The following is a 111,060-nucleotide window of genomic DNA, read 5'->3' as shown; positions in this document are numbered from 1 at the left end:
GACAACACTGACAAAATGACACTTTGACACAATGAAAAGTAGTCTGTGTGCAGCTTATATAACAGTGTAAATTTATTCTTCCCTTAAAATAATTCAATATACAGCCATTAATGTCTAAACCTCCGGCAACAAAAGTGAGTACACCCCTTAGTGAAAGTTCCTGAAGTGTCAATATTTTGTGTGGCCACCATTATTTCCCAGAACTGCCTTAACTCTCCTGGGCATGGAGTTTACCAGAGCTTCACAGGTTGCCACTGGAATGCTTTTCCACTCCTCCATGACGACATCACGCGGCGGATATTCGAGACTGGCGGATATTCGAGACTTTGCGCTCCTCCACCTTCCGCTTGAGGATGCCCCAAAGATGTTCTATTGGGTTTAGGTCTGGAGACATGCTTGGCCAGTCCATCACCTTTACCCTCAGCCTCTTCAATAAAGCAGTGGTCGTCTTAGAGGTGTGTTTGGGGTCATTATCATGCTGGAACACTGCCCTGCGACCCAGTTTCCGGAGGGAGGGGATCATGCTCTGCTTCAGTATTTTACAGTACATATTGGAGTTCATGTGTCCCTCAATGAAATGTAACTCCCCAACACCTGCTGCACTCATGCAGCCCCAGACCATGGCATTCCCACCACCATGCTTGACTGTAGGCATGACACACTTATCTTTGTACTCCTCACCTGATTGCCGCCACACATGCTTGAGACCATCTGAACCAAACAAATTAATCTTGGTCTCATCAGACCATAGGACATGGTTCCAGTAATCCATGTCCTTTGTTGACATGTCTTCAGCAAACTGTTTGCGGGCTTTCTTGTGTAGAGACTTCAGAAGAGGCTTCCTTCTGGGGTGACAGCCATGCAGACCAATTTGATGTAGTGTGCGGCGTATGGTCTGAGCACTGACAGGCTGAACCCCCACCTTTTCAATCTCTGCAGCAATGCTGACAGCAGTCCTGCACCTATCTTTCAAAGACAGCAGTTGGATGTGACGCTGAGCACGTGCACTCAGCTTCTTTGGACAACCAACGCGAGGTCTGTTCTGAGTGGACCCTGCTCTTTTAAAACGCTGGATGATCTTGGCCACTGTGCTGCAGCTCAGTTTCAGGGTGTTGGCAATCTTCTTGTAGCCTTGGCCATCTTTATGTAGCGCAACAATTCGTCTTTTAAGATCCTCAGAGAGTTCTTTGCCATGAGGTGCCATGTTGGAACTTTCAGTGACCAGTATGAGAGAGTGTGAGAGCTGTACTACTAAATTGAACACACCTGCTCCCTATGCACACCTGAGACCTAGTAACACTAACAAATCACATGACATTTTGGAGGGAAAATGACAAGCAGTGCTCAATTTGGACATTTAGGGGTGTAGTCTCTTAGGGGTGTACTCACTTTTGTTGCCGGTGGTTTAGACATTAATGGCTGTATATTGAGTTATTTTGAGGGAAGAATAAATTTACACTGTTATATAAGCTGCACACAGACTACTTTTCATTGTGTCAAAGTGTCATTTTGTCAGTGTTGTCCCATGAAAAGATATACTTAAATATCTGCAGAAATGTGAGGGGTGTACTCACTTTTGTGATACACTGTATGTATATACTGTATGTATATATATATATATATATATATATTCATAAACATATACAGTATAAAAGTTTGGTATGCCCCTGTGTTCGCTTGGGTTTTCCTAATTTTTGACAAAAATATTCATTACAGAGTAGCTTTCTCAGCTAGACTTTTATAATTAGTTATTAGTGCATCTTATGATCTTATCACTTAGAAAATCCTCAGCAATTAACATGAAAAACTCCATCCATACCATGGAATTGCATCATTATGTGTCCCCACACCAGGGGACTGACTTTTATGTTATTATGACTATGTTTTTGTGTTATATTGTTCGTTGGTTAAGTAAGTTAATGAATGCTCTTCTTTTATCTCCTCATAAAACGTTACACCACGCTTATTCCCTAATATTTAAACAGCTTTAGTTTTAGATTTGGTTATACATAGTTGAATGATCTGTGGTTTATTACTCAAGCAAGTACAGAGAAAAAATATGTAAAACAGGACACTAAATATGACTGTTTTCTGTTTTTTATGTCCGTTTGGAAATACCTAAACATCGTGCTTTAAAAGGTAAGTGACTAATTTCTGTTGACTTCTTTTTTATGTTATTAATACCCCTTAATCTTTAAACTATAAGTGTTTTTTCATTACTCTACAAACTACAGCAATACACTGCATGTAACATTTTATATTAATATAAAGTTAACTTTTAAATAACTTTCAACAGCACTTTCAAAATATTACAATTACTTTCTTAATTTCGAAATTTAATAAATGTGTGCGAGCGGGTGTGTGTGTGTGTGTGTGTGTGTGTGTGTGTGTGTGTGTGTGTGTGTGTGTTAATTGTAAATGCTCATTTTCCCACTCTGGAGCTGTTTCTCTCTGTGGTGCTGAAATGTGAACCTAACGCCCGACCTGCATCAGAAGCTTTCTGTTTGTCATGATTTTCTGTTACTCAAAATATTCAGATTTACAGTATACAATAACGTCTCTTGTAAAAACGTTTCACAATTTGTAGTTTCGCTATTAATACTCTAAGCGTCGCTGTTAGACAACAAGTGTACAAATGGTTTAAAAACTTGGAAAAAAAAAAACTCTCTGCATTCTAATACTGACGCGTTTCATCGGCGAGGCTTTTCCTGCTCCAAATAGAGCGAACTTGGTCTCTAGCTACTTCTTTACAATGACGTTTTTTAAAGATTCTACAAATATTACCAGTATGGTCTCTGTGTGTCTGTGTTTCGCGTCTTGCCATTGTCGGGTAAATACAATGCAGATAAAATGGCAGACTGTAGTTTTCATTTTTTGTCTTTACGGATTGGACCCCGTCTTTTCTCAAGCTCGAAATTCCATCCCAGAGGAGACCCCAGAGGGTTCTTTTGTAGGAAACATCGCCAAAGATTTGGGAATCGACATAAGCAGACTTATTTCCGGAAAAGCTCGGGTTTTGACAAAGGGCGGACACCAGTATGTGAAGCTGAGCAAAGACAAAGGTGACCTGGTAGTGAAGGAGCGGATAGACCGAGAGGAGCTATGCAAGCAAACAACGCCCTGCAGCTTCAGCTTTGATTTGATCATGGAAAACCCAATAGAACTACATCGGGTCACAGTTGAGGTAGTAGATATTAATGATAATGCGCCAAAATTTCCTAAACATATTGTTAATTTAACAATTAGCGAAAGCTCGGCATCTGGGACTCGCTTCCCATTAGACAGCGCAGTAGACTTGGACGTGGGTATGAATGGAATTCAGAGCTATTCTCTAAGCCCTGACAATAATTTTAAGCTGGAAATAAATAATCAGGCTAGTGACAACAAACACCCTGAAATGGTTTTGCAGCATGAACTGGACCGCGAGATGAGCGAGGAACTAGATTTAATTCTCATTGCATATGACGGTGGCTTACCTAAAAAATCTGGCACGGTGAGAATTCATATTTTTGTGTTAGATATTAATGATAATGCTCCGGTGTGCAAACAATCGCTTTATAAAACAGAGGTCAGTGAAAATTCTCCACTCGGTACAATATTAAATACTGTGGTCGCCACTGATGCTGATCAAGGAGTAAATGGTCAAGTCTCTTATTCCTTTGCTCAAGCGACTGAAGAAGCCAGAAATGTTTTCGAGATAAAATCAGAAACAGGAGATATAAGGCTCGTGGGCGCCTTGGATTATGAGACTGAAAAACACTATGAATTAAATATCAATGCCATGGATAAAGGGGGGCTTGCAGATACGTGTAAAATTGTTATAGACGTTATAGATGTAAACGATAATGCCCCTTTGATACAGATCATGTCATTGTCAAATATAATTGCTGAGAATTCTCCGATGGGAACAACTGTAGCTGTTATTAATATAGAGGACGCAGATTCCGGTAAAAATGGCCTCGTACAGTGTAAAATAAATGAAAAGCTACCTTTTAAAATAGAATCGTCACTTGGTGAGTATTTTGCTTTAATTACTAACGATATTCTTGATCGGGAGAACGTTGCTGAATACAACATAACATTTATGGTATCCGACAAAGGAAGCCCTTCGTTACAAACTAATAAAACATTAAATATTAAGATTTCTGATGTGAATGATAACCCACCCGTATTTAGTTCTAATAATTATATAACATCTATTATCGAAAACAATTCCCCTGCTGTTGCTTTGCTGACAGTAAAAGCAAGTGATCCTGACTGGGGTCCAAACGCTCAGCTGTCTTATTTTTTGGAAGATAATAATAAGCTGGGTAATGCAGTAAGTTCGTTAGTGTCTATTAATTTAGAAAGTGGGGTTGTGCATGCAGTCAGGATATTTGACTATGAGCAAATGAAAACATTTTCCTTTAATGTAACAGCCCGAGACGGAGGATCTCCACCTTTGAGTTCAGAAGTTACAGTGACCATTATTATTCAAGATCAGAATGACAATGCTCCTCAGATTCTCTTTCCAGTACAAACTGGTGGCTCTCCGATGGCTGAGATGGTTCCTCGTTCAGCAGATATTGGTTATCTTGTGACTAAAGTGGTAGCTGTGGATGTAGACTCTGGCCAAAATGCTTGGCTATCTTATAAACTTCAGAAAGCATCAGACAGGGCGCTGTTTGAAGTGGGAGCACAAAATGGAGAAATACGGACTGTGCGCCAGGTCACTGATAAAGATGCTGTGAAACAAAAACTGACTGTAATTGTGGAGGATAACGGACAGCCATCTCGCTCAGCTGTAGTAAACGTCAACGTAGCTGTAGCGGACAGTTTCCCTGAAATGCTCTCTGAATTCACGGATTTCACACACATCAAAGAATATAACGATGACCTGACGTTTTATTTAGTTTTAGCAGTGGCTGCTGTTTCTTTTCTTTTTATCACAACTGTAGTGGTTATAACATCAGTAAAGATCTACAGGTGGAGACAATCTCGCACCTTCTATCGGTCCAATCCCCCCGTTATTCCGTACTATCCGGGTTACGGAGATACTGAAGTTACTAGAACTCTTCCTCACATATATAATTATGATGTTTGCATGACAACTGACTCAAGAAAAGGTGACTGCAAGTACTCAACACTAGGTGCACAAAGTGTTTTATTGGTGGATCAAGATCTTCAGCGAGAAATGAAGACCAGTGAATTTCTACAGGACCCAGATTCATTACAGTCGGTAGGAATATGTTTTAATTTATATTACCTAAGTACGTAAAATGTAACACATAAGGTACTGCAGTAAACATAATAATAATAATAATAATAATAATAATAATAATAATAATAATAAATAATATAATAAGTTAACTGGCACTTTTATAGCTTAGTACTAATCATTGAACCACTGAATAACTGAAAAACTGAACCGAACTAAATTTTCTTTTCACAAACTTTATTTTGATTCCTTATTGGCGCTGTTCTTCTTGTGGTGCTGAACTAAGTTCCTGACTCCCTTGCTTTAGAAATGGTGACATTTTAGCTCTGTTTCAGTGCATTGTTGACACACTTCTGTTAGAACCTTCATATCGATAACTCTCTCTCTCCCTCTCATTCACGCACTCATTCACTTACTAACTGTATCAGTATTTGCCTTTAATACACCGGTGTAGTTTTACTATTTTTACGCTAAGCGTCGCTATTAGACAAATGTACACAAGGGGTAAAAAACTCCTCCTGCCCTTAATACTGACGTATTTTTTGATAAAGTAGCATCGATGTTTTTCTGCTCTATGCTCTGAATAGAACAATATTCGAGTGTTACGATTCTTGTTCCTTTTTGGTTAGGTACATAATTCATCTTCTTTGTTTCTTTTACTAATTTACTATCTAATGAAAGTTTTATATCGGAATAGTTTATCTACGTTTGTGTTTTAGGTTTTACCATTATCATATGACCAGTATGCAGCTAAAATGGCAGATTGTTTTTATTATTTGCACCTACGGAATGGGCATTGTCTTTTGTCAGGCTCGATATTCCATCCAAGAGGAGACCACAGAAGGATCGTTATTAGGAAACATCGCCAAAGATTTAGGAATAGAAATAAATAGACTAATTGTAGGAAAAGCTCGGGTTGTAACAAAGGGAGATCGGCAGTATGTCGAGCTGAACAGAGACAAAGGGGCTTTGGTGGTGAAAGAGCGGATAGACCGAGAGGATCTATGCCAGCATACAACGCCCTGCAGCTTCAGCTTTGATCTGATCATGGAAAATCCCATAGAACTTCACCGTATTATAGTTGAGGTATTGGACATAAACGACAATGCACCCGTATTCGGTAAAGAAGTTGTTAATTTGGAAATAAGTGAAAACACGGCTTCGGGAACACGCTTTCCCTTGGACAGCGCTATAGATATGGACATAGGAATAAATGGGATCCAAAATTACGCTCTATCGCCTACGGATCATTTTAAAATAGAAACAAAAAGCCAGGATGATGAAAGCAAATACATTGAAATGATTTTGGATCAAGAACTGGATCGAGAGGAGCGTGATGAGCTAAAATTAGTTCTGATTGCATTTGACGGTGGATCACCTAAAAAATCTGGTACAATGAAAATTCATATTTCTGTACTAGATGCTAATGATAACGCCCCTGTATGTCAGAGGTCTGAATATAAGGTTCAAACATTGGAAAATGCAGCTGTTGGAACAATTATTACCAAAGTAAGCGCTAATGATGCCGATGAAAAAAATAATGGACAAATATTGTACACAATCGCTCAAGCCAGTAAGCTAGCAAGAGAACTGTTCAAAATAAATACGCATACAGGTGAAATTACAACGTTAAACACTTTAGATTATGAGACAGTAAAAAACTTTCATTTAAGTGTGAAAGCAAGAGATAAAGGGGGACTTGCGGATACGTGTAAAGTTGTTATAGAGGTTAATGATGTAAACGATAATTCACCTTCCATACAGCTTATGTCGTTTTCAAATATTATTGCTGAGAATTCTCCACTGGGAACCACAGTGGCTGTTATCGATGTGGATGACGCAGATTCCGGTCAAAATGGACTTGTGCAGTGCAAAATAAATGAAAAACTACCATTTAAACTAAAATCTTCACCTGGTGATTACTATGCTTTAATTACAGATGATTTCCTTGATCGGGAAAACGACGCCGAATACAACGTAACAATTATGGTATCAGATCAAGGAAGTCCCTCAAGACATAGTACGAAAACATTAAATGTTAAAATTTCTGATGTAAATGATAACCCACCCGTATTTAGCGTTGATGAATATAAAGCATTTATTTCCGAAAATAACTCGCCAGGTATAGCTGTGTTTACAGTAAAAGCAAGCGACGCTGATTTGGGTCCAAACGCCCGGCTGTCTTATCTGTTAAAGGATAATAATCAGTATGGAATCGCAGTAAGTTCTATTGTATCAATTAATTTAGAAAGTGGTATTATACATGCAACCCGGACTTTTGATTTTGAGCAAATCAAATCATTTTCCTTTAATGTGACAGCCCAAGACGGAGGATCTCCTCCTTTAAGTTCTGAAGTAACAGTGACGATAATCATACAAGATCAGAATGACAATGCTCCTCAAGTTCTCTACCCAGTGCAAACTAGTGGCTCACCAGTTGCTGAGATTGTTCCTCGATCAGCAGATGTTGGTTATCTTGTTACTAAAGTGGTGGCTGTTGATGTTGACTCTGGACAAAATGCCTGGCTATCTTACAAACTCCAAAAACCCACAGACAGGGCGCTGTTTGAAGTGGGACCACAAAATGGAGAAATACGAACTGTGCGCCAGGTCACTGATAAAGATGCTGTAAACCAGAAGCTCACTGTGGTTGTGGAAGATAACGGACAGCCATCTCGCTCAGCTGTAGTTAACATCAACGTAGCTGTAGCAGACAGTTTCTCTGAAGTAATCGCGGAATTTTCAGATATTACGCACGGTAAAGGCAATAATGGTGACCTAACGTTTTATTTAGTTTTATTACTGGCTGCTGTTTCTTTCCTTTTTATCACAACTGTAGTAGTTATAATATCAGTAAAGATCTACAGGTGGAGACAATCGCGCGTCTTTCATCGGTCCAATCTACCCGTAATCCCATACTATCCACCTGGTTACGCAGATACTGGAACTCTGTCGCGCATGTATAATTATGATGTATGTATGACAGCTCCTTCGGGAAAGAGTGACTGCAAGTACTCAACACTTAGTGGACAAAGTGTTTTAGTGGTGGAGCCGTGTTTTACAGACACTTTTCAAAGAACAGTAAATGAAAAAGAAATGTTGGAAGATGATGAATCTCCAGAACTGGTAAGCACGTAATTTTATCATTTTATCATGGAAATAATGTGTGTCTGAAGGCCCATATGATTCCTTGTAAAAAAAAAAAAAAAATGTAAAAGGCAACCCCAACTGAACAAATTTGCTTTTCCCTAGGAAAATGAATGATAGAAAAATTAAGTGCAAGATATGAACTATGCAAGTATTTTGTACATCCGCGCACTTTGTACGTATGCTTTGTAACTTTAGGTAACCGTTTAATGTACAGGGTGTTTTCATGTAATGTATGTTTATAAATTACACCAGAGCACGAGTTCGAATGTTAGTTCTGACGTTTGGTTTACAAATGACATAATGCCTTAAAATCCAACATTGTCACTGCTGGAGGGTAAAGATGCAGTGAATAACAATGCCACGTCTGATAAATCCGATACACCTTAAAATGACTAATATTCATGGCTAATGTTTTTTTTTCTTGCCTATTTCTAGGTTTTTACATTGTCAACAAGAGTCGAAATATACTGTGTATCTTACTCAAATGGGTGCAGATACACAGGTGACAAAAATCAACATGTTGCATTCTGTTATAGAAAACGTTATAAAGGCGTGCTGGATGCAAGTGAGGGCAAGGCACAGATAAGGACAATCTAAAACGTGGCCAATATAATAGGCAGAAAGGTCGGTCGGTCTTTATCCATAAAACGAAAGCTATGGATGTACAAGAAAACGCTCAGTCTATACTTTAAAGAAATGCTAATACCTCGCACAGATCTGCAAAAACAAAATTAAATACACAGCAAACAAGGCAGGGATAATCAAAATAATCAGCGGAAACAGTATATCAATGTGCCTTTCAAAAAATGAATGGGAACGAATAGAGTAAAAAGGGGGATTTCCAAAAGCTGTATCAATATAATCAAAACATAAACGTATTTTAATTAAAAATAGCATATTAGCCTTAATGACTTTGCCAAAAAGTGTTTACTGTATACCATTACTGTTTTAGGCGTGTGTTTCTGTGGAAAAATAACAAAAGCTCATACCTTTTTGGTCGTATTTTGATCAAACGCGCTATTTTGTCTAAAATGTTTAAAGAAACACTTATTTGGTGAATTATGTCTTTAGGAACGTAGCTTAGCTTCAGAGGAAAGCCTTAGACAATTAAAGCCTCACTTTTAAAAGAACTGGGACAAAAAAGGTGCATCTACTAGCAGTTTGCTTATTTATGAGAAATGAAGCTTAAAAGTAAGAGTTTTCAGGTCCATGTGTATCTTTACATTGCGCTGATGGTAAGTGTAATACTTAGTTTTCACTCAGAGAGTCGCTGTTTAACAACGAGTGTCTTTGGCTGAAGCTAAAACTCTCCTCAAACCCTCCCACATCATCCCTAACCAGAGAGAAAAGGGCAGGGTTTCATTAACGCTGGCAGTATTAAATGCAACTGCAAAAGTAGTTTTGTTCAATAGTAAAGAACATATTTGTTTAGATTTTTTGACACTGAAGAACCTGAGAAAATGCTGCGTTTGGTGATCTTTAATTTAAGCAAGGGCACATTCGGTACGGTGTTCTCTTATACGGCGCTGCTTGTCGTCATCTTTTGTTCTCACTATGTGTGCGGACAGATCAGTTATTCTATCCCAGAAGAAATGGCAAAAGGGTCGATAATTGGAAATATTGTACAGGATTTGGGCTTGGATTTGAAAAGACTGAAATTAGGAAATGCAAGAATGTATACAGGGGCAAGCAAAGAATATGTGGAACTAAACAGAGAAAACGGATTGCTTCTAATCAAAGACAAAATAGATCGCGAGTCCCTCTGCGCTAGGACAACACCTTGTGCTTTACATCTTCAGATGATTTTGCAAAACCCGATGGAATTGTATTCTGTTACCCTGGAAGTGACGGACATTAATGACAATGAGCCAGTTTTCCAGAAGAATGAAATTAGGATTGAAGTGAGTGAATCGGCGATTACCGGTGCCAGATTCGTGCTTGGCAAAGCGGTCGATTCGGATGTTGGAATAAACGGCCTCCAAACCTATTCACTCATACCCACGGACAACTTCATTTTAGACAAGGAATCAGTTGGGGAGAAAAATGTAGAAATGATTTTGCAAAAGCAACTTGATCGAGAAAGGCAGGACAACATTGATTTAGTGTTGACGGCGTTGGATGGTGGTGAGCCACAGTTATCCAGCTCAATGCATATATATGTATCAGTCCTAGATGTAAACGATAATCCTCCAGTGTTTGCGCAAAAAGTTTATAAAGCTACAATAATCGAAAATGCAACAAAGGGTACTAAATTAACAACAGTAACTGCTTCTGACGCAGATACAGGCTTTAACAGTAACGTGTCTTATTACATTTCTGATACAATGGACAGTGGTGTGGCTGATATATTTTTTATAAATAAGCATAATGGTGACGTGCTACTTAATAATAAAATAGACTATGAAACCTTAAACCATTACCAGCTTGATATTCAGGCAAGAGACCAAGGAGGACTCTCTGACACGTGTAAGGTTGTTATTGATGTGTTAGACATTAATGATAATACCCCAAGGATAGACATTATCTCTATGTCGAGCTCAATATCTGAGATATCTAATTTAAATACCGTGGTGGCAATGTTGAAAATAAATGACCCCGACTCAGGTGCAAATGGACAAGTTGACTGCAATATAATTGACAACATTCCATTTGAAATTATATCTCAGTCAAACAATTTCTTTAGCATTCGCACAAATCAGGAATTAGATAGAGAGAAAGACTTTGAGTACAACATTACTGTAACTTGTTTTGATGAGGGAGTTCCCTCACTCTCTAGTAGCGCTTCACTCCGTTTACACATATCAGATGTGAATGATAATGCTCCTGTATTTGAGAGAAACAATTACGAGTCCTATGTGGTCGAGAACAACACACCAGGTCTCTCTATACTCAAATTGAAAGCCAGTGACACCGACTCCAACCAAAATGCCCGCGTTTCGTATATTTTAGAGGATAGCACTGTTAATGGAGTTCCTGTGTCCTCATATGTGTCAGTCAGTGCTGATAGTGGAGTCATTAATGCTGTGCGCTCTTTCGACTACGAGCAGTTAAAAGACTTTAATTTCTGCGTAAAAGCGCAGGACGGAGGCTCCCCTTCACTCACTAGTAACGTGACAGTGAGATTTATAATCCAAGATCAGAACGACAACGCTCCTCAGGTTCTCTACCCAGTACAGACGAGTGGCTCACCGGTGGCTGAGATTGTTCCTCCTTCAGCAGATGTTGGTTATCTTGTGGCTAAAGTTGTTGCTGTCGATGTTGACTCCGGACAAAATGCCTGGCTCTCTTACAAACTCCAAAAGGCATCAGACAGGGCACTTTTTGAAGTGGGTCAACAAAATGGAGAGATACGAACTGTGCGCCAGGTCACTGATAAAGATGCTGTGAAACAGAAGCTCACTGTAGTTGTGGAGGATAACGGACAGCCATCTCGCTCAGCTGTTGTTAACATCAATGTAGTTGTAGCGGATAGGTTCCCTGTCGCTCTCTCAGAATTCAAGGATTTTACGCAGGGCAAACAATATAATAATGACCTGACGTTTTATTTAGTTTTAGCACTGGCTGCTGTCTCTTTTCTTTTTATCACGACTGTAGTCGTTATAATATCAGTAAAGATCTACAGATGGAGACAATCGCGGATTTTCTATCAGTCCAATCTTCCCGTTATTCCCTATTATCCACCGGGCTACACAGATACTGGAGTTACTGGAACTCTTCCTCACATATATAATTATGATGTTTGTATGACAACTGACTCTAAAAAAAGTTACTGTAAATACTCTACACTTAATGGACAAAGTGTTTTAGTGGAGGACCCAAGTTTTACAGAAACACATCGTACAGTGAAAGAAAATCTCTTGCATGACCACGAGTTTCCGGAAATGGTGAGAGCTTTTTATCATCATCATATATCTTTTTAGTATTGTAAAAATATTTTAACACAATCTAACAAGTGTCGCAACATTCTATTTTTCTATTAATCTATTTGATTATTAATATGTATAGTATAATATACATTTTATTTAGGCATCAGTACCATACAGATTAATTTTTATTTTATATTTTAATTTCATTTATTTTTTTACAACAACAACAAAACAACACCAATAATAATAATAATAATAATAATAATAATAATTATAATAATAATAATAATAATAACGACAATAACAAAAACAACAATGCATGGTTGCAAAAGCTCCTTCTGGATTCAAGCTTTATCGTATTTACTGTTGTAAGATTTGGTGACTTTCAGCACTTCATTCTGGACAGCACCCGCATGTCTTGCTTTATAGTTTACATTTACATTTACATTTTCGGCATTTAGCAGACGCTCTTATCCAGAGCGACTTACAGAAGTGCTTCTATAGTGAACATTTCATTTCTCAAGTTTAGGTAAACAACAGTCAAAGAACACAAATCTGCATTTTTTTTTTTTTTTTTTTTTTTAAATGGAAAAGAATGGAACAAAATGTTAGTAAATAAGTACAGTCAGCCTAAGTGTTTAGTAAAAAGGTGGGTTTTTAATTGTTTTTTAAAGACAGCAAGAGACTCAGATGTTCGGACAGACAGAGGAAGTTCATTCCACCACTTCGGCGCTAGAACAGAGAACAGCCTTGATGCTTGTCTTCCTTTAGTCCTGGATGGGGGCTCAAGTCGAGCAAGACTAGAGGCTCGGAGGTTGCGTGGTACAGAGCGTGGTTTGATTAGGCCACGAAGGTAGCTTGGGGCTGGTCCATTTTTGGCTTTGTAGGCGAGCGTCAGTGTTTTAAACTGAATGCGTGCAGCTACAGGAAGCCAGTGAAGAGAACGTAGCAGTGGGGTGATGTGGCAGTGTTTGGGTTGGTTAAAAACCAGACGTGCAGCTGCATTTTGAATGAGCTGTAAGGGTTTAATCGTGGACATGGGAGCTCCAGCAAGAAGGGAGTTGCAGTAGTCCAACCGCGAGATTACAAGTGATTGCACCAGAATCTGGGTAGTTTCCCTGGAGAGAAATGGACGAATCTTCCTGATGTTGTACAGGAGGAACCGACACGCTCTGGTCATGTTGGCTATATGAGGAGAGAATGTCAGCTGGTTATCAAGGACAACACCAAGACTTCTTACCTTATCAGATGGTCTGATCTGGGAGTCATCCAGAGAAATTACTAGGTCCTGGGTTGGAGACGGATCTCCAGGAATGAGCAACATCTCTGTCTTGCTAGGATTAAGTTTTAGATGATGAGCTGACATCCATTGTGAGATATCTTGCAGACATGCTGAGATGCGAGCTGAGACTTGCGTGTCTGAAGGAGGAAATGACAGAACGAGCTGAGTATCATCTGCATAGGAGTGGTAGGAGAAGCCATGGGAGGCTATGACCTTGCCCAGAGAGCAGGTGTAGATAGAGAAAAGAAGTGGGCCAGGTACAGAGCCCTGAGGAACACCGGTTGAGAGAGTGCATGGGGGAGATATGGATCCCCTCCATGACACTTGGTAGGAGCGCCCATGCTGAACCTGTTACTCCAAGGTTGGAGAGATGTTTTATAGTTGCACAAAGTGTGTCGCAGCCACAATAAGGTAACACATTTATTTGCTTACTCACAGCTAAGATCAATTAAAATCAACCAATCCGCCCTCAACGTATTCCCAGAATTTGTAAATGAATATTACCTGTAAGAAAAAACTACTAATACTACTACTACTAATAATAATAATAACTAGAGAGTGCATTTCCGGAGAAAATGCGAGTGTGATTGCCGTGTGCCGGTCGGCGTGCGTGCGCGCTTATCCGAACGCCGTATCTAAGCTGGGAGCAGCGTCGACGGGCCGGACGACTCAGAGTCGGAACAGCGTCGACGTTCGGACGTCTCAGAAACGGGCGTGGCAGACGGGCGGGGCTGCATATGACCATGCTGTATCCAAGTCGGGGTGTAATCAGTGGGCTAAACAAATTAGAGTTGGAACGGCGTTGATATCTCGAAATATTAAAAAAGTAGGCGTGGCAGGCGGGTGGGGCTGCGTATGACCATGCTGTATCCAAGTTGGGGTGTCATTAACTGGCCAGATGATTTACAGTTGGAACGGTGTTGATATCTCGAAATATTAAAAAATGGGCGTCATCAGTGGGCTAAACAAATTAGAGTTGGAACGGCGCTGATATCTCGAAATATAAAAAAAGTGGGCGTGGCAGGCGGGCGGGGCTGCGTATGACCATGCTGTATCCAGGTTGGGGTGTCATTAACTGCCCGGATGATTTACAGTTGGAACGGCGTTGATATCTCGAAATTTCCAAAAAATGAATGGAAGTGAATGGGGCTGAAAATCGGGCGTGGCAGGTGGGCGTGGGTTCGAGTCCCCATGCTGTATCTGAGTCGGGGTTACATCAGTGGGCTTTACGATTTAGAGTTGGAAGGGCGTTGATATCTCAAACTTTCAAAAAATGAATGGAAGTGAATGGGGCTCTTATAGGTTAAATAAAGGTTATAGAAATAACCATGAAATAACCATTAAAATAAAATGAATGGAAGTCAATGGTATTGCGCAATCTATGATCGGCTGTGTCTCATTTACAGCTTTCAGGCATAGTGCACTCACACTTCGGTCCCTCTTTTAGCATGTAGCCATTGCCATTGCTTTCAATGCATCCGTTAGCCTTGAAGCTAACGGATAGAAATATCTTCTTTTCTGTTGCAACGCGAACGATTTGACGCTCACTGCTAAGTGTTACTGGCTTATAATTTCATTCTGTGCAGCGTTTTCACCTTAAAAATCACTAATACTTTAGTTACAGACCAAAATAAGTCAGATTTTTTGGCGGCGGCCATTTTCTGTTCTCAGAACAGCCCGAAGATGCCGCCTACGTCATCACGTTGGCGTTCTATGGAAAGCCAAAGGTGTCAAGATTTTTGTCCAAAAATTCGGGCGAAAACGGGCATAAATGCCACACGGATGGGCGTATCCGGATGATTTTTTGGATTTGGGCGCTAATTAATGACCCGGTCGATCAAAGTTTGGAACGGCGTTGATAGCTCGAAATTTTTTTCAAAATGAATGGGAGTCAATGGGGAAAAACGGGCACCTTAAAACGGGCACTGTGCCCACAGTGTTTGTTCGATCCAAAAGCTGTATACAAGCGCTCTATTCCCGTATGGGCCGGACGATTTGGCACTGGAACGGGGTCGATATCTCGAAAACTGCGGGAGAAGAAGCACGGACAAAAAACTGGCAGAATAATAATAATATATTGAAAACGAAAATAACAACTAGAGAGTGCATTTCCGGAGAAAATGCGAGTGTGATTGCCGTGTGCCGGTCGGCGGGCGTGCGCAGGTCGCGGGCGCGCATGCGTTTAGAAGTGGTGCGGTGCGTGGGGTGTGAATACTTTCTCCCAGACAGGCCACTGTATCTGTGCACAAGCTGTGGTGTGAGCACAAGTTCACTCTGGGTGTGTTTGAAAAGCCAAACCTGTAAAAAAATGCATTTCTGCACGTTTCTACTGCTTACAAATCAGTACTCATTCATTTACATGTGATTATCACTGCAGGGGCCATGGTATTGCGCAATCTATGATCGGCTGTGTCTCATTTACAGCTTTCAGGCATAGTGCACTCAGACTTCGGTCCCTCTTTTAGCATTTAGCAATTCCCATTGATTTCAATGCATCCGTTAGCCTTGAAGCTAACGGATATAAATATCTTTTTTTCTGTTGCAACGCGAACGATATGACGCTAACTGCTAAGTGTAACTGCACTATAATTTCATTCTGTGCAGCGTTTTCATCTTAAAAATCACTAATACTTTAGTTACAGACCAAAATAAGTCAGATTTTTTGGCGGCCGCCATTTTCTATTCTCAGAACGGCCTGAAGATGCCGCCTACGTCATCACGTTGACGTTCTGTGGAAAGATTTTTGTCCAAAAATTCGGGCAAAAACGGGCATAAATGCCACACGGATGGGCGTATCCGGATGATTTTTTGGATTTGGGCGCTAATTAATGACCCGGTCGATCAAGGGTTGGAACGGCGTTGATAGCTCGAAATTCATTTCAAAATGAATGGGAGTCAATGGGGAAAAACGGGCACCTTAAAACGGGCACTGTGCCCACAGTGTTGGTTCGATCCAAAAGCTGTATACAAGCGCTCTATTCCCGTATGGGCCGGACGATTTGGCGCTGGAACGGGGTCGATATCTCGAAAACTGCGGGAGAAGAAGCACGGACAAAAAACGGGCAGAATAATAATAATATATTGAAAACGAAAATAACAATAACAATAGTGTGCTTGCATTCTGCAATCACACTAATAACAATAGTGTGCTTGCATTCTGCAATCACACTAATAATGATAATGATGATGATGATGATGATGAGTAGTATTAGTATTATTACTAGTAGTAGTAGTAGTAGTATTGTGAGGTTATGTTTTTTTGTTTTCTGCAATGCTTAGTTTTGACTCACAGCGTCGCTGTTTAACAACGAAGGTTTGGACTTTTTCAACGTTCCTGAAAACCTCCCCCCTGCATTTCTTGATATCAGACAACAGAGAGAAAGGCTTTCATCCATTGTTGCGTGGTCACGTCACGTCAAGAAAAATACGATATTTGTTTTGTCAAGGCCAGGACGAAAACACATATTTAGGTGGTAATCTTTTTGTAGGACATGGTTAGCTTTATTCAACATAATAATTTGGTGACATTCAAGACAATATTATATTTGGATTCAGGCTTAACCAGGAAACGCCCGTTGCAGTGATGTACCTCCGGTTGTTGTTTATTACAGTCTTTTTTTTCGTTCTGTGCTTGGGCAGGTCAGCTACTCTATTCCAGAGGAAATTCCCAAGGGTTCAGTTGTTGGAAATATAACTCAGGATTTGGGATTGGATTTAAAAAGACTTAAATCTGGAAAGGCACGGGTGTTTTCAGGAGATAGTACGGAATACATTGACCTGAACAAAGAGAAAGGTACGCTTCTTATTAAAGAAAAAATAGATCGGGAGTCTCTGTGCGCTAAAACAACACCTTGCGCTTTACATCTTCAAATGATACTTGAGAGCCCAATGGAACTGTTTACAATTACGGCCGAAATTACGGATATAAATGATAATTCTCCATTTTTCGAGTCGGATAACATTAGCCTTAAGGTAAGCGAGGCGGCTATGACCGGAGCTAGGTTCACGTTGGAGAAAGCAATGGATGCGGATGTGGGTACTAATGCCCTGCAGAGCTACTCGCTTAAACCGACAGACCATTTTGTTTTGGAAATGCAAATTGGATTTTTGGATGGAGATGGTAATAAACATCTAGAAATGGTTTTAAAAAGACCTCTCGATAGAGAAAAACAAGAACAGTTTACTTTGTTATTAACAGCGATAGATGGAGGTGAACCCATGCTGACTGGTACTGTCCAGATACACGTTACTGTGCTGGATGCTAATGATAACGCTCCGATTTTTACGCAAAAAATATATAAATCATCTGTAACAGAAAACTCTCCAAAGGGAACCAAATTGACGACTGTAAGCGCCTTTGATCCAGATGAAGGACCAAACGGGCAAGTGACTTATCGTATTTCAAATACAGACAGAAGTATAAAAGATTTGTTTATAATAAATCAACATAGTGGAGATGTTGCATTAAATAGTCATCTAGACTATGAAAAAGCAAATCATTATCAGTTAGACATTCAAGCAAATGATCAAGGAGGTCTTTTGGACTCTTGTAAAATAATAATTGATGTGCAAGACCTAAACGATAATAAACCTACTATCACTATTCTCTCTTCGAGTAGTTCAATATTGGAAGAGTCCCCTTCTGGAACAGTTATATCAATGTTAAAAGTAACTGATCTGGATTCAGGAACAAATTGTGTGGTCCAATGTACTGTCAATGAAAACATTCCTTTTACTATATCATCTCCGTCCAAAAATTTATTTAGCATACTCACAGAAAATAAATTGGATAGGGAGAGAGAGTCCGAGTACAATATTACCGTAACTTGTTCTGATGAGGGTGTTCCCGCACTCTCCAGTAGCGCTTCACTCCGTTTACACATATCAGATGTGAATGATAATGTTCCTGCATTCCAGAAACATAACTACGAAGTCAATGTGGTCGAGAACAACATACCAGGTCTCTCGATTTTCACGGTAAAAGCCAGTGACGCCGACTCAAACCAAAATGCGCGTGTTTCTTATATATTAGAAGATAGCACTGTGAATGGGGTTCCCATATCATCATATGTGTCAATCAATGCTGATAGTGGAGTCATTAACACCGTGCGCTCTTTCGACTACGAGCAGTTAAAAGACTTCCATTTCCGCGTAAAAGCGCAGGACAGAGGCTCCCCTCCACTCAGTAGTAACGTGACAGTAAAAATTATAATTAAAGATCAGAATGACAACGCGCCTCAAATTCTCTATCCAGTACAGACTAGTGGCTCAGCAGTTGCTGAGATTGTTCCTCGTTCAGCAGATGTTGGTTATCTTGTGACTAAAGTTGTTGCTGTTGATGTGGACTCTGGACAGAATGCCTGGCTCTCCTACAAACTCCAAAAGGCATCAGACAGGGCGCTGTTTGAAGTGGGGCCACAAAATGGAGAGATCCGAACTGTGCGCCAAGTCACTGATAAAGATGCTGTGAACCAGAAGCTCACTGTAGTTGTGGAGGATAACGGACAGCTATCTCGCTCAGCTGTAGTTACTATTAATGTAGCTGTAACTGACAGTTTCCCTGAAGCTCTTACAGAATTCAAGGACTTTACGCAGGGTAAAGAATACAATGATGGCCTGACGTTTTATTTAGTTTTAGCCCTGGCTGCTGTGTCTTTTCTGTTTATTACAACTGTTCTAGTAATAATATCCGTAAAGATCTACAGATGGAGACAATCGCGCATCATCTATCAGTCCAATCTCCCTGTTATTCCGTACTATCCATCTGGTTATGCAGATACTGGAACTACTGGAACTCTTCCGCACGTGTATAATTATGATGTTTGCATGACGACCGAAGCGAGAAAAAGTGACAAAAAATATTCTACACTCGGTGGACAAAGTATTTTATTGGTGGACCCGAGTTTCACAGAAACGTTACACCGAACAATGAAAGATAATCATTTATTGGAAGATTCTGACTCTCCGGAAATGGTAAGAGCTTGTTGTAAAACATTTTAGCTTTAGTAGATTCGACAGGTTTTGACGGGTACATATAATGTTTTTGAGGTGACACATTTTCCTTTTTTATGCATGTCCTAATAATTGTTAGTTATTGTTTATGCGTAAATAAAACCATTTCCCTCAATTTCCCTAAATATCTACTTATCGATGTAACTACCTAATATCTCTTTCTATAAATTCTCCTCTGGTATTTATGAAGCGTTATGTTTTATTTGTATTTTTTTTATTTGATGAAGTTTAATACTTTATATTATTACTAAAAACAAGGCACCTAATTGAGCACTGTGACAACTCAGTTGATTAACATTTGTTTTAGGATACTTATTACTTTCACTAAAAAGCCAGCAAAAATGATTTTCAACTGTCCTACCAACTTTTTACTCGATTTTGCGTAGCATGTTTTCTTTTAGACAGAACTGAGAATAAAAGATATGATTTTCCAGCAATTCATTTAGCAACTAGATTAATTAGCAAGCAATGTATTTCTTACTGTCAGATGTATTAAAACGTACGATTCCCCTGCTTATGCTGTATAGTAAAATGTATTCTTGTAGTTCTTGTAATTAGTTTTTAAATTTACAGGATTATATGAGAAGCCTTATTCAATATTTTGACTTTTGGCTAAAATTATATAATAGTTTTGAACTTTCTCACGGGCTTTTAACTTCCCCTAGAGAAACACATTGTGTGTGAGAGAGAGAGAGAGAGTGTGTGTGTGTGTGTGTGTGTGTGTGTGTGTGTGTGTGTGTGTGTGTGTGTGTGTGTGTGTGTGTGTGTGTGGTAGTTTGTATGCAAGAAAACAATAATCGTTTAATACGTTGTTTTAATAAATATAATATTTAAAATGTTTTTTTCAGATGCATTTAAAAATAACAGACAATAAGGAAAAATACATTAGATTTATTAAATACATTTAACTTTCCTTCCGCAGTACGTATGCGAAAGTGATTAGCTTTAATTGTTTTTTTGTTTTTTTTTGGTTAATGTAGTTTTCAAGAGCTCATTAACCCTGTTGAAGAAAACATACTTTAAAAGGGAAACCATAATCATGTTTGCCAGTGTACTACTGTATAAGATAATGATGGCATCATTGATTTGAAAATAATGGGCACGTACAGTAAATGCAAGACTAAAACGCTACATTCATACATAATTACATTAATGTGTAATTCTCGGTACTGACTTAAAGGGCCGCTGTTTGACAACAAACCTTCAAGTTTAAGCTCGGTAACCACCCACATCTACGCAGGGAGGAAAGACAACGAAAAGCTTCCTTCTCCGACGTTATTAACAAAACACGTTATCAGGGATCATTTTTTATCGTTTTAAAAGATTCCTGTGCGTTTTACGGTGGATGGTTACGTATATTGCGGATATTACAATTGGAAGACGTTGTCACTTCGCTGGAGCCTGAAAGCCGCTGAAAAATGGCAGATGCAGTGATATTACAGTCGTTATTGTTTTTAATCTTTTTTTCTTTTCGCTCCGTGCTCGGACAAGTCAGTTATTCCATTCCGGAGGAGATGCCAGAAGGTTCAATAGTTGGAAACATTGCTCAGGATTTGGGGTTGGATGTAAAAAGACTACAATCGGGGAGAGCACGAATTTATACGGTGGACAGTACGGAATACATTGAGTTGAACAAAGAGAGAGGCGTGCTTCTAATTAAAGAAAAAATAGACCGTGAATTTCTTTGCGCAAAAAAGACTCCATGTTCTTTACACCTTCAAATGATTCTTGAGAACCCGATGGAATTGTATAAAATTAACGTTGAAATTACTGATATGAACGATAACACTCCTGTCTTCCAGGCGGAGTACATGCGAATTGAAATAAGCGAGGCAGCAGCGACAGGAGCTAGATTCATATTACAAAAAGCATTAGACGCTGACGTCGGTACTAATGGCCTTCAGAGCTACTCACTTAAACCAACAGATCATTTTGTTTTAGAACTAAGAAACAATCTAGCCGGTGTTAAAAATGTACAAATGGTTTTACAAAAACCACTTAATAGAGAGAGTCAAGAACAGATTACTTTGTTATTAACAGCACTGGATGGAGGTGAACCAGTTAGGTCTGGTACTGTCCAAATACACGTTACAGTGTTGGATGCTAATGATAACGCTCCTGTTTTTTCTCAAAGTATATATAAGGCCACAGTAAATGAAAACGCCCCAAAAGGTACCATATTAACAACTGTAAGCGCATCTGATGCAGATAAAGCAATTAACGGAGAAGTGACCTATTATATGTCAAGTACAGAGGATGCTGTTAAAGATAACTTTGCCATAAATAACTATAATGGTGAAATTACACTAACTGGACAGTTAGACTATGAACACACAAGCCTTTTTGAACTTGATATTCAAGCCAGGGACTTGGGAGGTCTATCTGATTCATGTAAAGTTATTATTAATGTGCTGGACATAAACGATAACAAACCAGTTATCTCGATTCTCTCAATGTCTAGTTCAATATCAGAAGAGTCTCCTTCAGGAACCGTTGTAACAATGATGAACGTGAATGATCTAGATTCTGGGGCCAATGGTCAAATTAAGTGTAGCATTAATGAAAGGATACCATTTACCATTACATCACCTTCTAACAATATTTTTAGCCTTTTTACAGATCAGGAATTAGATAGGGAGATGATTACTGAGTACAACATCACTGTAACTTGTTCTGATGAGGGAGTTCCCTCACTGTCCAGCAGCGCTTCTCTGCGTTTACACATATCAGATGTAAATGATAACGCACCTGTGTTTGAAAGAAAGAATTACGAGGCCTACGTAATTGAGAACAACACACCTGGACTTTCTATAATTACAGTGAAGTCCAGTGACGCCGACTCAAATCAAAATGCGCGCGTTTCTTATATTTTAGAAGATAGCACTGTAAATGGAGTTCCAATATCATCATTTGTGACAGTCAGTGCTGATAGTGGAGTCATTAATGCTGTGCGCTCTTTCGACTACGAGCAGTTAAAAGACTTCCATTTCCGCGTAATAGCGCAGGACGGAGGCTCCCCTCCACTCAGTAGTAACGTGACAGTAAAAGTTATAATCCAAGATCAGAATGACAACGCTCCTCAGGTTCTCTACCCAGTACAGACTGGTGGCTCACCAGTGGCTGAGATTGTTCCTCGTTCAGCAGATGTTGGTTATCTTGTGACTAAAGTGGTAGCTGTCGATGTGGACTCTGGACAGAATGCCTGGCTTTCCTACAAACTCCAGAAAGCATCAGACAGGGCGCTGTTTGAAGTGGGGCCACAAAATGGAGAAATACGAACTGTGCGTCAGGTTACAGATAAAGATGCTGTGAAACAAAAGCTTACTATAGTTGTGGAGGATAACGGACAGCCATCTCGCTCAGCTGTAGTCAACATCAATGTAGCTGTAGCAGATAGTTTTCCTGAAACGGATTTTACGCACGGCAAAGAATATAATGATGACCTGACGTTTTATTTAGTTTTAGCACTGGCTGCTGTTTCCTTTCTGTTTATTTTAACGGTAGTAGTTATAATATCAGTAAAGATCTACAGGTGGAGACAATCGCGCACCTTCTATCAGTCTAGTCTTCCTGTTATTCCGTACTATCCACCTGGTTACTCAGAAACTGGAACTCTGCCTCATATGTATAATTATAATGTTTGTATGACGACTGACTCGAGAAAAAGTGACTGTAAATACCCTACATTTGGCAAACAAGGTTTTTTAATTGTGGACCCAAATTTTACGGAAACTATGGAGCATACAATAAACGAAAATCTAACGGACGACTCTCCGGATATGGTAAGAGCGTTTATTAGTAATAACTATTACTCGGTAATTATCTAACAAAGATGAATATGTGTTTTACTTTCTGTATTTCGAAATCTTGGTCTGTTGATCATTACCATTTTGAAGTGTAAAGCTCTAGCTAATGTAATTAATATTTTATGTTATATTCTAACCTATGAATTCTACTAAATTCAGCTTATTTCCAACAGCATTAGTTTGTTGAGTAGGTTAGGACACTATTAATAACAATAATAATAATAATAATAATAATAATAATAATAATAATAACAATAACAACAACAATAATAATAATAATAATAATAATAATGCAATGTGAGTTGCTGAAACTGATTTGTTAAAAACAAAAACGAGTTGTTGTCTGTCTACCTGTCTTTTTGTCGGTTTGTTTGTGTTTTGGAATTATAGTCAAACCATTAAAAAAACATTAAAAAACTACAAATAAAAAATGAAGACTTCTACCAGGAAAAGGGAACTTTAAAGTTAAAATTATGTACATATGACTTTATGTCAAGTAATTTTAGAAAAAGCTTGTTTGACAACATAGTCATGCTACACCCTTTATTTTATTTTTTTAATGAATTTATTTATTTATTTTTGTTAAAAAAATGTTGGTGCAGTCTAAATACTGCAAATGTTTTTGTAAGCAAATGACCATAAGAGATTACACAAGAAGACAGTAAAACAGTTTTAATCCTTTATTCAGTTTGAACGTAACACTAATCAAACTGATTCTAAAATTAGGATTTTTTTTTTTAGCTTATGTGTGGCATACATAAAATACTGCAATTTTCATTCCAAAGGCTTCCACTAAATGTATGTGCAATTCCTAGTTTTGACTCAAAGGGCCGCTGTTTATTAAGAAACATTCAGGTTTGTGCGTTAACACCAGAAACAATTGCGGTCCCACCCACAGAGAGAAAATAAAGGCGTTCTGTCAGATAAGATTCACTTACTTGGTGTCGGTCGATCGTTTTTATTTTTTAAAACGGACTGTGGATTTTATTGAGGGTATTTACTGATTTCAAGGATTCTACGACTACATGTTATTTCTGGGATTATTCGGTGTCGTGGAGAAAATGGCAGACGCAGGGATGTTACAGAGGGTATTGCTTTTTATCCTACTTACTTGTCACCCCGTGCTCAGCCAGATCAGTTATTCAATTTCAGAGGAAATGCCACAAGGTTCAGTCGTTGGAAATATTGTTCAGGATTTGGGTTTGGATTTAAAAAGACTAAAATCTGGAAAGGCCAGGGTATTTTCGGGAGATAGCACGGAATACATCGAGCTAAACAAAGAGAGAGGCGTGCTTCTCACTATGGAGAAAATTGACCGTGAGACGTTGTGCGCTGAAATAACACCTTGCGCAATACATCTCCAAATGATACTGGAGAACCCGATGGAACTATATACAATTACTGTTGAAATCGCAGATATAAATGATAACGCTCCATTATTTCAAGAGAAGGAAATTAAGATTGAAATAAGCGAGTCAGCCTTAACTGGAGCCAAATTCATGTTGGAAAGAGCAATAGATGCCGACGTTGGAACAAATGGCCTTCAGAGCTACTCGCTTAAACCAACAAATCATTTTTATTTAGAGTTGCAAAATCATGCGGATAGTAGTAGAAATGTAGAAATGATTTTACAAAAACCGTTGGACAGAGAAAATCAAGCACAGTTTACTTTGTTGCTAACAGCCATAGACGGGGGAGAACCGCTGCTTTCTGGCACTGTGCAGATACAAGTTACAGTACTGGATGCTAATGATAATGCTCCAGTGTTTGCTCAAAAAGAATATAAAACCTCTGTGCTCGAAAACGCACCTAAAGGCTCGATTTTAACGACTGTTAGCGCATCTGACGCTGACGAAGGAACAAATGGGCAGGTGGTTTATTACATTTCAAACAAAGATAAAAGTATAAAAGACTCCTTTGTTATTAATCATAGTAACGGCGAAATAACATTAAACCAACAGTTTGATTATGAGAAAACTAGACATTTTCAACTTGATATTCAAGCCAGAGACCAAGGAGGCCTTTGGGACTCATGCAAAGTTGTAATTGATGTGCTGGACATGAACGACAATAAACCAGTTATCACTATTCTCTCCATGTCTTCTATATTTTCAGAAGATTCTCCTTCTGGTACAGTTGTAGCAATGATGAAAGTAAATGATCCGGATTCTGGTGCAAACGGACGAGTGCACTGCTTTGTCGGTGACAATATTCCCTTTACAGTTACTTCGCCGTCTAAAAATGTATTTAGCCTAAACACAGAAGAAGAATTAGACAGAGAAAAATTCTCAGAGTACAACATTATTGTAACTTGTTCTGATGAGGGAGTTCCCTCACTCTATAGTAGCGCTTCTCTCCGTTTACACATATCAGATATAAATGATAACGCTCCTGTATTTGAAAGTAATAATTACGAAGCCTTTTTGGTCGAGAACAACACACCAGGTCTCTCTATATTCACTGTGAAGGCCAGTGATGTAGATTTTAATCAAAATGCGCGCGTTTCTTATATATTAGAAGATAGCACTGTGAATGGAGTTACTGTATCATCATATGTATCAGTAAGTGCTGATAGTGGAGTCATTATTGCCATGCGCTCTTTTGACTACGAGCAGTTAAAGGATTTCCATTTCCGCGTAAAAGCGCAAGACGGAGGCTCCCCTCCTCTCAGTAGTAATGTGACAGTAAAAGTTATAATCCAAGACCAGAATGACAACGCTCCTCAGGTTCTCTACCCAGTACAGACAAGTGGCTCACCAGTGGCTGAGATTGTTCCTCGTTTAGCAGATGTTGGATATCTTGTGACTAAAGTGGTAGCTGTCGATGTGGACTCTGGACAGAATGCCTGGCTCTCCTACAAACTCCAAAAAGCATCAGACAGGGCGCTGTTTGAAGTGGGACCACAAAATGGAGAGATACGAACTGTGCGCCAGGTCACTGATAAAGATGCCGTGAAACAGAAGCTCACTGTAGTTGTGGAGGATAACGGACAGCCATCTCGCTCAGCTATAGTTAACATCAATGTAGCTGTAGCAGATAGTTTTCCTGAAGCTCTCTCAGAATTCACGGATTTTACGCACGGCAAAGAATATAATGATGACCTGACGTTTTATTTAGTTTTAGCACTGGCCAGTGTTTCTTTTCTATTTATCACAACTTTAGTTGTTATAATATCAGTAAAGATCTACAGGTGGAGGCAATCGCGCATCTTCTATCAGTCCAATCTCCCCGTTATTCCGTACTATCCACCTGGTTACGCTGATACAGGAGTCACTGGAACTTTAGCAAACTTGTATAATTATGATGTTTGTATGACTACTGACTCGAGAAAGAGTGACTGTAAGTACTCTACCCTTAGTGGAAAAAGTTTTTTAGTGGTGGACCCGAGTTCTACACAAGAAACACAGCGTGCATATAAAGTAAAAAATCTTCTGGAAGATGTTTACTCTCCTGAAACGGTAAGGGCTTGTAGTAATGCAATTATTTATTACAGTTTTTCTAAAGATATGACAGGCACTTAAAGTGCACACTTTGTTGCAAGGTTTATGTCATGTTTTTCGGTCAATTTAACTCCTGTAAATCTAGTTAGTTTGATGTTTAATTAGACGGGCGGCACGGTGAACTAGACTCACCGCGACACCACAACAGTTTTTGGACGTTTTAACTTTATAAACATCTCCCTCAGCTACTTTTTTTTTTTCATTTATTTTAAATTACCTGCCAATTTAATTTTACCAATATATCACTTTTCTCACGTATGTACATATGTATTTACAAAGTAATTTAAGTGCAACGTGTTCGTCAAATATTTTAGGTATTTTAGATAAATATTATTGGTACCCAAAACGTAAACTGGCAAGTAAATAAATATATACTGTGGTTTGTTTTCTTCGATTTTCCATATGTGGCACCAAATGTTTTTTTCTTGGCTGAGAAAAAGTACTTTTTTAATGGATCAGAAGATCATAAAACATGTTTAAAAACTTAAGGAAAAGGACTAAAATGACAAGCTTTATTGATGTTTGCCAGTGTGGTCATTTCAAGAAACAGGAAATGTGTACTTCTTAGTTTTTACTCTAGGAGCCGCTGTTTATTAACAAACCTTCTGGTTTGCGCTTTGAAGCTTGACATCCACCCATTTCCAGCCTTGGAGGAAAAAAGAAAGAAAGGGCTTTTCGTTCCGACATTGTAAACCGTCTTCGACGCTTTTTAAAGATTGATGTACGATTTACAGTTACATATTTTGAGGATATTAAAACTGGATGATGATATTTAAGAGAATCTTCGCTGCCGCTGAACAAATTACATTCAGAGTGATGCTGCAGACTGTGTTGTTTTTCATCATTCTTTCTTCTTGCTCTGTACTGGGACAGGTCAGTTATTCAATTCCAGAGGAAATGCCAAAAGGTTCAGTAGTTGGAAATATTGCTCAAGATTTGAGTTTGGATACAAAACGATTAAAATCGGGGAGAGCACGGATCTATACGGTGGATAGCACGGAATATATACAGCTGAACAAAGAACGAGGCGTGCTTCTCATTAACGAAGAAATAGACAGGGAGACTCTTTGCGAAAAAAAGACCCTATGTGCTTTACATCTTCAAATGATTCTTGAGAGCCCAATGGAACTGTATACAGTTACTGTTAAAATCACGGATATAAATGATAATGCTCCATTTTTCCAGACGGATGAAGTTAAGCTTAAAATAAGCGAGTCGGCTGTGACTGGCGCTAGATTCATGTTAGAGAAAGCAATGGATGCAGACGTTGGTACCAATGGCCTTCAGAGCTACTCACTTAAACCGACAGATCACTTTGTTTTAAAATGGCAAACTCAGACAGAGGAAGATAAGACCGTTGAAATGGTTTTACAAAAACCCCTCGATAGAGAAAAGGAAGAACAGTTTACGTTATTATTAACAGCGATGGATGGAGGTGAGCCAGTTTTGTCAAGCACTGTACATATACACGTTACTGTGCTGGATGCCAATGATAACGCGCCGGTTTTTACACAAAACATATATAAAGCTTCATTATTAGAAAACGCTTTGAAAGGGACAAAGATAGCAGCTGTGAGCGCATCTGATCCTGATGAGGGACCAAACGGACAGGCAAAGTATTACATTACAAACACAGACAGAGGTTTAAAGGATATGTTTACAATAAATGAAAATAATGGAGAAATCTTATTAAATAGACAGATAGACTACGAAACCGTAAACAAATATCAACTGGATATTCAAGCAATTGACCATGGAGGTCTTTCAGACTCATGTAAATTAATTATTGATGTGTTAGATATTAATGACAACAAACCATCTATTGCGATTCTTTCTATGTCTGGTTCAATATCAGAAGAGTCGCCTGCTGGCACAGTAATCGCAATGATAAACGTGAATGATTTGGATGCCGGTTTAAATGGGCAAGTTCACTGCATTATCAATGAAAATTTTCCATTCTCTATCACATCCACGTCTATAAGTTTCTTTAGCCTCATCACAGATCAGGAATTAGATAGGGAGAAGAATGCTGAGTACAACATTACAGTAACTTGTTCTGATGAGGGAGATCCACCGCTTTCCAGCAGCACTTCTCTCCGTTTACACATATCAGATGTGAATGATAATGCTCCTGCATTTGACAGAAATAATTACGAGGTCTATTTAGTCGAAAACAACCCACCAGGTCTTTCTATATTTTCACTGAAAGCCAGTGACGCCGACTCCAATCAGAATGCACATGTTTCATATATTTTGGAAGATAGCAATGTCAATGGAATTCCTGTATCCTCATATGTGTCAGTAAGTGCTGATAGTGGAGTCATTAATGCTGTGCGTTCTCTCGACTACGAGCAGTTGAAACACTTCCATTTCCGCGTAAAAGCGCAGGACGGAGGCTCCCCTCCACTTAGTAGTAACGTGACAGTAAAAGTTATAATCCAAGACCAGAATGACAACGCTCCTCAGGTTCTCTACCCAGTACAGACTGGAGGCTCACCAGTGGCTGAGATTGTACCTCGTTCAGCGGAAGTTGGATATCTTGTTACTAAAGTTGTTGCTGTCGATGTGGACTCTGGACAGAATGCCTGGCTCTCTTACAAACTCCAGAAAGCATCAGACAGGGCGCTGTTTGAAGTGGGACCACAAAATGGAGAGATACGAACTGTGCGCCAGGTCACTGATAAAGATGCCGTGAAACAGAAGCTCACAGTAGTTGTGGAGGATAACGGACAGCCATCTCGCTCAGCTATAGTTAACATCAATGTAGCTGTAGCGGACAGTTTTCCCGAAGTACTTTCAGAATTTACAGACTTTACGCACAGCAAAGAATATAATGATGACCTGACGTTTTATTTAGTTTTAGCACTGGCTGCTGTTTCTTTTCTATTTATCACAACTCTAGTAGTTATAATATCAGTAAAGATCTACAGATGGAGGCAATCGCGCATCTTCTACCAGTCCAATCTCCCTGTTATTCCGTACTATCCATCTGGTTTTGCAGATACAGGAGTTACTGGAACTCTTCCTCACATGTACAATTATGATGTTTGCATGACATCTGACAGGATAAGCGGTGGCTGTAAATATTCTACTCTTGGTGGACAAAGTGTTTTATTAGTGGACCCAGGTTTTACGGAAACTATCGAACGTGCAAAAAAAGAAAGAAATATGTTGGAGGATTGTGATTCTCCGGATATGGTAAGAGTCTTTAATTGTATTTACATTTGCTGTATTTAACAGTAATAACTTAATGCAGTTTGAGCAATTAATGTTTAAAGACTTTTTGCTCAAAGTCCCGATAAAGGCAACTTGGCGGTGGTGGGGTCTTAATAGGCAACCTTGTGATTTCTAGTCCAATTCCCTTAAACGCTGAGCTAAGATATCTTACAATAACTTATAAACTTGAAGCATTGCGTTATAATGACATGAATGGTCTGCTATTCTTTTGAGGCTTTAGGACTATCCAACGTTTCATTTTCAGGACAACTTACAGTCATGTTATATAGGCTGCTTTTTCATTTATTTAATTAGATATTCATACATTTATGCCATTTACCGTTGTTACACCTCTACTGTTGGTCGACATTCACCTATTGAATTATATGATAATCAACAAACATATCACTGTACGTATTGTCTTTTAACTATGTGTCTTTGTGACGTCTTTGCATTGTCCATAAAATTTAAGTGTGACTCCTTGGTGCTATTTTGAAACATTTTACTCGAAAAATTCAAAAGCTGTCTGTCTGTCAGGCTATCCACCCATCCATTTAGTTTTTTTTTTTAAGTTTTAAAAGACAAACAGTTACCTACGCACACTGTGACAGCCTCATCTAATGGGTTTAAGTGCAACTTATTAACTTAGATTTGTTTTGGTTTGTGTGTGAATTTTTGAACATCTAGCAAAGCCAAAATCATAAGTGATACATTTTATATGAGTGAAAAATGTTACATTTTATTAGTGAAAATGATACATTTCCACCCTTAAAAAAAAAAAAAAACATAAGCACGAACATCTGTAGCCAGTGACATTTACAGTGCCTTGCAAAAGTATTCAGCCCCCTTGAACTTTTCAACCTTTTGCCACATTTCAGGCTTCAAACATAACGATATGAAATTGTAATTTTTTGTGAAGAATCAACAACAAATGGGACACAATCGTGAAGTAGAACGAAATTTATTGGATATTTTAAACTTTTTTTAGAAATAAAAAACTAAAAAGTGGGGCGTGCAATATTATTCAGCCCCTTTACTTTCAGTGCAGCAAACTCACTCCAGAAGTTCAGTGAGGATCTCTGAATGATCCAATGTTGACCTAAATGACTGATGGTGATAAATAGAATCCACCTGTGTGTAATCAAGTCTCCGTATAAATGCACCTGCTCTGTGACAGTCTCAGAGTTCTGTTTAAAGCGCAGAGAGCATCATGAAGACCAAGGAACACACCAGGCAGGTCCGACCGAGATACTGTTGTGGAGAAGTTTAAAGCCGGATTTGGATACAAAAAGATTTCCCAAGCTTTAAACATCTCAAGGAGCACTGTGCAAGCGATCATATTGAAATGGAAGGAGTATCAGACCACTGCAAATCTATCAAGACCCGGCCGTCCCTCTAAACTTTCAGCTCAAACAAGGAGAAGACTGATCAGAGATGCAGCCAAGAGGCCCATGATCACTCTGAATAAACTGCAGAGATCTACAGCTGAGGTGGGAGACTCTGTCCATAGGACACAATCAGTCGTACACTGCACAAATCTGGCCTTTATGGAAAAGTGGCAAGAAGAAAGCCATTTCTCAAAGATATCTATAAAAAGTCACCTGGGAGACACACCAAACATGTGGAAGAAGGTGCTCTGGTCAGATGAAACCAAAATCGAACTTTTTGGCCACAATGCAAAACGTTATGTTTGGCGTAAAAGCAACACAGCTCATCACCCTGAACACACCATCCCCACTGTCAAACATGGTGGTGGCAGCATCATGGTTTGGGCCTGCTTTTCTTCAGCAGGGACAGGGAAGATGGTTAAAATTGATGGGAAGATGGATGGAGCCAAATACAGGACCATTCTGGAAGAAAACCTGTTGCAGTCTGCAAAAGACCTGAGACTGGGACGGAGATTTATCTTCCAACAAGACAATGATCCAAAACATAAAGCAAAATCTACAATGGAATGGTTCACAAATAAACGTATCCAGGTGTTAGAATGGCCAAGTCAAAGTCCAGACCTGAATCCCATCGAGAATCTGTGGAAAGAGCTGAAAACTGCTGTTCACAAACGCTCTCCATCCAACCTCACTGAGCTCGAGCTGTTTTGCAAGGAAGAATGGGCAAAAATTTCTGTCTCTCGATGTGCAAAACTGATAGAGACATACCCCAAGCGACTTGCAGCTGTAATCGCAGCAAAAGGTGGCGCTACAAAGTATTAACGCAAGGGGGCTGAATAATATTGCACGCCCCACTTTTCAGTTTTTTATTTCTAAAAAAAGTTTAAAATATCCAATAAATTTCGTTCCACTTCACGATTGTGTCCCACTTGTTGTTGATTCTTCACAAAAAATTACAATTTCATATCGTTATGTTTGAAGCCTGAAATGTGGCAAAAGGTTGAAAAGTTCAAGGGGGCTGAATACTTTTGCAAGGCACTGTAGTTTTCCCTTTCCTGATACCATTAGATTTTATATTTACCTGATTTAGCAAATATTCCAAAATTAAATTGTTTTAAACTGTTTAAAACGTTAATATCTTCATCTATCCTGCTCAATAAGCGTTTGCGTTACACTTCAAATAGCAATTTTAAATTTAAATTTTGTCACTATAATAGCAACGCGGAGTAGCTGGTTTGGTGAATTTCCCAGAACATGTCAGGTTGAGGAACTTGGTTTGATCCTTGCCTCCATACACCGGCTGTGAGAAATTTCATGTAACTTTTTTGTGTTCACACTGGTTTCCTCTGTAAGTTTTCCATACCTCCCAAAACACGCAGAGATGTAGTTGTCTGTTCTGGGTTGCCTCGAAATGTGAGCGTTTTTAAACATAGGTTCTGGAATTGTAAAGAAAATCTGAAACATTAATGTGCAATTCTCCGTGTGGACTCAAAGAGCCGCTGTTTATCAACAAACCTTAGAGCTCTACGATAAAGGGTAGAAAAAAAGAAAGACATTCTGCTTCGACGTTATTCACTTACACGTTGCCAAAACCATCTTCGCTGTCTTCAAAAGAGTACTGTGCATTATATGGAGCATGTTTACATTTTTTTAACATATTGCAGTTGGATGACAGTGTTATTTCTGGGAATCTTGTGAGAAAATGGCTGATGCAGTGATGTTGCAGACGGTGTTGTTTTTCATCCTCCTTTCTTCTCGCTCCGTGCTCGGACAGGTCAGCTATTCAATTTCGGAGGAAATGCCAGAAGGTTCAGTAGTTGGAAATATTGCTCAGGATTTGGGATTGGATATACAAAGACTGAAATCTGGGAAAGCTCGCATTTATACGGTGGACAGCAAGGAATATATTAATCTAAATAAAGAAAGAGGCGTGCTCGCCATTACAGAAAGGATAGATCGGGAGTCTATTTGCGCAAAAAAGACTCCATGTGCTTTACATCTTCAGATGATTCTCGAAAGCCCAATGGAACTGTTCACAATTAATGTCGAAATTACAGACATAAATGATAATGCGCCGGCTTTCCAGAAAAAAGAAATGAGGTTTGACATTAGCGAATCGGCTGTAACTCGTGCAAAATTCATGCTTGGGAGAGCTGTGGATGCAGACGTCGGTATTAATGGCTTAAAAACTTATTCTCTTAAACCGACTGATTATTTCGTTTTAGAGCTTTACAGTCAAGCAGATGGAGGTAAGAACGTAGAGATGGTGTTACAGAAAACACTTGATCGTGAAAAAGAAGGCAGAATTAATTTACTCTTAACAGCATATGATGGAGGCGATCCTTGTTTATCAGGTACTGTACAGATACATATAAGAGTGTTAGATGTAAACGATAATGCTCCAGTATTTACACAGAAAGTATATAAAACAACTGTGCTGGAAAACTCGGCAAAAGGAATAAAACTGGCGACGGTAAAAGCATCAGATGCGGACGAAGGCTCTAATAGTATAGTAACATACCACATTTCCGACACAGTAGACAGTTATGTGGCCGAAATGTTTATTTTGGATCGAAAATCTGGAGATCTATTATTAAATGGTCAGATTGACTATGAAAAAGCAAGCCATTATGAACTCGATATTCAGGCCAGCGACGAAGGTGGACTATCTGACTCGTGTAAAGTAATGATCGACGTGCTGGATATTAACGATAACATACCAGCTATCGCTATTCTCTCCATGGCAAATTCTATTTCAGAACAGTCTCCATCTGGAATAGTCGTTGCAATGATGAATGTAAATGATCCTGACAACGGGGTCAACGGTAAAATCCAGTGCATACTTAGTGAAAATATGCATTTTGCTATCACATCGCCGTCTAACAACGTGTTTAGCCTGCACACTGAACAGGAATTGGATAGGGAGAGAGAATCTGAGTACAACATTATTGTAACTTGTTTTGATGAGGGAGTTCCCTCACTCTCCAGCAGCGTTTCTCTATTTTTACACATCTCAGATGAAAATGATAACGCCCCTGTGTTTGAAAGAAATAATTACGAGGCCTATGTGGTAGAGAACAACACACCAGGTCTCTCTATATTCACAGTAAAGGCAAATGACGCCGATTCCAAACAAAATTCCCGCGTTTCTTATATATTAGAAGATGGCTTTGTAAATGGAATCCCGGTGGCATCATATGTGTCAGTCAGTGCTGATAGTGGAGTCATTAATGCTGTGCGATCTTTTGACTACGAGCAGTTAAAATACTTCAATTTCCGCGTAAAAGCGCAGGACGGAGGCTCCCCTGCACTCAGTAGTAATGTAACAGTAAAAGTTATAATCCAAGACAAGAATGACAACGCTCCTCAGGTTCTCTACCCAGTACAGACTAGTGGCTCACCAGTGGCTGAGATTGTTCCTCGTTCAGCAGAAGTTGGCTATCTTGTTACTAAAGTTGTTGCTGTCGATGTGGACTCTGGACAGAATGCCTGGCTCTCCTACAAACTCCAGAAAGCATCAGACAGGGCGCTGTTTGAAATAGGACCACAGAATGGAGAGATGCGAACTGTGCGCCAGGTCACTGATAAAGATGCTGTGAAACAGAAGCTTACTGTAGTTGTGGAAGATAACGGACAGCCATCTCGCTCAGCTATAGTTACCGTTAATGTAGCTGTAGCGGACAGTTTTCCTGAAGTCCTTTCAGAATTTACAGACTTTACGCACGGCAAAGAATACAATGATGACCTGACGTTTTATTTAGTTTTAGCACTGGCTGCTGTTTCTTTTCTATTTATTTTAACGGTAGTAGTTATAATATCATTAAGGATCTACAGATGGAGGCAATCGCGCATCTTCTATCAGTCCAATCTCCCCGTCATTCCGTACTATCCATCTGGTTACGCAGATACAGGAGTTACTAAAACTCTTCCTCACATGTACAATTATGATGTTTGCATGACGTCTGACAGGATAAGCGGTGGCTGTAAATATTCTACTCTTGGTGGACAAAGTGTTTTAGTGGTGGACCCAGGTTTTACGGAAACTATCGAACGTGCCAAAAAAGAAACAAATCTGTTGGAGGATTGTGATTCTCCGGATATGGTAAGAGTCTTTAATTGTATTTACATTTGCTGTATTTAACAGTTATAACTGAATGCAGTTTGAGCAATTAACATTTAAAGACTTTTTGCTCAGGGTCCCGATAAGGGCAACTTGGCGGTGGTGGGGTCTTAATAGGCAACCTTGTGATTTCTAGTCCAATACCTTAAACGCTGAGCTACGAATTCTTACAATAACTTATAAACTTGAAGCATTGCGTTATAATGGCATGAATGGTCTGCTATTTTTTTTATCAGAATTACATGCCCTCATCAACACCCTTCAGTTTATCGTTTTAAAATTAGACATTTATCTACTAAAAACACACGAAATTTTAACCGGTAACAACCTGTATATACTAAATCATACTGCTTATACTAGCTTTGGAGCTTAATGTATACATGTGGGAATGCTTTGTCTTTTATTACCTGTATTTCTATACTTTATTATTTAGAACAATCCTCATTAGGCTTTAAGACAATCCAACGTTTTATTTTCAGGACAACTTACAGTCATGTTATATAGGCTGCTTTTTCATTTATTTAATTAGATAGTCATACATTTATGTTATTTACCTTTGTTAAACCTCTACTGTTGGTCGACATTCACCTATTGAATTATTTGATAATTAACAAACATATCACTGTACGTATTGTCTTTTAACTATGTGTCTTTGTGACGTCTTCGCATTGTCCATAAGACTTCTTTGGTGCTATTTTGAAACATTTTACTAGAAAAATGCAAAAGCTGTCTATTCATATCAGACTATCCACCTATTCATGCATGGTTTGTCTAAGTTTTAAAAGACAAACAGTTGCTTACGCACATAAAGCCTCTGTATTTGAAAACTTGCCAAATGGTTTCAAACTAAGAACTGTGACAGCCTTATCTAATGGGTTTAAGTGCAACTTAAACATTTAACATTTAATTAGTGAAAATGATACATATCCACCCTAAAAACGAAAAAAGCATAAGCACGAAAATCTGTAGCCAGTGACATTTAGTTTTCCCTTTCCTGATGACATTAGATTTTAGATTTACCTGAGTAGGCAAATATTCCAAAATTGTATTGTTTTAAACTGTTTAAAACGTTAATATCTGCATCTATCCTGCTCATTAAGCGTTTGAGTTACACTTCAAATATCAACTTTGAATTTTAAGTTTGTAACTATAATAGCAACGCGGAGTAGCTGGTTTAGTGAATTTCCCAGAACATGTCAGGTTTTGAGGACCTCGGTTTGATCTTGCCTTCATACACTGGCTGTGAGGAATTCCATATAACTTTTCTGTTTTCACACTGGTTTCCTCTGTAAGTTTTCCATACCTCCCAAAACACGCAGAGATGTCTGTTCTGGGTTGCCTCATAGTGTGAGTGTCTTTTAAACATATTTCTAGAATTGTAAAAAAAAAAAATCTGAAACGTTAATGTGTAATTCTCCATGTGGACTCAAAGAGCCGCTGTTTATCAACAAACCTTAGAGCTTTACCATAAAGGGTAGAAAAAGAGAAAGACATTCTGCTTCGACGTTATAAACCATCTTTGCCGTCTTCAAAAGAGTACTGTGCATTATATGGAGTATGTTTACATATTTTTAACATATTGTAGTTGGACGACAATGTTATTTTTGGAAATCGTGTGAGAAAATGGCTGATGCAGTGATGTTGCAGACGGTGTTGTTTTTCATCCTCCTTTCTTCTCGCTTTGTGCTCGGACAGGTCAGCTATTCAATTCCGGAGGAAATGCCGAAAGATTCATTGGTTGGAAATATTGCTCAGGATTTGGGTTTGGATGTAAAAAGACTGATATCTGGAAAAGCTCGTATTCATACAATGGACAACAAGGAATACGTAGAACTGAACAAAGACAGAGGTGTGCTTCTTATTAAAGAGAAAATAGACCGCGAGTCTCTTTGCGCAAAGAAGAGTCCCTGTGCTTTACATCTTCAAATGATACTCGAGAGCCCTATGGAACTGTACACGATTACTGTAGAAATTACCGACATAAATGACAACGTCCCATTTTTCGAAAGGGATGAAATTAGAATTGAAATAAGTGAATCGGCTGTAACCGGAGCCAGATTCGTGTTAGAAAGCGCAATCGATGCGGACGTCGGTACAAATGGGCTACAGAGCTACTCGCTTAAACCGACAGATAATTTTGTTTTAGAGTTGCAGAACTATGCAGATGGTGGTAAAAGCGTAGAAATTATTTTACAAAAGTCCCTTGATAGAGAGAATCAAGGTCACTTAACTTTGTTATTAACAGCGATGGATGGAGGTGAACCAGTGCTGTCTGGTACTGTACAGATACACATTATTGTGCTAGATGTTAATGATAACGCTCCTGTTTTTACGCAGAAAATATATAAAGCCTCTGTATTTGAAAACTTGCCAAATAATTTCAAATTAATAACTGTAAGCGCATCTGATGCCGATCAAGGACCAAACGGACAGGTAACCTACTACATTACAAACACAGATCAAAGTGTAAAAGATATATTTATTATCGATCAAAATAGTGGCGAAATATCATTATGCGGAGCGATTGACTATGAAAAGTCAGGCTATTATCAAATTAATATTCAAGCCAGAGACCAAGGTGGACTTTCAGACTCCTGTAAAGTTAATATTGATGTGCTAGATATAAATGACAATACACCAGTTATTGCTGTTCTTTCTATGTCCACTTTTATATCAGAAAAATCTCCTTCAGGAACCGTAGTTGCAATGATGAACGTTAATGACGCGGACTCAGAGGCAAATGGGCAGGTCCATTGCACTGTTAGCGATAATATTCCCTTTTCTATTAAATCCGTATCAAACAACGTTTTCAGTTTACTAACAGAACATGAATTAGATAGAGAAACGGACTCTGAGTACAACATCAGTCTAACATGTTCTGATCAAGGAATTCCGTCACTCTCCAGCAGCGTTAATCTCCGTTTACACATTTCAGATGTGAATGATAACCCACCTGTATTTGAAATAAAAAAGTACGAAGCTTATGTGGTCGAGAACAACACTCCAGATCTCTCTGTATTCACAGTGAAAGCAGTTGACGCCGACTCAAACCAGAATGCGCGCGTTTCTTATATATTAGAAGATAGTACAGTAAATGGAGTTCCGGTGTCATCATATGTGTCAGTCAGTGCTGATAGTGGAATTGTTAATGCTGTGCGGTCTTTCGACTACGAGCAGTTGAAATACTTCCATTTCCGCGTAAAATCGCAGGACGGAGGCTCCCCTCCACTCAGTAGTAATGTGACAGTAAAAGTTATAATCCAAGATCAGAATGACAACGCTCCTCAGATTCTATACCCGGTACAGACTGGTGTCTCACCAGTGGCTGAGATTGTTCCTCGTTCAGCAGATGTTGGTTATCTTGTGACTAAAGTGGTAGCTGTCGATGTTGACTCTGGACAGAATGCCTGGCTCTCCTACAAGCTCCAGAAAACATCAGACAGGGCGCTGTTTGAAGTGGAACCACAAAATGGAGAGATACGGACTGTGCGCCAGGTCACCGATAAAGATGCCGTGAAACAGAAGCTCACTGTAGTTGTGGAGGATAACGGACAGCCATCTCGCTCAGCTGTAGTCAACATCAATGTAGCTGTAGCGGACAGTTTCCCTGAAGTGCTCTCGGAATTCTCGGATTTTACGCACGGCAAAGAATATAATGATGACCTGACGTTTTATTTAGTTTTAGCACTGGCTGCTGTTTCTTTTTTATTTATCGCAACTGTAGTAGTTATAATATCAGTGAAGATCTACAGGTGGAGACAATCGCGCATTTTCTATCAGTCCAATTTGCCCGTTATTCCGTACTATCCACCTGGTTATGCAGACACTGGAACTCTGCATCACATGTATAATTATGATGTCTGTATGACATCCGGCTCAAGAAAAAGTGACTGTAAGTACTCAACACTTGGTGGGAAAAGTGTTTTGCTGTTGGATCAGAGTTTAACAGAAACGATGCAACGTGAAATAAAACCTTCAGATTCTCCTGAATTGGTAAGCCATTTTTTAAAACACTTTTCTCTTTTAGAATGTCTCAAATGCATAGGAACAGTATACGCCCATGCGTGATTTTTATTGCAATGTTTTAAGTAAGTGTTCACATCGTCTTTCCAATTTGTATACAAAAGTACAGGGTGAATTTTGTTAGAAACATTTGCTATGGACAGCACACAACCAATTTGTCTAATATGTCTTAAATTAAGACCTTGTTGAAGTACTTACAAAATAATGTCGTGCTGGAGCCAATTTGCCTATACAGCATTGATTTTAAGAAACGCGGTCGTGAGTGCGTGCGTGCGTGTGTGTGTGTGTGTGTGTTTTCAAAAGCATTACATTTTTGAAATGTCATATTTTGTTCCATATAGTATCAGAAATATAACAATTAAGCGGTTATTGCTAAAACAGTTTGTGAAGAAAGCTAATTATGATATTATTTGATAAAATACCAGTGCACAATTTTCAAACCACTTTCATCTCAGTCCAAATCACTTTCATCTCAGAAAGGTGCGGCATGGTGGCTTAGTGGGTAGCACTGTTGCCTCACAGCAAGAAGGCCCTAGGTTCGATCCCCAGGTGGGGCGGTCCAGGTCTTCTCTTTGTGGAGTTTGCATGTTCTCCCCGTGTCCGCGTGAGTTTCCTCCGGGTACTTCAGTTTCATCCCACAGTCCAAAAAACATGCAAGTGAGGTTAACTGGAAATACAAAATTGTCCGTGACTGTGTTTTGACATTAAACTTGTGAACTGATTCATCTTGTGTGTATTGAGAATGTAACCAGTGTGTCAAACATACGTTAAAAATCCTAATAAATAAATAAATTAACAAATAAATACATCTCAAGAAATACACAAGCATACTGGATTTTTTTTTTTTACTGAAAATACTATTGTCATACATTAAACTTTTTCGTATGAAATATGCAGCTACATTTGATGCGCACAGCTTAATTTTGAAAATTCTAATTAAAATTTCAGTGCTTGATGCAGAGTTCGTGATAAACTTAAAGTGTAATTCTTAGTCTTGACTCAGAGGGCCGCTGTTTATCAAGGAAAGTACTCAAGTAAGCGTTCTTTTCAGCACAATTCCCATATCCACCAAGACACAGAATGGCTTTTTAGTCAGACCTTCACGATGTCGGTCGATGGTTTTTATCCTCTTTTCAAAGGACGAAGTGCAGATTACGTTAAGGACGTTAAGGGATTTTAAGGATATTACAACTTGATGTCGCTGTGAGTTTTAAGAATATTCGGTGCCACTGTAAAAATGGCAGATGCATTTATGATGCAGACTGCATTGTTTGTCATCCTTCTTTTTACTTGCTCCGTGATCGGACAGGTCAGTTACTCCATTCCGGAGGAAATGCCGAAAGGTTCAGTCGTTGGAAATATTGCTCAGGACCTGGATATGGATGTAAAAAGACTGAAATCTGGGAAGGCGCAAGTATTTTCTGGGGATAGCACGGAATATATCGAGCTGAACAAAGAGAGAGGAGTGCTACTCATAAAAGAGAAAATAGATCGGGAGTCTCTGTGTGCTAAAACGACACCCTGCGCTTTGCATCTACAAATGATACTCGAGAGCCCGATGGAATTATACACAATTACCGTCGAAATCAGGGATATAAACGATAATGCTCCGTATTTCAAAACAGATGAAGTTAAAATTGACATAAGTGAGGCGGCTGTAACAGGAGCCAGATTCATGTTAGAAAGGGCAATAGATGCGGACGTCGGTACCAATGGTATTCAAAGCTATTCACTTAAACCGACAGATCATTTTGTTTTAGACCAGAAAAAACACATAGGTGTTGGCAAAAACGTAGAAATTATTTTAGAAAAACCTCTTGATAGAGAAAAACAAAAACAGTTTACTTTATTATTGACATCAATGGATGGTGGTGAACCGGTATTGTCTGGCACTGTACAGATATATGTAACAGTACTGGATTTTAATGATAACGCCCCGGTTTTTACAAAGAAAGTTTACAAAGCCACCGTAACAGAAAACTCCCCAAAGGGGACTAAATTGGCAGCCGTCAGTGCAACCGATGCTGATGAAGGGAAAAACGGCCAGGTCACCTATCATATTACAAATATAGAAGAGGAGGATATATTTATTATAAATTCTCATAATGGAGAAATAACACTAAATAGTCAAATAGACTATGAAAAAACGAGCCATTTTGAGCTTGATATACAGGCCAAAGATCACGGAGGACTTTCTGATTCATGTAAGCTATATATTGAAGTATTGGATGTAAACGATAATAAACCAGCCATCACCTTTCTTTCTAAGTCAAGTTCTATATCTGAAGAATCACCAATTGGCACAGTTATTGCAATGATGAAAGTGAATGATCCGGACTCGGGTGCAAATGGCAAAGTTAACTGCATTCTTGGTGAAAATTTTCCTTTTACAATCACATCCTTGTCCAATAATTTATTTAGCTTACACACAGATCAGGATTTAGATAGAGAGAAAAACGCTGAATACAACATCACTGTTAACTGTTCTGATGAGGGAGTTCCCTCACTCTCCAGCAGCGCCTCCCTTCGTTTACGCATACTTGATGTAAATGATAACGCTCCTGTATTTGAGAAAAATAATTACGAGGCCTATGTGGTCGAGAACAACACACCAGGTCTTTCTATATTCACAGTGAAGGCAGGTGACGCCGACTTCAGCCATAATGCCCGCGTTTCTTACATTTTGGAAGATATCTCTGTAAATGGAGTTCCAGTATCCTCATATGTGTCAGTCAGTGTTGATAGTGGAGTAATTAATGCTGTGCGCTCTTTCGACTACGAGCAGTTAAAGGATTTCCATTTCCGTGTAAAAGCGCAGGACGGAGGCTCCCCTCCACTCAGTAGTAACGTGACAGTAAAAGTTATAATCCAAGATCAGAATGACAACGCTCCTCAGGTTCTATATCCAGTACAGACTGGAGGCTCACCAGTGGCTGAGATTGTACCTCGTTCAGCAGATGTTGGTTATCTTGTGACTAAAGTTGTAGCTGTCGATGTGGACTCCGGACAGAATGCCTGGCTCTCCTACAAACTCCAGAAAGCATCAGACAGGGTGCTGTTTGAAGTAGGACCACATAATGGAGAGATACGGACTGTGCGCCAGGTCACTGATAAAGATGCTGTGAAACAGAAGCTCACTGTTGTTGTGGAGGATAACGGACAGCCATCTCGCTCAGCTATAGTTAACATTAATGTAGCTGTAGCTGACAGTTTTCCTGAAGCTCTCTCTGAATTTACGGATTTTACTCAAGGCAAAGAATATAATGATGACCTGACGTTTTATTTAGTTTTAGCACTGGCCGCTGTGTCTTTTCTTTTTATCACAACTGTAGTAGTTATAATATCAGTAAAGATCTACAGATGGAGGCAATCGCGCGTCTTCTATCAGTCCAATCTTCCTGTTATTCCGTACTATGCACCTGGTTATGCAGATACTGGAACTCTGCCGCACATGTATAATTATGATGTCTGTATGCCGACTGACTCGAGAAAAAGTGACTGTAAGTACTCGACACTTGGTGGGAAAAGTGTTTTACTGTTGGATCAGAGTTTCACAGAATCGATGCAACGTGAAATAAAACAAAATAGTCTTCTGGAACCCGCCGATTCTCCGGAATTGGTAAGAATTTTTAAAAATAAATTTTTTATCTATGTTTTTGAATCATTCAAACTGATTAAAATGCATAGGTATAAAGTAGCATTTCTCAATGTATGATTTTTGCAATGTATTGAGTAAATGTTTCCATGCTCGTCTACCCAGTTTTTATACAAAACTACACAGTTGTAACAGTAGGGGTGCGTTCAGAACCATTTGCTATTGACAGCACCAGACAAATTTCTCTTGATTGTCATAAATGAAGACCTTGTCAAAGTACTTACAAAACAATGTCATGCAGGCGCCAGTTTGTTGCATGCATATGTGTGTGGGGAAAGGGGTGTATGTTATATACATAACTGTATTTGCATTCACCTGTATTGTTTTTTGGGTTTTTTTGACAATTTATTGTTGATATTCTGTAGCAGAAATTCAGTTTAGAAAACCATTATCTTTGTTAAAATGTCATATTTTGTTCTATATATTATCAGAAATTGCACATATTGGTGTTTATTGCTAAACAATTTGTGAACAAAGCTAATTTTACTAGTTTGTTAAAATACCAATACACAATTTTAAAACAAGTTCAAATCACTTGTATCTCAAGAAAGTCTTAACCCTACTAAAGATTATATTATGTTATACATTTAACTTATGCAATTATTAGCATACAATAAGCAGCAACAATTAACGTGGGCAGCTTGATTTTGAAAATTCTGATCAACATTTCATGCTCTCGGTGCCTTATTCAGACCTGGTGATTAATTTAAAGTGTAATTCTCAGTCTTGACTCAAAGGGCCGCTGTTTATCAAGGAACGTTCTGGGTTAAACGTTAATTTCAGCTAAATTTCCGCGCCCAACCAGAAAAGGGAACAGAAAGAAAGGATTTTCAGTAGGACTTACACATCATCTGGCGATGGTTTTCATTTTTTTCTTTTTAAGGAAGTATAATTTCGTTGTGGACTTTAAGGGATTTTAAGAATATTAAAAACTTGTATTTTTTATATCAGTGCCGCTGTAAAAATGGCAGATGCATTTATGATGCAGACTGCATTGTTTGCCATCCTTCTTTTTACTTGCTCCGTGATCGGACAGGTCAGTTACTCCATTCCGGAGGAAATGCCGAAAGGTTCAGTCGTTGGAAATATTGCTCAGGACCTGGATATGGATGTAAAAAGACTGAAATCTGGGAAGGCGCAAGTATTTTCTGGGGATAGCACGGAATATATCGAGCTGAACAAAGAGAGAGGAGTGCTACTCATAAAAGAGAAAATAGATCGGGAGTCTCTGTGTGCTAAAACGACACCCTGCGCTTTGCATCTACAAATGATACTCGAGAGCCCGATGGAATTATACACAATTACCGTCGAAATCAGGGATATAAACGATAATGCTCCGTATTTCAAAACAGATGAAGTTAAAATTGAGATAAGTGAGGCGGCTGTAACAGGAGCCAGATTCATGTTAGAAAGGGCAATAGATGCGGACGTCGGTACCAATGGTCTTCAAAGCTATTCACTTAAACCGACAGATCATTTTGTTTTAGAACAGAAGAACCATGTAGGTGGTGGCAAAAACGTGGAAATGGTTTTACAAAAAGCCCTAGATAGAGAAAAGCAAGAACAGTTCACTTTGTTGTTAACAGCAATGGATGGTGGAGATCCAGTGCTGTCTGGCACGATACAGATACATGTAACAATAGTGGATGTTAATGATAATGCTCCGGTATTTGCACAGAAAGTTTACAGAGCCACCGTAACCGAAAACTCCCCAAGGGGTAGCGAATTGGCAACTGTCAGTGCATTTGATGCTGATGTAGGAACAAACAAGGAAATCACCTATCACATTTCAAACATAGAAGAGGATGATATATTCATTATAAACACTTATAATGGAAAAATAACTTTAAATGGACAAATGGATTATGAAAAAACAATCCACTATGAGCTTGATATACAGGCCAAAGATCGAGGCGGACTTTCTGGGTCATGTAAACTATATATTGAAGTCTTGGACGTAAACGATAATAAACCAGCCATCACCTTTCTTTCTAAGTCTAGTTCTATATCTGAAGAATCGCCTGTTGGTACAGTTATTGCAATGATGAAAGTGAATGATCCCGACTCAGGTGCAAATGGCAAAGTTAACTGCATTCTTGGTGAAAATATTCCGTTTACGATCACATCCCCGTCCAACAATTTATTTAGCTTACACACAGATCAGGAATTAGATAGAGAGAAAAATACTGAGTACAACATAACTGTAAATTGTTCTGATGAGGGAGTTCCCTCACTTTCCAGCAGCGCCTCCATTCGTTTACACATACTTGATGTAAATGATAACGCTCCTGTATTTGAGAAAAATAATTACGAGGCCTATGTGGTCGAGAACAACACACCAGGTCTTTCTATATTCACAGTGAAGGCAGGTGACGCCGACTTCAGCCATAATGCCCGCGTTTCCTACATTTTGGAAGATAGAACTGTAAATGGGGTTCCTGTATCCTCATATGTGTCAGTAAGTGCTGATAGTGGAGTAATTAATGCTGTGCGTTCTTTCGACTACGAGCAGTTAAAAGACTTCCATTTCCGCGTAAAAGCGCAGGACGGAGGCTCCCCTCCACTCAGTAGTAACGTGACCGTAAGAGTTATGATCCAAGATCAGAATGACAACGCTCCTCAGGTTCTCTACCCAGTACAGACTGGAGGCTCACCGGTGGCTGAGATTGTACCTCGTTCAGCAGATGTTGGATATCTTGTGACTAAAGTGGTAGCTGTCGATGTGGACTCTGGACAGAATTCCTGGCTCTCCTACAAATTCCAGAAAGCATCAGACAGGGCGCTGTTTGAAGTAGGACCACAGAATGGAGAGATACGGACTGTGCGCCAGGTCACCGATAAAGATGCTGTGAAACAGAAGCTCGCTGTAGTTGTGGAAGATAACGGACAGCCATCTCGCTCAGTTGTAGTCAACATCAATGTAGCTGTAGCTGACAGTTTCCCTGAAGTGCTCTCGGAATTTACGGATTTCACGCAAGGCAAAGAATTTAATGATGACCTGACGTTTTATTTAGTTTTAGCACTGGCTGCTGTTTCTTTTTTATTCATCACAACTGTAGTAGTTATAATATCAGTGAAGATCTACAGGTGGAGACAGTCGCAGATTTTCTATCAGTCAAATCTCCCTGTTATTCCGTACTATCCACCTGGTTACACAGATACAGGAGTTACTGGAACTCTTCCTCACATGTATAATTACGATGTTTGTATGACGACTGACTCGAGAAAGAGTGACTTCGAATACTCTTCACTTGGAAAAAAAAGTGTTTTAATTTTGGATCAGAATTTTACAAATTCAATGCATCCTGAAGTAAGACAAAACACGCTCCTGAAACTTCCTGATTCCACTGAATTGGTAAGACCTAGTTAAAATACATTTCCATTGTATTATTATGTAATTGCAGTACAAAATGGTATATGTCATTTTTTTGTATTGCGTTTAGTAAATGTTCGCCTGATCATCTACCCAGTTTATTTTACACTAAAACTAAACCGCTAAAATGCTATAGACAGCATGTATCCTCTGGGTATTTTGTCCTAATTTAAAGACCTTATCAGACTGGTTACAATGCCTATGCAGCACTAACTTTCAGAAAAACACACACAAGCCTAGTATTGCATGATTTATCTCCCTGGTATTGCATAAGTATTTGCCCGTTTTACTCATAATTGAGAACACCATTAATCCTGACCAAATCCCCAACTCCATTTGCTGAAATTCAGCCCCAGACTTACAAGAAACCTTCACCATGCTTTACTGTTGCTTGCATACATTCATTATGGTACTGCTCTTAGGCCCTTCAGCAAACAAACTGCCTTTCTGTTACAGCAACATATTTGAAATATTGAGCACCTGCTGCCATTTTCTGCACCTCAGTTCCTATTTGTGTGCATAGTTGTGTTGTTTGGCCTTGTCTACAAGTTGAAGTTATGACTTTTTGGCCACAGTTCTTCCATAGAGAGCAATTCTGGTCAGACTTCTCTAAACAGTAGATGGATTTACGTGTTACTTCACACAATTTTACTACCTTTTCATATAAGTCAAACACTCAGTCCTCATTTATTGTTTGATTGGATGACTTTTGGATGACTGCTATACATTTGTGAAGTTACATACAAAGCAGCAGGCATTAACTGGAAACAAATTGTTTATTCCAAAACCTAAACAGTTCAAACAGCTTATACTTACGTTTAAACCCAAATTAAAAATATGAATTGCATTGTGACATGATCAGCTGTAAAATGCTTCAGTCTATCCAACTATCAATCAATCTGTCTATCTTTTATTTTTGTTATTTATACTGTACGATAGTAGTTTAAAACTGATAAACCTACACATTCGACAGGAATTATGATTTTTTTTTTTTTTTGCGAGCATATTATTGTTTTATTACAATTGATGTAATTCTCAAATCTGTCTCAGAGGGCCGCTGTTTGTTAACAAACCTTTGAGTTCGGTCATTTACATCTGATACCCTCCCAAAGAGGGCAACAATGATAGTCCGTGGTTTTTCTATGATTAGACTGCAGATGTAATGCTGAACGTTTACTTTGTTTGAGTATAATAAAACTGGATGATAATATATATTGGAGTCTTCAGTACCGCATAGGAAATTACAGGTACCGCGATGTTACAGACAATTTTCTTTTTCATCTTTCTTTCTTCTGGCTCCGTGTTCGGACAAGTCAGTTATTCCATTTCGGAGGAAATGTCGGAAGGATCAGTGGTTGGAAATATTGCTCAGGATTTGGGTTTGAATGTAAAAAGACTGAAAGCGGGAAAAGCACGAATGTATGCAGTGGACAGCAAGGAATTTATTGAGCTGAACAAAGACAAAGGTGTGCTTCTCATCAAAGAAAAAATAGACAGAGAGTCTCTTTGCGGAAAAAAGACGCCCTGCGCTTTAGATCTTCAAATGATTCTTGAAAACCCAATTGAACGGTATACAGTTACCGTCGAAATCATCGATATAAACGACAATGCTCCACTCTTTCAGGCGAAAGAGTTTAGGTTTGAAATTAATGAGGCAACTGTGACAGGAGCTAGATTCATGTTAGACAAAGCCATAGATGCGGATGTCGGTTCTAATGACCTACAAAGCTACTCTCTCAAACCGACAGATCATTTTGTTTTAGAACTAAAAAAACACACAGGTGGCAAAAACGTAGAAATTGTTTTACAAAAACCCCTTGATAGAGAAAAGCAAGAACGTTTCACTTTATTTTTAACAGCAATAGATGGGGGGGATCCAGCTTTGTCTGGTACAGTACAGATCCACGTTACTGTGCTGGATGCTAATGATAACTCTCCTGTTTTTATTCAAAAGGTGTATAAAGCATCGGTGGTAGAAAACGCACCGAAAGGCTTCGAGGTAGTAACTGTGAGTGCATCTGATGCAGATGAAGGTTCAAACAAGCAGTTAACTTACATTATTTTGAACGGAGAAAAAGATGTAAAAGATATATTTGCTATAAATCCTAGTAATGGAGAAATTACATTAAATGGCGTTCTTGACTATGAAACGACAAATACATACGAACTTGACGTTCAAGCCAGGGACCAAGGGGGGCTCACAGATTCGTGTAAGATTATTATTAACGTGTTAGACATAAATGATAATAAACCATCCATCACAATTCTTTCTATGTCTACTTCAATATCAGAAGAATCCGCTGCTGGCACCGTAGTTGCAATAATGAACGTAGGTGATCCAGATGCAGGTGCAAATGGACAAGTTCAGTGTAGTATTAGTGAAAACGTACACTTTGCTATTACATCACCGTCGAAAAACTTCTTCAGTTTGCACACGGAACAAAAACTGGATAGAGAGAGGGATCCTGAGTACAACATCACAGTGACTTGTACTGATGAGGGCGATCCATCACTCTCCAGCACCGCTTCTCTCCGTTTACACATATCAGATGTAAATGATAATGCTCCTTTATTTGAAAGAAGTAATTACGAGGCCTATGTAGTCGAGAACAACACACCAGGACTCTCAATATTTACCGTGAAAGCCAGTGACGCCGACTCCAACCAGAATGCCCACATTTCTTATATTTTAGAAGATAGCACTGTGAATGGAAATCCTGTGTCATCATTTGTGTCAGTCAGTGGCGAAAGTGGAGTCATAACATCTGTGCGATCACTTGACTACGAGCAGTTAAAATACTTCAAATTTCGCGTAAAAGCGCAGGACGGAGGCTCCCCTCCACTTAGCAGCAACGTGACAGTAAAAATTATAATCCAAGACCAGAATGATAATGTTCCTCAGGTTCTCTACCCGGTACAGGCTGGTGGCTCAACAGTGACTGAGATTGTTCCTCGTTCAGCAGATGTTGGATATCTTGTGACTAAGATTGTTGCTGTCGATGTGGACTCTGGACAGAATGCCTGGCTCTCCTACAAACTCCAAAAAACATCAGACAAGGCGCTGTTTGAAGTGGGGCCACAAAATGGAGAGATTCGAATTGTGCGCCAGGTGACTGATAAAGATAATCTGAGACAAAAGCTCATTGTAGTCGTGGAGGATAACGGACAGCCATCTCGTTCATCTTTAGCTACCATAAATGTAGCTTTAGCTGACAATTTTCCTGAAGTGCTTTCAGAATTCAATAATATTATGCACGGCAACAAATATAATGATGACCTGACGTTTTATTTAGTTTTAGCACTGGCTGCTGTTTCCTTTCTGTTTATCACAACTGTAGTAGTTATAATATCAGTAAAAATCTATAGGTGGAGACAATCGCGCATCTTTTGCCAGTCCAATCTCCCAGTTATTCCGTACTATCAACCCGGTTACGCAGATACTGGAACTCTGCCTAACATGTATAGTTATGGTGTTTGTATGACGACTGACTCGAGGAAAAGTGACTGTAAATATTCTACACTAGGTGAAAAAAGTTTTTTAACGATGGACCCGAGGTTTATAGACACTTACAAGGCTGGAGAAAACAATCTTTTGGGTGACCTTGAAACTCCAGAAATGGTAAGCGTATTATATTAGACATTGTAGATTCATTAATCAGCAAATGTCAACCTGAGGTTTATTCCATCCTCTGATTGGATATTGTCGTATACAGTACAGGCCAAAAGTTTGGACACACCAGCCAAAAGTTTGGACACACCTTCTCTTCAATGTTTTTTCTTGATTATTTTTATTTTCTACATTGTAGATTAATACTGAAGACATCCAAACTATGAAGAATTATGTAGTGAACCAAAAAGTGTTAAACAAACCAGAATATGTTTTATATTTTACCAACTCTACCTCTGCACAACCCAACTGATGGTCTCAAACACATTAAAAAAGCAACAAATTCCAAAAATTCACTCTAGACAAGGCACAAACATTCATTGAAAACCGTTCCAGGTGGAAACCTAATAAAGCTGGTTGAGAAAATTTCAAAGAGTGTGCAAATCTGTCATTAAAGCAAAAGATGGCTACTTTGAAGAATCTAAAATATAAAACATATGCTGGTTTGTTTAACACTTTTTTGTTTACTAACATAATTCCATATGTGTTCCTTCATAGTTTGGATGTCTTTAGTATTAATCTACAATGTAGAAAATTTAAAAAAATTAAGAAAAACCACAGGAATGAGAAGGTGTGTCTAAACTTTTGGCCTGTACTGTATGTGTGAGCACAATGTAAGCTCCAATTCGAAGTTTTGCTTGAAATGTTTAACCTAAGACTGAACGTCAAAGTCTCTCACGATCTCGATATATATATACACACACACACAACTAATAAAATACTACTAATAAAAACATCGAGGCTGAGGCTAGCCTTCGACAATCCTTCAGCTGCCCTCCCCAATTCTTAAACTTCACTTAATTATTATTATTATTATTATTATTATTATTATTATTATTACGTATATTAAATGCAGTTCAAATTAATGTTTGTTTAATTGTATAGAGTACAGTTTAATGTTAACACAGCTTTTTAAAAACACCTTTATTTAAGTGTTTAAAGTGTATCATTACATTGTCTTAGTTATTTGGGTTTTGATCAACTAAAACAATCCTATTCGTTTTGGCCTTTTTACTGCCTAATGTGTTTTTTTCTGCTTTCTCATTTTATGCAGCGAATTAAGCTTATTGTTCAGGAACATATATTCAAATCAGATTTTTGTTTGGTAATTTATATGTAATTTGGCGGGACATTTGGATACTCAGGACACATTGGCTGTTGTAAGAAATGTTACAAACTTTAGACTAACGTCGTAAGGATTTATCAATGTGTAATTTTCAGTTTTGACTCAGCGGGCCGCTGTATACTAACATAACTTTGAGTTAGCAGCGTCAGCTACCCACCCACAGTTTCACATAAACGAATGAAAAGAATAGTCTTTCTCTCGTAAAGGAGATCGGTTAATCGGTTCATCCTTTTTAAAATATCAGAGTACGGATTTCAATGTGAATGTTGACTGCTTTTGAGGACATTGAAACTGGATGTTATTTTTTGTGAATCTTCAGTGAATCTGAGAAAATGGCATATCCAGTGATGTTGCAGGCGCTATTGTTTTCCATCCTCCTTTCCTCTCACTCAGTTTTTGGGCAGTTTAGTTATTCCATTCCAGAGGAAATGCAGAAAGGTTCATTAGTCGGAAATATCGCTCAGGATTTAGGTATGGATTTAAAAAGACTGAAATCTGGAAAGGCTCGTGTATATTCTGGGGATAGCACGGATTACATCGAGTTAAACAAAGAGAGAGGTGTTCTTCTCATCAAGGAGAAGATAGATCGAGAGTCAATATGCGTAAAAAAGACTCCATGTGCTTTACATATTCAAATGATTCTCGAAAACCCTATGGAATTATACACGATATCTGTCGAAATCACAGATATAAACGACAATCCTCCCCTTTTCCCGACTGAAGAAATTAGGTTTGAAATCAGCGAGTCGGCTGCAACGGGAGCTAGATTCTTGTTAGAAAGAGCAATGGATGCGGACGTCGGTACTAATGATCTTCACGGCTACTCTCTTCAACCGACAGATCATTTTGTTTTACAATCGCAAAATCAGGCAGAAGATGACAAAAAGATTGAACTGATATTACAGAGACCCCTCGATAGGGAAACGCAAGAACGATTTACTTTACTGTTAACAGCAGTGGACGGGGGTGAACCGGTGCTGTCTGGTTTGGTGAAAATACACGTAACTGTTTTGGATGCTAATGATAACGCTCCGGTTTTTACACAAAGTAACTATAAAACAACGCTAGAGGAAAATGCAAATAAAGGAACGAAATTAATTACTGTGAGTGCATCTGACGCAGATACAGGTTTAAACGGTCGTGTGTCATATTTTATGTCAAAAACAGTAGATAATTTGTCAAATATGTTTACTGTTGATCAACATAAGGGTGATGTGGTTTTAAATGGTCTAGTTGACTTTGAAAAAGCGAGCCATTATCAGATTGAAATACAAGCGAAAGACCAAGGCGGGCTGTCTGACTCGTGTAAGGTAACAATTGACGTGTTAGACGTTAATGATAACACTCCGTCGATAAACATTTTGTCCATGACTAATTCTTTATCTGAAAAATCTAAAACTGGAACTATTGTTGCAATGATGAACGTAAAAGATCCAGATTCAGATGCAAACGGTCACGTTCACTGCTCTATAAATAATAATATCCCGTTTACAATTACATCCCCGTCTAACAATGTATTTAGCTTATACACAGAGCATAATTTGGATAGAGAGAGAGAATCTGAATACAACATAATTGTAACTTGTTTTGATGAGGGAGTTCCCTCACTCTCCAGCAGTGCTTCTCTCCGATTACACATATCAGACGTGAATGATAATGCTCCTGTATTTGAAAAAAATTATTACGAGTCATATGTGGTCGAGAACAACACACCAGGTCTCTCTATATTCACTGTGAAGGCCCGTGACGCCGACTCCAACCAAAATGCCCGTGTTTCTTACATTTTGGAAGACAGCGCCGTGAATGGAGTTCCTGTATCATCATATGTGTCAGTCAGTGCTGATAGTGGAGTCATTAATGCTGTGCGCTCTTTCGACTACGAGCAGTTAAAATACTTCCATTTCCGCGTAAAAGCGCAGGACGGAGGCTCCCCTCCACTCAGTAGTAACGTGACAGTAAAAATTATAATCCAAGATCAGAATGACAACGCTCCTCAGGTTCTCTACCCAGTACAGACTAGTGGCTCACCAGTGACTGAGATTGTACCTCGTTCAGCAGATGTTGGCTATCTTGTGACTAAGGTTGTTGCTGTTGATGTAGACTCTGGACAGAATGCCTGGCTTTCCTACAAACTCATGAAATCTGCAGACAGGGCGCTGTTTGAGGTTGGACCACAAAATGGAGAGATTCGAACTGTGCGCCAGGTCACTGATAAAGATGCTGTGAAACAGAAGCTCACTGTAGTTGTGGAGGATAACGGACAGCCATCTCGCTCAGCTGTTGTTACTATTAATGTAGCTGTAGCAGACAATTTCCCTGAAGCTCTCTCAGAATTCAAGGATTTTACGCACGGCAAAGAATATAATTATGACCTGACGTTTTATTTAGTTTTAGCACTGGCTGCTGTTTCTTTTCTATTTATTACAACTGTAGTAGTTATAATATCGCTAAGGATCTGCAGGTGGAGACAATCGCGCACCTTCTATCAGTCCAATCTGCCTGTTATTCCGTACTATTCTTCTGATTATGCTGATACAGGAGTAACAGGAACTCTTCCCCACATGTATAATTATGATGTTTGTATGACGACTGACTCGAGAAAAAGTAACTGTAAATATTCTACTCTTGGTGGACAAAGCGTTTTGGTGGTGGACCGGAGTTTTACAGAAACGATGAAGGGTGCAATTAAGGAAAACAGTCTTCTAGTAGACTCCAGTTCTCCTGAGTTGGTAAGATCGTATCTACTATTACCCTATAATTAGTTTTATATTAATATTAAACCAAAGTAAAGAAAATTACCTCCTGCGTGTGATTGCATACGAAAATTACACTAAATGTAAATATTGTAAATGCTACGGGATTTTTTATAAATCCTCTGACAGTTAAAAAAAAACAATCAGCAGGTATTTTGTTACTCATCCTGACTTGAAAAAATGTTTTCTTTCTTAGCTGCATACAAACTTGGGACAAACACTGAAACAACATATTTGGAGGTTCTTAAGTTTTGTTTTTGAGTTTTGTTTTAGGGAGTCCTTTATTTTTCCTTTAATTTTTCTACTTTTTCTACAAAAACACGCATTAATAAAAAAAAAAACCGTGTATGTTGTTTGGTCTGTCAGAACAAACATTTTAGTTTGTGTTTTTTTCTTTGGCGAAAAAGGTCGAACGTTAAATATCCAAAGCTGATACAGTTTTACACAAAAAATTGTTTTAGTGTTTCACGGCAGAACAAAATAGTCAAAGTAAAAATAGCATTTTCAAAATATTTAATTACTGGCAAACTAATGTGTGTCACGTTGTAGATTATAAGACTTGCTGGCTGTTTTGTTACTGAAGTTGTGGTCGTTGGGTCATTTTATCACTCTCTGGTTTTTGCAGTTCTTAACTTTTGACTCAGAGTGTCGCTGTTTATTAAGGGTGAGCTAGATCTGTTTGTATCCGCCTCAGACTCTCTACAGCGTTCTGAAAAATCAGAGACAGAAAAGCTCCCTGTCTTACTTTGCGAATCAACGCATTCGTGTTGGATTATTTCCGTGGACCATTTATTATTTTGGGCTTACATTGGATACCTGTTTATATCACTGCCTATTACTGGATTACTCTTTAAAATGATTTGAAAATTTCGTCGAATAGGAGCTCTTTTTTTCTCAGACAGTGCAATGTTGTGGCATACGGTATTGTTTTTCATTTTCCTTTCTTCATGCTCCGTGCGCGGACAGGTCAGTTATTCGATTGCAGAGGAAATGGTGAAAGGCTCGATAGTTGGAAACATCGCTCAGGATTTGGGTTTGGATGTTAAATCCCTCAAATCGAGAAAAGCACGCATCTATATGGGTGGCGGCGTGGAATATATTGAGCTAAGTAAAGAAAGAGGGCTGCTTCTTATAAAAGAAAAAATAGACCGCGAGGCTCTTTGTTCAAAAACGACTTCGTGCGCTTTACATCCTCAGCTTATTCTCGAGAATCCAATGGAGTTATACAAAATAACAGTGGACATTAATGACGTAAATGATAACGCTCCATTTTTTAGAAGAAATGAAATTACATTTGAAATAAGTGAATTTGCTGCACCTGGTGTCAAGTTTACGTTGGAGAATGCAGCAGACCTGGATGTTGGTTTAAATGGCCTTCTTAGTTATTCACTAAAACCTACAGAATATTTTGCGTTGCAGCTTCAAAGTCAAACAGATACCAACAAAAATATAGAAATGATCTTACAAAAACCTCTAGATCGTGAAAATCAAAATCAAATGTCTTTGACTTTAACCGCTACTGATGGAGGTGAACCACCCATGTCTGGCACTGTACAAATACACGTATCTGTTCTTGATGTTAATGATAACGCTCCTGTTTTTGATCATAAAAATTATAAAGCCACAGTCACTGAAAATTCACCAAAAGGCTTCGAATTAATAACTGTCCGAGCTTTTGATAATGATGAGGGACCAAATGGCTTAATATCATATGACATCTCAAATGTCATCGATTTAAATGATGCGTTTGTCATTAATCCAAAGAGTGGTCAACTCTACGTGCATGGGTCGATTGACTATGAAAGAGCAAATCATTACCAGCTAAACATACAAGCTCGGGATCAAGGAGGACTTTCGGACTCATGCGTAGTTGTAGTAGAAGTCATAGACGTTAATGATAACAAACCTGTGATTGATATTTTATCCATGTCAAATACTATATCGGAGAATTCTAAGTCCGGCACGGTAATTGCGATGCTAAATGTTAACGATCCTGACTCGGGTTCCAATGGACACGTTCACTGCAGTATTACCGAACAAATACCGTTTACCATCATATCCCCATCAAGCATCTTTTTTAGCCTTATTACAGCTCAGGAACTTGACAGAGAGAAAGACATTGAATACAACATTACTGTAACTTGTTCTGATGAGGGAGTTCCCACACTCTTCAGCAGCGCTTCTTTCAATTTACACATCACAGACGTGAATGACAACGCGCCTGTATTTGAAAAAAATAATTACGAGGCTTATGTGGTCGAGAACAACACACCAGGTGTCTCTATATTTACAGTAAAGGCTAATGACGCTGACTCAAATCAGAATGCTCGCGTTTCTTATATATTAGAAGATGGCTTTGTGAACGGAATCCCTGTGGCATCATATGTGTCAGTCAGTGCTGATAGTGGAGTCATTAGTTCTGTGCGATCTTTTGACTACGAACAATTAAAGGACTTTAATTTTCGTGTAAAAGCGCAGGACGGAGGCTCCCCTCCACTCAATAGTAACGTGACAGTGAAAGTTATTATCCAAGATCAGAATGACAATGTTCCTCAGGTTCTCTACCCAGTACAGACTAGTGGCTCACCAGTGGCTGAGATTGTACCTCGTTCAGCAGAAGTTGGTTATCTTGTGACTAAAGTTGTTGCTGTTGATGTGGACTCTGGACAGAATGCCTGGCTCGCCTACAAACTTCAAAAATCCACAGACAGGACGCTGTTTGAAGTGGGACCACAAAATGGAGAGATTCGAACTGTGCGCCAGGTCACTGATAAAGATGCTGTGAAACAGAAGCTCACTGTAGTTGTGGAGGATAACGGACAGCCATCTCGCTCAGCTGTAGTCAACATCAATGTAGCTATAGCAGACAGTTTTCCTGAGGTTCTCACAGAATTTACTGAATTTGGTAATGACAACGATTACAATGAGAACATGACTTTTTATTTGATTTTGGCTCTTGCTGCCGTGTCAATGCTTTTCATTTTCTCAGTAATTGCAATAATTTCAGTAAAAATCTTCAGATGGAGGCAGAATAGACTGTTTTATAAATGTGCAGCTAATCTACCAGTGATTCCATATTATCCACCAAGCTACGCAGACGGTACTCTGCAACATGTGTATAATTATGAGATGTGTGGGACAACCGACTCAAGAATGAGTGATATGAAGTTTGTCAGGCCATACAGCCAAGATACTTTGGGAAGTGTAAGGCACAAGGGGACAGTGCAGAGAGAAAAGAGCGCCCAGGAGGACAATGACCTTCTTTCAGAGGTGAAGTATACTTGCACAGAAATGTTGTGCAAATCAAATAAATGTAATTTAACAATTTTGGTGCATGAACAGCGGATTTGAAACGTTTTTGTGTTTTAGAAAGCAGAATTTTATGTGCCACATCATGTAGCATAAATTAAAACCGGACTTGCTTTGTGACTTCACACAGTGTAAAATAACACTTCATATTTTAGAGATAGATCCATTTTAATTAATTACTAAATCATGTTGGCTCTAATGGTTACAACACAATTATGCATTTCATGTTTTTCCACCACATTCATAGTATCCTAATGTGCTGCCATTTTTGCTTGCCATTAGCAAATAAGTCTGTGTTTTTTTTTACTTTCAGTCTTTGTATTATTTATATGCTGTTTTTACATAAAGATATTATTTTATCACAACTGTGCTTAACATTTTAGTGTTGGTAATGGTCGTTCACAAATGCAATACTTTATTTGGCCCCTAAGTGCCGCTGTTCATTGCATCATATGTTGTTCCTGTTATTTCATGTGACTTACTTCAACATAGTGAGAAAGGATGTGTAAACTGTCTTACTCACGTTAGGCTTTTGTCCGATTATTTGTACGTTTTTATGCTGCTTAAATAACGGATTTTCTGGAGTCGTTACAACATTTCTATTTGGATATTGTGCTTTTTGGATTTCTTGGGTGTTCAAAATGGATCCTGGAGAAAAAGGCTGGGTACAGGGATTTTCATTTAAGACGATATTCGGTTTGTCGCTGCTCTCTAGTCTTGTCACCGGGCAAATACGTTTCTCCATTCCCGAAGAAATGGCAGTGGGATCTTTAATCGGAAGCATTGCTTCGGACCTTGGTCTAGAGCCAAGAAGACTGGTGGCGGGAAAAGCTCGTGTTTTTACCGCCGGTGGCAGCGAGTACGTGGGGTTGGACAATGAACAAGCGCAGCTGGTTGTTAAGGAAAGAATGGACAGAGAACAGCTATGTGGAGATATTTCTGTATGTAGTATCAGTTTTGAAGTGATCTTAGACAATCCAATGGAGCTGTATCGCGTTACAGTGGACATACTAGATATTAATGACAACAGACCTGTCTTCCCAGAGAGCGAAATTAAGCTGGAAATCAGTGAGTCTGCCCTCCCTGGGGCTCGTTTTTCTTTAGCTAGTGCCAATGATCCAGATGTGGGTGCTAATTCGCTGCAAAAATACACGTTACACCCAACTGACCACTTTGTTTTGAACGTTCAGAATGGTGTGGACGGTAGTAAAAATCTAGAAATGGTGATACAAACCGCACTAGACAGGGAGGAGAAGTCGTTACATCAATTGACGCTCACAGCTTTCGATGGAGGAAAACCTCAAAGGTCTGCCGTTGTTAAAATTAATGTTGTTATCCTTGATGCCAATGACAATTCCCCGATATTTAGCCAGCCCTCTTACAAAGCATCTCTGGTTGAAAACGCGCCGAAAGGTACACTCGTAATCAAAGTTTTTGCGACTGATGCTGACGAATCTAGCCACCAAATTCAGTATTATTTTGAGCATGCGACCCCTGCAGCAAAGGCTTTGTTTTCCATTGACGCAGGATCTGGGGAGGTCAAAGTGATAGGCGACGTGGACTACGAAAAACACAAGCAGTTTAAAATCAAAGTTAAGGCTAAAGATCACGGAGGGCTGACGGACACAAGTGAAATTATAATAGACATTATAGATGTAAACGACAACGTTCCAAAAATCACAATTATGTCTTTTTCAGGCGCAGTGTCTGAAGACGCAGAGCCTGGTACTGTGATAGCTATACTAAACATACAAGATCTCGATTCAGGCGATAACAGCAGAGTCACATGTTCTATTGATTATGATCACCCGTTTAAAATTGTATTATCATTATCCAATTACTATAATCTAGTGACAGATTCAGCACTGGACAGGGAACACATCTCTGATTACAACATAACAATAAGAGCAGTAGATTCAGGCATTCCAGCCCTTTCGAGTAAAGAGATTCTATCTATTAAAATATCTGATGTAAATGATCATGCACCTCAGTTTGAGCAGGAAATTTATAATGCTTATATTGCTGAGAATAACCCTGCCTCCACATCAGTCATTACTGTTAAAGCCCATGATGCAGACTGGGGACCGAATGCCATAGTGTCCTATTTCATTGTAGATGGAGATTTAAATGGTGCACCCCTGGCATCATATATCACAATAAATTCAGAGAGTGGAATAATCTATACAGTAAAGTCATTTGATTATGAGCAATTGAAATCATTCAAAATTCACGTAAGAGCACAAGATGGGGGCTCACCCCATATGTCCAGCAATGGCGCAGTGCATATATTAATTCAAGACCAGAATGATAATGCACCTCAGGTTCTCTACCCAGTAAAAACCAGTGGATCTTTGGTTGCTGAGATTGTGCCTCAATCAGCAGATGTTGGTTACCTTGTCACTAAAGTTGTTGCTGTTGATGTGGACTCTGGACAGAATGCCTGGCTCTCTTACAAGCTCCAGAAAGCCACAGACAAAGCGCTTTTTGAAGTAGGACCACAAAATGGAGAACTACGTACTGTACGCCAGGTCACTGATAAAGATGCTGTGAAACAAAAACTCACTGTAGTTGTGGAAGATAACGGACAGCCATCTCGCTCAGCTGTCGTGAACATCAATGTAGCTATAGCTGACAGTTTCCCTGAAGTGCTCTCAGAGTTTACTGAATTTGCCACTGCTAAAGATTACAATGACAATGTGACATTTTATTTGATTTTGGCTCTTGCTACCATTTCATTGCTCTTCATTTTTTCAGTTATTGCCATAATTTCAGTAAAAATCTACAGATGGAGGCAGAATAGACTGTTCTATAAATGTGCAGCTAATCTACCAGTAATTCCTTATTGCCCACCAAGCTACACGGATGGTACTTTACAGCATGTGTACAATTATGAGATGTGTGGGACCACCGATTCAAGAATGAGTGATATAAAGTTTGTCAGGCCATACAGCCAAAATACCTTGGGTAGTGCGAGTCACATGGGGACAGTGCAGAGAGAAAAGAGCGACCAGAAGGACAGTGACTTTCTTTCAGAGGTGAGGACTTTTTCCATGTGCACCTGTGGGATATTTGGCATGTTTTCCTGTTTGTATGGGTTTATTCATACTGTGGCTTTCTTCCTGCATCAAAAGGCTTTCAAAAGTTAGATTGGCTGCTTTAATTGGTGTAATTAGATGACATGACAAAAGAGTGTGTGTGTTTGTTTGTGTGTGTGTGTGTGTGTGTGTACCCTGTCCAATGTATTACCCCTACAGTGTGCCCACTGTTTATGGGTGGTGCCAGACCTTGTACAACCCTACTACTTATTATTTCTTGCAATAATGAATATTTACAATAGAACATTAGTTCAAATTTCATTGATTTGCTTAAGAGCAAAGGTTCTCTTGCTTCACTTTTTGAATAAGGATTTCTTTGTAGTATTGCCACCCTGACCCAATTTTAATGTGCACATGTGCACGCACAAAGAGAAGCTCACCCCTTCCTCCACACAGACACACACATACACAGAGCGAGAGAGAGAGAGGAAGAGCATTATTGTTTTACCATCTAATACCCTGGCTGTGCTGTTAGACTTTTTTGTAGAAGTGCAGATTTAATGTGCAGGTCTGTTGTTTCTCCTTCACTCATTATTAAATGACATCGCTGTTAAATAATGCTGAATATGCTGAATTGACACCCTGTGTACAGCTGCACTTGGGATGGGGGGGATGGGAGAGATTGCATTGCATTTTACTGAAGGAGCCTTTACTGATATTGCAGCTGTGGCACAGGCAAAGCTACATGCTACATATTTATATTTTACTATACACTAAGCATTTAAATGGACTTGTTTGCCTTACTCAGAGCAGCAATCAGTGGCAACAAGGCTGGCACACAATCTGTTTTTTTTCTTGTTTTTGCAGAGTTTAGCAGTTGGGTGCTGTGTGGAGAAGGCAGTGCCATGACTGCAGTGTTTAAACCATGAGTTCTACTGCAGAGTTCTACCTGCATTAAGCACCCTGAAGCCCTAATCTTTAATCTTGTGTATTTATGCAATGGGGCTTTGTGCTTTTGTGCATATTCTTTAACTCAGTTGTTTACTGATACATTTACATTGGGTTAATATAAGGCCTGTATTGTTTAGTTAATACTAAATAGCATCATAAGCTTTTTGATGCTGCACTGAGCTTTTTATGATGTATCTGAGAGCTTTTGCTTGCTGCACTGAGACTGTGCCAGGTCATCTTAGTTGCCATGGAGACGGTCCAAGTTTCTTAAAGAGACAGTAACACTGACAACATGGCCCTGGAAATATTAGTTTTTACATGTAGTTTCTTTAATTTGCACATTTAGTATTACTACTACATTATACAGTATATTATAATGTTATGTGAAGTCAGGCACTAATGTTAGAAGAAATTTAATTTGTTCCAAAAATCTGCATTTGGGTTGAGATTAGGGCTTTGTGTAGGCACCTGGAGCTCCTTTGCACACAACTAGTTAAACCATGTTTTTATAAGCCGTGCTTTGTGATAGGGTTATAATCATGCTGAAAGAATAGAGCGATTGCCCCATATTGTTATGTAATTTTTATACACGTTAGCAATGGGGGAGCATGGTGGTGCAGTGGGTAGCACTGGCACCTCACAGCAACAAAGGTCTGGGTTTGATTTCTGGGCCTGGCAAGGGTCCTTTCTGTGTAGAGTTTGCATGTTTCCTCTGGGTGCTCCAGTCCAAAGTCCAAACACATGCAGTCAGACCAATTGGAGCTCCTAAAATAGCCCAGATGTGGCACAGCAATGGCAATAAATGTGGCAGAGTGGTGTCCTTATACTTTTGGCCACATATTGTATATATCTACTGTTTTATTGACTCAAAAAGCCATTAAGCCATATTGCTTAGTTAGAAAGCATTGGCATAGGCTGTGTGCTAACAAATATAAGCATGACTAACTGAATGCAGATTTAAAGTACAGCATTGCATTAACTATGTGCATGTATATGAAGCTGTCTGGTCGTAAAATTCATTTATTTTTATTGTTGTTTGGTTGATGTTCTAGCTGCATACAAAATGGATTGAGAGCTTAAAACCCATGTGTTAAAATGTGATGTGTAGTGTCTTATTGTAATAAGTACATTATGTTTGTTTGATTTTAACGTCATGTTTTACACACTTTGGTTACATTCATGATAGGAACAGTAGTTACTCATTACTCAAGGTTCATCAGTTTACAAGGTTATATCGAACACAGTCTTGGACAATTTAGTGTCTCCAATTCACCTCACTTGCATGTCTTTGGACTGTGGGAGGAAACCGGAGTGCCCGGAGGAAACTCACACAGACATGGGAGAACATGCAAACTTCACACAGGATTTTAACATCATGTTTTACACACTTTGGTTAAATTCATGACAGGAACGGTAGTTACTCATTACTCAAGGTTCATCAGTTTACAAGGTTATATCAAACACAGTCTTGGACAATTTAGTGTCTCCAATTCACCTCAACTGCATGTCTTTGGACTGTGGGAGGAAACCGGAGTACCCGGAGAAAACTTCGGGAGAACATGCAAACTTCACACAGGATTTTAACATCATGTTTTACACACTTTGGTTAAATTCATGACAGGAACGATAGTTACTCATTACACAAGGTTTATCAGTTTACAAGGTTATATCAAACACAGTCTTGGACAATTTAGTGTCTTCAGTTCAGTCTTTGGACTGTGGGAGGAAACCGGAGCACACGGAGGAAACCCACGCGGACACAGGGAGAACATGCAAACTCCACACAGAAAGGACCCGGACCGCCCCACCTGGGGATCCAACCCAGGACCTTCTTGCTGTGAGGTGAAAGTGCTACCCACTTAGCCACTGTGCCGTACATTATGTATATGTGCATATAAAATAATATAATTCCAACTTGTGTCAATATTTTGGAGACAGCCTCCTTGTTCCTGCATGACTGTGCACCTGTGCACAAAGAGAGGTCCATAAAGGCACATGTTTATTATGAAGGAACTCCCTCACATAGCCCTGACCTAAACCCTCTTAAACACCTTTGACATAGATTGAAATGTCCCTTTGTTTAACATTAGTCTAGGACCTCACAAAAAAAAAAAACACTTTAAAATGTTATGGAAAGCCTTACCAGACTAAAATAGTACAAGGGTGTGAATAATAGTAGAACTTCATAATGATGGCTGTGGGTTTGGAAAGGGATGTCCAACAAGCTTATGTTAAGGTGTGTACATATTTTTGACCATATAGTATAAATGTTGGGCGATGGTTTGAATACAAGGTAGCAAGGCATAGTCACTATGCTTTTATTTAAAATTTGGGTGATTTGAATGAGTAACATGACACTAGGAGATGATGGGTGCAAGGAGGAAACACACATTTAACAAGGCACCAAACAATCACTGGGCACCACACACTCACTTTATATTTGTGAAAGCACAATATTTTCTTGAGTCTGACCTTTTCCAGGGTAGCACTGTTGCTTTACAGCAAAAAGGCCCTGGGTTTGATTCCAAGGTGGAGCGGTCCAGGTCCTTTCTGTGTGGAGTTTGCATCTTCTCCCTGTTTCTGCATGGGTTTCCAAAGACTGCTCTGGTCTTCTCCCACAAGTCCAAAGACATGCAGTCAAGTTAATTGGAGCTACTAAAATTGCCTAAAATCACACACACTATGTGTGTGTGTGTGTGTGTGCCTTTTGGAAGGAATATGACTATGCGCCTTTGACCAGGTTAAAGTGATGGCAAAACAGACAATGAATAAATGAATCAATCGATCAATCAAATACTGAAAATACATTACTGAACTACATGCACTGCGTGGTAATCATAAAACTGGGGTATGGTTGTATGTCTCTTTGTTTGCCCTGAGATTCCCAACTTTGTTACCACATAGATTCGCTAACATATCCTTTTAAAAAATCAGTATCTAAGGTATTCTTAAAGTGTGGGACTGGTTGATTTTTAATGTTGGAGTTTTCTATTTCGTGGATATGGGTATACATGGAAGACAGAGCAAGTGCATATTTGGTTATATGGAAATGTTTGCTCTTGCTGGTTCGAGGAAAAAAGGCCTTTAAAGTTTCAACATACTAATGTTTTTGTGAAATGACTTGATCTTCACAATTGCTATGCAGTTTTGCAATTTTGCTCAAGTATTGCTATTACACCAAACATATACTACAGTATATAGTCAAAAGTATGTGGACACCCCTCCTATGATAAAATTTAGTTGTTTCTGCCACATACATTGCTAACACTCACTCACTCACTCACTCACTTAACCACTTGTCCAATTAGGGTCATGGGGGAGCCTATCCCAGCTTTTCAATGGGCGCAAGGCACACAGTAAAACCCAGGACGGGGTGCCAATCCATTGCAGGACAGACACACATACACACATACACACACTCATACACTCATCCCTTAACCTATAGGGCAATTCAGCGTCTCAAATTAACCTGACTGCATGTTTTTGGACTGTGGGAGGAAACCGGAGCTTCCGGAGGAAACCCACGCAGACACGGGGAGAACATGCAAACTCCACAGGGAAAGGACCCGGACCGCCCCACCTGGGGATCAAATCCAGGACCTTCTTGCTGTGAGGCGACTGTGCTACCCACCGAGCCACTGTGCCGCCATTGCTAACAGGTGTATAAAATTTATATAAGGTCAATTATATGTTTTTAATATTGTGGCAACAGTTAGGGGAAATCCCCTTTCTCTTTAAGCATGACTATGTCCCTGAGCACACAAGGTATATAATGACATGGTTTGATTAAATGTGTGCAAAGGTGTTCAAGTTGCCAACACAGAGCTCTGGTCTCAACACAACAGAAAACTGAACAGTTTGTGTTGTTTATGGTCACTTGAATCACACAGAATTGCAGCATGCAAGTTTTTCCTATAGGCCTAATAATCTACACATTGTAGAATGAGTGCCGTTGTGGGGCAGCTGGTAGAGCTGATGCCATATATGAGTTGTATGGGTCTGGAATAAATTCTTGCATCGAGCGAATGTTTGAGGCGTTTTATATATTCTTTTAGTGTCTGTGTGGGTTTCTCTAGTTTTTGTCACGCTAAACTGCCTGTTTGAGAATGTATTGGATTGACATAGCTGGTAAAAAAATATATATATAATGGGAATATACATGTTTTTACTAATTGTTTTATCTGGGTCAGGATTGTGGTGGGTCTGTAGCCATCCAGAAATATTTTGTTCAATGCAGAGATAAATCTGCACAGCACACCAATACATTGCTGGACAACACTAACTCACATTTAACCACTTACTTACTTGTAGGGGCAGTTTACAGTAACCAATTAACCACTTAGCAATAAATGTTTTTGGGAGCTTTACAAGCTTCTCCCTGACAGTGACTGGAGGTGAGACTTGAACCCAGCTCTATAGGACAAATGTTGCTCTTATAAACTGCACCATTAAACTTGGATGGAAGGACTGGTGTTCAAGAAAACTACAAGCACACTTCACCTAGCAAATCTAAAAGTCGAATAGATATTGCTATAGTGACAACACTTGCTTATTGTAGGGGCATTTAAAAAGCGATTTAATTAAAATTAAAATGTTTACTTGTTCTGATCAAAACCATATGATTAATAAATGTATAAAAATATAATGCACTTGTAGTAGGTTCTAATTCATGGTGTAACAAAATCCAAGCCTTTTTGCCTGACAGGCAATACTAATTATGTAAAGATCATAAACATCAAAACGTAATGTACGTAGATGGTAGGCCTGTGTGAATAGTGTAGGTGTATACACACAGCAATGTGAAGGACAGGGAGTGGCATCTGCAGTAGTCCGCAGTAGTCAGGGCAACTCTTTTGTTTTAAATTTACATGATCCATGTCTCCTCTTGTCTGTAAAGCACTGCTTACATGTGTGGAATGCCACTTTGTTAAAAAAAAAAAAAGTTGTAATTGTAAATGTTTTAATTCTGATTACCATTCTTTGTATGTCTTTTTTGTTCCCTGCATTAAGTGTTAGTCAAATATCTCTTTCCATATTTGTATAATGTAAAAATTAATCAGTGTTGTTTTTAAGAGAGTTTTACAACTGTTTTACCTGAAACCTTTTGCTGAAAAGCTTAAACACATTTTTGTCCAAAGGAAAGCAGATGAAAAAATCTAATATAAAAATATCCATACAGCAACTTATATGGTTGATTCGGAGGTTTAGAAATTTCTATAATGTCATTTAACTTTGTTGCCAGTCCTTATAATTATTTTAAGAGGTTATGACTGCAGCTGATGTCTTCTCTGTGTGCTCATCCAAAGATCACAACCAAACACTGGCACATCACCCCCACTGCTGCGTTCTCCTCACTGGCTTCCTGTATTCAGTTTAAGACAGTTAAAACAAGCCTAAAAATGGACAAACTCTAATCTACCTCTAATCAGCTTATCAAACCCTGTATCACACAACCATTAAACCACAAGGCTTTTTTTTTTTTTGATCCACCACTCAGAACGTGAGGAAGACAGGTATCAAGGTATCAGTTAAAGAACCACCTCTTTACTCAGCACTTAAAAAAATTTACCTGCACCTACTAATCTCTAAAATCTAAAGTTTTAACAGAGTTTCAGCAGTTTTGTATTCTTAAATAAATAGGGTTAGTTTTACTGTGATCATTTATTATTACAAATAATAGTGTTCTTATGTCAAGCACTAAATGGTCTGGCTCCATCCTATATTAAGGACTTGCTCTGTCACTACGAGGCCTCGCGAGCCTTAAGGTCGTCATCTCAGCTACTCCTCTCTGTTCCACGGTCCAGATTTAAGCAAAAAGGAGATCGGGCCTTTTCAGTCGCAGCCCCAAGATTGTGGAACAGTTTACCGCTGGATATTAGGGCTGCACCATCAGTAACCTGTTTTAAATCTAAACTAAAAACTTATTTTTATTCTTTGGCCTTGTTAATGTACTTTTTAACCCTTGTTTTTGTAAAGCACTTTGAGTAAACACTTTTGTTTGCAAAAGTGCTATATAAATAAAATGAACTTGAACTTAAACTTAATTTTAGCAGGTGTTGATAGTCAGATGTAATCTATAAGTTGTTATAAGTAAATGTTTCTTTAAAATCCCAATATATGCTACCAGGACACTTGTACTTTGACAAATATCCAAGGCACTGATGTGGCCCCATGACATGACAGATGCACCCATCATCTCTTTTTTGCATTTATTTATTTTCTAAAAAAAACATTTAATTTTTTCCTTATTGACAAACCTTTACTAAGTTTGGCACAAAGTGTTGAGCCACAACCCATATTTATTATCAATTCACCTGGTTATTGTGGAATATTTTATTGATTTTTAATTCCCAGTGAAAATGGTTCTGTGTATCTGTATGTTTTTCTTTCTCTGACTTGTACACACATCCCACCACTCAGCAATAAGTGGGATGTGTATCCATGACAACAGACACGGTCACTAAGCAGACTGTACCATTCCTGCTAACAGGAGGGTGAGCACTGCTGAGATTTTGATGTATTATTGATCGTGCTACTCCCATGCACAACCCCCAGCTCTTTTTCTCATTGTGTGGGTGCTCATGCGCACTAGGGTCTGTCTTTATGCTCCCTCTTGTGTTTACAGGAGGAATTTTTCCTTAAAAATGATTACATCAAGAGTATGATACAGGAATGTTTATTCATGTTTTTTTGTTTTAATTTGTTTATTAAATACTGGTTGTCAGTTGTAATGTGCTAGATGCAAAATTATTGTAATGACCTAACCATTTCTTTTCTCTCCTTTTCATGCTTTTCCTGAATTCTCTTTGCCTCTCCAAACAAGGTAAGTGTGTTTTTGGTATTATTTTAACATGTAACACTGCAAACACCAAATAATCAATAACATTAAAAGCTATAAAATGCAATGCATTAGTATACACACTGACATTATAAATCTCTTCTAATGCTGTGCTATAAAATGATTTATTAACGTGTGCAGTGAGGTAAAATTAGGATTGAAGGAACATGAATAATTTATAAAATAACATTTTCTATAAGACAGGATTTGAATTGGTATCATAAAATCTCAAACACTCACATAACTGATAATTAAATTATTCTTACTGTTTGATGTCAAACTAACCGAATCTATTTTTAGACAAAAAAAAAATCCTACTTGGCCTAAAGAATGAACAAATAATTACAAATATTTATTGATTAAAACTTTTTACATATTAATGTTCAAAACATTCCTCTTGATTTCATCCCATGTGCTGTTAACATACACTCTTATAGTCATTAAGTTTTGTACAAATCGCAAAATGTTTTTGTAGTTTCTTTGTCAATTTTAGGAGTCCAGTAAGAAAAAATAACTATTTGACCTACAAATAAGGAAAATAGATAAATCTGGTGAATCGCATCATTTTTGAGTTGGATAGACAGCTTATGTTTGATCATATTACTGTGATATTAAACACATCTATATGTTTTTAGAAGCAAAACATAATACCCACGTTAATATAATATACACGTTATATATTGTTTTATTTCGTATGAAATAAGCTATCTTGGCTGCATTTATAAAAAAAAATATTAAAATATAATTAGAATTATTACCAAGAATGAAAAGAAGTTAATTTTATAATATGTAAAATAAATATATTATTCATTAACATGATAGTGATCAACTTAATATATTTATTTTGAATGTAAACAACATATAAAATATTTACTGCTACCAGTTCACGAGTTTAAGGTAAGTGTTCAGATTTCTTGGCTGTGTTTACAGTGTTTCTAAAAGCTGTGACTACTGAACCTATTAATTTATCTTATTTAATCTTATTTTTTAGAATTTGTACACAGATATGTGGGGTAAGCTGATGCAACAGTCAAATATAAACAATAATATACATGCTTTACTAGATATATCATCTTTAGGTAGGCCAAATTAATATAATTTGCCTCCTAATTTAAAATTAGAGTTATAATTTTTAAGGACAGTCTTGGTCTTGAAATCATCTCAAGACCACTATACATCACCCTTGACTTGACCTTGTATTTAATCTTTTTTTAATGATCAATTCTTGAATTTTTAAATTGACAGGTTTTTTTAATTATGCATTTGTTTGTTTAGTTCGAGAGTTCTACATAGCTGCAGTATGCACTTAAAGAAATGCTGCTCTTGCAATGTTTATTTTATTTTGTTTTTTGAGAAGTCTGGAATGAACCATGATTTAATTTAGTTCCTTTTAAATGCTAATCGGTGCTCAAATGATTTGCTATACAGTGGATCAGACGGGTGCAGCACCTCGAGCTCACCGCCTGTGTGGCGCTGTCTGGTTGTGTGGTGCTGAAATGCAGCAGCGCGTCTGTCTCACCCCTTTGTTCTGTTCTCGTGGTTGCTTCCTTTGTTGCCAGGCAAATCAGAGCAGTTGAAGAAAGAACAGACTGTTAGTACCAATTAATGTTAGGACGAATTAATTTTATTAATGATGGCATGATCCGGGAAAAGTATATATATATGTTCATTATATTGCACATTTTGTTTGCAGCTTGCAAAACATGATAATATTAACCAGTTTAAAAGGTGGTCCCAGTGTATAGTGTGCATGGACAAAACCCCCACCATTTTCCTCTGTGTTTGTAAGGCTGTACTTGCTGCGCTTCCCCTCTCTGGCCACATGAAGGCAGATATGTTTCAGATTCGGAGGTGTAGTATGAAATAATAATAATAATAATAATAATAATAATAATAATAATAATAATAATAATAATAATAAAGATTTAGGTTTTTGATTCTCAGATCTGAGGCATATGTGTTTTAAGAAACTAATCCCTACCCCTTTAAAGCTCTTACAAATTTTGACTGGTTGCCCATGATACTAAATAAACCAATGAGGTGCAGAGTTACACAAAGAGATCTACTCCCTCCCTTTTATGTGCTATCGTACGGAATCTATTGCACAGGGAAAGCCTTATCACTGCATATCCTACAAAATCTTTAAACGGAAATATGTCTTTACCACTCGTTTCTGGTTTGTATTCTTATTTTAAACAACATGTGACACTAAGGAATTTTGGATGAGGGTTTAAGTATTTTAAGGCACGATGAGAAGTATGATATTTTTAAGGAGGAAGATATACTACTATTATTTTATGCTCATATGGAATACAATAGAGGCGCAGATTCGCTACACCGTTCCGGAGGAATTAAATGCAGGATCTGTGGTTGGAAATCTTGCTAAAGACTTTGGTTTGAATTTATCTGAGGTTACAAAACGTAAACTGCATATATCCTCTGAATCGGGTAAGCAGTTTTTCAGTGTGGCTTTGGATAGCGGTGAGCTTATTGTCAGTAAAAGAATCGATAGAGAAAGCCTTTGTGGGCACAGCGTTCCATGTTTATTACCTCTTGAAGCGATTGTAGAAAATCCGTTGCAGTTACATCGCGTTGAGATTGAAATACAAGACATTAATGACAACACGCCCAGTTTTAATTCAAATGAACAGATTTTAAACATCCCTGAGTCTGTAAACCCTGGCGCAAAATTTCTTCTTGAGAGTGCCGATGATCCAGACGTGGGGTCAAATTCTTTGCAGTCTTATAGTCTAAGTACTAATACATATTTTGTGCTAAATGTCAAAACACGAGATGGTATGAAAATTCCAGAATTAGTACTGGATAAACCTCTCGATCGAGAAAAACAAGCTGTTCATAAATTGATACTGACAGCAGTAGATGGCGGTAAGCCAGTGAAATCGGGGACTTGTGAAATAAATATTATAGTTTTGGATAATAACGACAACGCACCCCAGTTTGAAAAGTCTTTTTATGAGGCAACCGTCAATGAAAATGAAATCATTGGCAACGACATAGTACGTGTTAGTGCTACAGATTTTGACAAAGGGTTGAATGGAGAAATCGAGTATCTTTTTGCAGACAAAACATCTGACACACTCAAGGCAATGTTTGATATTGATACAAAGACCGGCATGATTAGTGTAAAAGGACCTCTGGATTATGAACAAGCACATTTCTACAATTTCGACGTTCTGGCAAAAGACAAAGGAAATCCGCAAATGAAAGGCCACTGTAGCGTAAAAATATTAATTATTGACATTAATGATAATGCCCCAGATATAGTCATCACATCTCTCTCCAGTCCAGTATCCGAAAATGCATCGAACAATACTGTAATTGCGCTCATTAGCACAAAAGATGCGGATTCTGGACAGAACGGAAAAGTAAATCTTAGTCTTGCATCTGGTTCACCGTTCAGATTGAATCCCTCCCTTGCTAACCGTTACGCTTTGGTTACAAATTGTCCACTGGACCGAGAGAAATACCCAGAGTATGAGATCAAATTAAACGCAGTTGATTTCGGTGCACCACCTCTGTCGGCACAAAACGTGGTCAAGATTAGTGTCTCGGATGTTAATGACAATCCCCCAGTTTTTTCTCAAAAGTCATATACCGTTTACATCAAAGAAAACATTGCTCAAGGGTCACTACTGGCGTCTGTGTCTGCACATGACCCAGACCTGTACCAAAATGCCAAAATGTCTTACTTCATTCTAGACTCTAAAGTTCAGGACGTATCCATCTCGTCTTTTATCTACATAAACTCGGATAACGGAAGCATATACAACATACAATCGTTTGATTATGAGAAAAATAAGGTATTTCAGATCCAAGTTCAGGCAAAAGATCACGGCTCTCCGCCTTTAAGCAGTAACGCCACAGTTCATGTGTTCATCATGGACCAGAACGACAACGTTCCCTCTGTTATTTATCCCTCCGCACTTGTGGGCTCTGTCTCTCATCAGAGGATGCCCCGCTCCGCTAAAGCAGGACACCTCGTTACTAAAGTCACAGCAGTGGACGCTGACTCGGGCCATAACGCCTGGATTTCTTATTGGTTAGCCGAAGCCACGGACGCGTCTCTGTTCACTGTTAATTTACATACAGGAGAGGTGAGGACCAAGCGTTCTGTTTCAGATCAGGATGAATCCTCTCAGAGACTCATCATAGGTATAAAGGACAACGGAGAACCGGTGCAGTCCACCACAGTCACTGTGGATATACTGATAGAGGACGCCTTTCATGAGCCCATCTCAGACTATCGAAAGAAAAATACAGAACCCGATAAGAAAAGTGGGAAAATCACCTTATATCTCATCATATCTGTTGCTTCTGTATCTTTGCTGTGTTTGGCGACATTTTTCGTTTTGTTGGTGAAATGCGGTCGAAGCAGTAGAAGCAGCTCGAGCTGCTGTATCAGACGGACCGATTCTGGATATAAAAACCCCAACAACCTGCAGATCCAGCTCAATACTGACGGGCCCATCAAGTATGTGGAGGTTCTGGGAGGAGACGTGATGTCTCAGAGTCAGTCCTTCGGTTCCTATCTGTCTCCGATGTCAGAATTCAGTGATTTTACACTCGTTAAACCCAGCAGCACCACAGACTTTACAAACACGTTAAGCGTTCTCGACGCGTCGTTACCTGACAGCACATGGAGGTTTGAGAGCCAACAGGTGAGCTCTATAAATTTCGTTATTTTTGGGTTTTTAGTTCATTCACATTACTGGAGGAAATCAGTTCCCAATAAACCTGTCTGTTCAACCTCTTATCAGTTCAGCAACATTTTAACATGCTGTATTTACATGCTGCTTTGCCTTTGTATGTCATTTTATTGCATATATAAATATACTTCAGTTAGCACACAGCTTGGATTTTTAACTTTGTAAAAACTTTGTAATTACTTTACATTTACAAAACCAAAATTCAAAAAATGGCAACGTAAATAAAACATCAATGATTTACAAATCGTTTTGACGTGAAAAAACAGCACAAAGACAACATATTTAATGATTTATCTAATCAACAGGTTTGTGTATATATAGGCTCATTTAAAATTTAATGGCAGGGTGTTTCTCAAAATTAAATTAAATTAAATTAAAATTTTGTTTTATATTTAGTAATGAATGTCAATAAAAGGACAATAGTAAATTTTAACAGAAAATTATGGTGGTAAGAAGCAAGTGTTATTTCGAAGTTCAATACATGACCAAAATTGTACTATTTATTATACTTATAATAAATAAAAATACTCCTATGGCTACATAACGTGGCTATATAAGTTAATTATATATGGGCCAGTGATAGCTCAGTGGTTAAGGTGCTGGACTAGTAAACAGAAGGTTGACGGTTCAAGCCCCGCCACCACCAAGTTGCCACTGTTGGGTCCCTGAGCAAGGCCCTTAACCCTCAATTGCTCATTGTGTTCAGTTCATCATGTAAGTCGCTTTGGATAAAAGCGTCTGCTAAATGCTAAAAATGTAAATGTAAATGTAATTAAAATATAACAACTTGAACCACCTTAGAGAAAAACACATGGATTCTAAGCATATTTCCCTCTTTTGTGCCTTTCAGTCTTAGCTGTGTCTTTAAGAAATGACTAAGCTTAACATTCATCTATTGGTGCACTGTCCTCCAATAGAGAGTTGAAACGTACAAAGAGATCTACTCCCTCCCCCACAGCTCTGCTTAGCACAATGCATAGACCGAGACGAACAAGGACTGCTATGTAGGAGGAAATGTGCAAACGTTATTACTAATAAATATTTGGCTTTTGTTTGTTTTTAACTAATAAAATGTACTTTGGGACACAGAAACATCTGATAATTTGTCTTTTTTGGTGATGGGGACCCAGATAGAACGGAGGGGTTTAGTTTTTCCAGCGCTGTGGCTTTTCTCTGTCGTTGTCTTCTGGAATAAAGCAGGAGCGCAACTACGCTACACCATTGCTGAAGAGCTTAAAGAGGGTTCCGTCGTTGGAAATATAGCCAAGGATTTAGGTATCGTTGTGTCTGAGATTTCTGTGCGAAATTTAAGGATAGCGTCAGAATCTGGTAAGCAGTATTTCAATCTGGATTTACGGAATGGTGTGCTGTTTGTGCAAGACGTGATAGACAGAGAAAACATATGCGGACAAAGCACCAACTGTGTACTACCACTGCAAATCATAATCGAGAATCCACTTCAATTTTACCGTGTGGAGGTTGAGATACAGGATATCAACGATAATTCTCCTCGTTTTCATCCGGAGGCAAAAATTATAGACGTACCAGAGTCGACGCCAGCTGGAACTAAATTTCGTTTAGAACCTGCCCAAGACTTCGACGTTGGATCCAATTCTGTAAGAACGTATGCACTGAATAAAAATGACAATTTTGTTTTAAACCTGAAAAATAATAAAGATGGGACAAAAGTCCCTGAGATTGTGTTGCAGAGGGCTCTTGATAGGGAAAAACAAGCCGAATTTCTACTTGTTTTGACAGTTGTTGATGGGGGAAATCCGACTAGATCAGGCAGTATCGAAATTACATTAACAATTCAGGATATCAATGACAACGCCCCTGTATTTGAGCAAGATTTGTATGAGATTAAAGTAATGGAGAACTGTGCTCCCGGTACATTAATACTGACTGTAAAAGCAAATGACCTAGATGAGGGGAGGAACAGTCAAATAGAGTATTCCTTTGGGCCACATGGTTTAGGAAATATTAATACTATTTTCTCTTTAAATGCAGAGACGGGCGAATTGTCTGTGCTAAATCATCTAGACTATGAAAGCAGTAAGTCATACGAATTTGATATACGAGCTAGAGACAAAGGTATTCCCGTTATGGAAGGACAGTGTAGAGTTCAGGTTACAGTAATAGATGTGAACGATAATGCTCCAGAAATCATCATTGCCTCTTCACCTAAACCTGTGAGAGAGGACGCAGCCAGCGGTACAATGGTAGCTCTTATAAAAGTTACAGATTTAGATTCGGGCAATAATGGAAATGTAACTCTAACCATATCATCTAATCCTCCTTTCACATTAAAACCAACATTTTCCAGCCATTACGCACTGGTCACTGATAAAAATTTAGACCGAGAGGAGTCCTCGGAATACAACATCGAGCTCAAAGCTTCTGATTGTGGATCTCCACCATTGTTAACGAGCAAATTTGTAACAGTAACCATACTAGATGCAAACGACAATGCTCCTGTATTTTCTTTGCCTGTGTACTCGGTTTATGTTTGGGAGAATACAACCCCAGGGTCAATTTTATCTTCTGTGACAGCTTTCGATTTAGACCAAGGAGAAAATGCCAGAATTGCATATTCTGTTATTGATTTAAAAAGTAATGACATACCAGTCTCCTCGTATGTGCATATAAATTCAGATAACGGGACAATATTTGCTATGCACTCATTCGACTACGAGAAAATTAAGGTATTTCAAATCCAAGTTCAGGCAAAAGATCACGGCTCACCGTCTTTATGCAGTAACGCCACAGTTCATGTGTTCATCATGGACCAGAACGACAACGTTCCCTCTGTTATTTACCCCTCCGCACTTATGGGCTCTGTCTCTCATCAGAGGATGCCCCGCTCCGCTAAAGCAGGACACCTCGTTACTAAAGTCACAGCAGTGGACGCTGACTCGGGCCATAACGCCTGGATTTCTTATTGGTTAGCCGAAGCCACTGACGCGTCTCTGTTCACTGTTAATTTACATACAGGAGAGGTGAGGACCAAGCGTTCTGTTTCAGATCAGGATGAATCCTCTCAGAGACTCATCATAGGTATAAAGGACAACGGAGTACCGGTGCAGTCCACCACAGTCACTGTGGATATTCTGATAGAGGACGCCTTTCATGAGCCCATCTCAGACTATCGAAAGAAAAATACAGAACCCGATAAGAAAAGTGGGAAAATCACCTTATATCTCATCATATCTGTTGCTTCTGTGTCTTTGCTGTGTTTGGCGACATTTTTCGTTTTGTTGGTGAAATGTGCTCGAAGCAGTAAAAGCAGCTCGAGCTGCTGTATCAGACGGACCGATTCTGGATATAAAAACCCCAACAACCTGCAGATCCAGCTCAATACTGACGGGCCCATTAAGTATGTGGAGGTTCTGGGAGGAGACGTGATGTCTCAGAGTCAGTCCTTCGGTTCCTATCTGTCTCCGATGTCAGAATTCAGTGATTTTACACTCGTTAAACCCAGCAGCACCACAGACTTTACAAACACGTTAAGCGTTCTTGATGCATCATTACCAGACAGCACGTGGAGGTTTGAAAGCCAACAGGTGAGCGTGTGATCTGTATTTCAATATATTGTTGGTCTTTGTGATGTTCTAACCTTTTTACTAAAGGTGCTCATCATGCGAGAATGCGTTCACATACTTCAATGTTAACTTACTTGAATTGTCTGTGTGGTGTTGTGAAGCTTTCAGAATCGTTCCTAAGCTAATTTAATAGGCCACTTATTGTTTTTAACAAATATTTTTTCGAGAGTACAAAATCTGTTAGCAAGCAAACAGTTTACACATTTACTGTATTTTATTCACATTTTTAGGTATTTCTCATCATGCAAATATGTACAGACTTGTGTTGTACTTAGTTTTACTCTATAAGATGAGGTGGAAAATGTATTTCTAAATTATTTTAATAGTAGGAGCAATTAATCAAATGATCATGAAATAATTTTAAACTTACTGCAAATATATATAATACGATTGAGGGAATGGCTAAAATGGCAAAAAGTTTAAAAACACAAAGTGGGAGTGATTTAGTTGCATTAATCTTACTAATCACTTCATACATATGAATGTAAATTAAACCCAACCCTAATCTTTACTGTTTACAAAAGAATGAACCATTTTTGTTACAGTCCTAACATTATAATCATAATCAGCTACACTATTCTGTTTGACTTAAAATTTATTACAAACAATTAAAATATACAAATAAGCAAATGTATTTCCATTCTGATTTCTAAATGAGGTTTCCCCTAGTTTAATCTACACTGCCACTTGGTGGTGTCAGAAAGCATCATGGATGTTGCAACATTATCCCTTTAAGACGCAGTATCTTTTGTCCTAGCTGATTGGTGCGCCTTAGACCAATACCGAGTTGAACCACACAACGAGATCTACTCCCTCCCCTTTCTATTGTGCTATTGCTCTGACAACAGGAGCTCCAGTACAGAACACGGTCCGCGAAATTCAGTATTTTCTTTTAATAACAGCAAAATATTGTAATTTTCGCGATGCGTTTTAGATTAATCTACGTTACATTACAAGGATGTCTATTGAAATGGGTACTCTGATGATGAATATGCGGAGAAAAAGATGGATTGTCGTGCTGCTTTATGCTTTTGCTCAGTGGAATATTATCGAGGCACAGATTCGCTACACAATACCAGAGGAGCTAAACGAAGGCACCGTGGTTGGAAATATCGCCAAAGACCTGGATTTAAAATTATCTGACGTTTTTGAAAGGAAATTACATATTACTGACGAATCTGGTAAACAGTATTTTACTGTGGATCCAGCAAAAGGTGAACTGATTGTAAAGGTGAGAATTGACAGAGAGGATTTATGCGGCCAAAACGCGATTTGCATTCTCCCTCTAGAAGCTATTGTAGAAAATCCTTTGCAATTGTATCGTATAGAAATAGAAGTCCAGGACATTAACGATAATTACCCGATTTTTCAAAATAAAGAAAATACTTTGGATATACCAGAATCAGTTGCACCTGGAGCGAAATTTCGTTTAGAATCTGCACAGGATTCAGATGTTGGTTCAAATTCTCTGCGTACTTACACACTTAGTAAAAATGATCATTTTGTTGTGGAAAGTAAAGTAGCTAAAGATGGATTTTCTGTACCAGAGCTGGTATTAAATAAATATTTGGACAGGGAGACACAGCCAACGGTAAACCTTATGCTGACTGCTTTAGATGGAGGAAAACCCGCAAGATCTGGCACAGCAAAAATCACAGTTAATGTGATTGACGTAAATGATAATCCTCCAGTTTTTGAAAAAGCTCAATATGATGCAAAAATTGAAGAAAACACGTCTCCGGGAGTGGTAGTGGTAACCGTAAAAGCGATAGATTTAGATGAAGGCGTGAACAAAGAAATTAGCTACTATTTTGAATCACACACACCAGAAATGTTAAGAAATTTGTTTTCTGTTGACCCAGTTACTGGTGAGATAAAGGTAAAAAACAAAATTGATTATGAGTTTGACAGCTCATTTGTTTTTGACATTGTAGCCAAAGATAAAGGCACTCCAGTTATGCAAGGTGTTTGCAGTGTTCATCTAGACATTTTAGACGTGAACGATAACGTGCCAGAGATCGTATTGAAATCGTCGCCCAGTCCTGTCCGAGAAGACGCTCCTAGTGGAACAGTTGTAGCTTTAATAAGTGCAAAGGATATAGATAAAGGCGAAAATGGCAAGGTTACACTGACTATTTTGCCAGGCGTCCCGTTTTCTTTGAAACCCTCAATAACGAATCACTATGCATTAATCACAAATCAAAAACTAGACCGAGAAGAGCACGCTACATATAAAGTCGTGATTGTTGCCACTGATTCTGGATCACCACAACTTACATCTAAGCAGGAAATACTTGTCACTGTTTTAGATGTTAATGATAACCCGCCTGTTTTTGCGCAACTGTCATATGTGGTACATGTTAAAGAAAACAGTGCAGCTGGGTCAATATTGTGTTCAGTCTCAGCTTCTGATCCAGATCAAGGAGAGAACGCAAAAATTTCTTATTCAACGATAGACTCTAGAGTAATTGACACGCCAATGTCATCGTACATATACATTAACTCAGATAACGGCAGTATCTTTAGCATGCACCCATTTGACCATGAGAAAATTAAAGTATTTCAGATCCAAGTTCAGGCAAAAGATTACGGCTCTCCGCCTTTAAGCAGTAACGCAACAGTTTCTGTATTCATTGTGGACCAGAACGACAACGTCCCCTCTGTTATTTACCCCTCCGCACTTATGGGCTCTGTCTCTCATCAGAGGATGCCCCGCTCCGCTAAAGCAGGACACCTCGTTACTAAAGTCACAGCAGTGGACGCTGACTCGGGCCATAACGCCTGGATTTCTTATTGGTTAGCCGAAGCCACGTACTCGTCTCTGTTCACTGTTCAATTACATACAGGAGAGGTGAGGACCAAGCGTTCTGTTTCAGATCAGGATGAATCCTCTCAGAGACTCATCATAGGTATAAAGGACAACGGAGTACCGGTGCAGTCCACCACAGTCACTGTGGATATTCTGATAGAGGACGCCTTTCATGAGCCCATCTCAGACTATCGAAAGAAAAATACAGAACCCGATAAGAAAAGTGGGAAAATCACCTTGTATCTCATCATATCTGTTGCTTCTGTGTCTTTGCTGTGTTTGGCGACATTTTTCGTTTTGTTGGTGAAATGCGGTCGAAGCAGTAGAAGCAGCTCGAGCTGCTGTATCAGACGGACCGATTCTGGATATAAAAACCCCAACAACCTGCAGATCCAGCTCAATACTGACGGGCCCATTAAGTATGTGGAGGTTCTGGGAGGAGACGTGATGTCTCAGAGTCAGTCCTTCGGTTCCTATCTGTCTCCGATGTCAGAATTCAGTGATTTTACACTCGTTAAACCCAGCAGCACCACAGACTTTACAAACACCTTAAGCGTTCTCGACGCGTCGTTACCTGACAGCACGTGGAAGTTTGAAAGTCAACAGGTGAGCGCGGATTTTTTTTCCATTTCTCTCGCTTTTGTTCATCGCTCCTCAGTCGGGTGCCTCGAACATTTAACTTAACTTTTTACGTTTGACATGTATCTTACCTCCAACGTTGCACTGGCTGTAGATAGATTAAAATCAATAACAATAACAACAATAATAATAGTTTTTTGTTCCTAATAAAGACCAAGAGGTGTTAATTTTACATTTACAGCAAACTAAAGCTGATCGTGTTTTTCAACTGCCTAATGCTGATCCTCTAACACTGTGTATTTAATTATCTTTTGACATTTCCCCTGTCTTGCTGACTTCTTTATCAAGTGTCAGTTTGCTTTAAGTATGTTTAATTACATTTTCCATACAAGCAACGGTATCAACAAAACATACGTTTTGCACTTAGCTTTTATAACACTGTATTGTGGCATTAACATGATGCTATATTGCACCTAGTGCAATGAATTGTCACTCAGTAAGGTTGTATGTGTCTGGTAGGAACATTATTTAGCCTTCTGAGTCCAGTTTTAACAGTCTATAAAAAGAGTTTGTATTTTTTCAGTGGTCAATGTATTTAAAAATTAAATGTTATTTGTGTACCACTCTATCAGTATACGTAACATGCACTAATTTTTCAAGGTTGTTGCATTTATCCTATTCATATTTTCATTTAGTTAGTTAGTCACGTGTCTGTGTTTTGTAGGATATTTTGGACTCTTCACAAGTCTTTCTGTTGACAGGCTAGAGAGCACAATTATGGCTACTCAAGTTAGAAAAAGTTCTGCAGATAGAAATACATTAAGTTCCATAAAATATGTTTTTATTGACCATAAACAAGAACTTTGTGTTATAGTAATAAAAAGCAATAATAGTAATAGTAATAAAGCGGTGTCATTGAATATACAGTACACAGTTAATTTTGCATTCTGACCTTGTTTGCCCATACAGCCCCTATACCCTGGTATTTTAAGCCCAATTTGGTAACTACTTATGTTCTTTTGTTTTTCTAATTTGCACTGCCCCCTGCTGGTGTTATAACACAATGGTAGCGGAATATGCACTGTCTCTTTAAGATGCAGCGTCTTATTCACTTCAGTTGATTGGTGCGCCCTCGACCAATAACGAGCTGAACCATACAACGCGATCTACTCCCTCCCCTTTCTATTGTGCTATTGCTCTCACAGTCACATCAGTCGAGAGCGCTGTATCTGAAATTAAGTATTTTCTTTCTATATTAGGACAACATATTTATTGTTCGCAATGTGTATCAGATTAATTTATGTTACATTACAAGAATGTCTAATGAAATTGATAGTTTGAGGATGAATATGCGGATAAAAAGATGGATTGCCGTCCTGCTTTATGCTTGTGCTTTGTGGAATTTTATCGAGGCGCAGATTCGCTACACAATACCAGAGGAGCTAATCGAAGGCACCGTGGTTGGAAATATCGCCAAAGACCTGGATTTAAAATTATCTGACGTTTTTGAAAGGAAATTACATATTACTGACGAATCTGGTAAACAGTATTTTACTGTGGATCCAGCAAAAGGTGAACTGATTGTAAAAGTGAGAATTGACAGAGAGGATTTATGCGGCCAAAACGCGATTTGCATTCTCCCTCTAGAAGCAGTGGTTGAAAATCCTTTGCAATTGTATCGTATAGAAATAGAAATCCAGGACATTAACGATAATTACCCGATTTTTAAAAATAAGGAAAAGGTTTTAAATATATCAGAGTCAATCGCGCCTGGTGCGAGATTCCGTGTAGAATCAGCCCAGGATTTTGACGTTGGCTCACATTCGCTGCGTACGTACACACTAAGTAAAAACGATCATTTTCTGTTAGATATAAAATTATCTAAAGATGGTTTTCAGATACCAGAATTGGTATTAGAAAAATCGTTGGACAGAGAAAAGCAGTCAACGGTTAGTGTAACGCTGACTGCCATAGATGGAGGAAAACCTGCTAGATCTGGCACAGCAAAAATCACAGTTCATGTGCTTGACATAAATGATAATCCTCCAGTTTTTGAAAAAGCTCAATATGATGCAAAAATTGAAGAAAACACGTCTCCAGGAGTGATAGTGGTAACCGTAAGAGCGATAGATTTAGATGACGATGCAAACAAAGAAATTAGCTACTATTTTGGTCCAGACACATCAGAAATGCTTAAGAATTTGCTTTCAGTTGACCCAGTTACTGGTGAAGTAAAAGTACAAGACAAAATAGATTATGAATCAGACATATCCTTTAATTTTGATATGGTGGCCAAAGATAAAGGCACGCCACCAATGGAGGGTGTTTGCAGTGTCCATTTGGAAATTTTAGACTTGAACGATAACGTGCCAGAGATCGTACTGAAATCATCACCCAGTCCTGTCCGAGAAGACGCTCCTGGTGGAACAGTTGTAGCTTTAATAAGTGCAAAAGATTTAGACAAAGGCAATAATGGTAAGGTTACACTGACTATTTTGCCAGGCGTCCCGTTTTCTTTGAAACCCTCAATTACAAATCATTACGCATTAATCACAAATCAAAAACTAGACCGAGAAGCGCACTCTACGTATAAAGTCGTAATTGTTGCCACTGATTCTGGATCACCACAACTTACATCTAAGCAGGAAATACTTGTCACTGTTTTAGATGTTAATGATAATCCGCCTGTTTTTGCGCAACTATCATATGTGGTACACGTTAAAGAAAACAGTGCAGCTGGGTCAATATTGTGTTCAGTCTCAGCTTCTGATCCAGATCAAGGAGAAAACGCAAAAATTTCTTATTCAGTAACGGACTCTAGAATAATTGACACGCCAATATCATCGTACATATACATTAACTCTGATAACGGCAGTATCTTTAGCATGCACCCATTTGACCATGAGAAAATTAAAGTATTTCAGATCCAAGTTCAGGCAAAAGATCACGGCTCTCCTTCTTTAAGCAGTAACGCCACAGTTTCTGTGTTCATCGTGGACCAGAACGACAACGTCCCCTCTGTTATTTACCCCTCCGCACTTATGGGCTTTGTCTCTCATCAGAGGATGCCCCGCTCCGCTAAAGCAGGACACCTCGTTACTAAAGTCACAGCAGTGGACGCTGACTCGGGCCATAACGCCTGGATTTCTTATTGGTTAGCCGAAGCCACGGACTCGTCTCTGTTCACTGTTAATTTACATACAGGAGAGGTGAGGACCAAGCGTTCTGTTTCAGATCAGGATGAATCCTCTCAGAGACTCATCATAGGTATAAAGGACAACGGAGAACCGGTGCAGTCCACCACAGTCACGGTGGATATTCTGATAGAGGACGCCTTTCATGAGCCCATCTCAGACTATCGAAAGAAAAATACAGAACCCGATAAGAAAAGTGGGAAAATCACCTTGTATCTCATCATATCTGTTGCTTCTGTGTCTTTGCTGTGTTTGGCGACATTTTTCGTTTTGTTGGTGAAATGCGCTCGAAGCAGTAGAAGCAGCTCGAGCTGCTGTATCAGACGGACCGATTCTGGATATAAAAACCCCAACAACCTGCAGATCCAGCTCAATACTGACGGGCCCATTAAGTATGTGGAGGTTCTGGGAGGAGACGTGATGTCTCAGAGTCAGTCCTTCGGTTCCTATCTGTCTCCGATGTCAGAATTCAGTGATTTTACACTCGTTAAACCCAGCAGCACCACAGACTTTACAAACACGTTAAGCGTTCTCGACGCATCATTACCTGACAGCACGTGGAAGTTTGAAAGCCAACAGGTGAGAAACAAAACTCAGAAAGCTAATGTGTGTTGATTTCAGAATCAAAATGTTAAACGAGTTTCGTTTTGTAATACACAGGTGAAGCTATAATTTATTTGCATTATTGTATCTAAAGTTTTTATTTCGTCCTCAAATTCAAATATCAAAACACCTCAGTTATTTAAGACGCAATTTACAGTGCAACTTATGTAGTACTCACATTCACTGCAAAATATACGGTCCTAAAACAAGTTACCTTATTAAATGGCTAAGAGAATTTTAAAACTTTACAAAGTTATGGTTAAATATGACCTTTAAAGATAATTATAATATATATTTGTTTAATACGTATTATTACTTTTTTTAACATGTTCACTTATTTTGTTAAATAATGAAAATACTAATAACCACAACAACAATAGTACAGTACAATAATAATGTGTAACAGTAAAAGATGTGATTCGTAGCGAAAGCCTGGAGAGATAGAGGTATGCATTGGAGAGAGTGAAAAGTCAGCAGAAGTCAAACTGAGTACAATAAGAGGAAGAGCCGTGGAAAGGTGAAGTTGCAGGAATTTAAGGTGGTTCGAGTGGATAGGTTTAAGGCAGTGACACTCACAAAAATATAGAACAAGGAACTGGAGATTGTAGAGATAAAGTTACTGTGATTCTCATTGGAAGTAACAAGGATGTACAAGTTTAAAAACAAGGTTAGACAAGGCAAGATTGAGATGCCTTGGGTATGCGCAGAGGAGTGATGAGAGTTGTATGGGGAGAAGAGTGCTGAGGATTGAACTGCCAAGCTGGGCAGTGCATGTAGGATGGTTTGGAGACAAAGTTAGGAAGACAAGATTGAGATGCTTTGGGCATGTGCAGAGGAGGGATGAGGACAGGACAAGATAAAGACAAGTAAGCTGATGTAGCGAGCCCTAACACAAGGAACCAAGATAACAACAGTAACAATAATAATAATAATATGGTGTACCCTAACTTTATTATTGTTTAAGTGGTCATATTTTAAAACCTTAAATGTTAAACCTTTTTCTGTGCATTATTAGAAAGAACAGTACACCTTAATTAAATAAATGCTTTATTCTTTAAGACATAGCATCAGGTTTGCTACCAGCTATATTAGACAATGCATCCTTTTATTTGTTAAAAAGTATTTTTCTTCACAACTTCAGTGAAGTTGTTTGCAAAAGAGAATATTTTACATTTATGTTTATTTGCAGATTTTATATTTGCTCTTCTCATTTTTTTGAAAAACAATATAGCAAAAGGCCTGGTTCTGTAAGCAACTGAACACTATCCAACCTTTATTGTTTTTTATTATTATCATTATTATTATTATTATTAACTTATTGATACTAAAAACCGTGCTGCTTAGAGGCAAGCATAAGACAGTAAGGAATAGAGCCCACTGTGGCTTTAAGATGCATCCTGTCAACCATTGGAGGAGCAGCATCTAAGCTCCACGCCAATAGTGTGTAAGACTGTACAAAGGGATCTGCTCCCTCCCCCATCTCAGCAGCAGTACAATGGTAAGGCTGTCGAGGAAGAGGGTGCTCGCTTTGTATTGGCTATGCTATTCGCTGTATAACAGACGGGTAGGAATATTTGGATACGTGGTTTTAACATGAGGATTAACATTGCGGTTATCTGTGGATTTAAAGAAAAGATTTACTAATGGAAAAAGGAAATATACTGAGGAGATGACACATAACATAAAAAGGTGTAAACGGACAGCATCATTGCTGCTCGTGTTCTCGTTGTTGTGGAATATAAGTGGAGAGCAGATTCACTACACAATACCAGAGGAATTAAAAGAGGGCTTTGTCGTCGGAAATATCGCCAAGGACCTTGGTTTTGACGTCTCCCATATCGCCCATCGTAAGTTGCGAATAGCTTCTGAGTCAAGCAGAAAATATTTTCGAGTCGATTCGGAAAAGGGTGAGCTGGTCATCAATGATAGGATTGATCGTGAAAATATTTGCGCACAAAATGCTAATTGTTTGTTGCCACTGCAAGTTGTCATCGAAAATCCCTTGCAACTGCATCGTGTTGAGATAGAAATACAAGATATTAACGACAATTCGCCTCATTTTCAAACAAAAGATGGTGTGTTAAAAATACTAGAATCTGTTGCGTCTGGAGCTCGTTTTCCTCTCGAAAGTGCGGAGGATCTAGACGTTGGAAGTAATAGCCTAAACTCTTACTCATTAAACAAAAATAATTTTTTTAGTCTTAATGTAAAAACCCTAAAGGATGGAAGAAAAGTTCCAGAGCTAATTGTGGACAAACCGCTAGACAGAGAGAAACAATCCGTCCACAAGCTGATATTAACCGCATATGATGGTGGAAATCCGGTAAAATCTGGAACTGCTTTGATACAGATGATCATTGAGGACAGTAATGACAATGAACCAAAATTTGAACTTGCCCTATATAAAGCATACGTGCATGAAAATGCTCCAGTTGGCTCCAGTGTGATAACTATAAAAGCCACAGATTTGGACGAAGGTCTAAATAGTGAAATCCAGTATTATTTTGGTGCTCATACGACCGATCTCGTAAAACGCGCTTTTAAAGTGAACCAGAATACAGGAGAAATTACAGTAATCGAAAATTTAGATTACGAGATCATCAAGTCTTATACATTTGATGTTTGCGCAAAAGATAAAGGGAATCCAGCATTGGAGGGTCACTCTGCAGTTCAAATTGACATAGTAGATGAAAATGACAATCCTCCTGAGATTATTCTAACATCACTACCCAGTCCTGTACCAGAAAATGCGACAGTCGGAACCGTAGTAGCTCTGATAAATGTCAGAGACTTGGACTCCGGTGATAATGGCAAGGTTAAGCTAAATATTTCCTCAAAGTTTCCTTTTAAACTCAAGCCAACATTTGATAATCATTACTCTTTAGTGACTGACAGGCTCCTAGACCGTGAAGTTGAATCAGAATATAATGTAGAAATAGTTGCCCAGGATTCTGGTGTACCATCTTTAAAAACAACCAAGTCTGTCACTGTTAAAGTACTCGACGTAAATGATAACCCACCACGTTTCTCTCAATCATCATACATAGTGTATGTGAAAGAAAATAGTCCGGCAGGTGAGGCGTTATTTTCGGTAGCTGCATTTGATGTTGACACAGACAAAAACGCCATACTGACATATTCTATACTTGACTTAAAAGTAAATCACGTTCCAGCATCATCTTATTTTTACATAAATTCTGAGAATGGCACTCTTTATAGTATGAGCTCATTTGACTACGAAAATATAAAACTGTTAAGCGTTTTAGTCCAAGCGAAAGATCACGGTTCTCCTACTTTAAGCAGTAACGCCACAGTTCACGTGTTCATCATGGACCAGAACGACAACGTTCCCTCTGTTATTTACCCCTCCGCGCTCATGGGCTCTGTCTCTCATCAGAGGATGCCCCGCTCCGCTAAAGCAGGACACCTCGTTACTAAAGTCACAGCAGTGGACGCTGACTCGGGCCATAACGCCTGGATTTCTTATTGGTTAGCCGAAGCCACGGACTCGTCTCTGTTCACTGTTAATTTACATACAGGAGAGGTGAGGACCAAGCGTTCTGTTTCAGATCAGGATGAATCTTCTCAGAGACTCATCATAGGTATAAAGGACAACGGAGAACCGGTGCAGTCCACCACAGTCACTGTGGATATTCTGATAGAGGACGCCTTTCATGAGCCCATCTCAGACTATCGAAAGAAAAATACAGAACCCGATAAGAAAAGTGGGAAAATCACCTTATATCTCATCATATCTGTTGCTTCTGTGTCTTTGCTGTGTTTGGCGACATTTTTCGTTTTGTTGGTGAAATGCGGTCGAAGCAGTAGAAGCAGCTCAAGCTGCTGTATCAGACGGACCGATTCTGGATATAAAAACCCCAACAACCTGCAGATCCAGCTCAATACTGACGGACCCATTAAGTATGTGGAGGTTCTGGGAGGAGACGTGATGTCTCAGAGTCAGTCCTTCGGTTCCTATCTGTCTCCGATGTCAGAATTCAGTGATTTTACACTCGTTAAACCCAGCAGCACCACAGACTTTACAAACACGTTAAGCGTTCTCGATGCATCATTACCTGACAGCACGTGGAAGTTTGAAAGTCAACAGGTGAGCAAACCCCAAACTAACTACCCAGTAAAAAAGTTAATCTTAATGCCTGGCATTTCAAAGTGTTTTTGTTGAGACGACTTCAGGTTTATAGTCTGATTGGTGGGAATGAAAGCATGTAACTCCACTGACCCCTGCTGGATTACGACCCCCATTCCTGGGTTAAAGTACCGTAATACTTGTTGGTTTTATTCTGAAAATAATAGCGCACAAAGGGAAGTGTGTGTGTGTGTGTGTGTGTGTGTGTGTGTGTGTGTGTGTGTGTGTGTGTGTGTGTGTGTGTGTGTGTGTGTGTTTAGAAACTGTGTATCTGGTTTTGGTAACAGTTGTGATATTTTACACAATCAGTGGTTTATTTTAAATATTAAATGTTTTGCTATGAAAAAAACAAAAACAGGATATACGGTGCTGGACTGTTGTCTATTGAATTTGGTCATAGTTGTTAGTTGATTTGCAAATGTCTGTAAATGAGCTAGGTAGCTATTTCCTGCAGAGTATTTTTTGTCAATGTGTGTGGTTCTTTCTCGTTCTCACATCTGAAAAGTTACAGTTTTACAAAACAAAAAAGCATTGGTTAAATATTGTTATCTCAATAAATATTTCTCATTGGCTAACACTGTAATCATCTGAACTTTTTACTTCTGATGTGAAAATGGGATTAGCCTAACTGTAGTATTCTGTAGGATAATTGGTCAATACCACTTGGAGTGTTGGACAGACACACAATATAACACATTGTAATCTAGCACATTTTATAAAATCTTTTTAGAAATAAAGTAGCACCTTGATTCTTAAAATCCTCCAGTGTTGTTTTGGTAGGACATACTTTAAAACTGGTGCAAAACCTAATCAACAAAAGGGAAATCAGCATGGAACTTCATATGACTTCAACAATTCAATGTCCATGATTTATTTAAATTTGTGATTGAGGGTCCCCAAACCTTTGTTACATTAATTCAAATGCATCTTGTGTTTGTATGAGAGGTAACCTTTAAAATAATACCCTACACAACAGGAGATTTAATACACTAAAATGTATACCGTTCTTTTCATTTTAGTTGCTGTATTTAAAAACGTGTGTGTTTCTTTAAGAGGTGGCCGTCTTGCTATTGGCTACTGCAGCCTCTTTCTGCGCTCCAATAATAAGCAGGACTGTACAAAGAGATCCACTCCCTCCCCCTACGCAGGGAATCGCACTACGCACAAAGCCAGTTTAGACGGTGATGCGCTCCTTTTACAAATAATTATGGATTATAAAAAACGGGTCGGACCAAATGGACATGTCAAGCTGTTTTGTTGTGGGATTGTAAACTGTACATCCATGTGATTTTGGAATTTCTATTAACATTATAATGACAAAGATAATGTGGTTTCGAGGCTGGAGACGCCTTTTATTCTGGCTGTTCCTCTTTCTTCTATTGTGGAATAACGTGCAAGGGCAGACTCGCTATTCAATTCCCGAGGAAATGAACGTGGGTTCGGTTGTTGGAAACATTGCAAAAGATTTAGGGTTGAAAATATCTGACCTTTATGATCGTAAGTTACAAATAGCGTCTGAATCAGGTAAGCAGTATTTTAATGTGAATTTAGATAAAGGTGAGATGGTGGTTAATGAAAGAATCGACAGAGAGACCCTGTGCGGCCAGAACGCAAACTGTCTATTGCCGGTTCAAATCATAATCGAGGATCCTCTCCAACTTTACAGAATAGATGTTGAAATACTAGACATAAATGACAATTCTCCCCACTTTCAATCAACCGACCGGGCGCTAAAAATCGCGGAGTCCACGGTGCCTGGGACGCGCTTCCCATTGGAAAGCGCACATGATCCAGATGTAGGAAGTAATTCTTTAAAATCGTACACATTGAGTAAAGACGAATGCTTTAGTTTAAAAGTAAAAGAGCTCGGTGATGGTCGTAAAGTGCCCGAGTTGGTCTTGGAGAAAGCACTTGACCGAGAAAAGAAAGCTGTTCATCAGCTGCTGTTGAATGCACTGGATGGAGGAAATCCGGTTAAATCAGGGACCACCCAGATAAATATTACTGTCCTTGATATCAATGACAATATTCCAGTTTTCACCAAGGCAGTGTACAAAGTAAGCATTTCTGAAAACTCCAGTCCGGGGACTTCATTTTTAAAGGTTGTTGCTACAGATCCTGATGAGGGCACAAACGGTGAAATTCAGTATTCGTTTGGGGAGCACACACCCGATTCTGTGCGTTCGTTGTTTTATATTGATCCAAAAACAGGGGAAGTGCATTTAAATGGGCAGCTGGATTTTGAGACCACCCCAACGTACAATATCGAAATCATTGCTAAAGATGAGGGAGTCCCTGAAATGGAGGGTCACTGCACTGTACAGATAGATATTTTAGATATAAATGACAACCCTCCTCAAATCGTGCTCACGTCAAAACCGAGTCCGGTGCGTGAGGACGCACCGAGTGGCACCGTTGTAGCTTTAATAAGTGCACGGGATATTGACTCGGGTGTAAACGGAAAAGTTAGTTTACATACCAAACCGAATGTTCCTTTTATTCTAAAACCGACTTTCTCCAATGATTATTCTTTAGTCACCAATGGTGCTTTAGATCGGGAGACTTTTCCGGAATATGATGTAGAAATTACCGCAGTTGATTCGGGTTCTCCGTCTTTGAGCAGCAAGAAATTCGTTTCAGTAAAAATCTTTGATGTCAATGATAATTCACCAAAATTTACTGACTACTCATACAAAGCCCATATCAAGGAGAATAACAATCCAGGTTCAATAATTTGCACAGTATCAGCCTCAGACTTTGATGCTGGAGAAAGTGCAAAGATATCGTATTCTATACTTGACACCAAAGCTAAAGGAATGTCCATGTCCTCTTATTTCTACATTAACTCTGATAACGGCAGTATCTTTAGCATGCACTCATTCGACTATGAGAAAGTTAAAGTATTTCAGATCCAAGTTCAGGCAAGAGATCACGGCTCTCCGTCTTTAAGCAGTAACACCACAGTTCATGTGTTTATCGTGGACCAGAACGACAACGTTCCCTCTGTTATTTACCCCTCCGCACTCATGGGCTCTGTCTCTCATCAGAGGATGCCCCGCTCCGCTAAAGCAGGACACCTCGTTACTAAAGTCACAGCAGTGGACGCTGACTCGGGCCATAACGCTTGGATTTCTTATTGGTTAGCCGAAGCCACGGACTCGTCTCTGTTCACTGTTAATTTACATACAGGAGAGGTGAGGACCAAGCGTTCTGTTTCAGATCAGGATGAATCCTCTCAGAGACTCATCATTGGTATAAAGGACAACGGAGAACCGGTGCAGTCCACCACAGTCACTGTGGATATACTGATAGAGGACGCCTTTCATGAGCCCATCTCAGACTATCGAAAGAAAAATACAGAACCCGATAAGAAAAGTGGGAAAATCACCTTATATCTCATCATATCTGTTGCTTCTGTGTCTTTGCTGTGTTTGGCGACATTTTTCGTTTTGTTGGTGAAATGCGCTCGGAGCAGTAGAAGCAGCTCAAGCTGCTGTATCAGACGGACCGATTCTGGATATAAAAACCCCAACAACCTGCAGATCCAGCTCAATACTGACGGACCCATTAAGTATGTGGAGGTTCTGGGAGGAGACATGATGTCTCAGAGTCAGTCCTTCGGTTCCTATCTGTCTCCGATGTCAGAATTCAGTGATTTTACACTCGTTAAACCCAGCAGCACCACAGACTTTACAAACACGTTAAGCGTTCTCGACGCATCATTACCTGACAGCACGTGGAAGTTTGAAAGTCAACAGGTGAGCAAACCCCACACTAACTAGTAGAAAAGTTCATCCTAATGCCTGTTATTTAAAGTGTTTTTGTTGAGTCGACTTCAGGTTTATATTCTGATTGGTGGGAATGAAAGCATGTGACTCCACTGATCCCTGCTGGATTACGACCCTAATCCCTGGTTTAAAATAACGTAATACTTGTTGGTTTTATTCTGAAAATAATAGCAAACAAAGGGAGCCGTTCTTCATATAATTATTGTTTCTGTTTGGGCACAGAACAAACACCGATATCCATTTTAATGCATTCATAGGGAATAACACACAATTGTAATTTATTGATAATGACAAAATGTCTATCAAAACACCAGGATTATAACATAACTTATGATTAAGGTGTTGTATACTGATCTGAAGGCCACTGGTTTAAGCCCCTCCAAGTTGCCACTGTAAGGACCTTGAATAGGCTCCTAGCCATTAATTTATTGCATTGTAGTATTTGGCCATAATTGTTTATTGCTTTGCAAAGTGTATGCAAATTAGCTGTTTTCTTGGAGAGTTTTTTTGCCAGTTTGTTTGGTTTACTCTTTACTGTTCTCACATCTGCAAAGTTACAGTTTTACAAAAACACTCCCAAAAGCACATCGGATAAATATTGTTATCTCAATAAAATATTCTCACTGGCTAACATTGTAATCACCTGTACTTAAAAAAAAAATATTTGGCTGAACTTAATTAAATTATGGAAAGTATTTCCACACAACTGAATTTATTTCTTTGCACAAAAAGCAATTTTGTTTATCACACAATTTATTTCAGTTGGCTAAACTTAATTTGATCTCTTAAGTCCAACTCAACTCATCATGGTGTGGCAAAGGAATTAGCATTAAGCCAACTGTAACATTCTGCAGGAAGATTGGTCAATGACACTTGGAGTGTTAGACAGACACAATATCACACGTTGTAATTTAACACATTTTTTAGAAACTTCTCAGACATGAAGTAGCATCTTAATTCTTGAAATTCCTCCAGTGTTGTTTTTGGTACTTTAAATGGATGCAAAATTTAACCCACAAAAAAAAAACCAGTCTAAAAGTTCATATGACATTGACAATTCAATGCTTATCATTTATTTAAAATTTGTGATAGAGGGTCCCCAAACCTTTGTTACATTAATTCGATACCTCTTTTGTTTGTATGAAAGGTAACCTTTAAAATATACACAACAGGAGACTTAATACATTAAAATGTATACTTTTTCTTTCATTTATGAATGCGTGTGTTTCTTTAAGAGGTGGCCGTCTTGCTATTGGCTACTGCAGCCTCTCTCTGAGCTCCAATAATAAGCAGGACTGTACAAAGAGATCCACTCCCTCCCCCTACGCAGGGAATCGCACTATGCACAAAGCCAGTTTAGACGGTGATGCGCTCCTTTTACAAATAATTATGGATTATAAAAAACGGGTCGGACCAAATGGACAAGCCAGGCTGCTTTGTTGTGGGATTGTAAACTGTACATCGATGTGATTTTGGAATTTCTATAAAAATTATAATGACAAAGATAATGTGGTTTCGAGGCTGGAGACGCCTTTTATTCTGGCTGTTTCTCTTTCTTCTATTGTGGAATAACGTGCAAGGGCAGACTCGCTATTCAATTCCCGAGGAAATGAACGTGGGTTCGGTTGTTGGAAACATTGCAAAAGATTTAGGGTTGAAAATATCTGACCTTTATGATCGTAAGTTACAAATAGCGTCTGAATCAGGTAAGCAGTATTTTAATGTGAATTTAGATAAAGGTGAGATGGTGGTTAATGAAAGAATCGACAGAGAGACCCTGTGCGGCCAGAACGCAAACTGTCTATTGCCAGTTCAAATCATAATTGAGGATCCTCTCCAACTTTATAGAATAGATGTTGAAATACTAGACATGAATGACAATTCTCCCCACTTTCAATCAACCGACCAGGCGCTAAACATCGCTGAATCCACAGTGCCTGGGACGCGCTTCCCATTGGAAAGCGCACATGATCCAGACGTAGGAAGTAATTCTTTAAAATCATACACATTGAGTAAGGACGAATGCTTTAGTTTAAAAGTAAAAGAGCTCGGTGATGGTCGTAAAGTGCCCGAGTTGGTCTTGGAGAAAGCACTTGACCGCGAAAAGAAAGCTGTTCATCAGCTGCTGTTGAATGCACTGGATGGAGGAAATCCGGTTAAATCAGGGACCACCCAGATAAATATTACTGTCCTTGATATCAATGACAATAATCCAGTTTTCACCAAGGCAGTGTACAAAGTAAGCATTTCTGAAAACTCCAGTCCAGGGACTTCATTTTTAAAGGTTGTTGCTACAGATCCTGATGAGGGCACAAACGGTGAAATTCAGTATTCGTTTGGGAAACACACTCCTGATTCTGTGCGTTCGTTGTTTTATATTGATCCAAAAACAGGGGAAATGCATTTAAATGGGCAGCTGGATTTTGAGACCACCCCAACGTACAATGTCGAAATCATTGCTAAAGATAAGGGAGTCCCTGAAATGGAGGGTCACTGCACTGTACAGATAGATATTTTAGATATAAATGACAACCCTCCTCAAATCGTGCTCACGTCAAAACCGAGTCCGGTGCGTGAGGACGCACCGAGTGGCACCGTTGTAGCTTTAATAAGTGCACGGGATATTGACTCGGGTGTAAACGGAAAAGTTAGTTTACATACCAAACCGAATGTTCCTTTTATTCTAAAACCGACTTTCTCCAATGATTATTCTTTAGTCACCAATGGTGCTTTAGATCGGGAGACTTTTCCGGAATATGATGTAGAAATTACCGCAGTTGATTCGGGTTCTCCGTCTTTGAGTAGCAAGAAATTTGTTTCAGTAAAAATCCTTGATGTCAATGATAATTCACCAAAATTTACTGACTACTCATACAAAGCCCATATCAAGGAGAATAACAATCCAGGTTCAATAATTTGCACAGTATCAGCCTCAGACTTTGATGCTGGAGAAAGTGCAAAGATATCGTATTCTATACTTGACTCCAAAGCTAAAGGAATGTCCATGTCCTCTTATTTCTACATTAACTCTGATAACGGCAGTATCTTTAGCATGCACTCATTCGACTATGAGAAAGTTAAAGTATTTCAGATCCAAGTTCAGGCAAAAGATCACGGCTCTCCGTCTTTAAGCAGTAACACCACAGTTCATGTGTTTATCGTGGACCAGAACGACAACGTCCCCTCTGTTATTTATCCCTCCGCACTTATGGGCTCTGTCTCTCATCAGAGGATGCCCCGCTCCGCTAAAGCAGGACACCTCGTTACTAAAGTCACAGCAGTGGACGCTGACTCGGGCCATAACGCCTGGATTTCTTATTGGTTAGCCGAAGCCACGGACTCGTCTCTGTTCACTGTTCAATTACATACAGGAGAGGTGAGGACCAAGCGTTCTGTTTCAGATCAGGATGAATCCTCTCAGAGACTCATCATTGGTATAAAGGACAACGGAGAACCGGTGCAGTCCACCACAGTCACTGTGGATATACTGATAGAGGACGCCTTTCATGAGCCCATCTCAGACTATCGAAAGAAAAATACAGAACCCGATAAGAAAAGTGGGAAAATCACCTTATATCTCATCATATCTGTTGCTTCTGTATCTTTGCTGTGTTTGGCGACATTTTTCGTTTTGTTGGTGAAATGCGCTCGAAGCAGTAGAAGCAGCTCAAGCTGCTGTATCAGACGCACCGATTCTGGATATAAAAACCCCAACAACCTGCAGATCCAGCTCAATACTGACGGGCCCATTAAGTATGTGGAGGTTCTGGGAGGAGACGTGATGTCTCAGAGTCAGTCCTTCGGTTCCTATCTGTCTCCGATGTCAGAATTCAGTGATTTTACACTCATTAAACCCAGCAGCACCACAGACTTTACAAACACGTTAAGCGTTCTCGATGCATCATTACCTGACAGCACGTGGAAGTTTGAAAGCCAACAGGTGAGAAATATAAGAATATTTATAAGTATAACAAATGCTTTTAAATCCCAACACTTTTCAATATTTTTTTTCTGTTGTGTGAAGTATAATTATCTTATACTTCTTATAGTTATAACCGCGAAAAGGGTTATTTAAAAGAAGGTTTGACTGGTAAACAGTGTCTGTAAGAAACTATGGTCTCATCAAATTTTATTGTATTGCTGCTTAAGGCATATTTACATAATTATAAAAATAAATACATTTCCGTCAGGCGTTGATCTCTTATTATTTTTTATAAAATGAATGAACATGCATAAATCACACCCTTATTTGTTAAAACACACATCTTTCTAGTAAAGGAAAAGGTTTGTTTACTGCAATGTACGTATTTGTGATGGTATCCGTTTACGCGAAGAAAAGATTCTCAAAAAATCAACTGTCAATGAACAAGTTTTATGTATTAGTTATATAGTAAATCACTAACCTATTGAATCCACTCAACGTTTAGTTTATTACTTTAGTTGTAACGAAAACAAATAAGCACCAATACAATAAAAATTTAAATCTGATTGGACAATGTAGGACAGATAGTTTTGGTCATTTAGCGTTCATTAGCTCACATGACACAAAACAATGTTGTTAATGTGATAAAATAGTGCCAACACAATCTGTGTTATTTATCATGGTTCAATCGACTAGTCCAGATTACATTTCTGCCCTGCGCTCAGTACGTACTTGGACTGGTGGAACACAAAGTGTGTTAGCAGCTTGATCTTTGTTATGGCATCTACCTTCTACCATGCGTATGCGCTTGCGCGATGAAGAGAGTGGGGTGCTGACTGGCAGATGTTTCTTTGTTGTACCCACAAAACTCGTAACTTTCTTCCAATGAAAAGCTGCTTCTTTTCTATAGGCGCACAACCCCCCACCTGCTAGCGGTCAGCTCTCTGAACTGAAGTATCACTTACACAATGGGAAACTTGGCCGCGGTGCGCCTTAAAGATTTAGAAGGATTATTTATAATGTAGTTTCAAACGTAGAATAATATATATAAACTATTATTTTGTATTCTTTTTTGTGACGGATTGTATATGGGACAAGCTTATCCAAATTTTATAAGGAACTACTTCGCTAATGATGGGATTGGACCACATACGGATGATGAAATCACCAAGCGTTGTGATTTGGATAGCCGTGGGTATGTTCTTTGAGGTTAGGGCACTGGAACTTCTTTATTCTATAGCTGAAGAGTCTGAACTGGGAACTGTTGTCGGACACATGTCCAAGGATTTAAATATTGATGTCCCGGTTATGATGCAAAGGGAGCTACAGGTCATCTCGGAATCTAATGTTAAATATTTTGACCTGGATTCGACAAGTGGAGCTTTGGTGATGAAACAAGTTGTGGATAGAGAAAGTATTTGCAGTGCAAGTTCATCATGTCACATTCGGGCTCGAATTCTACTTCAGAAACCTCTGGAAGTGCATCATGTTGCTGTGGAATTGGTGGATATAAATGACAACTCGCCTGTTTTTCAAACTAAAAATACTTCATTGGAAATTTCGGAAGCTGCTGCTCCAGGAACTACTTTCCGTTTGGAAAGTGCCAGAGACCTTGATGTGGGGGTCAATTCAATGCACTCTTACACACTCAGTCCGAATGATTGTTTCATTGTAAAAGTAGAACTAAAAAGCGATGGAAGTAAACTTCCCATACTGGTGTTGAACAAACAGCTTGACAGGGAAAAACAAAACGCATTCAGGTTAACCCTGACTGCAGTGGATGGCGGTAAGCCAGAAAGATCTGGAACTACCCTTCTTTTTGTGAACATTCTAGACATCAATGACAACGCGCCAAAGTTTGATAAATCTGTGAAAAGGGTAACACTTTTAGAAAACTCTCTCCTTGACACATTAGTAACTATTTTCAATGCTTCTGATGCAGATTATGGTCTGAATGGAGAGATACTCTACTCGTTTGACAAATATACCTCCATTCATGTTCTAAAACTTTTTAGAATAGATCCTATCACAGGTGAGATGACAGTAACTGGGAAGGTAGATTATGAGCAAACACAATTATATGACATTACGGTTCAAGCCAGAGACAGAGGAAGTCCTGCCATGGAGGGTTCTTGTAACATTAAGTTGGAGATCACTGACGTTAATGACAACACTCCAGTCATCACCATTAATTATTTTACTCATGAACTTAGTGAAGCTGTAGGTCCAGGCACTGTTTTTGCTATTTTAAACATTGAAGATAAAGATGTTGGAAAAAATGGAGAAGTGAATGTGCAGATCCCATCTGGTTTGCCTTTTAGGGTCATTTCTTCTTACAAAGGCCAGTACAGTGTAATGACTGATGGTCTTCTAGACAGGGAGACTGTTTCTGAGTACACCATTACTGTTATGGCCAGCGATTCTGGCTCCCCAACTCGTTCCTCTCAAAAATCCATTGTACTTCATCTTTCAGATGCAAATGACAACATCCCACGCTTTTCACAGCCCTCCTACTCAGTGGAAATAGCTGAGAACAATCCTCCAAATGCTCCAATTTTAACTGTATCTGCATTTGATCCAGACATGGGTGAGAACGCAACTTTGTCATACTTCATACTGGACAGCAACATTGGTGGATCTCCTATAACCTCATATGTGTATATACATCAGGAAAAAGGACATATTTATGCTATGCGGCAGCTTGATTATGAGCAAATGAACATGTTACAGTTTGTGGTCCATGTCCGTGACCATGGTTCTCCAGGTCTTGGCTCCAATGTGTCAGTGCATGTTTTTATCCTTGATCAAAATGACCACTCTCCCATGCTTTTGTATCCTCCACTTCTGCCTGATGAAACTCTACATTTTTTGGTGCCCACCTCAGCTGGTGCTGACCACCTGGTCAATCGAATATTTTGCATGGACAAAGACAATGGATACAATGCCTGGTTGTTCTACAGCTTAGCTGGACTCGATGCAGCACTATTTCACATTGGTGCCCACACTGGAGACCTTAGGACAGCTAGAAAGCTAACACTGGAGGAACAGAAGAACATATTTAGCTTTGTTGTGTTAGTGCAAGACAATGGCATGCCAGCGCTTTCTACCTCCATAGCAGTGAATGTCACCCTGGTTGAGAAAATGACTGACATTTTCTTAGAGAAAAGGAGTTTACCCTCCAAAGAGACTAACATCTCAGGAGATTTGACATTCTACCTTATAACATCTTTATCCTGTATCATAGCTGTGTGTCTCTTAACCATCATAGTAGCTGCAGTGCTATGGCTGAGTAAATATGGTCACCTGACATGCCTCATGCATCAATTAGGCTTTAAGAGTGCACTGCACCAGCATCAACCCAAGGACTTTCACCTGCAGCTCAACACAGATGGTCCTATTAGGTACCTGGAGGTAGTCAGAGGGACTGAGGTACATAATACATACACCTATGAACCATGCCTCTCCACAGTTTCTAGCAGAAGTGATTTTGTGTTTGTAAAAACACCAAAGGGTGCCATGAGCACCAGCCTTTCCAGGAGATTGTTTGATCACTCACTATTGAAGGTGAGACTTTATCAGATCAACTTGCCTTTGCACCAGTACTACCAATTCATGATGTGACAATTTAACTTCATTTATATCACTTACTGTACTTATGACACAGAAATTCAGTTTTTCAAATAACTCTGCTCTCTTTCCGATACATTTTATTTTGTTATGGCATATACTTATACACCTAGTAAATATAAAAAAGACTTTATATGCTTTACAGAGTATTAGGAGTATAAATAGAGTAATTGGGTGCCCTGACTACCAATGTCTTTAGTAGTGTATTTACTGATATCAAAAAGCTTTAAATTTTTTTAGATGTTACACGTTTATTTAAAATATATCGTTTAAGCATATTTTTAAGCTTAAAAGAAATTCATAAGCAGTCCTAAAAAACTGGTTATGAGTTTGGCTTGTGAAAATACAAGAACACTTCAAGAGGTGTGAATAATCTATTAGACTTCAGGGAGACTCGCACCAGGAGACTTCCTATGCTAAAGCAAACAGTGACATGTTGCCACAGAGGGAAGCTATAATTTGTAAAGGAAACACTGTGTGTGTGTGTGTGTGTGTGTGTGTGTGTGTCTGTGTGTGTGTGTGTGTGTGTGTGTGTGTGTGTGTGTGTGTGTGTGTGTGTGTGTGTGTGTGTGTGTGTGTTTGTAAGTGTAAAGCTGTTGGCTACAAAGCTGCAGTAACAAAGCTGTTGGCTAAAAACTGGTATATCACATTGTTAATCTTTATGAACCATTATAAAGAAAATATTAATAATAATGACTCCGACTGGATTTAAATTGTTTATTTCTTCCTTTTAAGATGTAAAGAGTAAAAGACATGGAGTGATTTGCTTCCTATCGACTGCATTGATTGAAACTTACTTACTGTAATGCACTTTGGTATTTCGGAATGTGGGGGTACCACAAAATTAGAGAAAGTCATTACCCTTACTATTATTTATTACTGGTTTTCGAACCGTTGCATTGCCCATCATTTTTTATGGGTCTCAGAGAGTGCCATCCTTAGTTTATTGGGTTCTTAGTTCCTGTGAACAAAATTTGAATCAGCAACTTAAATTACAAATGCCAGGTGACTCGTCATTCTAGACATGCTATATTTTTAATAGCACCATGTGACTAGGACAAAATATACATTTTACCATACAAGCTGCCCTAAAAAACTGTAATTTACCCAACATGCAGACAAACAGGTTTATCTTGTAGGAATTCTCATGCAGTTCTTTAAATAATTTTGCCAATATACTGGATATTTGAATGCAGTATTGGTTTGGACATACTGTTGGGTTGAGTTGTTGGTGAATTTAGGAGGAAGTGTTAGATTTGCACCCTTAAATGCACTTCTAAAGGTATTACTTTTAAAGAAAGCATGCTTTGAGGCTTTGCACATGCACATCTATGATTTCAAAGATTGCATTTAAAACCACTTCTGCAATGCAATGCAAAAAAATGTAAATGTGTTCATGACTCCATTTCACACAGCTAAAACACCCAACTGGAACTGGAAGTTTCGAAACACCATTTAAAATCGCAGCCTTCTTCAGCAAAGGACCGGGGCAAAGTGCACCATGTATTTCCACCTTGTGCCAGCCTTCCAGAACACTGAATTCTTGAAAACATGCTGCAACAAAAGCAGTTTTTGCTAACATGTTGTCAATCTGTATATCTAGACAAACGAGTGGTCACATGTTCCGATCAGAAACGTTTACAGTATGACTGAATACCTTAACAAAAAGCAATGTTAGGAAATACCTGATGTACAAAAAAGATGCCCTTAAAGGTTGTTTATAATGATGCTATACAGAAACATTTTAAATAAATGAAGAATGTTTATTCCTCTAAAGAATTATTCAATTCACAATTTTTTATAATATTCGATTGGTGAGCTGATAAACATTAAAAATAATAAATGCATAAACATTTATAGTGCAAATAAAACATGGCCAAACAATTTTCCTAAATAAACCAGGCATAAAAAAAAACAATTAAATTATTAAAAAAAAGTTTCCTGGTCCATCCATAAGAAAGCCCATCATGCACCATTGTGTGCACCGAGTTCTTTCTTATGTTGTTCACAATGAACCGGTGTGTTTCTATAGCATGGACCCATTCAAGTGTTTCAGTATCATAATTGATTTTTTAATAATTCACACCAACTACTCTGCTACTGGAGATCATCCACTATGTCTGGCAGTCTCAGCTTGGATTCCTCTAGAGTCCTCCTTTATTTACTTGCAGGTCTGTAGCTAAGTGTGTAAAATCCTATTCAAATCCATTTCCTGTTCCAGCCATAAAAGCCTGTATAACATTACAGTGGAATAGTCATCTTGAAACAGGAAGCCAGTAAAACAAACTTTAAATCATTTATTTTCTTTTTCTCCTCCCACAGCAAAAGCCACCGAACAATGACTGGCGCCTACCACCGAACCAGAGGCCTGGACCCAGTGGGTAAGAAATGATTTTATTTACATGCACTTTGTTAAGGAAATTGTTTCTCATTTCTTCTCACCAATTTGATCTACTTATGAGGATAAAGTAAAAGTTGGCTTCATGATACATTTTAATGTTCCAGCAAAAATACTATAGTAAAACATTATTATTATTATTATTATTATTAATAATTAAAACATATATTTACATTAGGGGTGAAAACCCTTTAAGAATCATCCTTTCTAGCACCATAATTTGTAAGAGCCGAGCTGCATACTGCTTTATTTTAATATTAGAATATCTAAGAGGACATCACAGTGATTAAAGTGTGGGTGTCACACAGAAAAAGGGATCCTGTGAAACCTGGGTACAGTTCTTACTCTTAGTCACTCTCTGTAAGATGTGTTTTATAATCTTTCTATGTTTTCACTGGGTACTCTAGTTTTTTTACCATCTGGAAACATGCAGTAGGTGAAATTTTTGCTCCAAATTGACAATTGTTGTGATTAAATAAATGAGTAATGTTCTAATGCTTTGTCCAAGTTGTATATTTGCTTTGTACCCAGTGGTTCTGAGTGGCACCAGACCCAACCCAACTTGTTATTTAGTGAAAATGAATAGCCAAATAAATGAATTTAAAAATGAATGTACCCCAAAGAGGGTCCTCTACTGGTATTAGACAGTATTTTAAGTTTGATTAACAATTCATAGCAATTCACAACCAGCAGTTTAGAGCACAATAAGACCTGCTTTCTGTATGAGAATGATGGCATCCCTTCCTCCCAATTATAAAAGCAGCAAAACTTATGAAGACAGTATTTACTGAAATGTTGGTCCATACAACAAAAAGCTAAGTACAACAGTGTACTTCAAAACAATTGACCAACAGGGAAAATTAAAAAGAAACAGTTTCTGAGATACTAAATGTCAAATGAAATACAGAGAAAGACTTTGTGTACTAAATAAGAATTTGTGTACTTGTGTACTATAAGTTATATAAGTTATATAAGTTATATGTCATTGGGGGCATGTGGATGTCAGTATCAGCCTGATTGGCATATGGGTAAATGAGTGATGGGCACATTGCTGCTATTCCTATGTTCCAGCCAGCACAGGTTCCACACCCTGCAGCAGAGGTGGACTCCGTACGAGAAGTCCAGGTAGAGTGCAGGAAGTAAAAGTGGACAGTAGTGTGTGCTGCAGCTTGGCTTCATGTGGGAAGCCATGTAGTGTTTTTTTCTAAGTTTTTATAGCTACTCAATGTGTCTTCCAGCTTGACTACACACTTTCCATTAATCCTGGCATTGTGGGTCTGTACTTGGTGAAGGTGTGAACAGCTTCACTAGAGCAGACCTCAGGTTTTTGGACTGATGTGTATTGCTGAAGACTGTGTGTTGCATCTTGCTCTGTAGGTTACTGTTGCACTGTGTGTAGTCTTGCATAGTAAAGCACTATTTATTTCTCTGGAATGGTTTTGCCTTGGCTTCCTAGGACTGTGTGTAGTCTGTCTATATAGAGTAGATAATATTTCTGTTGTTCTGTTTTTCATTTCAATTTCTTGTGTTTTCAAAAGTGAGAGGAAAGTTTTTTTCTGACCCATAATACTGTGTAGAGTGATTAACAGTCTGACAACTTTTTAGAGTAACTTATTTTCAGATTCTATTCTTTTCAGATTCATTACACTGTTGTTAGATGTCCTTACAGTTAACATGTTAACCATGGTTGTTGCTCAAAAGGCTGGATCAATGTGTATGAGACCCAAAATAACAAATGCACTTTGTCCCCTTTACTACTTAGTAATAATTGTTTATTTAAATGTAAACTGTGAAACAATTAATGTGCAAAATTGTGCTAGCAGTTTGTTGTCCATGTTGTAATCATTATTATTGGATATCAAACAGATCTTTATAATTTAACATGTGTATTCACTTTCGTAGAACTTAAGCACAACTATGGCTAATTTTCATGCATTTAATCAAACTTGGTGAGATTCTGATAACCTACAAATTTAGGACAGTTTCGGATCTAAGCACAAAAGTAAACAGATGTGTGGCTTAATAGAAAATATGAAGATTTTAAAATATCTGCTTTTGTACAGTAAACTAGACTTACAGAACAGATCGTCTACACGTTAACGCAAACCTGAGTTAAGTAGATTTCATCCAGCTGCATCAGCTCTTCACGTTTACCGAACTGTCTAAAAAAAATAAAAACCTGAGAATCAAAAGAACCAAATAACTTTAAGCATAACAACATATATGTATTTTGAACCCAAGTGCGCCTGACCATCAACACGTTAATGGTACAAAGCTTTACAACGACACTTTGTGTCAGCTATTTAAATGCTGTTTATATTCAGGTGAAATTAAATGCAGGTGGCAGTAATCAGGTGGGTGGAGCGATAGGCATGTACACCTTCTTAATCTTATAATTATCCAACCAGCCAGTCATGTGGCAGCACTACAGAAAGTAATTTGAACCAAGAGCTTCAGTTCGTGTTCACATAAACATTAAAAAAATCTGATCTGACTGTCGTTGACCAAGCATGATTGCTGGTGCCACACAAGCCAGCTGAAGTATTTTAAAAAATGCTGCCTTTTTGGACTTTTAAAACACAGTGGTCTCTAGAGAGTTTCACAAAATGGCACAAGAAACAGAACAAATTTAGAGTAAATGGAGATAGAGTAAATGATAGTTCTGCGAGCAGAATTACCTTGTTGATTTAGTTGATGTGAAACTGGCTGCTTCAGAAGGCTGCAGTAACTCAATTATCTGCTAGTATGGTGAAAATGAAAAGAATTTCAGAATGCACTTCTGACTACAGCAGCAGCAGCAGAAGTAGACTAGGTGCTACTCCAGTCAGCCAAGATCAGGAAACTTGGGCTACATTGGCTACCAGCACCGAAAGTTGACAGTTTAATTAACAATGAATCCTGATTTTTGATGCAACGTGTATTTTATAGGGTCAGAATTTGAATGAAATAGATTTAATGCATTGACACAACCTTCCTATTCAAGCTGGTGTGTATAATGTTTTCTTGTCATTTCGAACAGGGTCTTAGAGCATGGGTTCCATGAGTTTAGTGTACTACAACCACCCCTCCCCACATAGGTTTTATAAATTATATTTTGGACACAGAAAAATAGGAGAAAATGACAGCAACTATGTGATGCAGGACCATCAAGGTTGACCAAATATTTTAAATTCTGGAATTACATTTACATTTTCGGCATTTAGCAGACACTTTTATCCAAAGTGACTTACAATTATGACAACATGATTTTTAAGCAATTGAGGGTTAAGGGCCTTGCTCAGGGGCCCAACAGTGGCAATTTGGTGGTGGTGGGGCTTGAACCAGCAACCTTCCGATTACTAGTCCAGTACCTTAACCACTAAGCTATCACTAGAATTAATGCTACAAAGAAGTAAGGCTGTTCAAACAAAAATATACTTCTTCCAACCTCCCAAAAGATGCACAAAGTTGATCCATTAGATTTTATAAGACCTCACTGTGTTGTGGGACACAGTATGTCATGCAGACAGCTCTGACAGCATACACTGTGTGAAACTGCCATTTTAAACACAACCTCTTGCTAAGGATCAAATAAAAAAAGTAAATAACTTAAAAAAATGTATTTATTTATAAGTAAATAAATAATAATAATTAAATAGGAGATGATCCAAATTTGTAAATAAGAATAAAATATATACACTGGTAGTGCCATTTGTTGCTTTTGGGGTTCCACAGATTAAATATCCGGCTGCAATAAAATAAATATGTTGGCCAGATTAATCTTAGCACCATTCCAACACAACATTAGCAAAAGCAAAAGATCAGTGTGTTTCTGTGTGTGTGTGTCTCGACCTGTTTTCCTGTCTGATTACGTCACAGCTGTCTCTGCTGAGTTCGACTGCAGCCTACATTTGCTGTGCGCTGCTTTTGGGTCCCAAACAAAATGGCCGTCATAGCTCATCAGCCCAGCATGTTCATGCTGAGGACAGGCGAGTGTGTGTGTGGTTGGTGTATGTGTATGAGATACTAAAAACCATTGTTTTGTCATGCAGAGCTGGAGTTCGTCCTGAAGATGCTGTTCCAGGTGCAATAGTGGGAACAGGACCATGGCCGAACCCGCCCACTGAGGCTGAACAGCTCCAGGCTTTGATGGCTGCTGCGAATGGTGAGCATTGGTCCTGCTTTTTATGTGAATAAGTCATCTCATTACTGATGACTCTCACTTTCACCTTGCTCTGATACCCTTAATTGGAAATGCGTTGGGCTCTGTGCTTTACACCAGAATTTTTTTCTGGTTTTTACTTTAACCTCACAGGTGAATATTTAAAAATATTTCATCAGTAGATGATTAGATACACTTGTAATTGAATTTCCAGCTATTTAAAATAATCCAAATTAATAATTATTACATATAAAAAAGATAATAATAATAATATGTCCAAGAGACATCATCTAGTGCAAACTTGATGTACTTGCAAGTATAACACAGCAGGTAAAGAACTGCATTATATTTTACTTTTAGCTTAAACAAATAAAAGATACACTTTATACTAACAGCAATCTAGAACCAAAACGATGAAGAATGATTCTTGCTGTATTCCATTACCTTTACAACATTTGAACCTAAAACAGAAATCTAGTGTTTGATGTCTGATTCCAATCATTATTTATTAATTTATTTATTTATTTGCAATTTAAGATGGAAAACAATTAAATGTTAGATGAAAAAAAAAACAAATAAGGTCTTAAATAAGATAAAATAAGAGCTATTTGCTTTGTGGGCACAATGCAGTAGTGTTGACTGACTTTTCAAACACTGGTGAAGCTTTTAAACATAGAGGAGTCTTTATATCTCCAACACAGCTGCAGTCCTCATCACACTGTGTAAAGCCTCATCATGAATCAGTTCTAAGGATGTCTATTCACTGACTGTTTTACTGATAAATACATTATACATGAATTCTGGTTGCTATTCATTTGGTAAATTTATCACAAAATGCATTACTTTGGCATAGACCAAACTGGTACTAAATGGGTAAGAAAACTGCCCGTGTCTCACATGAACAAAAAAAAAAAAAAACAGTGAAGAATATTTGTGGTTGTTTAGGTTGTTTCCTTGAAGGCCAGAACTGTGTTAGATCCAGTTGGTGGGGGAGATTGTTATTATTGCATATACTGTATAATGCACAGCGGGGGATGGGAAGGCAAAAGCAGGTCACATGCAGACTGCAGTGCAGTCCTTCAGTCATTGTCAATCTGAATTATGGCTTTTTGCACCAAATCAAACCGCAAATTATATTTTACAGCTTATTTGTGCTTTATATTTGCACACTGAACCATATTCTATTTGTTAAAAAAAAGTAATACAAATAATTGCCCTTGATAATAGAAAATCCAGAGCAATATATTTTAAAGGGACTCTTTAATCTAGAATTCCTCCAGATTCTTCAGGCTCCCAGATCCTCTCTTGTGGAATCTCCTTTTCAGCTCAACCCACAGTTAGTTAATGGTGTTTAGGTCAGGGGACTGGAATGACCATGGCAAAAGCTTATTTCTGTCCTCATTTAACTATTTTTGTGAACATTGAAATTTATGTTTTGGATGACTGTCCTGCAATAATTTTTAATGCATTTTTATTTGTACTTGGCTGGTACCTCATAAAGTCAATGGTGCCATTTACCATAATAGGGTTTATTGTCCTTTACATAAAACAGCCTAGAGACTCTTTTATTTAGATAACTAGTAACCAGAAATGGCAAAATAATATTGATTCTTCATCAATTAAATAACTGGTTGTTTTAAACTTTAATTCTCCAACATTGGTCACATATTAGTTACTAAACACCCAGGTACACAATAAAAGTCAAATTGTAAATGTTTCAGTTGTGATCTTTTTATGAATGTCTGTGTCACCATGTAATTGTGACATGGTTTGTTTAAAACAAAAATATATATTTTATAAGCATTTTTATTTTCATAAAATTATTTAATTTAATGTGAGATTTGAAGATATTTTAGTAATCTTGTTTACCCATCATTTACAGAGGGTGTCAATCATTTAAATGTAAACAGTGACCATTGTTCTGAATGACAAGTTTACATATTTGCACTTTGGTAGCACATTGGTTTTTTTTACCTAATGTGTGTCATTTTATTAACAATACTGCATCTAAACCCATCGTGCCTAAAAATTCTAATCAAAAATTCTAATTTCTTTCCCATGTTGTTTACTGTCTTTTTAGCTGCTAATGAAGCCACAGCAACATTGGGTCCTCGCTACAATGCTCAATATGTCCCTGACTACCGCCAGAACGTCTACATCCCGGGCAGCACTGCTACACTAACGGCTAACTCCCAGCAGCAGATGCCTCAGCAGGCCCTGCCTCCTCCTCAGGCTCCACCCCAGGGCACACCAGCTGTTGATATTCCTAAGGCTGCCCCAACTCCAGCCAGCAAGAAGAAGGTCACCAAGAAAGAAGAAAGAAAGAAGTAAGACGGGCTGGTGAAGAGTTGTGGAGCACTACTGCTTAAATCTGAGTGCTTTTCTTCTGTGCATGTTACATTTTTCCTCCTAAAGGAGAAATAATAACCAGTAAATTTTCCTGTACATGATGCAAATGATTTCCAGCTCTTTTTGGTAGTTTTTGAGCCTAGTCCTACCTGAAAACATCAGGAAAAACTATGTAAGATTAAATGTGTTTAGATTCCTAAATCTTTCACTTAAGGCACTGAAGTCTGTCTGTAACCTTGTATGATATTGTTAGTGGAAAATAACAGATCTTTTTGTCATGTTGAAGTTTTTGTTTTTGAATACAAAGTAGACACTTCTTGTGGTGACAAGAATGACAAAGGTGATGTTTGGTTTCTCAAAAAGGATGTGCCATAGCCCCCTTCCTCTTGCATGAACTACTTTGACCATACGAAGTATTAAAATGAACTATACAGTGTGGAAAAAAACTAGAACAGAGTAAAATAATAAATTTTCTTTATAAAAACACCAACAGATGAAAAGTTGGACTGTTTTGTAGGAAAAAGAGTAAGATTGGATTCAATCTTCTTAAATTGTGTATCGCTGCTTAGGCAATGATAGGTTGATCATATATAATGATATATAAACACCCGCTGATGTTATTTTAATCCATTTATAGCTGTATATCAATCCTGTGAACCCACACCAAGTAAAATATGCTGTGATTTTGTTATGGTTTTCCCAGTTTAATCTTGGACAATTTGTTGTCTCCCTGGCTGTTGGTATTATATCACATTGGGTGGATAAATAAATGACAAAAAAGTGAACTATCATGCTTATGGAGAAGGTGATTGGGTTGGTCTTTTGTTTGGGGTTGATAAGAAGCTACTTTTATCCACTAACCTGATGGGAGAATCTAGAAAACCAGGGATTTAATCAGACTGGTAGGCTAATCTCAGTAAGCGTCCAGATGTGAGAAATTCTCCAATATTGTATACACACCAAATGTCCCCCGACATCCCACCCTAGCCTTTCTTCACCCTGTAAATAACTGTCTGTACAAAACAGAACCATCACGATCAGGCTAACTCACAGGAATGTTTCACTATTTTTTAGAAAAAAAATCTACATAAAACAAACAAAAAAAATCAGTGTATTCCTATAGATACAGAAGATCTCCAGCTAACCAAACTGTACATACAACCTGCAGTCTGTCTTTGAAAAAAAAGTAAATAATAAAAATTCATTCGTAGCTTAGGGGCTTGTGACGTGTGTGCATATTTTTGTGTTTTTCCCTTCTTTTCTTCTTTTTGACTTTATTTCTGAACTGTTATTTCTGAAAGCTAATAAAAGAAAGATCTCTAGTGGTTTTAGCTTGCCTTACATCCCATGCAATCCCTTTCTATTCTTCTGTGCTTGTAATTACAGTAAGATATTAATGCTAGCGGAATGGCATTTCCTGTCTGTTTAACTATTAATAAGTAAATCTAAATGTTTGTCTGCTGCTTGAATACTTTTCTGTATTCAACCGTGATAACCCTCCTTAACCCGCTTAGTGCTTCATGTTACACTTTTTCTTTTATATGCAGATATTTATATGGCTGTTAATTTGTTTAAGTTTTTGTTTATTAATGGAACACTTACATTTCAAATAAAAGTTTGTCAGAACTCACTATCAGGTCTGTTGCGTGTCTTTAATATCCTTCTAACTTTGTTAAACATTTATTATTTATCAGTATCCTGTTATAAACCTGCACACAATTACTGTTTTTAATTAATAAATACAGCAACAACATTTGTGAATATTAATGTTTAATTAAGGTTATGTTTAAATAATCATAAACATTCCTTAAAAAGACATTTAAAGACAGCATGTTGTTCAACAGTATCTAAATATCTTAGAATTAGAATTTATAATGACCCCACAGATGTGCAACTTACAGTCCTAACTTTGTTCAACAGCAGCAGATAAATATACCATTCCAGCTATCACCTAATATTGCACAAGTTGATCTTAGGATTACATGTGGCCATGGAAAACTCACTGGAAAGGCTCCTTCCTTTGACAATCTCATATCACTGAGCTCGTACACATTTATACTCACATGAACACAGATCATAAAGCATGACCTTTAAAACTCAATCACACATGAAAGTTGCACATTGAACTAATTACTCATGGATCGCCAATCAAAACCTTTTACATTTTTTAAACTAATGGGACATAAAAAAAATCCAATGTCCTTTCTACTTTCTGTCAGGTTATTAAAGTGGTAATAGAAAACTGGCATTGTTTTTAAAGAAATTATAATATAAATTTTTTATTAATTTGCTTATTTATATTTTATTTAACATGTACTAATTTTGTTGTACATCTTTTAATGCTTGTACATGTTTTATTTGTAAATGTATTGTTTTTAATACAGTTATAATTAATACAGTTGCATCGTTATAGGCTGGGATAAAACTGGCTGTGGTACTGCACAGATGGAGCTCACAAAATGGCTGACAGAGAGCGAGTAATGGTTGCCATGGTGATGGAAGAAAAGAGGTTATTTTATGATCCAGATGCCTCATTCTGTGTAATTAGGTGAGGAACTAAATGAACATGGCACACCAATACTTGTACCAATGTATTGCTAGTGTACAGTATTACCATCAGGTTATTAAAACATTTAATAAACACTAGTCCACTTTCTGTAGTGTCCTCGGCTTCAACACAAAAAGGATAAACATAAGATACAGATTAAGTGAGGTAGCTGCTTTGGTTGTATGTAAAGAATGGAGAAAAAACAAACAGCAGAGGAGCATTGTGGGATAAGATGAGGCAGACTGCTTCCCTGCTTAAATCAGTTCTAAGCCATTGATTAGCCAGTAAATGCATCAGTGTGTGTGTGTGTGTGTGTGTGTGCGCGCGCAAGCTGTTTTTTTTTGTTGGTTGCCAGGCAG

The 111,060-nt window shown here is 38.6% G+C and overlaps 10 protein-coding genes across 10 annotated transcripts; all 10 read left to right on the top strand.

Moving 5' to 3' along the window:
• Positions 1-2,839: 2,839 nt before the first annotated feature.
• Positions 2,840-5,513, top strand: LOC134332895 (protocadherin gamma-A6-like). The gene is made up of 3 exons (XM_063014729.1): positions 2,840-3,170; positions 4,458-5,218; positions 5,505-5,513. The coding sequence occupies exons 1-3, from the start codon at positions 2,840-2,842 to the stop codon at positions 5,511-5,513; spliced, it is 1,101 nt and encodes a 366-aa protein (XP_062870799.1).
• Positions 5,514-5,932: 419 nt separating this feature from the next.
• On the top strand, positions 5,933-30,050 carry LOC134332894 (cadherin-23-like). Its single transcript, XM_063014728.1, has 7 exons — positions 5,933-8,331; positions 9,780-12,237; positions 17,135-17,881; positions 18,413-19,091; positions 20,924-23,289; positions 24,447-26,771; positions 27,591-30,050. Exons 1-7 carry the CDS (start codon positions 5,933-5,935, stop codon positions 30,048-30,050), a joined length of 13,434 nt encoding a protein of 4,477 aa, XP_062870798.1.
• A 3,069-nt stretch (positions 30,051-33,119) lies between these two features.
• Positions 33,120-35,651, top strand: LOC134332893 (protocadherin gamma-A11-like). Its single transcript, XM_063014727.1, has 2 exons — positions 33,120-35,519; positions 35,613-35,651. Exons 1-2 carry the CDS (start codon positions 33,120-33,122, stop codon positions 35,649-35,651), a joined length of 2,439 nt encoding a protein of 812 aa, XP_062870797.1.
• A 1,509-nt stretch (positions 35,652-37,160) lies between these two features.
• Positions 37,161-39,605, top strand: LOC134332892 (protocadherin gamma-A11-like). The gene has a single exon (XM_063014726.1). It carries the CDS (start codon positions 37,161-37,163, stop codon positions 39,603-39,605), a length of 2,445 nt encoding a protein of 814 aa, XP_062870796.1.
• Positions 39,606-47,843: 8,238 nt separating this feature from the next.
• Positions 47,844-50,655, top strand: LOC134332415 (protocadherin gamma-A2-like). The gene has a single exon (XM_063014055.1). It carries the CDS (start codon positions 47,844-47,846, stop codon positions 50,223-50,225), a length of 2,382 nt encoding a protein of 793 aa, XP_062870125.1. The 3' UTR covers positions 50,226-50,655.
• A 413-nt stretch (positions 50,656-51,068) lies between these two features.
• Positions 51,069-57,485, top strand: LOC134332891 (cadherin-related tumor suppressor; the record flags this gene model as incomplete). The annotated part of the gene is made up of 3 exons (XM_063014724.1): positions 51,069-51,096; positions 51,775-54,110; positions 55,101-57,485. Coding segments are annotated over 3 exons (4,749 nt in total), but the record flags the coding sequence as incomplete, so codon positions are not given.
• Positions 57,486-58,084: 599 nt separating this feature from the next.
• LOC134332890 (protocadherin gamma-A2-like) lies at positions 58,085-60,589 on the top strand. Its single transcript, XM_063014723.1, has one exon. The coding sequence runs from the start codon at positions 58,085-58,087 to the stop codon at positions 60,587-60,589; it is 2,505 nt and encodes an 834-aa protein (XP_062870793.1).
• Positions 60,590-70,516: 9,927 nt separating this feature from the next.
• On the top strand, positions 70,517-73,916 carry LOC134332413 (protocadherin gamma-C5-like). Its single transcript, XM_063014052.1, has 2 exons — positions 70,517-72,946; positions 73,845-73,916. Exons 1-2 carry the CDS (start codon positions 70,517-70,519, stop codon positions 73,848-73,850), a joined length of 2,436 nt encoding a protein of 811 aa, XP_062870122.1. The 3' UTR covers positions 73,851-73,916.
• Positions 73,917-74,109: 193 nt separating this feature from the next.
• On the top strand, positions 74,110-76,597 carry LOC134332412 (protocadherin gamma-C5-like). Its single transcript, XM_063014051.1, has one exon. The coding sequence runs from the start codon at positions 74,113-74,115 to the stop codon at positions 76,567-76,569; it is 2,457 nt and encodes an 818-aa protein (XP_062870121.1). The 5' UTR covers positions 74,110-74,112; the 3' UTR covers positions 76,570-76,597.
• An 8,841-nt stretch (positions 76,598-85,438) lies between these two features.
• LOC134332889 (protocadherin Fat 1-like) lies at positions 85,439-109,784 on the top strand. Its single transcript, XM_063014722.1, has 9 exons — positions 85,439-87,924; positions 88,982-89,109; positions 89,225-91,686; positions 93,200-95,656; positions 96,549-96,624; positions 96,756-99,202; positions 101,588-101,646; positions 105,695-105,807; positions 107,885-109,784. The coding sequence occupies exons 1-9, from the start codon at positions 85,451-85,453 to the stop codon at positions 108,133-108,135; spliced, it is 10,467 nt and encodes a 3,488-aa protein (XP_062870792.1). The 5' UTR covers positions 85,439-85,450; the 3' UTR covers positions 108,136-109,784.
• Positions 109,785-111,060: the final 1,276 nt, after the last annotated feature.

This window comes from Trichomycterus rosablanca, chromosome 18, assembly GCF_030014385.1.
Source record: "Trichomycterus rosablanca isolate fTriRos1 chromosome 18, fTriRos1.hap1, whole genome shotgun sequence".
NCBI classification, from domain to species: Eukaryota; Metazoa; Chordata; class Actinopteri; order Siluriformes; family Trichomycteridae; genus Trichomycterus; species Trichomycterus rosablanca.
The sequence above is the reverse complement of the archived record's forward strand: the minus strand, read 5'-3'. Positions and strand labels throughout refer to the sequence as shown.

What these genes read in the sequence shown, in the direction of transcription:
- LOC134332895 (XM_063014729.1), top strand. Translation starts at nt 2,840, where the DNA reads ATGCAGATAAAATGGCAGACTGTAGTTTTCATTTTTTGTCTTTACGGA. An exon ending in AAACCCAATAGAACTACATC is followed by an intron (nt 3,171 to 4,457) that starts GGGTCACAGTTG and finishes GTTCAGAAGTTA; the next exon opens with CAGTGACCATTATTATTCAA.
- LOC134332894 (XM_063014728.1), top strand. Translation starts at nt 5,933, where the DNA reads ATGACCAGTATGCAGCTAAAATGGCAGATTGTTTTTATTATTTGCACC. An exon ending in AGTTTCCGGAAATGGTGAGA is followed by an intron (nt 12,238 to 17,134) that starts GCTTTTTATCAT and finishes GTGCTTGGGCAG; the next exon opens with GTCAGCTACTCTATTCCAGA. An exon ending in ATGTTTACTCTCCTGAAACG is followed by an intron (nt 26,772 to 27,590) that starts GTAAGGGCTTGT and finishes ATGATATTTAAG; the next exon opens with AGAATCTTCGCTGCCGCTGA.
- LOC134332893 (XM_063014727.1), top strand. Translation starts at nt 33,120, where the DNA reads ATGGCTGATGCAGTGATGTTGCAGACGGTGTTGTTTTTCATCCTCCTT. An exon ending in ATTGTGATTCTCCGGATATG is followed by an intron (nt 35,520 to 35,612) that starts GTAAGAGTCTTT and finishes CTTTTTGCTCAG; the next exon opens with GGTCCCGATAAGGGCAACTT.
- LOC134332892 (XM_063014726.1), top strand. Translation starts at nt 37,161, where the DNA reads ATGGCTGATGCAGTGATGTTGCAGACGGTGTTGTTTTTCATCCTCCTT.
- LOC134332415 (XM_063014055.1), top strand. Translation starts at nt 47,844, where the DNA reads ATGTTACAGACAATTTTCTTTTTCATCTTTCTTTCTTCTGGCTCCGTG.
- LOC134332890 (XM_063014723.1), top strand. Translation starts at nt 58,085, where the DNA reads ATGGATCCTGGAGAAAAAGGCTGGGTACAGGGATTTTCATTTAAGACG.
- LOC134332413 (XM_063014052.1), top strand. Translation starts at nt 70,517, where the DNA reads ATGAGAAGTATGATATTTTTAAGGAGGAAGATATACTACTATTATTTT.
- LOC134332412 (XM_063014051.1), top strand. Translation starts at nt 74,113, where the DNA reads ATGGGGACCCAGATAGAACGGAGGGGTTTAGTTTTTCCAGCGCTGTGG.
- LOC134332889 (XM_063014722.1), top strand. Translation starts at nt 85,451, where the DNA reads ATGACACATAACATAAAAAGGTGTAAACGGACAGCATCATTGCTGCTC. An exon ending in GCACAAAGCCAGTTTAGACG is followed by an intron (nt 89,110 to 89,224) that starts GTGATGCGCTCC and finishes GTGATTTTGGAA; the next exon opens with TTTCTATTAACATTATAATG. An exon ending in TTTGATGGCTGCTGCGAATG is followed by an intron (nt 105,808 to 107,884) that starts GTGAGCATTGGT and finishes CTGTCTTTTTAG; the next exon opens with CTGCTAATGAAGCCACAGCA.